The 144,179-nt window shown below is 43.7% G+C and overlaps 1 protein-coding gene across 3 annotated transcripts; it reads right to left on the reverse strand.

The window, feature by feature from the left end:
* Positions 1-24,353: 24,353 nt before the first annotated feature.
* RGMA (repulsive guidance molecule BMP co-receptor a) lies at positions 24,354-115,983 on the reverse strand. 3 transcript variants are annotated; one of them, XM_073618406.1, is made up of 4 exons: positions 115,817-115,983; positions 66,317-66,432; positions 30,961-31,475; positions 24,354-28,289 (listed from the first exon to the last, which is right to left on the reverse strand). In XM_073618406.1, exons 1-4 carry the CDS (start codon positions 115,870-115,872, stop codon positions 27,597-27,599), a joined length of 1,380 nt encoding a protein of 459 aa, XP_073474507.1. In that variant the 5' UTR covers positions 115,873-115,983; the 3' UTR covers positions 24,354-27,596. The 3 variants fall into 3 exon arrangements, with proteins under 3 accessions (XP_073474507.1, XP_073474506.1, XP_073474508.1); XM_073618405.1 differs by having other exon boundaries at positions 30,961-31,478; positions 115,817-115,981; XM_073618407.1 differs by lacking the exon at positions 115,817-115,983 and adding an exon at positions 66,620-66,739.
* Positions 115,984-144,179: the final 28,196 nt, after the last annotated feature.

The raw sequence follows: 144,179 nt of genomic DNA on the forward strand, positions 1-144,179 counted from the left end.
GTGTGCCAGGGCCAATGATAAAGCAGTACAGCTGGCTCTCGTACCGGGCCCCAGTACATGCCAAGTAAAAGGACTGGCTGTACTTCCATATTGCAGACATTGATCTTCTTGTTCCTCCTCCTGCAGCATTGCTGGCTTCTCCTCCTCTCCCTCCAGCTGCGCTGCAGGGGATCAGTTATAACATCTGCGCCCCATCCCCCTGCTGTCTGGGCCCCCTGTGTTCCCAGTTTCCCCCACAGCGCTGCTGGCTTCTCTCCTCTCCTCTCCCGCAGGTAGCTGCTGCATGCACTCATGGGGATGTTTAATGATGGAGAGTGGGGAAAGTGGCCCGTAAATATGTAATATACCAGCGCCTTCCTCTTCTTAATGAACACAGTGAGCAATCAGTAGCAATTGCTTCTGTGTCTATTGATCTCTGAAGCATAGTAAACTACTATGAACAGTACTACAAGTAAAACTATTTACTACGCTTCAGTTTGTGAATGAATAGGAAGCCTGTGAGCGATTTCCTGTTAATTCATTAGTGCAGCTAAAGTTGCAGAGAAAGGGACTGATGTCCTCAGCCCTTTCTCAGTCTTAAATGTGAGCCATCAGGGATCTGTTTAGACCCCTGATATTTTACCAAAGGGCAGAAAAAAAAAATTAAAAGTCTAAAAACTTATTTAAAAAAAAAATTAAGGACTCTTTCACATGTGCTTTATTCTCTAATTTCTAGACATGTGCATGACGAAAACATGTATTTTGTTTTTTGTTTTGATGCGTTAATCTAGTTATTTCATTTAGATAAATCGTTTGATTCATTCAGTTCATTTTTGGAATTTGTTTTTAGAATTTGTATTCGGAATTTTCATATTTTCTTCGAATTTACAGTTTTTTTCAATTCGAAACGATCAAATCGATACATTTTTGAATCGGTCAAAACGAAAATGTTGTATTGTTTTCAATTCGAATGCAGCAAAGTGAAGAAACAAAAGAAAAATCTTCATCAAGTGATTACAATGACTCTTTAAATCACCTTTGGCTTAACAAAAACAGAAATGATTTAGAAATGGTTCTCTAATAACACACACAGTGTTTGATTTCAGCAATATGTGTAGTGAGACTTCGACTGGAGTTCAATGTAAAATTCGATCTGAAATTTCTTTATGTTATTTGGAGCATTTGGTAAAATTAGTTTATATTGTAATTCAGACATATCCAAATCTCTGTATAACGAAAAATTTGTCAGAATATTAATTCAGAACTAAACGAACTGCACATGTCTAATAATTTCTGCCATGGCTGCAAAGCATAGTATCGTGGCCGTGGCATGTGTACACCCCTTGCCACTGCCTCTGTTGCTCTGCTGTGCACACCTATAACATGCACCCATGTGTGTGAAGCCATGAAGTTGTGTCTTTTGTGTGTCAGATATTACCAAGTAATGGGAATATTGGGTTGGTCATACAAGATGTCTATAAACTTTTGTAAGCCAGGTAATTTCTGCATTTTGTATATTTCCTCTGAATGATCAATAACACAGAAATGAGATCTTCATACAATGTGCAGATGGTGCACAATTTTTAGCCGGTACAATTTTTTATAAATGCCTCTCAGTATGTTAAGCTAAGGAGGGTCACACGGCACAGGGGTCTCAGTGAAAAATGGCATTTTGTTGAGAACAGAAACTGCTCTGTGTATTGTGAGTACAGGTGACAATGACAAACAGTCTTGGCATTTTGGTTCTAACCCTCAGGCTGGAAAGAGATCCCTCACTGCGTTCACATACCAGAACTATCATTAATAACTGAGATACACAGCCGGTGTGAAGGAGAAGAGGCGTGTCCTTTCATCTCACAGTGGGGCTTGAGAATAAAAAATGGCTGAAGGAGGAAATGTTCTTGCTACCCATGGCTGCCATTCAGATTCTCTCTTTTATTCTCCCATACTGAACCAACGACCTAAATGTAAGGATCGGATTGTTTTTTTGCAGGGCTTTTATTCTCAGGTGCAGAAACTCAACCATCTGCCATGCACCCCGGGCACCTGCATCTCCCTTGTTCCCATTCTGCACTCAGTGGGAGCTGCTCAGGAGATAAGATCTGTGGGAGCCATTGGGAGACAAGCTATCACTGGTAAACACAGAAGCTGGACTCCTGTGTTTACAAGTGATAGTGGTGAGCAGGGAGCAGAGGGCCTGAGTCAGAGGTGGTGGAACTGAGTTCCACCAAGTTCCAGCTGAAAAAAAGCCCTGTTTTTTTGTGGACAACAAATACAGTTCTTCCTGCAGAGACCTTTGACATGAAATCCTAACTCCAGCTTTGCTATCACTTTAAAAGGTTTCTTCGGGCCAAGCGAGTGCAGCGCTTACCCCCACTGGAGTGGCTTGGCATGATGGATTCTCTGTTTTGCAACAACTCTGTAAACTGCTCCATCCTCTCTGACACACCTGGTTGTAACTTGAGTATTGGTGTGCCACACAGCACACAGGAAATAGACCACAAGTTACTTGATGGTAGATAAAGTGAATATATTATTGTAAGGGAGGTAAATGCAGTGCACAAAGCAATAAACAGTTAACTAACTGTTTAAATGCATTAAACGAAATAACGTGAATACTAGGTCATATTATGGCAATGAAAAAGTCTCACAGTAACTCTCTGTAATAACCAATCAAAACAAATGTACCAGAGTGCACTCCAGTATTATACCACTAGATGTGGGTATGCATAAGTGTTCCTCAATGGGGTATACCTGGAAGGTGTTTGTATAAAAACTGGCACCCAATTTGCAATCTTAATCTGGTTAACTTTGGGGCCCAATCTGTACAGTGGTGCACTTGTTACTGTATCTTTAAAATTGTATGCAGTGAATGACTCTTTGGCTGCTAAACATTAGGCAGTCTCTACTGGCATTGAACTGCTGACAGTGGTGGGATAAGCACAATGGATTACACTCAGAAATCCTGGCACACGGCAAATCATGTCCAGGATGCTTGGCAGTCTGCTGTCCCCACCTGCCTGGTGGTTCAGTCCTCACAATCAGGTCCTCACACACACACACACACAGCAACAGGTTTCTCAAGCTTCGGTCCCAAAATGTCTATAGCTCCACTTCCTCTAGCAAAAGTACCTGAATGCCTGGGAAAAACCCTCTCTCTCCTATATCAAAGTGTCTCCTGGTTCCTGTCCTCCACAAAGTCTCCTCCAGGCGACAGTTCCCAGTGTCCTTTGCAGGGGCAGGTGGGGGGAGGAGCAGGAACACACACAGCAGCTGCTCTGGCACAGTGTAGTTGCCGAAGAGGGAGAAAAGACAGCCAGAGGAGAACACAGCCATATAGCCCAGTGGTAGAATGCCAGGGGGGGGGTAAAAGAGGAGAGCGGGCACAGGAGCACACAGCCCACTCCTCCAGCCGGCAGAGCAGCACCTGACTACACTAGCCAACATGCAAGTTCTGTTATGCAGTGTACATTTAGGGCTTTTTCCCATTGGTGGCTGAGCCATGATTTAACTGTCCCCCTTCCCCTCACAAGGTTGCTCACCCGAACTCTAACAGTACATACTGACAGGGCTGTACACATGCCATGGCAATTTTAACTGGGGCTGCAGAGTTTGACAGACGGCACCGCCTGTCAAACTCGCCCATTGAGATCAATGGGCCTGCACAGCAACCAAGCATCTGGCTCACAGTTGCGGCCCAGGTCCTGCAATGTAAAAATGCAATTCGCCAATAAAAAAAAATATAGGTGTCAGGAGGTGGCAATAATGCCTCCTGAACGCCTGTCATCCACTGCTTTCCTTTACTAATACATGTGGCTACTGTCAGCACTGTGTACACCGTATGTAACATCCACTACATTCCAGCAGCAGGACGTGGACTTCCCATCCCTTACCCAGAACAAACTTGAGTTGGGCTGAGTGCTGCTCAGTTGTTCACAGGGAGCCTTGTATTTTCATGGATGAATACAAGGCTTCCTCTGGTTGAGGTGCAGAGGTGGGCGGATGACATCACAATCTCCACCTCAGCCATTCAGAGGAAATGTTGTATTTACTGATAAAAAAACAAGGTTTCCTGTGAATGGCTGAGTGGCACTCAGACCGACTTGATTTTGTTCCTGGATGGTTGGTCCCTATTCCGCTGCCGGTACACAACTCTGTTTACTCTATGCAACTGATGCTGCATACAGTTTATACAGCACTGACAGGGGTCACATTTCTTAGTAAAGGAAATAGTTTGGGCCAGCTTGGCCCTTATGAACTATTTAAAGTGATAGAAAACCTGGAGTTAGGCTTTGATCTTCATTGAATCACAGAACATGCATGCTTGGGATAAAAAGAGAGGAGGGAAAGTATAAGTAAGGTAAGTATTTCTTTATAACCCTGTACTACAACCACCAGTGTATGTGGGGAGAAGGAGTTCACTAGGGTATATTTTTCTTGTGTTCAGGAGTTGGGTTTTCAATTATGTTTTTTTACATCTGGAGTTGAGTCTAAGCTGTCCATAGATAAAGACCATTGTGTGATCATCAGTTTTCTGCAGACCATGCCCACTGGACCACTCTTTTGGTGGAAGACTTGATTGCTTTTGTGTAGTGCTACCCCCACAGGATCCACTGTAATGCAATTGAATCTTCCCTAGAATCAGTGCAGAGGCAGCCAGGCACACAGCAACATTTCACTCTTTACGGCTCAATGATCCTGAATTTTTTATTTTTGAAGAACTTGGGATGGGAAAGAAGGAGGTATGGGATACTCCAAAGTTCCTATTTGCTTGTATGAGGACACTTCACTTTGCTCAGCCTCTTGGAATAGTCTGTATGTAGATTCAAGTACAGGAAGCTAACCCAGGCAAGAATGCTGTAGGCTTGTTCACCCAGAGGAATACAGCATACCTTCACTAAAAACCCTGGGCTTAGGTCAGTACTACAATGTCTCAGGATCACCAGATGCCTTCTTGCAGTTTCCACTGGACAGTCTTCAACAAGCTCTCCAGACCACGTCAAGTCTCAAGTCACAAAGGGAGCTTGACCAGCTCCAAAAGGGATCCTAAGAGATAGGCCCCCAGCTCTGTCACAGCTGGGACCTTGGTGAATGACTGCTGGAACCAGGATAACTGCTGCAGGTGAGGGTAACCACCCCCACCCAGACAGGTGTGTGGGGAGGTGCAGTGTGGTGCAGCATGGTGCAGCATCAGTAAACACTCCAGTTGCAGAAAACAGAACTTGTATTAAAGTTAAAGTTCGGCAGTTCACAACAAGCCTGGTGGAAAGGTACCCAACCAGAAGCACAGAATGCAACAGCAATGAGTAATAGAGCAGGTCTCGGATGTGCCGTAAGCATCTGTCCTGAGGGCCGGAATGCAGCCTGGCCAGTCCGTGCCCAAGTGGGGAGGTCTCCAGGAAGGATGGCATGTCCCTATCCTTTCCCTACTCGTCTGGAACCTCTCCTTGCCGCTAATCACTATCCCTGTCAGATGGGTGACCTGTCCCTACACTACCCACACATGAAATGCACTCCAAGCCCGGGAGCCAGGGCCTTAATTAGACTCTGCCTGACCCAAGATGGCCACCAAAGTCACATGGGGCGGCAGCATCCAATTGGATAGTGGCCCAGGAAAACATATAGGAACCATGTTCCTCTTAACTCCCCCCCCCCGCAATGCCGCTGAAGTTGAGTGCCACCTGCAGTGGAGAAGGTAGACTGCACCTACCTACACTCGAATTCCCTCCAGCGAGCAGCGAAGCTCGGTCCCCCTCCTCCTTTCTCCGCTGCCAGGCTTCACTTCAGGCTTCACTGCCAGGTTCCCTTACCGACAATGGTGGCTGCACCTGACAGCCAATCCGAAGATTGTCTGTGGTGCCGACATCGCGGGCTCCCTGAAAGTGTCCTTATATTAAAAGTCAGCAGCTGCAGTATTTGTAGCTGCTGACTTTTACTTTTTCGTGGGTTGGGCGGCAGTTCTCAAAGGGGTTGTAAATGTTTGTGTTTTTCCACCTTAATGCATTCTATGCACCTGGCAATGACGGCCCCCCAGCCTCCCCGTTTACTTACCTGAGCCCGTCCACCTGCTGTACGCGTCCCCCGGCGTCCTCTTCTCCACGGAGTCTGGCCGTTGATTTGATAGATTGATAGCAGCGCAGCCATTGGCTCGCGCTGCTGTCAATCACATCTAATGACGCGGCCCATCGGGGGGGGGCGGGACCGAATCATACACTCTGTGTCTATGGATGCAGCGTGTATGAGAGGGAGCGCGTCCGCAAGCTAACCCCTTGGCATAGAGCTTCTCAGAGGGGGGTTAGCTATTGCGGGGAGGAGCCTAAACAGCCGCCGAGGGACCCCAGAACAGGACGATCGGGGCCACTCTGTGCAAAACAAACTGCACAGTGGGGGTAAGTATGTCATGTTTGTTTTTTAAAAAAGAAAAAAAAACCTGAACCTTTAGTATCCCTTGAAGGCAAAAGGGGGTCCAACCCGGTACTAGCAAGGTGTAGCTAAAAAAGTGGCCGGGGATTATATCTCAAACACATACATTCTGGAAACCCACACATCGAACTTCTGGGAAATTTTTCACAAGAAAGAACGTTTGGCGGTTGCCTTTCCCCTGCACATCCAATGGCTCCTTAGGTAGCTATAGGCTGATGTATTCATAATAGACATTTGACAGACCGTAAGATATTTCTTCTTTTCCAACCTGGTATTGACTGTGAGTAGAGATGCAGCTTACACAAGACTTTGGAGATAAAGCTAAAGCAGTATAGAGAAGGGGCAGAGTGCAAAGCAACTCTCAGAGAGATAGAGATAAGATCCCACTCCTTTGTTAGATAGAGGGCTTGTTTATCAGGGTTTGAGTACAACAGTGTGAAAAAAAAAAATATGCACAGGTAACTGATAAGCTGTTCATTGCCAGAGGGCTCTTCAAATAGCAGAACTGACAGAAAGGAGAGGAGTAAATTACCACCTGTGATAGAGTGACCTAAATCACCAATTATACCTTCAACTATCGATCCCCGACCTCTCATTTTTCTAAGAGTAGTTTTTCGAGAGAGCTGTTAAAAATTACTACCCGGTCACAATTTCGCTAAATACCCAAACACAAAACATTTTCATCTCTCTTTAGAAAACCGAATTAGGCCTCGTACACGGTATGAAAATCAGAAGGGTGAAGTCTGAAGACGAGCTGTCCACGGATTTTCAGATCATTAGTACGGTGCATTCGACAGACGAGTCAGACAAAAGCTGGATGTCCAGGCTACAAAATTTTTGTTGGATGTGAACTCAACGTCTGATTTTTGGATGGTCAGTACAGAAATCGTCACACAAAAGTCGAAAGTACAAACACGCATGCTCGGAATCAAGGAACGACTGGGAAGTGTTTGGTCTTGTAAACTAGCGTTCGTAATCTAGAATTAACATTCGTGACGCAGCAATTGATGGAATCTCGAAATGCAGCGCTCATTCTCATCTTCTTTAATGGGATAATAATGAAGCTGCTTTGCTGGTGATACTGATGTAGTTGTGCCAAACGTATTTTAAAAGGCATTTGTTTTGTACGATCTGAAAATCGCGAATCAACGCTCACTAAACTTCTACTAACTTCTACCAACATGAAATTAGCAGAAGGGGCCCAAAGGGTGGCGCTTGAGAAATGAACTTCCTCTTTATACTCTCATAGTACGTCACTAGGTTCGTGTTTGTCAAACGACAATTTGCGGATAGTTAGTATGCTAGACAAAATCTTGCACACTTTTGACAAAAATCAGATGCTCGTCGTTCAAAAATCAGACCGTGTGTACGAGGCCTAACTCTGAGAAGCTGTAGAAATTAGTAACTACAGGCAGGGCAGCCATCAGAAATTTTTGGGCCCCTTACACAGCCTTATTCCTGGGCCAATACCCCCCCCAAGCCTCGACCACCAACATTCCCCAGGGCTTGCCCACGGGCCATCCTACCGAATCCGCACACCGGCCACCCCACCTGTACGCACTCAGTCCTGTATATATGTCAGCCTCCCTCACACCTGTATATATATATCAGCCTCCCTCACACCTATATGTCAGCCCCCCCCCCCCACACACACACAAAAAGTGTTACAGAGCCATTTCTAAAGCCTGGTACACACTAATTGTTTTTATTTGTTCAACCCAGTGGGCCGAACGAAAAAAACCAAGAGCTTAGGAGCACCGATGTTAGTACAGCGATCTCCCCTGCTGAGCTATTGCGTTCTGACAGTAGGATGCCCCCCCCTCGCCAGAACACTCCAGCCAGTGCATAGTTGCCAACAGTCCCGATTTTCCCGGGACAATCCCGATTTTGGGACCCTCGTCCCGATTGGAGACTGTCCCGAATCAGGATTTTCCATAAGGAAAATCGGGAATGTTGTTTTTTTTATTTTTGGAGCAGCTGGCTCCAGCAAAATGGCAGCCGGCGGCGCCGCTCGCTCTTCCCCCTAGTGTTGAGTAAGTGGAGACAGGAAGGGGGCTCGATCTGTGCAGCCAATGGGCTTCTTTAGCTGCACGGCCCCTCCCCTCTCCACTGAAGCAGAAGACACGGCGCCGCTGTTGCCGTGTCTTGCCAAAAAGTTCCCCAGCCCCGTACTGCGCAAGTGCTGCACCTGCGCAGTACAGGGGGTCCTTACATGCCGAGGGGAACTTTCTCGGCAGAACACACCGGCCGCTCCTGCACTGAGCAGGGGGGGTGCACTGAGGAGGAGCTGCATTGAGGGGGGGTCTGCACTGAGGGGGGCTGCACTAATTGAGGGGGGGCTGCAGTGAGGGGGGGTCTGCACTAATAGAGGGGGGCTGCACTGAGGGGGGGTCTGCACTAATAGAGGGGGGCTGCACTAATAGAGGGGGTCTGCACTGAGGGGGGTCTACACAAATAGAGGGGGTCTGCACTAATAGAGGGGGGGCTGCAGTGAGGGGGGGTCTGCACTAATAGAGGGGGGCTGCACTGAGGGGGGGCTGCACTAATAGAGGGGGGCTGCACTAATTGAGGGGGGCTGCACTAATTGAGGGGGGGCTGCAGTGAGGGGGGTCTGCACTAATAGAGGGGGGCTGCACTGAGGGGGGGTCTGCACTAATAGAGGGGGCTGCACTGAGGGGGGTCTGCACAAATAGAGGGGGGCTGCACTAATAGAGGGGGGTCTGCACTAATAGAGGGGGGCTGCACTAATTGAGGGGGGTCTGCACTAATAGAAGGGGGGCTGCACTGAGGGGGGGCTGTACTAATAGAGGGGGGTCTGCACTAATAGAGGGGGGGCTGCACTGAGGGGGGTCTGCACTGATGGAGGGGGTCTGCACTGATGGAGGGGGTCTGCACTGATGGAGGGGGATCTGCACTGATGGAGGGGATCTGCACTGATGGAGGGGGTCTGCACTGAGGGTGTCTGCACTGGTGGGGTCTATACAGACTCTGCCGGAGGCACCTGATGCAAGGACAGACTCTGCCGGGGGCATCTGATGCAAGGACAGACTCTGCCGGGGGCACCTGATGCAAGGAAAGACTCTGCCGAGGGCACCTGATGCAAGGACAGACTCTGCTAGGGGCACCTGATGCAAGGACGGACACTGCTGGGGGCACCTGATGCAAGGACAGACTCTGCTAGGGGCACCTGATGCAAGGACAGACTCTGCCGGGGGCACCTGATGCAAGGACAGACTCTGCCGGGGGCACCTGATGCAAGGACAGACTCTACCGGGGGCACCTGTTGCAAGGACAGACTCTGCTGGTGGCAGGCGACGTGGCAGGTGACACGCTCAGGGATCCCACTGATTCGGCATTATGGTGAGTTGAATGATTTAATTTTATATTACAATGTAATAATAGAAATAATGCGCTTCAATCATCCTGACACCATAACAACCAACGTGTCGGGATGATCGAAGCGTTAACACCAGATGTTTGGAGTATCTTTATCTGCTGATTGTTAAACTTTCTAGAATACACATATCTCTATTGTGTAGGATCTGGGGCTGCTGTCCCGTCATTCCCCTCTCCCCCTTTCCTTCTCCCCCTTTCCTTCTCCATCCCTCATTCATCTCAGACTCTAACCACACCCTCTTGAGCCATGCCCATTTAAACCACGCCCACTTTTTCACCGCGGCACGCTTCGCGCGCCACACTTGTAATTTTTTATAAGCAACGCCTACAAACGAATGCCCCGCCCCCTAATTATTGTACGGCTCCGCCTACAGCCAAAAAAGTGTCCCACATATTTTTTTTGCAATGTTGGCAACTATGCCAGTGCTCTCAGCAATCAGCTGAGACCTTTTTTGGTCATGCCCCTTTGACAAAAGCCAACCAAATGGCTGCCCTCTGTCGGACCGGCTGCCATGTACACAGGTTGAATGTTGGCCAGTTTCTATTGAACCGACCTATTCCGCCCAATATTTAGCCCATGTGTACCGCCCTTAAGGCTTTGGGACATCAGCGAACCATGGCGTGAGCCTTTATCTACAAATGGAGAAAACTTGGAACAGTGGAGTTTGGTAGGCAGGCCCAGGAATGGTCAGAATACCACACTTACTCCAAGTGCAGAACAACAACTCATCCAGGAGGACATAAATGAACCCAGAACAACATTTAAAGAACTGCAGGCCTCATTTGCCTCAGGTAAGGTTAGTGTTCATGATTCAACGATAAGAAAGAAATTGGGCAAAAATGACTCTGCTAACAGAGGAACGGAGCAGCAGAAAGACACGGGACTTAGAGTTTTGGAGAGAGATAAGTAAACACTACAGATATATGTGCCCAGGTCAGATTTCATGAATGGGGTTTACAACCACTTTAAGTGTGACAAATATGCAAAAAAAGAAAAAAGATTAAAAGGGGTTGTAAACCCTCGTTTAAAAAAAGAAATAAAAAACAAACATGTCATACTTACCTCCACTGTGCACTTTGTTTTGCACAGAGTGGCCCCGATCCTCCTGTTCTGGGGTCCCTCAGCGGCGCTGGTGGCTCCTCCCTGCATCGAGTGTCTATGTTGGAGAAGCGCTCTCCTTGGTGGACACCCATGCGGGCGCACTCCCGGGTCCAGCATCTGTGTCCATTCACACAGAATGCAGGACTTGGCCCCGTCTCCCGGCGCCGTGTCATTGGATTTGATTGACAGCAGTGGGAGCCAATGGCTATCAATCTATCCAATCAGGGCACGAGACACCAGCTAGTGCTCGTGTGCTTGTTCCCGGCCGGAGAATGATCGGGGTCAGGTAAGTAAAATGGCGTGCATTAAGGTAAAAGACCATGAGGTTTTACAACCCCTTTAATTCCAGATATGGGTATTTTATACATAGTTATACTGGCCCAGCATGAACTAATGTAACTATGAATATACCAATGCCAGGGGCGTAGCGTGAATGTGTTTAAGAGTCACCATAGCCACCCCGCATTCAGCTCCAGGGGGGCCCGCAGCTCTCTGCTATGAGCTGTCATCTTACATGCTGCATTTTACAATCACAAAATCCTGGAAACAGAATCCAGGTCCATCTTGTGTCTCCCAGGGCCCCAGCTGAGCTCTGGAATCCATTCCGGAGCTTCTAGTTTCCCTTCTCCCCAGACCACACCCCTTCTCTGCTCTCATTGGCTGGAGCAGAGAAGTTTGAGTTCCCGGCATCCTGGATCGGGAATTATACTTGCTGCTGGAAGTGTGCTCACCCTGCTAACAATGGCAGGGGCCAGGGGACAGTGAGCTGCCTCTCTACTGCCACGGCCCACACAGACACACAGTGAGGAGAGGAGCCACTTGAGAGCTGGAGTTCTGCCGAGAAAGGTCCCCCGTCGGATAATGTCCACCCTGTACTGTGCAGGCACAGCGCTTGTACAGTACGGAGGACTAAGGAGCCGCTGAAAGTCTCCGAACATGAACAGCTGTTCATCAGCTGTATATGGCGCCTGCGCAATTAAGACTACATTGTCCCACATGCTCCCGATGCTCGTGCAACTTTGCAAGGGGCGGGTGTATTATTCATTGAACTCTGCAAGGGGTGGATGCAAAACCCACCCTTTAGTTGTGTAAACACGCCCGCAAAGACGTGTAGTTTATTGATAAAACCACCCCGAAACCACCCCCAACTTATCAGCTCTGCCCATCATTGTAAAATACAGCCTTTTCTGTAGGCATCTGCCCCTTAAACGCTTCCCAATAATACATCCGTCCCTTTGAGAAATCCACCCCCATCGCATGAGCTCTGCCCATCATGCGACCTCTTCTGTATGCATACACCCCTTGCAGAGTTCAATGAATAATACACCCGCCCCTTGCAGAGTTGCACGAGCATCGGGAACGTGCGGGAGTGTGTGGCAGAATGTAGTCTTAATTGCGCAGGTGCCGTATACAGCTGATCAACAGTTGTTCATGTTCGGAGACTTTCGGCGGCTCCTTAGTCCTCCGGACTGCGCAAGCGCTGTGCCTGTGCAGTACAGGGCGGACATTATCCGACGGGGGACCTTTCTCGGCAGAACACCGGGACAGGACTTCATTAACTTAGGTAAGAGACATGCTGCTGTGGGAGGAGTGTTCTCCAATGTGGGAACAGCCAGGCATAGCACACACACACACACACACACACACACACACACACTGCCCCCCCCCACAGCACCTGTACTGACTGCCAACACCAAAGTTGAGGGAGGGTAGCATGTCCTCCACAGACTGGGGGATCCAAAACTCCCGTTTCAGCACTCTAAGTTTTACCTCACCATCTTCCTGCTAAGCAGAAAGACCAAAAACTATACTCTCTCTGCTAGCACCTACCTAGGAGGGTGCTACATTATTAAAAATGTATACAGGGTGGATTAAAGCAACATTTAACTGGTGAGTTAACAGTGGTGTAGTGGCTAGCACTTTCACCTAGCAGCAATAGGGTTGCTGGTTCAACTCCTGACCATGACACCATCTGCCTGGAGTTTGCATGTTCTCCCTGTGCCTGCGTGGCTTTCCTCCGGGTACTCTGGTTTCCTCCCACACTCCAAAGAGTAGTTAAAGTAGGGTTCCACCCAAAAAAACAAACATACCTGAAAAATTCTAAAAAACAAAACAAAAAAACATTTGGATATATATATTTTTTTAACTTACCTCTAAATGCCTGTTGCTAGGGGGTCCCTCGTAGTCTGCCTCTTCCTTTGCCTGGTCTGGTGACATCACTTCCCCCTCGGCACAGGAAGGGCTCGGCTCTTCTCCCTCCCTCCTGTCAATCATCTGGGACCCATTACAGGTCCCAGGTGACTGAGCGGCCAATCACGGCGCGCAGCGCCGCTCGCGCATGCGCAGTGGGTGCCAGGCTGTGAAGCCACAGCCCAGCGCCCACAGTTGAAATGCCGGCGCCGACGAGCAGAGGGGGGGATGAACGGGGCTTCGATCCCCTGCATTGCTGGACCCAGGGACAGGTAAGTGTCCAATTAAAAGTCAGCAGCTGCAGTATTTGTAGCTGCTGACTTTTAATTTTTTTTTTTTATGGAGCCCCTGGGTGGAACTCCTCTTTAAGTTAATTAGATCCTGTCAAAAAAAAAAATTGGCCAAATATGTGTATGTGTTTGTAAGCATGTCGGGACCCCATGGGGTAAAGGACCATGCTATACCACAGATGGACACCAGTGGCAAAAAGTGCCCTGAGGTGATTCAGTTCACTTATGTAGCGCTATACAAGTCACTCATTAACATGAAGCCTTTCCTTCTACTTTATAATAATTAACAAAGACCAAATATTAAAGTGGAACTAAACTGTATCTGAGCAGCACAAACTAAAAGCGCTATTTAATTCATTTTTTATATTCAGAGCAAACTCGCACACCCATCCATGTCTCCATGCTTTATTTGGTTGAGAAATCACTTTGAAAAACACCCCATCCTAGCATTGCAAGGTATGGCCATTAGGGATGAGCTTTGAGTTCGAGTCGAACTCATGTTCGACTCGAACATTGGCTGTTCGCCAGTTTGCCGAACAATTTGGGGTGTTCGCGGCAAATTCGAAAGCCACGGAACACCCTTTAAAAGTCTATGGGAGAAATTAAAGTGCTAATTTTAAAGGCTTATATGCATGGTATTGTCATAAAAAGTGTTTGGAGACCCGGGTCCTGCCCCAGGGGACATGGATCAATGCAAAAAAAAAAGTTTTAAAAACGGCCGTTTTTTCGGGAGCAGTGATTTTAATAATACTTAAAGTGAAACAATAAAAGTGTAATATTCCTTTAAATTTTGTACCTGGGGGGTGTCTATAGTATGCTTGTAAAGCGGCACGTGTTTCCCGTGTTTAGAACAGTCTGAAATGTCATTTTGCTGTCAAAGGAAAAAGTCATTTAAAACTATTCGCGGCTATAATGAATTGTCAGTCCGACAATACACATAAAAGTACATTGATAAAAACGGCATGGGATTTCCCCACAGGGGAACGCCGAACCAAAATTAAAAAAAAAAATGGCATGGGGGTCCCCCTAAATTCCATACCAGGCCCTTCAGGTCTGGTATGGGTATTAAGGGGAACCCCGCGCCAAAACTAAAAAAAAAAATGGCGTGGGGGGTCCCCCTCAAAATCCATACCAGACCCTTCAAGTCTGGTATGGATTTTAAGAGGAACCCCGTGCCAAAATTTAAAAAAAATGGCTTGGGGGTCCCCCCAAAAATCCATACCAGACCCTTATCCGAGCACACAACCTGGCAGGCCGCAGGAAAAGAGGGGGGATGAGAGAGCGGCCCCCTCCCTCCTGAACCGTACCAGACCACATGCCCTCAACATTGGGAGGGTGCTTTGGGGTAGCGGCCCCCCAAAGCACCTTGTGTCGAAAATGTTAAAAATGACAAGAGACAGTTTTTGACAATTCCTTTATTTACAGTCTTCTTCTTTCTATCTTCTTCGGGTCTTCTTCTTTCCTTCCTTCTTCCTTTGGTCTCTCCTCCATCTTCTTCTTCCTCTGGTTCTTCCTTCGATCCTCTGCTTCATGCTCCGGTGTTCTCGTCCGGCATCTTCCTCCGTGGTGTCTTCTTCTCCGCTTCGTTCTTGGGCTGCTCTGCATCCATGGGAGGCTCCCGCTGTGTGACGCTTCTCTTCTTCTACAAATTCTTAAATAACGGAGGGCGGGGCCACCCAGTGATCCCGCCCCCTCTGACGCACAGGGACTTGACGGTGACTTCCCTATGGGTTTCCCCGTGACGTCAGTGGGAGCAGGGTCACCGGTTACATAACGGGAGTCCCCTTGTTAAAGGGGGCTTCCAGATTCCGAAAAGCCCCCCACCCGCAGACCCCCACAACCACTGGCCAAGGGTTGTGGGGATGAGGCCCTTGTCCTCATCAACATGGGGACAAGGTGCTTTGGGGGGCCGCTACCAAAAAGCACCCTCCCAATGTTGAGGGCATGTGGCCTGGTACGGTTCAGGAAGGGGGGGCACTCTCTCGTCCCCCCTCTTTTCCTGCGGCCTGCCAGGTTGCGTGCTCAGATAAGGGTCTGGTATGGATTTTTGGGGGGACCCCACGCCATTTTTTTTTTAAATTTTGGTGCGGGGTTCCCCTTAAAATCCATACCAGACCTAAAAGGTCTGGTATGGATTTTGAGGGGGACCCCCACGCCATTTTTTAAAAAATTTTGGCGCAGGGTTCCCCTTAATATCCATACCAGACCTGAAGGGGGAACCCCACGCCATTTTTTTTTAATGTTGGTTCGGGATTCCCCTGTGGGGAAATCCCATACAGTTTTTATCAATGAACTTTTATGTGTATTGTTGGATTGACAATTCATTAATAGCCACAAATAGTTTTAAATGACTTTTTTTCCTTTGAAATGTCATTTTGCTGTCAGACTGTTCTAAACACGGGACACATGCGCCCCTTTACAGGTATACTATAGACACCCCCCCGGTACGAAATTTAAAGGAATAAAACACTTTTATTGTTTCACTTTAAGCATTATTAAAATCACTGCTCCCAAAAAAACGGCCATTTTTAAAACTTTTTTTTGCATTGATACATGTCCCCTGGGGCAGGACCCAGGTCCCCAAACACTTTTCATGACAATAACTTGCATATAAGCCTTTAAAATTAGCACTTTTAATTATTCATGTTCGAGTCCCATAGACTTTAACGGTGTTCGCGTGTTCGAATGAATCTTTTGCCTGTTCGCATGTTCTGGTGCGAACCGAACAGGGGGGTGTTCGGCTCATCCCTGATGGCCATCTTGAGTAGTGACAGATGATTCATGTAGCATTTACGTCCTTGAATCCATCTGCCCTTAGCTCCGGCATGCAGGCAGGAGGGTGTGCTTAGCTGTGAATGCCCCTCCTCCCCTCCTTCAGATAAAAAACAAAAATGCCCATGAGAACATCAAGTGTTGCGCTAAAAAAATGTGTAATTAATATATTAAGACAATATAGTCCATTGTGAAAAACAATCCATAAATAAAAAGTGAAAAGAAGTATGACTGCAACAGCCAAAAGATCAAAGATAAATGTCTCTTCCCCTTCACCAAAGAGGCCGATCACAACAACCTGAAAAAATGTCCTCTTACCAGAGTTTGTGGACCCCCTACATCCCCCTATGTCCTATTAAACCAGACAGCACAATCTCGGGCTTGTATCTCTGGGTGTGAATACAGGAAAGTACCTCTAAATCCCCATATGTAGTACATATGAATAAAAAGCACTGAGTAGTGTAAAACCTGTAAAAATGTTAAAAGTGAGAACTACTCACATTGGTGTAAAAGAACATGCGCATGTCTCCGTAAACAACTCCCGATAAGCCCCAGTAGAAGTCCTATGGTGACGAAGCACGTAGGAAGGAGTGGCTTGTTCCCATCATTGCGTTTACCAGAAGTGGAGGCGGACGCCATCTTGCTCTTAAGGAGTTGTTTACAGAGACATGCGCATGTTCTTTTACACTAATGTGAGTAGTACTCGCTTTTAAAATAAAATTTGTCTAAAGGTTTTAAGGCCCATACACACGCTTTGATTTTTCGGACGTCAATTGTGTGACGACGACCGATCGTCCGCAAATCTTACCGTTAGTATGGTGCTTTCGACAGCCGAGATCACTTTTTCGTCAGACAAAAGCTGGCTGTGCAGACTATAAAATTTTTGTCGGATGTGAACTCAACGTCTGATTTGCGTTTCACCGATACGGTTTTCGTACGAAACAAATCGTAAGAGCAAGACTACGCATGCTCAGAAATGAAAGAATACATACAAAACTATTCAACACGTTACGTCACTTCTGACGTATTCTGTCAAACTAATATTCTCGTACTGTTAGTAACCTCTTCACTTTCAACATGAGACTAGCATGCCACAAAAAATCAGACGTTCTGTCGTTTCGAAAATCAAAGCATGTGTACGAGGCTTAACACTATTTCTGCTTTTTTTCATATTTACTACCTATGGGGAGTTGGAGATACTTTCCGGGATTCACACCGAGATACCGGCCTGGAGATTGTGCAGGCTGCTTTAAGCACCGATTAAGGGAGTGTATCCCCAAAAGCCTGTTTGACCCGCTTGTACATAGGGGGTCCACGAACTCTAATAAGAGGACATTTTAATGGGTATTGGTGATTGCCCTTTTTGTTGAAGGGGAAGAGACATTTATCTTCGATCTTTTGGCTATTACAACCATACTTTTTCACTTTTTATTTATGGATTGATTTTCATGGTGGACTATATTGTATTAATATATTGATTACACTTTTTTTTTAGCAGCACACTTGATGCTCACATATGTATTATGGTGATAAATATCTCACTGATGTGTTTGCAACTTTTTTGTTATACAATTTGCACACAAGCGCAGTCATTTTTGGTTTAAAAATGCCCATGAAGACTCCTGGCATGTATTCTTGAAGGGTAGAGATCGCACTGGACTGACTTGGTTCGTCACTGGTTGTAGATAGGAGGTCCAAAAGGCAAGGTAAGAAAGGTTTCTTTCCAGAGTTTGATGCCGGACTGTTTTGTGAAGATGGTAAACCCTGTTATGGATATGGACTGCTACCTCAAGGTGTGGCCAGGTGGTCGCTCCCGTAGTGATGAAAGGAGGTGAATTTAAAGGAGAATGAGGTTGGTCCGATTTATCGCATCATCACTACACACTTCCGGTCCTGGAAATCAACCAGTATACCGCGGCGGCAGCTTACCGCTGCTTATGGACAGTCATGGGGACTGGGAACTTATCTGCTGCTTACACCAGGTGCCAGGCTTTTAGGCACCTTTACATGTGAGTCTGATACCATGTTTTTCTATCTGGAATATATGTTTTAAACGTTGCTGCGCAATGAGGCTTTTTCTGTCATTTTTATGAGGAACATCTACTCCAAACATCGCTAGTACATAAAGGAATGAGGCACTCTTTATAAGTCCATTCATAAGAGGAAACAACTATCTTAAACCACATCAGCCCACAGAAAATCCATGGGGACTTCCTCACATGCATGTGTGACCAAACTAGAAATAGTTGGTCCACTTGGAGGGGTGAGTTCATATCTATGTGGGGGGCACCATCTTATGAACACATATCAAGCCCTTATCAGGCACGGATTCGTATCCACTTTGTACAGCATTAGCACTTCACTTGGGATTTGGAACTTTTATTGCTTCAAGATTATTGTTGTTTGCAACAAACTATCTGCATGGGACTTTTTAGCGATTTTTTTCCAAAGTCGCATTGGTTTCAAATGTGATATTTAACATTTTTGGCACTTAGCATGGTATATTTATTTTCTTTACTAGAATTTAAAGGAGCGCCCAAAATGCAGTAGTTGTGAAATAAACCGCATTATTTCGAGTATATATGGTAGAATATAGCCAACGCGTTTCGGGGGACAAAGGCCTCCCCCTGCTGTTTGAACATGGATCCCGTTAGGGTCTGTCTGGGACCTGAACATCAGGTCTGGGAATGTCCGACCGTCAGCTGAGGCTGAATGCTGCCTCTCAAGCCTCAGCTGACGGTCGGACATTCCCAGACCTGATGCTCAGGTTCCAGACAGACCCTACCGGAATCCATATTCAAACAGCAGCCCTGAGGAAGGGTGAGTCCTTTGTCCCCCAAAACGCGTTGGCTATATTCTACCATCTATACTCCAAATAAAGCAGTTTATTTCACAACTACTGCATTTCGGGCGCTCCTTTACATTCACCTCCTGGGATGTATGACGTTTTGGCCAAGACCAGAAACCAGGAAGCAACTGGAGAAATGTTTAAAAAAAAAAAAAAAAAGTTTAAAACAAGCAAATATAATATACTTTTCTATCTGTTTACTAATGCTATCAGCATGAGGATTTAAAAATAGTTCATGTTGATTGGGTTTAGTTCTTCTTTAATTGGTGCGAAACCAACATTTCAGAAAAGAAACCTGAGAAAAGGGAACCAAGGCCGTGGTCCTGAAGCAGTTAAACCCTTTATTGCTTGTGACAGGCAAAAGGTTAAAATCCATCAGAGTCTACAGCTTGGGAATGGAGTGGATGTTAGAAGATACATTATATACTTAATTAACCATTTGGCAGGGTTACAAGCCTGCACAGAGTATAGAACCTCTCATAACTGCAGCTCCCAATCTACCGTACGGATTATGTATCTTGGCCTTCTAATTCAATGCCGGGAAGTGAACGCTAGGAAAAGCTGGTGAAAAACCTAGGAAAAACACACTGCAAATATGCAGCAAATTGCAAGGCCTATTAAAATGCTGGTTTACATAGGAGTCTGTCCTCCAACACCATCACCTTCACAATGTATGTATAGTTTATAGGGCAAGAATTTTTTTTTTTTTTTCTTGTAAAATCTGCCTGTAGTAGACATCTTGGCCTTACATAATGAACTCTTTGTCGGGTTCCTTAGATTACCTGCCAAGATAGGAAACTTCATAATTACCGAGCCACCTGCATTTAGGGCTTGCAGATTTTCTGACATGGGATAAAATGTTGCAGACTTTCACTTCACAGAATCAGTGGAGTTATTATTAAAGTGACCCTGTCAAGAACAAAGTGCCCCTTCCTAAGAGGTAAGTTCACACTTAAAGTGATTGTAAAGGTGTGGATGGTCTGAGACGAACGTTGGTTGCCGACAAGGTGGTTGGCTGATATCCAGAGCAGCACTGCTGCCTCTGGTGAGATGCATCCCCTTTTTATATCAGTGGACAGGTTGTTACCATAAATCAGGGATATGCAATTAGCAGACCTCCAGCTGTTGCAGAACTACAAGTCCCATGAGGCATAGCAAGACTCTGACAGCCACAAGCATGACACCCAGAGGCAGAGGCATGATGGGACATGTAGTTTTGCAACAGCTGGAGGTCCGCTAATTGCATATCCCTGTCATAAATTGTCTCTATTGTGATTGGTGGATTTCCAGTAAGGATATTCTCCCGTTTTTTCTGGATATTTGTTTGTGGATTGAACTTGATGGTCTCTTCAGGTGTTCCTCATTTATGCACCAGCAACATACCGATTGATCCGTATGTTACCCTTCCAATACCCCATTTCACTCTGACACAATGGTCTTGGACTACATTGCCTATAAGGGCCTTTTATTTGTTACCTTTGCAGTCAAGATGACGAAGCTATGAGTGAAACACGTCAACCTCATATCACACCTGCAAAGTATACGGACGGTGCTTCACCATTGCGCTTTTTGACTGGCATAGTTATATGGCCAATGGCACAAGATACTGTTAACTGTTTTTTTTGCACAGCTTTAATCTCTTCTGCAACTCATTTCACCGACCTGCCCTGTATTGCAAAGAAGAAAGTTCATATTTCTATCTATAGATGCTCGCTCCACCAACCTGCCCTATATTGCAAAGATACTACTGCTGCAAAGAAGTGAGTCTATAATAACCTCTGAACAATCTTTGATCCTTTGGCCCCCTTATTCACTACTGTGCTTTGTGGGGATGCCGGCAACGAGGTATGAAATTTTTTTTTGTTCCTTTATGTGGAGGGCCACTCTATTTTTGATATTTAATTTAGCGACGGTCACTTTGAGCCTCTGTCCCTCCGGGGTACCTGGAATCATCCCATGGAGGGTGTGCGAGATTGGATGTACATTTGAGAGATGATCTGGTTTATTGGGGCGGTTTAACACAAGAGAAAGAAGGAATTCTTAAGCCAGTGTTGGACACGGTGTTGCTTACATCTATCCTTATTGTGTGATACGGCTATAGGAAGTTGTGTAACAGGCCATTTTTTAATCTGTATGGATGCTGAATATAATTATCTTGTTCCAGGTTTCCTGTTTTAGTCACCATAAAAGTCCTGAGGATAGTGGTCCCTATGATCATCAATTTCTTCACTTATGAATGAAATCAACATCTTAACCGGGTATAATCCTAGAGCACCCTTACAAACTCCACTTGTCTGAGGCATACTGTGATACATGATATACTATTGGTGCTTGTTCGACTCCAGGAGTCACATATAGGTCTAATTTCTTTGTGGTCAAGAAATTGAGGTCCTGCAGAAGCTGCTTGTGAAACCTCGACAATTTTTGCAAAGAACTACTCTGTGGAGTATATATGTACTGGCCTATCATGTGAAGTTTTTAAGAGCATTTGCTCTAATATTTTAAACAATTTGTAATAAATATTTTTATGCTGGAACTAATGTGGTTAAGTCCTTCTCTGGTACCAGTAAAGTCCGCCGGCTTTGGCTTTTGGTTTTTTTCTATATTGGGTACCTTGAATCATCATGGCGGGTGTTAGGATGGAGAGCATCGTGAGATCAACTAACATATGTTCACTAATCTCTCCTGTAAAGTATGAACCTGGAAGTGCTCAGCAAAGAGTATTTCAGGTTCAGCTGCAAAACCATGACCACTATGGCTGGGAAAGAAGCTGAGCCAAGTTTGATTGGATTCAACAGTGTGCAGGGATAACATTAGGGGTTTAATAGACACCTGGTGCCTTTTAAAGAGAACCTATCATCTTCACTAGGTAGTAATGAAGTAAAAAAAAAAAAAATGCATTTTGACATATGCAAAAATGACTGGGGCGGCCAAAGAGTTAAGGATGCTTCCAGATCACTTTGTAGCAAGTTACCACATGTGTGTTGCTCATTATGTATGTTAACACACATTTTTTATTATGAGACTTGGACCACAATACACGGATGATTCACATGTTGAGGTGTCCTAAAATGTATGTGCATTGTAGTGTGTTGGGGTGCCATTCAAAATGAATGGACGATTGAATTGAACATGAATGGCACCACAACACCTCACACGTAGTTTTGTGTATCAATGTGAAATGCAGCAATCCATAAAAAAAAAAAAAAAAAAAAAAACTGATGTTTCTATGTACATTACTGCAATACATTAGTCTAAATGTGCCCTAAATCTGATATTTCTTCCTTCTGTTAACACAGTATAATATGAATGATGGCAAACTTCTGAAATGTTAGGATTCTATTGATACATTGTGCAGTACATTAGCCCCTATATTCAGTTTACAAGTAAATTCAATCGATGTGTAAATGGGGATAACCTGTACCCAAGCGCCTCCTAGTATAACCCATCAGCTCCTTCCACAAAGCCACCTCCCCTATATTCACATATTGTCCATTCATTTCACTTATATCAGGAGTGTAACGTTCCAAGAGTAGATCCAAGTAGATCCAATATTGCAAGCGTTACCTGTCTTTGGTCACAACGGATACATTTGGGTAAAGGCAAATAAGCTGTTCACTTTGCAAGGTAATCTTCCCCTAGCTTAATGAATGTGATGAAAATTCACTTTGCAAAAAATACCCAATCACATGCAAGCGAAATAAAAAAAAATAAAAAAATTTAAATTTTGCTTGCACATTATTGTATGATAGAAGGCAGAAGTTAATTTCATTCAACTAAGCTAGGGGAACTACCTTTGTTAAGTGAAAATGCCCTTGCAAAGTTAACAGTCTGTGCAGTACCTTTTGGTAAATCAACCCCATTTTTTGGTGGTGCAAATGGGCCATTGTATATATTTTTTTTCCTTTTCTGACCACACTTCCCCCTTTTCCATTTCCTTTTTGTAAAACAGAAATTGTATCAAATACTTGCTGTAATTTTCCTTTCCCAACACTTATCCATGGCGGCATACATGTGGTAGTATACTGCCATGTTGGCGACAGAAAAAACAGAAATTGGATCAAATACCTACCGTAATTTTCCTTTCCTGGCGCCAATCCTTGGCAGCATACTACCGCATGTATGCTACGGTGCTGGTGCCAGGAAAATTATTTACCTTCTAGGTATCACTTGACATGTACCTACATAGCGTGAACTTACTAAAACAAGGAATCATGGGACAGTTTTGAAAATTTCTAGAAAGGCAGATGCAGCAGGGAGCATATATCTAAAGCAGGGGTCTCAACTTTCTAACCAAGGGGCTAGTATACTGTCCTTCAGGGGAGCCACATTGTGGCCAATGATAGTAGAAAATGTTTGGGCATCAGTGGGAGTAAACAATTCCACATCTTTAGTGGGAGGAATAGTGCCCCATTATTGGTGTCCATGGGAGGAATAGTGGCCCCTCGGTGTAAAAGGAAGGAGTAGTGCCCATCATTAGTGTAAGTGGAAAGAATAGTGCGCCATCACTGTCGTCAGTGGGAGGAATAGTGCGCCATCACTGTCGTCAGTGGGAGGAATAGTGCCCCATCACTGGCGTCAGTGGGAGGAATAGTGCCCCATCACTGGCGTCAGTGGGAGGAATAGTGCCCCATCACTGGCGTCAGTGGGAGGAATAGTGCCCCATCACTGGCGTCAGTGGGAGGAATAGTGCCCCATCACTGGCGTCAGTGGGAGGAATAGTGCCCCATCACTGGCGTCAGTGGGAGGAATAGTGCCCCATCACTGGCGTCAGTGGGAGGAATAGTGCCCCATCACTGGCATCAGTGGGAGGAATAGTGCCCCATCACTGGCATCAGTGGGAGGAATAGTGCCCCATCACTGGCGTCAGTGGGAGGAATAGTGCCCCATCACTGGCGTCAGTGGGAGGAATACTGCTCCATCACTGGCGTCAGTGGGAGGAATACTGCTCCATCACTGGCGTCAGTGGGAGGAATACTGCTCCATCACTGGCGTCAGTGGGAGGAATAGTGCCTCATCACTGGCGTCAGTGGGAGGAATAGTGCCCCATCACTGGCGTCAGTGGGAGGAATAGTGCCCCATCATTGGCGTCAGTGGGAGGAATAGTGCCCCATCATTGGCGTCAGTTGGAGGAATAGTGCCCCATCATTGGTGTCAGTGGGTGGAACAATGCCCCATCATTGGTGTCAGTGGGTGGAACAATGCCCCAAGGGCCGGAAAAAGGCGAGCAAAGGGCCGCAGTTTGGAGACCACTGGTCTAAGAGCATCAAATGAAAAAGGCAGGATATGTGCAAACGAGACTCCATTTCTTAGGTAGTCTTTTTTTTTTTTTAAATAAATAATGAAGGCAAACTCAATGATAAAAACCTTTACTTGCAGTTTTTCAATAAATAATTTACATTATCTACATGAGTCAATGTGTATGAAGAGAAGTAAAAACAGGTTTGCTTTCTTTTTCCCTTTTGCTGTAAAGTACGTTACTTCTATATTAGATGGTTCTATCTTGGCATCATTTAACCAGGTTTTTCTTTTTAACACAACCACAATAAAGTGCTTCACTTATTCTAAACATTGATACACCAGCAGTTATTTCCTTCTCAACCCATAGAGTTACAACGTGAAGTAAGCTACACTAGACAATGTTCGAAGGACAGACACCAATGTCTGTTTAATTGCTGGAGAAACACAGCTGTGCTAACAACTAGCATGTAGAAGGAGCTAGGACAATGTACATAGCAACAACTTCATGGAACCCCCTATTTAATAAAGGCAAATAACTATTTGCCCTTTGGAGAACAAAGTGCTGGGGAAACATCATGGAAAATACAGTTCTAAATCAACTGCAAAATGTGATGCCTTGCAACTCCAGCAACAAGTGGGTCCCCAATAATATTGAAGACCTTTTTGACAGAAAGATTGCCATGACAGACAGGGCTCCATTAGCAGTGTAAGTTATGAGTACCACCAGCGGTTTAAATCTAATAGTAGAAGTTAGCAAATTTATTGGGTACCAAGAGCTGGTTGGCCAGTTTCAACTAGCCACAGCTATATATCCACTGGATTCAATCACAGTGCCAAAAAAACTCAAGATCCCGTCTCAATTTTTAGGTACAACGGTTGCATGGTTCCTGGGATGTGTCCACCTCTTCATCCATAATAAACCAACTATGGTTTTTACCAGTGGATTGGTGAAGTGAAACCACGTTTACAGTCAAACTATTGGAGCTCAGAGTTACCAAAGCGAGAAAGGGCTTGTCTACATAAGGACTTTCCTATTTGTTTTGTCACCCAGTTCTTAATAGGACTCAGCATAAGCCATCTCTTGTGTTTACTGCATCCTATGTCAGCGTTCATGGGAATACCTAACCACCATTCATGCCATAGGGCAGCTCCTTTCTTCTAACAAGTGTCCGAAATTGGGTGGAAACCTATCGCCTATGCTCCAACAGAATTTAGTAGATTTTAGGAGTGTGCCATGAGTTACCTCCATATTTAGGTGAAGATAACTCTGTTCAAACAAGATGTTTGAGCACATGAATAGATAAAAGTATCCTTGGGCCGGTTTTCACAATGGAGCTCCTGCTGTTGAAATTGAAAAATGTGGCTGCCGAGATCTACTTGGAACCAAAAAATATACAGAAAAACATCAACAGTTGGAAGACCATCCTGTTTTCTGACACACTATAGAGGAACCCTATAGTGTGGTCTCAACCAAGGTTCCTTAGAATTCAGCTTGTCATACATTGTTAATATATGAAATAGTCTATGTCTAATGTCTCAGCTGTGTTAAATTCAATCAATAAAAAGGGACGAGAATGTTGACGCCATCCACTAAATAGGGGCAGGAAGTGTGTGAAATGGCACTGGTAGATAGAAACTCGCAGCTGCCATAACATTTTCTGTATCTGGTTAAAAGAAGTTAAAAATTTTCCCATGAGAGTTCTAGTGTTTACACAGTACATCAGGAAGGTCAAAATTCAATCTAATGGGAATAAAGTAGTTTCCACATCTAGCTTTTTTTTTTTTTTTTTTTCTTTTTTGTTTTCAACACACTGAACACATTACATCTCTATGTACAGTGAAGCTATTAAAAAAAAACACAAACTCTCCACATATTATAGACAACATAAATTACATCCAACACGAGTTGCATTTTTTTTGCGTTACATGTGACTACTATAGGATATTTACACTTTACTTCTGCTTTAGCAATCAGTGTCATACCAGTAAATGGTGTGTACTATGATCACAGGTTTAAAGACCAGGCTGCTCTGCAAAACATTCTGAGATTTATAACCATAATATAACAAGCTGTAGAGTTCTGCTTTTTCTCGCCACTAGAGGCAGTCTCACCATGGTAGGCTGAGCGCTTATAGCACTGACCCCGCTGATGGCGGTAACTATGGATCAGTTCCTCCAAGCTCTTATCAGGATGCAACATCTGCAGCTATGGGAAAAGCATGCACCTTGACCAATATGCCCATAAATGTTCACGTGTAATAGTGACAGCTTGACTTAGTGAAATGTTAACCCAGACATTTCAAAGATTTAATCTGTTCTAGTTTTAAAAACTAACTAGTTAACCAAGATTTTAATCATAGTGTAAACTCAATGGTTTCGCTATTTGAAGCTTTACAGCTGAAAAAAATATATATGGAAAAGGTGTATCCTATAAAAACCACATTGTCCCTTTCATATGCTAGAAACTGAATTAAACCAAATGAAGGACTTGGGCAATCTCAACCAGTCTTCCTTTAAGATATGGTCCACTAGATCCTATGGTCCTATGTGACATAAGACCATTACTCAATAAAATATTATGTTTAAACCAAGGCTAGCGTTAAAATGTCAGAGCTGCAACATCTTAGTCTTTACCCATAGTTCTGCAAGGTTATGTGTTATGGCCAATGCGAAATATGGCTACTTTCAAAATTGACAATGAGAAGCATGTTCCCATATGTGCTACTGTTATTATGTCATCTGATACTGACTGAGCACCCCTAAATTGTTCATGCATTTACAGCTTATTATGGATCACAAAAGCCACATTCACAAAACGCTAATTTTCACAGCCACCATGATACTTGCAGTACCACAAATAAACCAGAGAGGAATATTCTTTTCCCCTCTACAACTTCAAAATGTTGATTGAACACATGAGGTATGGTGCACGAATGCTCCGCCAGGCAAATTTAACAGATAAGCGACATCTTATCCATTATTTTTTTTTGTGTCAGAGATGCATAAACAAGGTTAAAGGCTCTTAATTTCGCTCTCCTAGAGTCCAAATCCTAAAGGATTAAGAAGAAACCTGTTTAAAAGACATCTACTCTATGAGGGTCATCAAATGGTGTTTACGCTTTGGATCAATGGCAGATGTCTCGCACTGGAGCAAACACAGAAGCGGTAGATCACCCGAAGGGAGTGTTGTCGTCTCCTTGGTGTTAAAAAGTATTTAGGTGTACCTTTAGCAAGTTGTTGAACACTTTAAATAAATTATTCATACAGGTGTTAGAACTTGTGCTTTCACAGAAACAAATACACCTTGAGTAGATAGGCCTGCACCTCTGCAATCATCCCATAAATGTGAAAAGATTTACATGGTAAACATAACTTTACAGCAACACTGAAACAAACACACTAACGCCACGAGAAGCTTGACCATCTCTAGGCCTAACCGAGGAGCAGAATTGCCAGGCCCCAAGTCTGTGGTCCTTTCATACAGATGAATTTTTTCCTTATTGGAGTGTAATAACTTTACATCCTCAAAGGCATAATAAGCAGCTAGAGTGAAATTCACATCTCCTGTAGTAAGGAGGTCAAACACACAGGAGTGAAAGTAGAGGTCTTCCACTGGAAGCTTCTCCTTACACTTGGCTCCTGCCATCTGAGGAGTAAATGGTGGCCCACGTCTCAACAAGCCAGTCTCTGGGGTTTGAGAGTGAAAGGTTCGGAAGTCAATTTGCTGGTTCTGAGGGCAGCCATGAAGACAAAGGTAAAGTCCCTGGTTTTCTTTGTCCTCAACTGCATTCACCACCTCCTCCGGCATACGCACTGCAAAGGTTAGGTAGCGACCGACTTGTCGAACCACTATGGTAGTCCCAATGTATTTGGCTTGAATCTCTATGTGCTGTCCAGAAACCTTCTCAATAATTTTCAAGCTGTTCGCTCCACTCTTATCTCCACCATTCTTGGATCCATCTATAAAAGCTGCAGGAAGCTCATCCATTTCAGCTTGGTAGACCTTCTGGTCTACACACTCCTGGAAGTTCTTGAAGATTATTGTGATCTGAGGAAAAACAATAGAATATAAATCAATTTTTTGAAAATTTGAAAAGCCTCCCGCAAGAGAAGATACGAAACAAACTCCAAGAACAACAGCACGTTGTGCCCTGCGGTGGTTCATTGACCCTGCAATTTTGGGCTTTTTCCTGCAAAGAAATGCACACATGCTGCATTTTTACGCAATGCAGGTCAACACAGGTGTGCATAGGGCACATAGAGAACAAATGCTTCTATGTGTCCTTGCACTGATTAATGTAGTTCACCGTACCTAGTGTGAACAAGCCCAGAAAGTTTATTTAAGGCCAATATAAAAAAAAAAAAAAAACACTGCAACAACTCACAACAACAAATTAGAAGTCAGATTTTAAGTTGTCAGAAGAGTCAAACAAGTGGAAAACTGATTTTTGGTTGGTTCCTCTGAGTTGACACAAATCACTTTTTTGGGAGTTTTGGGCGTTCCCATTTTGTATGTTCGAGCAACTCAAATGACATTATCATAATCAATAAAAAAAAATGATTTGGAAACCCCCATACTAGCCATCACAGGTGTTTTAGACCCAGACACTTAAGTGCAGAGATCTCACAAATAAAGTCCACAAAAAGTTGTTAGCTAGCTTCCTAGCATCTACCAAAAACAGTGCCAGTTTGGATTCTACAATGAGTGTACACCAGCCTTTCTCAACCTTTTTACCGCAGAGGAACCCTTGAAATAATTTTCAGGTCTTGAGGAACCCCTGGTAAGATCAGTCAAGGGTCATTGGTAAAATGTACCTTACATTGCTGGGAGTAAGCAGGAAGAATGCCCTCCCCCCACAGGGGTGGTCAGAATCACCCTTGCAGACATGCCACTGGCTCTGCCAAGTGGCACTGGACCTGGAACTATGCCGGCACTATCAGATAAGAAGTCAGTTAGGCACAGCACAAGGAAACCCTAGCAACCCCTGGAGGAACCCTGGTTGGGAATGGCTGGTCTACACATTTGAACTAATATAAAACTAAATCAACCAACTGTATATCACTGATGGTAGCTAAATACAGATGAACCAGATGTGATATCCACATCTTACTCATTTTTTTCCCACGCTTTCATAACCTACAGCAGTTATTATAGGCTGTTATCTATGACCATAAAAACTAAAATATGAGAAGACCCAGGAACCCTAACAGTTTAAAGGCTGCTAAAAGCTATACTACGGACTACTTTAAAAGTGATATTAAATCTTTTTTTTCTAATAAAAGATTAAACATTTCATACTCACCTGCTCTGGTTCTGCACAGAGCAGCCCCTGATCCTCCCTCCCCCACCCTCGCTGGCGCTCCTGGCTCCACCTCTTCAGCAAGTGCCCCCATAGAAAGCTGCTTTTTATAGGGACACTCATGCTGGCTCGCTCCCGAGCCACCATGTCTGCGTCTATTGACACAGGCAGGACGGCTCGGCCCTGCTCCCTCGTCACAGGATTTAACAGACAGCAGCAAGAGCCAATGGCTCTTGCTGCTATTATTCTGCCGAGTGAGGAGGGAGAGAGCCAGAAGAGTCGCTGCTCTCAAGCACAGCGCTGGATCAGGTATGGGCTCAGCTAAGAATAAGGGGGGCGGGGGGAGGTTTTCTGTTACACAGAAGTTTTTTTTACCTTAATGCATTAAGGTAAAAAACCTTTAGGCTTTAGAGCAACTTTAAAAAAAAAGTGCAAATCCAATACAGAAAAGGGAAACCCGACATATTTCAAAGGGCACTTAACTATCCACCAGTGGTCACACAACTGGGTGGGCTCAAGGTGCAGTGCTCTGCACCCCGAGCCCACCCTTTTTTGACGCCAATTAGACCCTCCGGGTCTAATCATGTGCTTAAAAATAACCCCATTGAAATCCATGCGTCTGGCATGTAGATTAGGGGGGGCGGCACCCCTGCGCCCCTTGTGGACGAGCCGCTGATGCGTTTCACCCATTGGGCTTAATTATTATGTTCAATGGGTGAAACATGTCAGAGGGTGCAGTCACATTGCACCAGGGAGGGAATGTTTGTCTGACCAATCTGGTAGTTCAGGTAAAAACACAGTGGAGTAAGGCTTAAGTGTGTGCATGCCTTAACAGAAGGGGAGGTAGATCAAATATACACTTAGTATGAACACATTCTTATACTTTCTACATTTGTACATTTGCAAGCAGTCAGGTCTTAAAAAAAAAAAAATGTACAAAACAAAATAGACATATCATAGACTTGGACGACAGACAATTAATAAAATACTATTTAGCTTTCAGGCCAAAGGTGTTAAAAAAGTCTAATTGATCCTTCAGCCTGAAGCGTAAAAGAATGGAAAGAATGCGAACACAGCGCCAGGAGAGATCTAAAGCTATCTAGAGATCAAATGGCCAACTCTGACTACTCTACACTCAGTATAAGTCTGCAGCAACAATGGTTTAACCCATAAAGCTTCAGACTATTTTTGTTCGCCAAAAACAATCAGAAAATTCCTTGCATTTTCAAACCTAAAATGGAAAATATGCAGCTGAAGGAAGGAAGCCTGATATGGGAAACAAAAAGACTTTCCTTTGTAAGATTTTCCAAACATAAGGTACATGGATCTTGCTTCAGCATCCTGTGAGTCCTTGGTACAAAGTTTATGGTCATGCACCAAGATAGTCCACAGGCCACCAATGTAAAAGACTTAACTTACCTTGCTTGTAGCAGTTGCAGCAGACCCTGGATGAACAGGAGTGTTGGTAACTTGCACGTTCAAGTAATTATTGTCTATAAGAGGCCATGCCCCCTGTATTTTGCAGGTCTGGAAAGTGTCCGAAAACGTCCTAAGATGGGGATCCCCAAAGAGTCCGCAGTGGGTGTAATTTTGGGCTGAAGCATGCCGGTGAAAATTCTTTTCATAATTACAGACCTCAGGGCTGTCAGACCTTTCCTGGCTGTCCCATGGAGGTGGAGTGCGCACACGAGGTTGAGAGGTGGGGCCATCTTTCGAACAGTTGTGTTGGATCATGAGGTCATCAATGCCATGGACAGCTGAGTGGTAAGCCAAATCTCCTCTACAATAGCGGGCAGTGCGGCGTGTGCAATGGGCGTACGACCTTATCGCTGTGCAAACCTCCACAGGGTCCTCTGCGCCTATGTGGTGATGGGAATTTGATGTTGTTATCCAGAACTCGGAGTTACACTTCAGAATTCTGCACGAGGAGCCAACTGCTGCAAAGACAAAACAAAGTTATCAAAAATGTGTGACTTCAAAACTTCACAACAGATGTATAAATCTTGTGATCAAACTAACTCATCATGAAACAGAAGGTACAAAATATGGAAGCAATCTTTGACTTGATTACATCAGCTCTCATCAGCAAGAAATTTCAGGTCCATGCAATAAACTTGAACAGATCTGAAATTCATTAGTCCAAAAAAAAATAAATAAAAAAAAATGAAAGTTTCTTTTTTAATCACAATGGATAAAGCCGGCCACACACGGCTAGATTTTCATTCAAACGTTTAAAGAAAAGTTGTTAATCAGAACATTTTATTTCGCCGGCAAGTCAACTAATTTTGTTTGAAAGCCCCTAAAATTTCATCCAGACGTGTTATTTAAATGGAATTCCAGGCTTAAATTAAATAGGCTTCACAATATTGGTATTTCCCCAAAAACGAAAAAAAAAAAAAAAAAAAAAACACAATCAGTGTTAGAATTTAGTTTACTAGGAAAAAAAAAAAAAAAAAAATTACAATCTGAATTTTCTCATCTTCATGGTTGAAAACAAGGTTCAAACTAAACATTAGAAAATTGAACGAACATTCCAAAAACAAAAATGTTTGAACAAAATTAGGACCAGCTTAAAGTGGAGCTGCACCCAAACGGGAAGCTCCGCTTATTTGCTTCCTCCCCCCCCTCTGCCACATTTGGCACCTTTCGGGGGGTGGGGTACCAGTTTTTAAAAATGTACTCATCCCCCCACTTTCTGGAGACCTAGCCGCAGTGAGGTCTCGCGGAAGTTCGGCCCCCCTTCCTCCTCTCACTGCGCCATTCAGAAAGGAAAGGCCTCACTGCCGGTTTCCCTTACTAGGAAAAATTTAGAAAAATCGGCTGGGAGCCGACATCGCGGGATCCCTCGACAGGCAAGTGCCCTAATATTAAAAGGTCAGCAGCTACAGTATTTGCAGCTGCCGACTTTTAATTTTTGGAGCTCCGCTTTAAGTATAGAGCTTTTATCAGCTCATTAGAGAGAGAGAAAGGAACACTGCAATGCTTGCTGAAGCAAGTATATCTCCCTGAAGACATCTGTGTCCGTCCCAAGAACAACTGTAGATCACCCAAAGCCCACCCAACCTTCTCTCTGATTCAGATAGGTCTTTACCATTGTATAGCAAACTATTATATCCTTCACCTTACCTCTAAAGTGGGGGGTCCCCAAACTTTCTAAACAAAGGTCCAGTTAACGATTCATCAGGCTTTAGGGGGGGTACAAGCTGTGACCAGTGGGATTAGTAAATGCTCTGGTGTCAGCAGGAGTAAATAATGCATCAGCACTGGTTTTAGTGGAAGGAATAGTGCCCCATTGTTGGATCACTGGAATAAATTGTGCTCCATTTTTGGTATTACTGGGGTGAATGGTGCTCCATTGTTGGTATTACTTGGATGAATGGTGCCCTAAAACTGGTGTTGATGGAAAGAAGAATAGTGCCCCATTACTGGTATCAGTGGATGGTATGATGCCTCAACGGCTGGATAAAGGCACACAAAGGGCCACATTCAGCCCACAGAACACAGTTTGCACACAACTGCTCTAAAAGGTTGCAGCTCTGCCCAATTTCACTGCAGAGTTTCATCTGCCATCTGTGGCATTTTTTTTTTTATATAAGGAAAATGGATCCAGCATTTTGAGAGTAAAGCTCCATCAATGTCAAAAGCAACTGAGCAAACCTGAGACTAGGCCGCAAGTCAACTGTGACTCTGAAACAAAATACTTTTTCTGAGATGACTGATTGTTTAAAAGAAATCTGTCATGAAAGAAATATGGAGGAGGGCAGTGCTGACCTATCCTTCTGAGAATGCCAATGGCCTGGGGGTCGCCCTGATGCAATCTTGGAACAAGCTCCATGCATGTTTTAGGTCTGTGACTCAGAACCAAGCCAGACAACTAGCTTTTTCAGAAGTGTTTTTCTATTATGCTGAAACATATCTGCAATAGTATGGAGCTTTGCCACCTAAAAACATTTGTCTACATGCCGTCATCATGTAATGAATGGTCAACCTTGGTGGTCGAAACGGTTGAATTGCTCACCATAGACTACACTCCCATTGGCACCAATGGCTGCTTCTGTACTATACTCTCCTTACAAAAAAAAATAAATAAACTTCCATTCCAAAAAAAAACTCTTGAATTTCCAGGTTCTTACAAGTCTTTTTGACTTTTGAAACAGGACAAGGCAAAAAAAAAAAATGATATCTCAAAAAGAGCTTTATCTTCAGACACTGATATAAGCTGACTGTAGGAAACGTCTGCATGGGGCAACTGTCCTCTGATGTCGCCGGGTTTCATAAAGGGGACGCATGAGTTTATAGGTCCAAAGCAAAGTACAAGTGAAGTATATAAGTGTACTGCTATCAGCTAGTATCACATACCAGGCAGTAAAACCGAGCACAAGCTGGAAGTGCTTTGCTAATCCTGACACCAGCCCCCACACCCATATAGCAACCACAGTTTATTTGATGTTTATGAGATACAGCTGCTTATGAGATACATACTTGTGAAAAGGAGGAGGAGGGGGAGAAGAACCATGGCTCTTTGAATTACTGTAATATATTACTGAATCAATAGCCTTGGAGGGTTTTAAAAGCCCACTGTACTCTGTAGGCCAAGTCCAACAAAACCAATTTTTCAGTACTGGGTGGAAGCTTGTGAGTTTAAGCTTAAAACTGCGTTTTTCTCTCCGGGTCCCCCAATCTAAAATCTCTGTATTTTTTGGCCTTTTCCTGCCTTCTTGTTGAACTATTAGTCCATGGTGGATTGGCCGTTGGCACTCCTTCCTTATGATATTAAAGCAGCCCATAGATCAGTGATCTCAAACTGGTGGCCCTCCAGCTGTTGCGGAAATACAAGTCCCATGAAGCATTGCAAGGCTGACAGTTACAAGCATGACTCCCGCAGGCAGAGGGATAATGGGACTTGTAGTTCCGCAACAGCTGGAGGGCCGCCAGTTTGAGACCCCAGCCATAGATGGTTTGATTGTCTTCCCTTCCCCTACGTGTGGAAGGAAAGAAAATTGCTCGACTCCCCCATTAACACTGACTGTAGTGTTGCCTCCTGTAGTGCTATTGTGCTTTGCCGGTGGGGAGAGGGGTGCAGGGAGCATTACTGGCCGATAGAACACAATGATTACAGCTAGCAGCTATAGCCACCGGCAGTCATCATATGTAAAAAAAAAACAAAAAACGACAGGCTGGTTGATTGATGGATCGGTTTGGGTACAATCAACCTGCCTGTAGATGGATCAAACCTCAGCTGGTCATGAACCAGCCAAATTTCGATTCATGTATGGCTGGCTTAAGGTCATCGGTTTCAATTCCAACCAGGACCCTATTCTGCATGGAGTTTGCCTGTTCTCCCTGTGCTTGCATGCATATCCCCTGGATACTCTGGTTTTCTCCCACACTCCAAAGACAAGCTGGTAGGTTAATGGGCTCTGGTTTAAAGCAGGGTATACATGTTGAGTTTCTTTTTTTTTTTTTTTTTTCCATTTAACCAGTGGGTTGAACGAAAAAATAAAACCTCACAGATCCCCTCATCAACACAAGCAATGTTGATGGTGGGATCTCTCCCACTGTGTCTGTTCTGACAGCAGAGATTCCCTCTCCTCTTGTCAAAACACACCGATCAGCACTGCAGCCATTGGCTGCAAGCGCTGATCGAATGCTGGTTTTCCAGTATAACCATTCGACAAAAGGCGGTTGTTGAACACACAATGGTAAACACGGACCAAAATTAATCAGTTCCCTGAATTTTGGTATGTGTATCCCCTGCTATGTGAACCTAGGCTGAGGGCAGGGACTGATGTGAATTAACAGTATGTAAAACACTGCATAAAATTGTAATAAATAAATGGTGAACATCACAACAATGGTCACGTCCTTCTTGAACCCCCCTGGATGCCCACCTTAGGTGCTTCTACATTACAGAACAGACAAATGCTTCAAGCCCGATTTCAAATTTAAGGTGGTTGCTCTGCAGTTCAGTATTACGGCAATCAAAACTAAATTGAAACCTGAAGTCATGACTGTTGAAAGTCATTTACAAAACTGTGGCTGCCTTTACAAAAATTTCCATGCAATGGTCCTTGAAGACCTAATTGCTGGCTGGGTTGCTATTGGGTTAAAGAAGACCCAAAGGGCTGTCTGCGGAAGAAGATACGTGTTCGATTTGGAAGCTGTGTTTGGGCTGCGATAAAAAAAAAAAAAAAAGTTGCTTATTGCACAGAGTATTAACTTGTGTTTGAGCTGAACGGCGAAATCCAACCCCAGGGCGATGCAGGACAGCTGCGTTCCCAGGTGAGGCTGTTAGAGTCTCATTTCCTCCCACCTCCCTTCCCAAATATCCTCACTATTTAAGAGTCACATACTGGCTGCAGGCATCAAAAGCATACATCTGAATGCTGCAGTGACATCTGTCTTGCAGCTACTAAATAAATTGCTGTGTCCCTGCCAAGAATCTTTTTCTATTATTATTCCATATAAAAATGCAAGCTACGCGATATTCTATCTCTATCAGATTTCACTTGCTCGCTGTTAAAAAAAAAAAAAAAAAAAAAGGAAGCAACTTGTCACTTTTTTCCCCCTTTAAAATTTGGCACTGGAAAATACCAGTGAGCGACAAAAAAAACAAACATTCACTACTCACTGGCCGCGGCTTTTCTAGTCCTGGATCTGTGGACAAAGCATCTTTCCCTGAGCCCTGCTCATAGTTTATATCTCACCACATTATTTCCACCAATGTTCCTACCTTCCCCTCCATCTTAACCTGCAAACACCGAGAAGTCACCCAGCCTGAACACAGTACAGAAGTAATAAATCACGATGGAATCTGCAGTTGTGCAGATGCTGTACGTGAGCTACGAAGACTCTGCGCCAACAGCATCCAACGATTGTCTTCCGGAAACAAGAGTTCTATGTACAATGCATGTTTATTCAATAAAGTCCGCTCAACGGAAGACTAACCAGTTTGTGTATTACAGTGCCTTGCAAAAGTATTCACCCTCCTTGGCTTTTTACCTATTTTGTTACATTACAGCCTTTAGTTCAATGTTTTTTTTTAATCTAAATTAGATGTGATGGATCAGAACACAATAGTCTAAGTTGGTGAAGTAAAATTAGAAAAATAAATACATAAAACTATTTTTCAGAAATAAAAAACTGATAATTGGCATGTGTGTATGTATTCACCCCCTTTGTTATGAAGCCCATAAAAAGCTCTGGTGCAACCAATTACCTTCAGAAGTCACATAATTAGTGAAATGATGTCCATCTGTGTGCAATCTAAGTGTCACATGATCTGTCATTACATAGACACACCTTTTTGAAAAGGCCCCAGAGGCTGCAACACCTAAGTAAGAGGCACCACTAACCAAACACTGCCATGAAGACCAAGGAACTCTCCAAACAAGTAAGGGACAATGTTGTTGAGAAGTACAAGTCAGGGTTAGGTTATCAAAAAAAATATCCAAATCTTTGATTGATCTCTAGGAGCACCATCAAATCTATCATAACCAAATGGAAAGAACATGGCACAACAGCAAACCTGCCAAGAGACGGCCGCACACCAAAACTCATGGACCGGGTAAGGAGGGCATTAATCAGAGAGGCTGCACAGACACCTAAGGTAACCCTGGAGGAGCTGCAGAGTTCCACAGCAGAGACTGGAGTATCTGTACATAGGATGACAATAAGCCGTACGCTCCATAGAGTTGGGCTTTATTGCAGAGTGGCCAGAAGAAAAACATTACTTTCAGCAAAAAACAAAATGGCACGTTTTGAGTTTGCGAAAAGGCATGTGGGAGACTCCCAAAATGTATGGAGGAAGGTGCTCTGGTCTGATGAGACTAAAATTGAACTTTTTGGCCATCAAAGAAAACGCTATGTCTGGCGCAAACCCAACACATCACATCACCCAAAGAACACCATCCCCACTGTGAAACATGGTGGTGACAGCATCATGCTGTGGGGATGTTTTTCAGCAGTCGGGATTGGGAAACTGGTCAGAGTTGAAGGAAAGATGGATGGTGCTAAATACAAGGATATTCTTGAGCAAAACCTGTACCACTCTGTGTGTGATTTGAGGCTAGGACTGAGGTTCACCTTCCAGCAGGACAATGACCCCAAACACACTGCTAAAGCAACACTTGGATGGTTTAAGGGGAAACATGTAAATGTGTTGGAATGTTCTAGTCAAAGCCCAGACTTCAATCCAATAAAAAATCTGTGGTCAGACTTAAAGATTGCTGTTCACAAGCGCAAACCATCCAACTTGAAGGAGCTGGAGCAGTTTTGCAAGGAGGAATGGTCAAAAACCCCAGTGGCAAGATGTGGCAAGCTCATAGAGACTTATCCAAAGTGACTTGGAGCTGTGATAGCCGCAAAAGGTGGCTCTACAAAGTATTGACTTTAGGGGGGGTGAATAGTTATGCACATTGACTTTTTCTGTTATTTTGTCTTATTTGTTGTTTGCTTCACAATAAAAATAAAAAAATATCTTCAAAGTTGTGGGCATGTTCTGTAAATTAAATGATGCAAATCCTCAAACAATCCATGTTAATTCCAGATTGTGAGGCAACAAAACACGAAAAATGCCAAGGGGGGTGAATACTTATGCAAGGCACTGTATATAACAAAATAATTTTGGAAACAATTTAAAGTAAAAAAATGTTCTCCCATTTTGGGTAGAGTAAGGGAGGGTTAGGGCTAATTTACACTTGCTTCAAAACAAGGCTTCGGATAGGCTTTTTTTAAAGCTCTCTGAACGCCAGTCAAAGCCAGTCACTAAATAAAATGCTTAGCTTACAGTCCTGTTTACACCTTGCTTTTGCTTGGTGCTTCGATGAGCCTTTGGTGAGGCTTTAAGCGACCTTTGCCATAGACTTCTATGGAGGCTTTGAAGACGCTTTGAAGTGCCACTAAAGCAACACGGGGTATCATTTTTGAAGCAAAGCCGAAGCAAGCCAAAAGCAAGGTGTAAACAGGACTGTAAGATAACCATTTTATTTAGTGACAGGGGCTTTGGCTGGCGTTCAGAGAGTTTAAACAAAGCGTGTCGGAAGCCTTGTTTTGAATCAAGTGTAAACTAGCCATTAATGTGTGTTGAAGCCGAATGAGCCCTTATACCCCCACTCAGGTTTTATTTTTTCCATCTGTGTCCCATTGGGGAGATTTATCTTCACCTCCTGTCCCAAAGCTGCAGTAGGAAGTAACAGGTTATACCTTGCAGCTGCACATATACAAAAGGGATGGGGATGCTTGTGACATCATTGACCAAATATGGCCACGTTCGATTAACGATATTGACCAAATATGGCCACATGGTCTCATTAGATCAGTGTTTCTCAACTCCAGTCCTCAAGGCGCTCCAACAGGTCATGTTTTCAGGATTTCCCTCAGATGAAACGGCTGTGGTAATTACTAAGGCAGCAAAACTGATCAAATCACCTGTGCAAAATAATGGAAAACCTGAAAACATGACCCGTTGGGGCGCCTTGAGGACCAGAGTTGAGAAGCACTGCATTAGATCAACCATACTGACAAAATATGGGCATGTGACCTTATTACATCAACAATATCAACCAAATACGGCCACATGGCCATATTAGATCAACGACTGACCAAATATGGCCACGTGTTCATATTAGGTCAGTGACATTGACCAAATATGGTCATGTGGCCATATTAGATCAACCATATTGACCATATATGGCCACACATGGCTGACATCCCCTCCCACCGCTTCGACTCATGAGCCACTCGGAATGTTTTCTAGAGAAAAAAGCCGGCTATAAAAAACAATAACGGGCTTATGGCTGATATCTTCAGCCATAATCCCGGCACACCACTTGCAAACCACAACATATATACACATATTGGCAAGTGGTTAAACAAATTTATTTTGTCCACCCAAAAAAAAATGGCCCTTGACGACTGTAACGGGGCACTCCCGCTATAGCAGACTTTGTAGGACTAAACTACAGCAAACTAATTTCCAAAAAGCATATTTCACAAAGAAAGAAAGATTTTTTTTTCTCTGTTGTTGAAGCTTTGTTCATCCATGTCTGTGAATGTCTTGGAGATTTTGAGACGCATTTATTCAGAAAGATCAAAAGGCTAATTTTGACCCCTGATCCACAGCCACAGTAAATTCCTGCCGTACAATGGAAATTTCCTAGATGATGTATAGAAGATGTTGCACATCAGATGGTGTTTATAGAATGTCAGAGAGCCCCTGAAAGATCTTCTAAGCATTAGTGGCTGAAAATTCCCAGCTTTACGTGGTCCCTATTGTGAAGTAAGGATGAAATACACAATGGTCTCTGGTAGTCTTTAAAAGTTAATAACTAGGAGGTCCATGTCCCCTCTACAAGAACTGCAACTTCTTGAAGAGATCCCCAAAAGGTCAGTATTCCTAGCACAGCAGGTAGTCTGAACAAAAATTTCAAATCCAGATTTATTTCTTTCCACACAAACTATTTAAGGCTCCTTTTACACTAGAGGACCAATTGGGTCTGCCTGCCAGTTTTTCAAGTGGACCCGATCGGACCCTCTAGTCTCCTGTATGGAACAGCGGGTGTCCACGGACAGGTGTCCACGGACAGGTGTCCACTGACACGCGCTGACATCCAATCCGCTAAAATCAGATGGATGGGGGACCCGTTCCCCATCTGTCTGGCGATCGGGTGTAAACGGACAGGCAGGCCGTTTACATCTGACAGCCCTTAGAGGGGAGCAGGCTGTGTCTGCTTTGCATTAGCGGAGTGGACACGGGCTAGCCATCCGTCTGCTCAGCAAGAATCAGCAGACAGATTGCCCACTAAGCTGACAGATTCCGCGGAGTGGAAGGAGCCTAAAGCAGGGCTTGACAAGTTTGCTTTGAATCTAGGAGCAAGTTTTTTTAACCACTTTCCTACTGGTTACTTTCACCCCCTCCCTGCTCAGGCCAATTTTCAGCGCTGTCACACTTTGAATGACAATTGCTCAGTCATGCAACACTGTACCCAAACAAAACTTTTATAATTTTTTTCACACAAATGGTGGTGGTATTTAATCACCACTGGCTTTTTTATTTTTGTCTAAAATACATGAAAAAAAAGCTGAAAAATTCTGAAGAGCTGCACTGACGGGCCCCGATGAGGTCGGACTGACGGGCCCCGATGAGGTCGGACTGACGGGCCCCGATGAGGTCGGACTGACGGGCCCCGATGAGGTCGGACTGACGGGCCCCGATGAGGTCGGACTGACGGGCCCCGATGAGGTCGGACTGATGGAGCTGCACCGAAAGCTGGCCTCATCAGCTCCGGGCTGTCCAGAGGGAGGGTAGTGGGCTCTTGGGCAGCCCAGACCCGACTCAAAGCCACTGTAGGAGGAGCTCCAGCTATAGCTGCTAGCAGTAATCCTTGTCTTCTGCTAACCAGGAGGGCTAGAACACAATAGCACTGCAGGAGGCATTCCCCCATCAACAGGGCCAGGACAAGGAGTGGGCACAGAAGGGACGGCTGCCCTGGGCGCAGCGTGTATTGCAGGGATGGGGGCGGCGCAAGTTCTTTCTACTATAAGGCGGACAGGAGTAGTGAAAGTGGCATCACTACTTCTGTCAGCCCAGCGATGGAAGCGGCAAGGACAGGAAAGAGCCGGGAGGAGGTGCAGGCTGTGCTCTCTCTCCCCCACCTCCTCATTAGCTTGCACATAATGAAAGGGGTGCAATCTGGAATCTTTGCCCTGGGCACTGGATGATCTTGTCCTGGCACTGCCCATCAACATTGACTGTATTGATGGGTGAAATCAAGTAATTTTCTTCCTCCCACCACGGCAGGAAGGAAAGAAAATCAAATACTCTATGGGCTGTGTTACTCTCTCTCAACAGGTATTGGTACCTTTAAATATATCTTAAGTTTTATGCACGATACAAAACAACAGATACCCCTAGGGCAAATCGTCTTTCTGTTTTCTTCCCTTTTTTGTGTTTAATGAAGGAGGCCCAGTATTCTATGTCTTGTGTCTTCTATCTCCGACACAAAAAGGAGGTCAGCGTGGAAAGAAACTGTATTCACTAAATTTAGGTCAAGTATACCTTAGCATAAATGGACACAAAGAGGAGAGCTCATAAACCCAGCTAGACACCCTATATGAGATGCAGAGTTCAGTGTGTGAGACATTCGCTCAATGGCACGGTTGTTTGAAACCTGGATGGATCACAAAACCTTTCTGTGTGACTCATGCCTGGCAGGAGATGTTGGTATTGTTGGCATCCATACCCTTAGAACTTTATTTACTTGGTTTTGACACAGATGGGGGAAAAAAAAAAAAAAAAAGGAGAAGACGACAAAGTGCCAACATATCTTGGCTTGTGGCTGCCACATCTTTCAACAGGGAGACCAGAAGATTGAAAAATTAGCTGATTGAAATGAACGCTAAAAAGACTTATTCAAGTTTCTCCAGTTCCCTTCGACCAGCAGCAGGGAACAAAGCTACAGCCACATTTAATGGTTTCAAAAGTCGCGTTTTTTTTTCAATAAACTCATTGATTTGATAGAATTTCTCACCTGCGAGAATCCACAATTTTCTACTCTACAGGAATATCAATATTTAGAACTACTTGCTAAATAAATGTTTTCGGAAATCACTAAAAGAGCTAATGTTTTGACAAAATTCATTAATTTCCCTCATCTGCAAGCCTCAGTATTCGTTCCCCTGCTGATTTTGTACGTTTTCCCACCGACAAACAAATGATCAGTCTATAATTTTAATGGTAGGTATATTTTAACAGTGAGAGACAGAATAACAAAAAAAAAAAAATCCAGAAAAAAGCATTTCAAAAAAGTTATAAATTGATTTGCATTTTAATGAGTGAAATAAAGTATTTGATCTCCTATCAATCAGCAAGATTTCTGGCTCTCAGGTGTCTTCTATACGGGTAACAAGCTGAGATTAGGAGCTCTAATTTAAAGGGAGTGCTCCTAATCTTAGATTGTTACCTGTATAAAAGACACCTGTTCACAGAAGCAATCAGATTCCAATCTCTCCACCATGGCCAAGACCAAAGAGCTGTCCAAGGATGTCAGGGACAAGATTGTAGACCTACACAAGGCTGGAATGGGCTACAAGACCATCACCAAGCAGCTTGGAGAAAGAGGGTGATAACAGTTGGTGCGATTATTCGCAAATAGAATTTGCTGGCAGGAGGGGGGTGCAGGGAGCCTTCCCAGGTGGTAGAACACATTGATTACTGTGGGCACAATCAGCCTGTCCATACATGAATTGAAATTCGGGCTGGTTCCTGCTGATCGAGCCACATTTCGATCCACGTGTTGTCGTCTTAAAAAGTTACTAGGGCCGGCTTGAATTTTGTCCAAAATGTGATCTGTGGATGGCCCTATTGGCAACCACCTGGCTCGACAAAAGTCAATTTTTCAAGCGCCTTTTGTTGAAGGAACCGGGAGGACATTTGTTGGCCAAAGAGTAATTGTATTCAATCAGAGGTGTCACTGTTCAGGCACTCTAGTCGTGGGTGCCAGAATACAACAGCTGGCAAGGGAGATTCTTCCATCCATGCTAAATCTACATCTATGACTAGCCCTAGAGGAAATTTCCCTAACAGGAAGACAGATAGTGATAGGTTTTTCTAGTAGTAAGGAACGGTAACAACATTTGCAGTATTTTACTGGTGTGTGTCTTATTGGAGATTTCTCTTCATTTTCTCTCCAAGTATTGGGTGCCAGGAAGTGAGCGAAACCCCCTAAGGAGACCGTGTAGAAAGGTTCAAGCCTTGGTTAAAATCATATTGCTGCACGTCCCACCATTGGGAAGGCAACTTCTCACTTTCTCTTCTGATGTTGAGTGTCAGGCAGAAGAGAAACTGAACATTTTAAACCCGACACCAGTTTTAAATCCAGTCTATTGGAGTCAATGTTGAATAAACGCCATGACAGGTCCTGGCACATGTTGTGGACGTGTAAAGCAGGTCAAAGATTATGTGATTTTCTTTCCTTACATTATGGGGGAAAAAAAAAAAAAAAAAAAAAATGCCCGATTCCCCCATCAACGCAATTAGTGTTAATAGGGAAAGCCCTTCCACAATGTTATTGTGTTCTCTTGAGAGAGAGACTTCCCGGCCGGCAGAACACAGCGATTACTGCTAGCGGCTATAGTCTATATGTAAAAAAAAAATCTGACAGATTGGTTGTACCATGGATTGCCTTGGGTACAACCAGCCTCCCCATAGATGGAATGAGTCTTGGCCAATCACTGCTTTACCAGCCGAGACCCTTGATGTTTTTCACCTTAAAGCGGTGTTCCACCCAGAAATGGAACTTCCGCTGTCCAGATTCCTCCCCCCCACTCCGGAGTCACATTTGGCACCTTTCAGGGGGAAGCAGATACTTGTCCAATACAGGTATTTGCCCCCACTTCCGGCAAAAAGATCGCTGCAGTATCCACGGCAATCTACACCATGTCTGGCCCCTCCTCCACGCCGTCCCTCCCGCTGTCTTCTGGGAGACCCACAGGAACCAGAAGACAGCGGGGACCACTCAGAACGCGCAGCGCAACTCATGCATGTGCAGTAGGGAACCAGGCTGTGATCCCCTTACTTAAGATGCCGGTGCCCCTAACTTAACCCCGGTATCCTCTTCTTCGGCTGGCGGTCCGCTTTTAGATAAAAGTGGTTTCTGTGGCAGATTCGTGGCGAGGTCACCCCGCCCCCTCCGCCACTTACCGGAGCCGTCGGCAGCGGCAAAGGCGAACGGATGTTGCTCCTTCCTTGGCATGGAGACGAGTGAGAGGAAGATGGCCCCTACCCGTATCCATACCATTGCAGGGTGGAAGCGACGTCAAAAGGTCAATTACGCCCATAGCTCTTAAAGCGGAGTTCCACACAAAAATGGAACTTCCGCTTTTCTGAACCCTCCCCCCCTCCGGTGTCACATTTGGCACCTTTCAGGGGGGAGGGGGGTGCAGATACCTGTCTAAGACAGGTATTTGCACCCACTTCCGGCATAGACTCCCATGGGAGTCTACGCCTCTTCCCGTCCCCACCGCGCTGTCTCCTGGGAAACGCACAGCTCCCAGGAGAGAGCGGGGACCACTTGGGACGCGCAGCGTGACTTGCGCATGCGCAGTAGGGAACCGGGAAGTGAAGCCGCAACGCTTCACTTCCTGATTCCCTCACCTAGGATGGCGGCGGCAGCTGCCGAGAACCGAGCGGGTTCTCGGCGTCGCCTGCTGACATCGCTGGACCCTGGGACAGGTAAGTGGCCATGTATTAAAAGTTAGCAGCTGCAGTATTTGTAGCTTAATATGTCTATTATGTCTTAATATTTAAGAGGTCCTGTCATGCTTTTTTACTATTACAAGGGATTTTTACATTCCTTGTAATAGGAATAAAAGTGACAGATTTTTTTTTTTTTTTTTTTAAAGAACAGTGTAAAAGAAAAAAAAAAAAAGTAAAATAAAGAAGAATTTTTTTTTTTTAAACGCGCCCCATCCCGCCGAGCTCGCATGCAGAAGCGAACGCATGCATGAGTAGCGCCCGCATATTAAAAAGGTTGTTCAAACCACACATGCGACGTATCGCTGCGATCGGTAGAGTGAGAGCAATACTTCTAGCCCTAGACCTCCTCTGTAACTCAAAACATGCAACCTGAAGAATTTTTTAATCGTTGCCTATGGAGATTTTTAAGGGTAAAAGTTTGCCGCCATTCCACGAGCGGGCGCAATTTTAAAGTGTGACATGTTGGGTATCAATTTACTCGGCGTAACTTTATCTTTCACAATATAAAAAAAAATTGGGCTAACTTTACTGTTGTCTTATTTCCTAATTCAAAAACTTGTATTTTTTCCAAAAAAAGTGCGCTTGTAAGACTGCTGCGCAAATACGGTGTGACAGGAAGTATTGCAACGACTGCCATTATATTCTCTAGGGTGCTTAAAAATGTATAATGTTTGGGGGTTCTAAGTCATTTTCTAGCAAAAAACACAGTTTTTAACTTGTAAACAACAAATGTCAAAAAGAGGCTCGGTCCTTAAGTGGTTAAAACGAGCCTTTAGATATCCTTTAAGGATAGGCAGACTTCTTCCCACAGTTTTTTTCTTGGGGTGATATCTGCCAGCCTTAAGATGTGAACAGGGTGGCCCCCGATTTTTGGGTTTACAGCTGGCCAAAAAAACCTCCTATACATAAGCCGAGCTGTGAAAACAACTCTTGACGCTTTTATAGGTTTCATTAACCCGAAGAACCTGGCAAAGAACCTTCCTATCCCTACAGCTTGATAGACAAAAGCACCCATTGTGACTTCATTAATTCACAATTACTACATTGCAAAACAGTGCGGTGAGAATCATTATGCCACGGGACAGGTCTCTGCAACATGCCCGGATTTTAGAAGCACATTTCCGTGTACTCTCAACTGACACTTCTTTGCCTACTGGCATGCAAACTGCGCAATCAATTCAACTAATTGTAATATTCTGTGGTTGGCACTAAAACCATTTGGGGTTACGGCTCAAAAAAGGTGATTTTGTTCACTTAGCAACGTGTGAAGTTTTAACCCCCCCCCCCCAACACTTTTTAGTCAATCAGCTCTCTCAATGATCACCATCTTAAAGAAGGAATTTGCATTTAAATGTCCTAGTAATTGAATTTTACACAATAGTATTCTAAGGCTAGCTGAAAATAAATCACCAAGGAGCGCTCTACCTCCTTCTGATAGAACTGGAGTTATGCGGGAACTTTTGGCAAAAAATATGAAAAAACGTAATTTAATTTAAGTCGTCGCGCTTTAGGAAACGCACGATCGGCTAAAACTACTAAGAAGTGTAAAACTTTGAAGAAACAAAAAAAAAAAAAAAACAGCAAAGCGTTTACTTTCGAAAAACTTGTTCCCGGGCACTGGGGGTCCTTCTACTGACCTCTTTTGAACTGCTAATCAAGCAATCTTGCGGAATAATGGCCTGATTATTATTGTCTTGTTTGCATAACAAAGCACTCCAATAAACCCGTATTTGACTGTACTCAGAGGGGTGTGAAAGATCAGCTGAGAATAGAGCCTCTGGAATGCAAGCAAGCCTCACTAAAGCTTGGACTCAAGAATAAAGACAATGCAATTTGCCATCAAGAAAAGCCCAATAGGCCAATAAATTACCCCATGTGCAAAAGGATTAGCTCAGGTTTCAGTTACACTGGGGAAGGGGGGGGGGGGGGGGTTGGGTGGAGGAGGGAAGAATGCTTTGCTTCTCTTAAAGACACAGGGGCTCCTTTCATTCAAAAGCCCGCTCAACAGGAGTCTTCGAAGACATATGGTGCAAAGGCTTCATTTATACACTTGATAAAGAAAATGCAAAGCTGAGCCGCCTAACTTGTTTACCAGTCCTGGAACCCCCCCATCCAACATCTGGCGAGGACACCTAGGTATTCAGTTTTGTTTAAGTGAAAAAGCCCCAAAAAAAAAAAAAAAAAAAAAAAAAAAAAAAGTTTTGTACAACTAGGCCAGTTTTTTTTAGAATGAACAGCAAAACCCACAGTAGACAATGTACTTGTCTTAAACACTTATATCAGTAAAATATATTATAAAATATATTACATAATACATTTCCAATAGAATTTAGTAGAGTTGACAATATACTGGTCTCAAACTTTCCATGGGTAAGCAGCCCTCTTGGAAATGTTGGTATGTGTTTTTATCTGCTTTTCATTCCACCATTATATGTCCTTTTTGTAATAGTGTCCACTTGTCCCCCCCTTTTTTTCAAAGTTTCATATCTTGTATACCTCACTGCATTGTATTTCATCTACAGATACATTTCCTGATGAAGAGTTTTTTCCGGGAAACTAGTTGGAACTCCATGTTATCTGTGCATAATTTTAGTATTTTTTGTATTATTTTGTCTGTTGTATTAATAAATATTGTGTTTTTTTTTTTTTTTATATACACTCGCTCTTGCTTCTTCACTGCTGTATATTGCCCTCTATGTACCGTAATAGTCCACTTGCAATCTTTTCTGGTGAGTTCAGGGTTGGGGCCCTTACTCCCAAATTTCTATTCCTGGTCTCAAACTTTAACATATTAAAATTGTAGATCATTAGAATATAAAATAATCAACTATACATTTTCTATACAATCTAATAGATTTGTGATTCTAATGCCCCCGTACACACGATCGGACTTTCCGACAACAAAACCGTGGATTTTTGTTCGAAGGGTGTTGGCTCTGACTTGTCTTGCATACACACGGTCACACAAATGTTGGCCATTGTAGTGACCTACAAGTAGTACAGCGAGCTGATAAAAAGATAGTTCAATAAGTCATGTGGTATCTCCGTTACGAACGCTAGTTTTACTAGACCGAGCGCTTCCGGCTCGTACTCGATTCCAAGCATCCGTGGACTTGTGTACACACGATCGGAAAGTCTGACAACAGAAATTTGTTGGCGGAAAATTTGAGAACCTGCTAGCCAACATTTGCTGGCTGAAAGTTCTACAACAAAATGTTCGATATGAGCGTACACGCGGTCAGACTTTCCGCCAACAAGCTCACATCCAACATTTGTTGTTGGAAAATCCGATCGTGTGTACGCGGCATTAGACCCGATTTGTCTCAAAATAGCAATCTCAATTCAAAATTGCCTGCAGGATCAAAAAACTGAATTTGTGAATGTTCAGCATGAAAACGTGTGAGCTGCTGCATTCACCCCATACAAGCAAACCAGAAATATTTCTTGGTATTTCAAATCAAAAATATTTCTAACAATTAAATTAAAATGTAATAATAAAATTAAAGTGGGGGTTTCACCCAAAAGTGGAACTTCTGCCCCCTCTCTCCGATGCCACTTTTGGCACCTTTTGGGGGGGGTGGGGGGGGCTGAGGCAACGGGAACCTGTTTGACATGTCCCTGTCCCCACTTCCGAAGAGAGACGTGGCCACAGTGCTGTCCTTGCCCTCCTCCTTCCTCCGCTGCCGGTTAGAAAGCGCAGCATGCTTTGCGCATGCGCTGTAGGGAACCATCTGTGAAGCCAAAAGGTGTGAAGACTGTGGTGGCGGCAGCACCCGACAGCTGATCCGAAGATTGGCTGGGGTGCCAACATCGCTAGCTCCCTGGACAGGGAAGTTACCTAATATTAAAAGTCAGCAGGCTTTTCCCCAGGCTGGAATACCTCTTTAAAGAAATAATAATCTAGTAATTAAAGGCAACAGAATGGGAAAAGATCCTAATGGACGTTGGTAAAATTCACATAGCATTATCAGTAGATTAACACCACCACCTCACTGCTTTCAAATATTTACAGAATTCACTTGATGACTGCATAACTGTAAATATACGTCATTACTTTGACATTAAATACCAGGTTTAGGGCAGCAGCTAACTGCCAAAACCCCGGTATCTTTTTCATTAGGCGGCCGGCTTTCCGATAAAGGTGATCCCAGCAGCAGGTTTGCCACAAGATCACTTTTATAGGCGGTGAGAAAGGTGCTCCCCTTTCTGCCACTTCCTGGTCGTTTCCGGGCTTACCGGATCCGTTGGTAAGCCCGGAAATTATCAGATTCGGCCGATGGCTAGGCAGGAAGTCAAGTGAGGGCAGGATAGCCCCACTCAGCTCTATGCCCTTGGAGGACCGGAGTGACCACCGACATCACTTCCGGTCCTCGGGCTTAAATACATGATTCATTTATTTAAGTCAAAGTGTCAAAATTTTTTTTCCTTAAAGGTAAATGAGAGATCTGGGGCTTTTTTGACCCCAGATCGCTCAAAGAAGACCTGTTATGTTTACTTCTATTACAAGGGATGTTTATATTCCTTGTAATAGGACCAGTGACACCAATACAGTGATCAGTGCTAAAAAACCATTGCAACTGTACTAAATGACACTGGCAGGGAAAGGGTTAACATCAGGGGCAATCAAAGGGTTAAGTGTGCTCTTAGGAAGTGCTTGTCAACTGTGTGGGGGATGGCTTAACTGGAGGAAAACAGAGATCCACGCTTCTGCTTAGCAGAAACACAAGATCTCCATCTTCCTCTCTGATGGAACGGCGGTCTGCCTTGTTTAAATAGGCAGACTGCCGTTCTGCCCCTCCTGTCTATGATCGGTGGGTCCCGTCGGACGTGATGTTGGCTCCCGCTGTGTCCAAATCAGAGCAGGAACGGGCCGCCGCCGGCGCACGTGCCCCAGACCCTGTGCACAAAATCACATATAGGTACTTGATTTCACACAGGAGGGCCGCCCTGCTGCAGCATATCTGCGTGGGGCGGTCCTTAAGTGTATTTTTTCTTCCAAAAAAATTGCGTTTTAAAGACCGCTGCGCAAATACAGTGTGGTATAAAATATTGCAATGACTGCCGTTTTATTTTCTAGGGTCTATGCTAAAAAAAAAAAAAAAAAAATGATATAAATGTTTAGGGGTTCTAAGTAATTTTCTAGCAAAAAATACTAATTTAAGCTTGTAAACAAATGTCAGAAAATGGCCTGGCCTTTAAGTGGTTAACATCAATTCCTAATGTTATTAATCAGATATAATTAGGTTTTTATTTTTTTTTAGATTGTAAGCTCTAAGTGCCCTTTGATTCCACTTGTATTGCATTGTATTGTAACTGTACTGTGTCTCTCTTTGCACACTGTTGGTGCAATACAAATCCTACATAATTATAAATAATGATATGAAATAGAGGGATTGAAGACAAAAAGGACTGTTCACTTTGCAAAGGAATTTGCAATGAAAATTTACGTTGCAAAGAATACCTGATCGCGTGCAAGGAAAAGAAATAAATATATATAATTTTGCCGGCACGCGATTGGATGATAGAAGACAGCAGAGCGTCACCTCATTCAAGGGAAAGTTTCCTTGCAGAGCAAACAGCCTATTGGCCTTTAGTAAATGGACCCCACAGACCTTAATAATTTAATAGTGCAAGACTAATCTAAAGCTGGCCATAGATGGATCAAAATTTGGTCGGTTCAGCAGAGATAGACCCAATTTTGAACCATGTGTGGCCCTGGCCCATCTCGATAGACTTCTGTTGAACGGAAAAGTTGGAAAGCTTTTCTCAAGAAGCGATTTTCTCGACCAGCAAATGGCTGCAGCCGCTGGTCAGTGTATTCTGACAGTGGAGAGTCCTGATTTCAGAATACAATGGGAGGCATTTACTGAAAATGGAGAGTGCAAAAACTGGTGCAGCTCTGCATAGAAACCAATCAGCTTCCTGCATCTTAATGGAAAAAGCTGAAGTCAGAAGCCGATTGGCTACCATGTGTAGATGCATTCAGTTTTGCACTCTCCAGTTCTGGTAAATAACCCAAATATCCAGGTGGGGGGATTCCTCCATCCCTCTCATTTGTGTGCATAGAGCAGTGATGGTGAACCTTGGCACCCCAGATGTTTTGGAACTACATTTCCCATGGCGCTCAACTACACTGCAGAGTGCATGAGCATCATGGAAAATGTAGTTCCAAAACATCTGGGGTGCCAAGGTTTGCCATCACGAGCATAGAGGAATCAGTTTGTTCTTTTTCATTCAGCCAGCTGGCTGGAAGAAAAAAACAAAATAATTGTATGGGATATTTGGAATCATTCCCAGCAGTCCTGGCCCAGTGGAGCTTACAATTCAATGCCCCAAAATAATCAGTTCAGCCAATCTACATAGAAGCCTTTTAACTTAACATGTTTTAAGGTTGCATTGGAACATCCTGAATGCTAAATGTTCTAAGAACATACAAACTGTGCCCACAGTGGCCTTCTTAAAATTGACCCTAGGACCCCAGGGCTGCAAGACCACAGTGCTAACCAGGGCTGCTGTTAGAAATCACGGGGCCCCATACAGCCTACCTTACAGGGCCCTACCCCCCCCAGCTGAAAGCGACTGAGGACATCGATTTATCAGTGCCTCTCTCTGCAGCCCCAGCAGCACAGATGAATGAATAGGAAATGCTCTGAGGCTTCCTTCTCATTCACCAACCGAAGCGTAGTAAACACAGTTTACTGGGCTTCAGTGATGAATAGACACAGGAGTGTTTGGTACTGATCGCTCACTGTGTTCATTCAGAAAAGGAAGGGGCCAGTAAATTACATATTTATCGGCCCCTTCCCCTGCTCTCTACACTGAAACATCCTGTGTGCCTGCAGCAGCTGCCGGCAGGAGAGGGGGGGGGAAAGGGGCACACAGGGCGACCCAGACCGCAGGTGGCAGGGGCACATGTGCTAGGACCAATCCCCCTGCAGAAAGAGGAGGAAAAGCTGGCAGCACTGCGGTGGGAGGCAGGAGAGGATCGGTGTCTGCAATAAGACAGCACAGCCAGCCCTCCTGTTCAGCAAGTCCTTGCCCCCCCCATTGAACTGATGGTGCCCGGGCCCAGTATAGGAAAGCTGGCTGTACTGCCTCATCAGCGGCCCTGGTGCTAACCACTAGGCACTTCCATTTATAAAGTGACAGTTGGAATTTCATAGGTCCCTATGGGCAGTACGGATTTTTTTTCCCCTTTCTTCATACGGAGGCCTAATGTTCGGAGATGAGGAATATTTCCAGCTACAGTCACATTCATTGCTTGTAAACCACTCAATCTGGGTAACAGGAGCTCAGGATTCTGCTAGCCTAACAGCTCTCTTGTCACGAGTATCACTTTACCATGTATCCTGTCCCAGAATCCCTTGCATGGAAAAATGAAAAATCAAAACACCAGCTAAGCATAATTCCCGTCTCTGTAACAGGGTCATCATCTTGTAATAGTCACACCGATAACTGCGCTGTAAATGATTTAAAGTGCACGTGGGATTGCTAGCTAACCATTGCTATTCAAGCACAAACATCAGTAACTCATCTCCAATTGACTAGAAACCGGTTCCCAAATTAATCACCATTGAGATCTAACTAATGATGCGAGGACACGTCTCGGCGGCAAGGCAATGCGGTCGTGGACGGACAAATGTTTTGCTGCTCGTCATTTTTAACGAGTCACTCTCTGTCCAGCCTTAATGTTATATAGACACCAAGATAAAACGCGGCCAAGAAACTGACTTTTATATCAAGTGAGGAGAAAAATACTAATCTTATTTGGCACACTGGAGAACTCTCACACAATGGTACTTTTCGACAATAAAACTCCAACTTGGCTACGGCCAGAAGAAGACATGATATATACAGGTAACGCGCCACACGCTGAGAAAAAGTTTTATCTCAAGATTTGAAGAGAGTCCTAGAAGCTCCACAAGACTTTTAACAGCTTGTCCTTCTCACCTTATAAAACTTCACACGGTCCTAAATATGCTTGTACAAATCCCACATGACACACTTATCTCGAGATAAGAAAAATGCTTCCCAAAGCTGTCACCATATTCTCAGCACGAAGCAGATCATTAGACAACACACTTAACCATGTCTAGGGAAACCCAAGAAGTCTGCTGCCACGTAAGGCGACTCAGCAGGACCATCGAGATGAAGCTCATTTTCTTTTCTTTTTTTGGCTTGTGAAGCTTTTTCAGCAGAACTGCCCATGTCTTAATTTGGCCATACATGGTTTAGTTCAGCCTTCCTCAACCTTTTCAACTCAAAGGAACCCTTGAAATAACTTTCCAGTCTCAGGGATCCCCTAACAATTACTATATTAAGATACATTAGTCGGATGGTCAGTGAGAAGAAAGCTTCTTGTACTTGTGGTCATTGGAAAGAATGACCCCCTTACAGAAAACGACGGTGTCAGTGGGAACTTATCTGAGAGGCAGAAATTGCCCATTGCTCAAGGAACCCTTAGGAACCCTGGTTGAGAATGGCTGGTACAGAGCAAAGCTGGACCTGGATCTATGAAGACACCATCAATGACAGGTAAACCATTCACATCTCAAGGAACCCCCAACAACCTCTGGAGGAACCCTAGTTGAGAATGGCGGGTATAGAACAATGCTGAACCTGGATCTATGAAGGCACTATCAATGGGAGGTCAATCATCCACAGCTCAAGGAACCCCTAACAACCTCTGGAGGGACCCTAGTTGAGAATGGCAGGTAGAGCAATGCTAAAATTGGATCTATGAAGGCTTTTTTTTGTCGCAGCCAATCGCGCCCCCTCCCCCCTTTAAGCTGCACCAGGCAGTGCACAGCGTTTTACATGCTGCGGCCCTGATGCTTTACACCTGCGGCATAGTTGACCTGACATGTAGCGATCAGCAGGTGACAAGCCACTGCAGAGCATCTGTTAGTAAAAATGGGGTTAAATGCCTGTTTTAAATGGGGTTAAAACAGGCAGCCAGGAGTTGTTGCATCACTTCCTCACCGCCTGTCATTAGCCTCTGAAGCGCAATCTGAATGCTGATCGAGCTTCAGAGGGAAGGAAGAGTTTGACGCATGTCTAAATCTATTCTAAGGCAGGACATAGATTATAATGCAACCCTAACGGGTTGCAGGAAAGAAAATCACCCAATTCCCCCATCAACACAGTCATTGTTGATGGGAGAGTCTCTCCCGCGGAGCCATTGTGTTCTCCTGGCAGGGGGCGCAGGGAGTTGTCCCTGCCAGGTGAACACAATGATTATTGCTAGCGTCCATAGCCACTGGCAATAACTGCATGCTAGAAATCTGGCATGCTGGTTGTGCCAAGGTCGATCAATGGATCAACTTGTGTACAATCAGCCTGCCCATAGATGGATCAGCAAGGAGCGGCCAAGATTCTTAACCTCTATGGCTGGCTTAAAATGGCTTTTCCATATGCATGGTTCGGCCACAGTCTCTTCCAGCTTGGACATTGCATTGTTGGCCTTGGCAGACCCGGCATTTAAGCAACTTGTCCAGGGGGACGAAAATTCCGTAGTCGACAACCTTACTGATGTTGCTTCCAATCAGCTAATGAACCATGTGTGAGCATCTTGTTATAGATATGTGAGCAGTAACTTACCGTAATTCATGGTATTTCAAGGCTTTATATGCTTTAATCAATCTCATGCCCCGTACACACGATCGGACATTGATCGGACATTGATCGGACATTCCGACAAAAAAATCCTAGGATTTTTTCCGACGGATGTTGGCTCAAACTTGTCTTGCATACACACGGTCACACAAAGCTGTCGGAGAATCCGATCATTCTGAATGCGGTGACGTAAAACACATATGTCGGGACTATAAACGGGGCAGTAGCCAATAGCTTTCATCTCTTTATTTATTCTGAGCATGCGTGGCACTTTGTCCGTCGGATTTATGTACACACGATCGGAATTTCCGACAACGGATTTTGTTGTCGGAAAATTTTATAGCCTGCTCTCAAACTTTGTGTGTTGGAAAATCCGATGGAAAATGTGTGATGGAGCCCACACACGGTCGGAATTTCCGACAACAAGGTCCTATCACACATTTTCCGTCGGAAAATCCAACCGTGTGTACGGGGCATTAGAGTTATGTATCCACTATCGTTCCTAGTTAAGGTGGGAACCCTTCTATTCTCGGCTCGTAGGGGGGAGGTGGTCTGTCCACATGGACCGAACATCCGGCACAGGGGAGGAATCCCAAATGTCATAATATGTTGATGTATCTCACTGCTTTTTATCATTGCTCTCCTTGAACCATGAATGACGATCCTTTTTTTTTGTTCCTCTCCTTTCCTTTTTTTTTCTTCTCTATTTTTGTTGCAATGCCAAAAATGTTAAACTGAATAAAGATTAAATGTATAAAAGATGTAAACCAGCATTTAACCCTGGCAGTGTGCAGCAGTCCCACTTCAAGGCAGGAATTTTGCTTTCCCTGGAGTTAAGCTTTAGAAAAGCACTTGCTATTGCTTCATTCTCCGAACCCAGAAGATTTATGAAAGTGAGTGAAATTTTGACATTCCATAAATTTATAGCAGCCTGACCTCTGTGGGATTATTAGTAAAAACTTAACCTCTGGTGCTTTGCACACTATGATGTAAGCCCGGCAAATATCTTGATGCAATGAACTGCCCCCATCTGTGAAGCTCAGGGCAATGGAGCAGTTACAACTCAACTGCAATAATTGGCTGTTAATGGGACCAATTATTTGACCAGGTGTATACACAGCCCTCTGTGTTAGCACAGGAAACAAACCGAGTTTGGGTTGTGTGCATGCAGTGTACACAGGTGTTAGAACCTAAGAAATGCACACAGAGGAACCCACCGCCAATTACCCATCCAGCTAAATGTAGCCGTCTGCTGAAAGAAGGGTCTACAGCACGCTGACCACAATAAATTCCTCATTTATCCCTTAACCAAACTCTTGGCAGCCGAACCCAGCCTGCGGTGGTTACCCTTTGCCTGTACATTATGCCCCTTATCGAAATCTGTGAGAACCTCACAACAAACCAGCTTTTATGGAAGGGAAGTGTGTAAAAAGCTCCTGCATTCGCTATGACCTCTACAGCAATATCTGCATTCGTAGTCCTGACAGATAACCGAGGACCTGATTGATCTGTCCTTGCAATGCAAATTTACTCAAGCACCTAATCTCCCCCTTCTGAAGGCAGCCTCGTAGTGATTTCAAATCAGATTCCTGGGTGTTGGAAGGTCGCCTTATACCTTCCTATTGCAGGATTAACCTAGTCCTGGGATACTGAAGCAATAAAGGGAAATGTAGACATCAAAACACAATTGCTATATGAAAGGAGGATCAGCGTACACCGAACATCAACTCGTAATAACCGCTTTAGACTTAATTGCAGAGTAGCAATAAAATAAGCTCTTTAACTTTTATTACACCATGAATAGAAAAAAAAAGAACTGCCAATGTGATAGCGTGGGGGTTATGAATAATTTGTAGCATTATTATATCACACAGGGAGCTCGGCATTCATGCATCTTTCATAAGGCCTCAAGTACTGAACCAATCATGCTGTAAATTGACAGGTAATTTCCTCCCAATACAGGTCTGATAGTGGACCATTCTCCTAAATGAGGGGTCTCCAAACTACCACCTGTGGGTCAAACCGGCCCACTACAGGACTACATCCAAATGGGTTCAGGTTCCACCCACTGCGCTGTCCTACTTCGTGTCAGTTGGTTGCTTGTGGTTATCACAAGGTAAGGGCGGACTACTCATAGGGAATCTGATGTAAGGGGGGCTCTGATGTATGGGGGGAGGACTCTTAAGGCTGACTGATGTGATGGGAACCCTGATGTAGGTGGATTCTGATGGGGACCCCGATGTAAGTGGGAGACTCCGATTCAAGAGGGGGGACCCTGCTGGGAGCCTTGATGGAGACCCTAATGTAAGGGGGGACTTTAATGGGCACTTTGATGCAACAGGGATCCTGATGTAAGGGGGTGGGGGAGACTCCCAAGACAGACTATGCTGTAAGTGGGGACTCCTAAGGTGGACTCTGATGTAAGGGGGGCTATGATGTAAGGGGGGCTATGATGTAAGGGGGGCTATGATGAGCACCCTGATGTAAGTGGAATTTGATGGGAACCCTGATGTAAATTGGGAACTCTGAAGTGAGGCTGGACTGCTAGGATCCATGATGTAGGCCCTAATGTAAGGGGGTCCTTTAATGGAGACTGTCGTGAGGGGGGGACCCTTCCGAGAGCTATGATGGGGACCCTAATGTAAGCGGGAATTTTAATGAAAACTCTTGTAACAAGGACCCTGATGTAAGGGGGGACTTTTAAGATGATCTCTGATGTAAGGGGGGCTATGATGGGGACCCTGATGTAAGTAGGAGTCTGAAGCGAGGGGGGGCCCTGCTGGGAGCTTTGATGGGGACCCTAAAGTAGGGGAGGACTTTAATGGGGATTCTGATGTAACAGGGACTCCTAAGACAGACTATGATGTAAGTGGGGACTCCTAAGGTGGACTCTGATAGGAACCTTGATGTGGACCCTAATGTAAGGGGGGGCCTTTAATAAAGACTATGATGTAAGTGGGGACTCCTGAGGTCAACTTCGAGGTAAGGGGGGGCCTGATGGGAACTCTGATGTTAAGTGGACTCTGATGGGGACCTTAAAGCGAGGGGGAACCTTGATGTGGACCCTAATGTAAGGGGGGGCCTTTAATAAAGACTATGATGTAAGTGGGGACTCCTAAGGTCAACTTCGAGGTAAGGGGGAACCTTGATGGGGACCCTAATGTAAGGGGGGCCTTTAATAGGGACCATGGTGTAAGGGGAAATCCTAAGGTGGACTCTATAGTAAGGGAAGGCTCTGGTGGGAACATTTTTCACGTTTAGGAGTAATCTGCTGAAACTCATGCATTCAACGATCATTGCATACAATTTTTGTGAAACAAAAAGTTGCGTTTTCGCTGCATCGGCCACAAAATGAAAACATTCGGACAAAAACACGAAGCAATTGCTCGCAACATAATGACTTGGCTAGTAACCTGTCTTCCGAATGTTGGATTTATCTCTCCATCCATACTCCGGTGCACCAAGTACCTCACCCTACCATGTGCAACAACAACTCAAAAGAAGCAGAATCCAAGAGCCCTATGGGGTGCACGACCTCCAAAGAAAAATATTTTCACATCTGTGCTTCATCTGGGAATGTAGAGACGTGCTGTCAGTGGAGGATTTGAAAGGTGCTGGTTTCACCATTTGTGGAGGCCGCTCTATTTTTTCTGCACATCCCCCCTTCCCTGACAACACAAAGGGGATTTATCAGCCAACAAAGTCCCAACAAGACAGATCTGCATCTAACAACAACAACAAAGCTGAATCGGCGAAGCTTGGAGGTGTGCAGCAACCTCTAAAAAGCCCTTCAATAAATGACGGTTGTCCTAAACTTCATGGCTGTAGGGGGTCAGGCCATGTTCCCATCCTCTACTGTTTCAAACAACAAAAGTTAAGCTGGCCAGATCTTTGTAGATTTTTGAACATTCCTGCAAAAATTCAGTACATTCGATGACTTGTTGCATGTCGTTCAGAGGTACTTCAAAATTTCGTTTGCATCTAACCTTCGATTTTTTTAAAGGATGGACTTTCCAAACGAAAACCACATTCAGGCTCGGTTCACACTGCTGCGACCCCAAAGTCATGCGAGTTCCAGTGCGTCTTGATTGCGACTTCAATGTGACTGATGTTTTGAGACTGTGGCCAATCATAACAATACCGAGTGTCACACATATTATTGAACTTACAAAACCCTCTAAAGTCGCAGCGTGAAGCGGTCCTTCAGCCATTTTTTCATCTTTCCATCTATTAAATCTTCTGCTCTTGTTGTTTTAACTTTGGATAGTAAAACATTTTTTTTTTTTGCCAGTAAATACGTTATACAGCCCACTTCTTTTTTCTTGTCTGGTAAAAAGCCTAGGCTTATGACATCATGCACAGCTCTCTCACTCTTGGGAGGGGGGATGAGTCACAAGAGGGCCAATGAGATCTGCAGAGCTGGAGGTGTGCCTCTGTATGTCTGTGTAAATCCAGGAGGTGAACAGGCAGCAGCTGCCCACAATTAAAATGGCTGAAGCCAGACTCAGTGGAGGGAGATTTCTGCAGCATATTTGGCAAGTACAAAATCACAGTATATATAAAATAATATGCAAAGTGGTTGGAGGGAAGCTTCAGAATGGCAAAGATGTTTTTATTACAAATTATGTGAGCAGACTGCACACGCATGCGATTCGGACAGGAAATTGCACCACATTCCTGTTCAAAGCACATGCGATTCTTTGCGGTGCAATTTGAGCCCATTTATATTGTATGGGCTCAAATCGCACCGCAAAAGTTATCAGTTTCTAGAAGAGGATTGCGATTTTGACACCAGTGTGCAAAATCCTTAAAATGAGAATTCAAGAAGTCAGATTTGTTTTCCCCTTATATTTATTATTCTCCATAAATCTAATATTTGAACTGTGGAAGAGCTTCTCATTAATTAGCAGGATTATTCTTTCACCCAGAGTAACACTTGAATGATACAAGGAAAATCCATTAAAGCAGAGAATCTGAAGAGTAGTTAGGAAGGTAATCTGCATTAAACAGAAGTTATTCCTTCTACATATGGCTGGAGGTGATCAGAAGCATTTTTCAGTCTTTGAATTAAAAATTTTCTTTAAATAAAACAAACTGCTAACCTGAAGATCAGTCCATTGCGTTTTCATCTGTGGGGCAATGAAATCGCATATGAACCCCGTGCACACAGTACTGATGTTTTTAACACCGGATCTTCCTTATAGAAAGTTCCTGTGTTAAAAATACCAGCAAACGTTTGCGTCTAGACATCAAAGAAATTCTGGACAGCCGCTCTCCAAAAATATTTGCCTTTATTCAATAAGGTGTCATCCAAAATACAGGTCACAGCAAAATGGAACAAAGCTTACGCGTTTCGCACTACAAGGAGTGCTTAGTCATAGCTCATGACTAAGCACCCCTTGTAGCGCGAAACGCGTAAGCTTTGTTCCATTTTGCTGTGACCTGTATTTTGGATGACACCTTATTGAATAAAGGCAAATATTTTTGGAGAGCGGCTGTCCAGAATTTCTTTGATGTCTAACTGCAATAGCATTGCCAGCACCTGGACTTCTAGACTAAGGGAGATGCCTTTTAACTTGATCTGACCCACCTGGAGCGGTGATACTCTCTCTCTACTTGGATTCCTAAACGTTTGCGTCTACACGTGTAAAACGTCCATAAACATATAAGCACATTCAATTCTTCTAGCTCCCAGAATGATCTTCTGCATAAAAATAATCAATATTAAATTCTAATATTCAAATGATCATTTTGGCACATTTTCCTTTTTTTCCTTTCTAGGGGGTGTTACTTGCGCACGTACGCATGTATATGCAAGTTTGCATATAAAATATGGATCGGCAAGTTTTTGTTTGTTTTTTCACTTTTTTACCGAACTACAGTGCTATTTAACTAACAAACATTCACGTGGCTATGTGCTCACACCCATAGAAAGCAATGAGCTGCATTCGAATCATTAGAAAAAAAAAAAAAATTAAAAATACCTGAAAGCTGAAAAAGTCGCGTTTTTGTCGCTCACGTACCAGGGCCCACATATGGCAGTAGACAGATTAAACTTTTTTTTGCTTTTCTGATTTTTAAGCAGGGATTTAAGATTAGATGATCAGTTTTAATTTAAAAAATGCATCTTGCATGCCTTGCTAGCTCTGTAATCAAATCAATAAAAATAATAATAAAAATGTAATATAAAATTATTGTTATTTTTTCATTATTATTTTTGATTGATTACAGCTAGCAAGGCATGCAATAGGCATTTCTAAGAAAACTGATCTAATTTTCAACCACTATTTAAAAACAGAGAACAAAAACAGTCATTTTAAAAAAAGTACAATATATATATGTATATACACACACACACACATAATATATATATATATATATATATATATACATACATACATACATATATACATACACACACACACATATACATACATACATACACACACATACACACTTTTTTTTAAAAAATAACTTTTTTTTTGTTCTCTGTTTTTAAATAGTGGTTGAAAATTAGATCATCAATTTTATTAGAAATGCCTATTGCATGCCTTGCTAGTTGTAATCAATCAATAAAAATAATAATGACAATATTTTCTTTATTTCTTTTCTTTATTCTGTTTTTAAACAGGGGTTGAAGATTAGATCATCAGTTTTATAAAAATAATAATGTAATAATAATAAAAAAAGTAATCTAATAAAAATAAATTCTGTTTTTTAAAATTTATTATTACATTATTATTTTTATAAAACTCCTGATCTAATCCTCAACCTGTTTAAACAAAGAAAAAAAGTTATTATTAAAACACAAATTATTATATATATATATATATATATATATATATATATATACACATACACACACACACACACACACACACACATTAGGATAGAGAGAGTGTATATATTCATATAAATAGTATTATTTGTTATAGTAATAAAATAAACCCTTCTGGGAAAGCACTTTTTCCCTTTATAAATCCAGGCTGATCTGCTTTCTGCAAGCATGTTTCAGTTTGCTCCAAAAAGTTACAAAGAATCGGTAACAAAGGTCTGTTACAAAGTAATAATCTTCCAGGTAAATACCCCCAGAGGTCCTGTACACACATATTGGGCTTCTGATCAGACAATTACAAATCTCAGCAGAGTGTTCCCTAAGTTTTCAGCAACTCGACATCTTTGCAAAGAACAAAACCCCCAGTGTGGAGCCGTGCCCTCCTCCCCCAACAAAAACAAGGCTGGCAGGAATTCGCAGGCAAGGCTCAACCCAGCAAAACACTGGGAATCATTAGAAACAGATGCCTATTTCTGGCCTGATTCTATAGGTTCTACAGCCCTACCTTGAAAAGCAATAAAGGCGGCATTGCAATGCTGTGCGTCTGTTTACTACTAAAGTCTAAGGGTCACCATACACATTACAATCTGACCGTACAATCTTTATACACTCAACTTTAGATTTAGCAAATCAATGTTAAAAGAAGACCTACCTAATCTGTCCAATTCATTTCCATCCACTTGGGGAGGTCATAAGGCTGCGTTCACACCTGCGCTTTTCCTAAACCCACGACAAAACACACAAAATAGTGCGTTTTGCAGTACGTTTCAGAAATGCACTGCAATCGTGAGTCAAGCTTGCAGTGCCATTTATTGTTGGCACCCTAAGCGCAGGTCGCAGAAGCGTGTTTTGCCGCATGACAAACATGCCAAGATGTGCAACTAAAAAACGCTCAACGCTCCGCTACCAAAAAAGTTCTGGAGCTACTTTGAGATGTTTGTTGCACTGGAATAGCTCATTTAAGTGAATGTGCTGCCCTAAGCACAACATGCCTGCGTAAAAACGTGCAACAAAAAACGCGTGCTATGCTCAGGTGTGAATGGGGCCTAATACATAGTTGTCGACAGATCTGAAGGCGATTGTACAATCAGATTATAATGTGTGTGGTTAGCGTAGGAACCTGACAATGGTGGGAAGGTATTTCCTTCCAGACTTTACTCCAAGATCCGCATAAACCTCATTAGAACACATAGACGCTACATTGCAGAGCTGCCCTGCTCCGGACTTCAAGGGCTTCATACAGGCCAGACATACTTGTGCTTCGTGAACTAAACCTGAATGCGTGGTGTGCCCAATCCATACATTATAAAAGCTCGATTACACCGAAAGGTCTCATTGATGCAACTGTGTGATTGCTGGAGAATCTAAAACACAAGGTTCCAATTTCCGCGGTTTGTGTAGTAAATTGTATTGATTTGACTTTCACCAATCACAGTGGGATTTACACAATACTCAATTCACACAACTGTCTGAACTGTAAGATACACAATACAATGATGTAGAGCAGGGGTCTCCAAACTTTCCAAAGAAAGGGCAAGTTTACTGTCCTTTAGACTTTAAGGGGGATGGACTGTGACCAGAGGGAGTAAACAATGCCCCACCTTTGGTATTAGGGGGAAAAATAGTTGGGGTCAGTGGAAGAAACGATGCCTCAACGTTGGCGTCAGTGGAAGAAACGATGCCTCAACGTTGGCGTCAGTGGAAGAAACGATGCCTCAACGTTGGCGTCAGTGGAAGAAACGATGCCTCAACGTTGGCGTCAGTGGAAGAAACGATGCCTCAACGTTGGCGTCAGTGGAAGAAACGATGCCTCAACGTTGGCGTCAGTGGAAGAAACGATGCCCCAACGTTGGGGTCCGTGGAAGAAACGATGCCCCAACGTTGGGGTCCGTGGAAGAAACGATGCCCCAACGTTGGGGTCCGTGGAAGAAACGATGCCCCAACGTTGGGGTCCGTGGAAGAAACGATGCCCCAACGTTGGGGTCCGTGGAAGAAACGATGCCCCAACGTTGGGGTCCGTGGAAGAAACGATGCCCCAACGTTGGGGTCCGTGGAAGAAACGATGCCCCAACGTTGGGGTCCGTGGAAGAAACGATGCCCCAACGTTGGGGTCCGTGGAAGAAACGATGCCCCAACGTTGGGGTCCGTGGAAGAAACGATGCCCCAACGTTGGGGTCCGTGGAAGAAACAATGCCCCAACGTTGGGGTCCGTGGAAGAAACAATGCCCCAACGTTGGGGTCCGTGGAAGAAACAATGCCCCAACGTTGGGGTCCGTGGAAGAAACTATGCCCCAACGTTGGGGTCCGTGGAAGAAACTATGCCCCAACGTTGGGGTCCGTGGAAGAAACTATGCCCCAACGTTGGGGTCCGTGGAAGAAACTATGCCCCAACGTTGGGGTCCGTGGAAGAAACAATGCCCCAATGTTGGGGTCCGTGGAAGAAACAATGCCCCAACGTTGGGGTCAGTGGAAGAAACGATGCCCCAACGTTGGCGTCAGTGGAAGAAACGATGCCACAACATTGGGGGTCTGTGGAAGAAACAATGCCCCAAGGATGGGGTCAGTGGGAGAAATGATGCCCCAATGTTGGGGTCAGTGGGAGGAATAATGCCTCAAGAGCCAGATACAGGCAAGTAAAGGGCTGCATCTGGAAACCACTGATTTAAAGCATCCATGCAATAATAGCAATGACACCAGACTGTTGGATTTAGTTATATATAGCATGCATGATCTATCAGCAATGTCACCGGACTGTTGGATATATCAGTTGTGTATAGCATGCATGGTTTAATAGCAATATCACGGACTGTTGGATATAATTTAGGTTTTCCAAGCATGCTTTAATAGCAATGCCACAGGACTGTTGGATTTTGGTTTATACAGAGAATTCTTCAATAGCAATGCAACTGGTCTGTTGGATTTAATGGTTATATACAGCATGCATGCTCCAATAACAATGTCCCTGGATTGTTAGATAGAGGTTTATAAATGGCATTCTTCAATAGCAATACCACTGGGCTGTTGGATATAAATTATGTATAGCATGCATCCTTCAATAGCAATGCAACCAAACTTTTGGATATAAGTTTATATATACTATCCTTCAATAGCAATGCATCAGAACCAAACATGGAACCAGAAGGCATGCTTTAATAGCAATACCACCAGACTGTTGGGTAGAAGTTTATATATGGCATCCTTTAATAGCAATACCACCTGTCTGTTGGATATAATTATGTATAGCATGCATGCACCAAGAACAATGCATGCACACTTTTGAATTTAAGTTCATACAGAACATTTTTCAATAGCAATGCCTCAAAACAGTTGGATAAAATGTATGTATAGCATGCATGCTTCAATAGCAATGCAACCAAACTTTTGGATATAACTTTATATATATAGCATCCTTCAATAGCAATGCAACAGCACTGTTTATATATAGAATGTTTTAAAAGCAATGCCACCAGACTGTTGGATATACTGGTTATGCATAGCATGCATGCTCTAATAGCAATGCAAAAAAAAAAAAAAAACTTTAGGGATAGCATGCATGCTTTAATAGCAATGCCATTTGACTGTTGGATATACTTCTGTATAGCAAGCATAAAGTTTATATGCAGCATCCTTCGATAGTAGTGCAACTGAATTATTGATATATAGCAAGCTTTGATAGCAATGCTGGTAAAGACTGTTGAATATATTGGTTATGTATAGCATGCATGCTCCAAAAGCAATGCCACTGGACTGTTGCATTTAATATATTATTATTATTATTATTATAATACACAATTTATATAGCAACATCCGTTTATGCAGCGCTTTACAATGTAGAAAAGCAAAATCCTTCAATAGCAGTAACACCGAACTATTGGATATAATCATTACGTTTAATATGTGTGGTTCAATAGCAATGCTACTGGGCTGGATATAAAAGTTTATGTAGACTACGTAGAGGGTTCTTTACTGTAGGAGCGGCAAGGATGTGGAATTCCCTACCACAGGCGGTGGTCTCAGCGGGGAGCATCGATAGTTTCAAGAAACTATTAGATAAGCACCTGAACGACCACAACATACAGGGATATACAATGTAATACTGACACATAATCACACATAGGTTGGACTTGATGGACTTGTGTCTTTTTTCAACCTCACCTACTATGTAACTATTTAACATGTATCCTTTCAACTTCCATAGCAATGGGCTGTTGATGAATAGGCTCCAATAGCATTACAATTGGACTGTTGATGAATGTTCCAATAGCACTGCCCCCGGACTGTTGGGTATATGTTAATATATAACATGCATTCTTCCATAGCAATGCCTTTGGACTGTTGATGAATAGGCTTCTAATAGCATTACAATTGGACTGTTAATGAATGCTTCAATAGAATTGTCCCCGGAATGTTGGATATAAGTTTAATTAAAGCATGCATCTTCCATCATAGCAATGGCTCTGGAGGGTTGCATTTAATATATAGCATGATCCTTCAATAGCAGTAACACTGAACTATAGGATTTATTCATTAAGTTTAATATGTGCGGTTCAATAGCAATGCTACTGGGCTGGATATAAGTTTATGTAGAACATGTATTATTCCATAGCAATGGGCTGTTGATGAATAGGCTCCAATAGCATTACAATTGGACTGTTGATGAAAGTTCCAATAGCATTGCCCCCGGACTGTTGGATATAAAATATTATATATATATATATATATATATATATATATATATACACATACACATACACATATACATACACACACATATCCTTCCATAGCAATGCCTTTAGAATGTTGATGTATAGGCTCCAATAACATTACTATTGGGCTGTTGATTTATGCTCCAATAGCATTGCCCCCCCGGACTGTTGGATATAAGTTTACGGATATCATCCAAGCTCCAATAGCAATGCCACCAAATTCCTCCCATTTCATACACTTGTCCGCCAATGTTTTGGCAAACACAATAACCGGTTGTATAAAAGCATCGTTGTGCAATAAGCATGTAATCCACCAGTGTGTGGGCCAACTTTATCACCATAACCAGCAAAGATCTCCCTTACCTGTGTGCAATGAACACAAGAAGACGGTGAGGATTTTGAAGAGTCCCAGGGCTTTGGGTCCTGCCCCTCTCCCCATACCCATCCATCCAGCTCGGGCTTTAACCACAATCCTCGCCCTGGACAAACAGAAAGGAGAGAATGGATCACACTCCAAGCAAGAGATCAACTTTGTGCAAAGCTCCCCCGGCCAGCAAGTACTGCAATGAAAGATTACCCTGTGCTCTCCCCCCCCCCCCCCCAACCTCCTCCTCCTCCTCCTCCTCCTCCTCCTCCTCCCAGCACAACACAAGAGCTATCAATCACCTCTGCTGCCTTCCAATGCCTGGCCAGCGACTCCTTCCTTCCCAGCCCCCATCCGTGTGTGATCTCAGTGCAATCCACCCACTGCTGGGCTCTTGTTACACAGCAGGAGGAGCGAGGCACAGATTCCTCCTCACACCTCCAGCAACTGAGAAAACACTCAGGCTTGCACACAGCCCAATAAGTAAAACCCCTGAAGGGAAAATAAACACAGGCTGTACCTATCCGGGGAGGGTTGTCACCAGATGTCACACTCTCCGAGAAGGGAAAAATGTGTGACCTTTACATGTAACAATTAACACAAGGAGGCCTTCTCCGTCTCTACACAAAGTTACCAACAAAAAAAAAAAAAAAGAAGAACAACACATGTATGTATGTATGTATGTATGTATGTATGTATGTATGGTGGGCGATCGGCTACGATAAAACAAATCGCTCATTTTTATTTTTCCATTAATAAGTAGCATTACTCAGCCAAAAGATGTCAGGAACCTGCTTTCCCCATTAGTGCTCCCAACTTCCATTACACCTCTCTACTGGCCCTGCCTGGAGCTGGACGTGGGATTTCATTTTAACCACTTAAGGACTGGAAGATTTGCCCCCCCCCCCTTAATGACCAGGCCATTTTTGGGCGATTAACTGACAATTGCGCGGTCGTGTGACGTTGCACCCAAACAAAATTGACGTCCTTTTTTTCCCCCCAGAAATAATAGAGCTTTCTTTTGGAGTTATTTGCTCACCTCTGCGTTTTTTTTTTTTTTGCGGTATAAACAAAAAAAGAAGAGCGATAATTAAAAAAAATAAAATTAAAAAAAAATAATATTTTTTACTTTTTGCTATAATAAATATCCAAAAAAAAAAAAAAAAAAACCAAACAAATTTCATCAGTTTTGGCCAATATGTTTTCTTCTACATATTTTTAGTAAAAAAAGAAAAATAAAAAAATCGCAAAAAGCGTATATTGATTGGTTTGCACAAAAGTTAGAGTCTACGAAATATGGCATAGATTTATGGCGTTTTTATTTATTTTTTTTTTACTAGTAATTGCAGCGATCTGTGTTTTTTTTTAGCGGGACTGCAACATTGCGGCGGACAGTTCGGACAATTCTGACACTTTTTTGGGACCAGTGACATTTATACAGCGATTAGAGCTATAAATAGCCACCGGTTACTGTATAAATGTCACTGTCGGGGAAGGGGTGAACACTAGGGGGCGATCAAGAGGTTCCCTAAGGAGGTGTTTAACTGTGGGGGTTGGTGTGGTGGGAATATATAGACAGGGAATAGAGAGAGATCGCTTTTCCTGATTACTAGGAACAGCAGATCTCTCTCTACTTCCCTGACAGAACGAGGATCTGTCTGTTTACATTAACGATGAGCTCAGGCGTGTTCGCAACTGCACGTGCCCGCCAGGAAGTCGGCACTGCACAGCGCTTATCACAGGCAATGAGACATTTCCCGATCCGTGGACGCAGAAATCGGAGGAAATGTCTCACTGCCTGTGATAAGCGAAGTGCAGTGCTGACTTCCTGGCGGGCACGTGCGGTTGCGAACACGCCTGAGCTCATCTTTAGTTTACATTGACAGATCCCCGTTCTGTCTCTCTCAGGAGCGATCGCAGGCCACCGGTGGACATCGCGGGCGCCGGCCAAGCAGATCGGCTCCAACGTCACACACCCCCTCTATACCCCTTAAAAGCGGCCGACGTACAGCTACGGCGATTCGCGCAGGGGGGAGCCAACCTGCCACCGTATGATGACAGCGGCTGGTCGGCAAGTAGTTCTCTTCTAATTGTATGTTTCCTACATAATGATACTTTCGCAACATGGTAATTACCAATCCAGATGCAAAGGAAAAAGTACCTAAGGCCACATGCACTCGGGTACCTGATACCACTCAACGGTAGGCCACATAAACACGGGTACACGAGCCCGCTCAACGTAAGGCCATTGGAATACAACACCTGAACCTGCTCAACATGGGGGTCACATGCACATGGGTACCCAAGCCCACTCAACGTAAGGCCACATGGGTACACAAGCCCACTCAACGTAAGGCCATTGGAACACAACACCTGAACCTGCTCAACATGGGGGTCACATGTACATGGGTACCCAAGCCCACTCAACTTAAGGCCACTAGCACACGGGCACCTGAGCTTGCTCAACATAAGAGAATATGCACATGGGCACCTGAGCCCGCTCAATGCAAGACCACTAGTACATGGGTACCTGAGCCCACTCAACCTAAGGCCACATGCACACCAGGTACCTGAGCCTATTTATTGTAAGACCACTGGCACACAACACATGAGTTTGCTCAAAATAAGACCATATGCACATGGGTACCTGAGCCCGCTTAATGTAAGGCCACTGGCACACGACACCTGAACCCACTCAACTTAAGGTCACATGCACACAGGGTACCTGAGCCCGCTCCTCGTAAGGCCAATGGCACACAACACCTGAGCCCATTCAACGTAAAGCCACATGCACACCGGCAATGGAGCTCACGCGAAGTAAGGTCACCAGTACACGGGGGCACCTGAGCCTGCTCAACCTAAGGCCATATGCACATGGGTACTAGAGCACTAGAGCCTGTACGATGCAAGGACCCTTTACAGATAAGAAGAAAATTGTTACCTTGCATTAAGGGGCATTTAAAGCGGTATTAGACCCCAAACCAAAAAAATATAATATATTGCAGCTTACCAATCATTAGATGTGGTGGCTGCATTAGTTTTCTTTTTTGTAACTCTCCCCCCCTCTGTTTTCACCAGGTGATCTGGCCAGTAACACACCTCCTGTATTCAAGCGCTCCCACTCAGGATGAAGGAGCGCAGTGGGCACCTTTGGACAGCAGCATTGTCAGTCTGGGGGGGAGGGGAGTATTGAACGGACAAGCAGATTTAGACACACTAACAAACTCCAGCTCACACAAAGCAGTTACAACAGTTTCTTCCTTTTGGGATAAAAGTTTTACATAAATAAATAAAAAATATGATCATTGTAAGCACCCGTGTCAGTAATGAATGGTTTGTCTCAACCCCCTAACTGCTAGATTTGCTGGGCAGGTTGCCCTTTTGAAAAACAGACCTACCGGCCAGATCACCAGATATAAAAAGAAAAAAAAAAGGTTAAAAAAAGAAAACAAATGCAGCCACCACATCTAAGAATTGGTAAGCTGCAATATAATAAATCTTTGCTTTTGGGTTTAATACCACTTTAATGCCAGGCAGTAGGATAATAATACGCCTGGTTTTGATAGCATGTTGGAAGACAAGATCTTATTGTTGGGACTGAAAGCTTTTTTTTTTTTTTTTAAGTTTTTGGACAGCTTTTGGAGTGGAACGGAATTAAAACATCTGTCAGGATTTTATTGCTTTCTGTGTGAGATCCATCCTCTCTACCTCTGCTTACTGTTATCATCGAAAGTGAAAGAAAAAAAAAAAAAAAAAAAAAATCAAATTTTGGGTTGTCACCAGAATAGGAATAGAGAGGAAATCTTCCAATGGGGACACTAGTTCTGGTGACAGCCAGAGATTTCTCTTCCCTTCCTGTCCCATAGTCAAAACAGGAAATTCCTTTAAATGGGACACAGATAAACCTGACAGGGGTTATAACCCTCCCTTAACCTATCCAAAATATAAAAAAAATCCTTAAATCTTAAGTCTGTATATGCAGTAAAGCATGCCTGTTATACTCACTGTGGAACCTAAAGGGGTTAATCCTCCGCATGGTGTAAAAAAGGCTGTTTGATCCTGTCTTCTCTGATTCTCCCCTTCTTCCACCGTCCCCAACATATTTCCTGATAGTACAGAGCCTTGGGGACACTCTGCACATGCTCAGTTTGTTGTGTATTGCTAGATAGCTTTTTTTTTTTTTCTTGGGAGGTTGCATGTGATCAGCACAGGGCCAATCAGCACTGTCCAGACAAAGGGTCAGGGGTCCTTCAGCCTCATAGGACAGTCAGAGGAGAATGAAAACTCCTCCTGCAAGCTTTAACTAGACACTGATAGAAGTCACAAGACTGCTATATACTGCTGATGAGAAAAGGTATTTAACCATTTATATTTACTAAAATAATTGCATTTCCATGTTCTGTGTACCGTGGGAGACCAGATATAGCGAATGCAGACTGCTGGGTTTAGTTATACTTTAAAGTGTTACTAAACCCCGCGTACCCTGCATTCATCATATTTGGTCTCCTACAGTACACAGAACATGGAAATGCAAATATTTTAGTAAATATAAACTTCTAAATAACTTTTCTCATCAGCAGTATATAGCAGTCTTGTGACTTCTATTTGTGTCTGGTTAAAGCTTGTAGGAGTTTTCATTCTCCTCTGACTGTCCTATGAGGCCGCAGGACCCTCTGTCTGGACAGGCCGATTGGTCCTGTGCCGATTACATGCACCCTCCCCCAAAAAAAAAGAACTCACTCTAGCAATACACAAACTGAGCATGTGCAGCTTGCCCCCAAGGCTCTGTCTTACCAGGAGATGAATTGGGGACAGTAGAAGAAGGCAGATCAGAGCAGACAGGATCAAACAGCCTTTTTACACAATGCAGAAGGTTACCCCCTTAGGTTCCACAGTGAGTATAACAAGCATGCTTTACTGCATATACAGACTGATTTTACTATTGTGGGTTTAGTAACACTTTAAAGTCAACTGTAATGAGTGATAAAACTGTCCTTTGTCTCAAATTGTCTGAGCAAAAACCTGTCTTATAAACCCCATTAATGAAGCCTATAGAGAACATTGGCACAAAACAGCAGCTATCTGCCAAAACAACCAATCACCTTGCATCTTTCCTGCTCACAGATTCAGATCTAACATGGTTCACATCCTTCCTACAAAAATCGCTCACAGACAGTAAAACTAGGAGCCTTCACATCTGAAACTCGCACAATTTCTTATGCAGTCCCTCAAGGTTCACTCTGATCACCAGTGCTCTTCATCTACATCCGTCCACTCCTCAAAATCATTAGAAAATCGGACCTCTGCTTCCACTCATATGCTGATGACACCCAACTCTACTTTCGTATCACCGGTCAAAAAGACCACTACCAGCGACTAGAAAAAAGCCTCACATTGATAGACGACTGGATGACCACTAGCTCCCTCAAATGCAACGGATCCAAAACAGAGCTTCTTCTCCTCCTCCACGCAAACCGTAATACAAAAAACTAAGACCCCTTGGACACCACCCACCATCCTTTGACAGACATCTCCCCAAGCACCAAAGCCAACAGTCTCGGAGTCATCTTTGACTCAGAAATGTCAATGGATGCACAAATAGGATCGGTAGTCAGTGGATCTCACCATCTCCTTCGCCTACTACGAAGACTCATCCCCTTCATTCCAGAAGAAGACAAAGCAGCAGTAGTTGGAACAATCATCAATTCCCGGCTCGATTACGCGAACTCCCTCTACATAGGACTACCTAAATACCAGATTGCACTCCTACAAGTCATCCAAAACACTGCAGCAAGACTGGTAACAGGAAAAAAACCCTGGGAATCCATCTCCCCATCCCTGAGGAGCCTACATTGGCTAACCGTAAAGAATAAGATCACTTTCAAGACCCTCTGCCTCACCCACAAATGCACTCAAGGAAACGCTCCACAATATCTATGCGAGAAAATAAAACACTACACACCCAATCGCAGTCTTCGATCAACTAACCAAAACCTCCTCCTCATTCCCAAGTCCCGCTACAAATCAAAGGGAGAATGAAGATTCACAGTCCAAGGACCAAGGCTATGGAACGCTCTACCCGCCAACATCTGCATGGAAGAAAACCATCGGGCCTTCAGAAAAAAAACTCAAGACCCATCTCTTCTAAGAAACAGGACTAACAGCACGGATCAAGCACCTTGAGGCAATTCAGTTCGCATTTGCAGCGCTATACAAATCATTCATTCTTGGAACAATGCTTCTGATTGGTTCAGCTTCTCTCTTTTGCATCAGTTTTCTTTGCAGGACCTTATTCTGAATGCCGTACGTCTCAGCATACATGCGTCCAAAAGAGCCGTTTACGAAAAGTCAGTCCTGCAAAATTCGAAGACGGAAGTCATACGTTATTTTAATATTTATCCGTCCTCATAGAATAATATCCTACATGTACACAAGGATATTTGCATAAGATTCCGTCAACCATAAGGAACACGTCGTGCAAGTTCCAGAGGCGAAATGTTTGAGTTTGTGGTCTTAACAGAAACATGAATGCAAGGCACTAAATATCCTTTTAACTCTTTCTAGAGCAGCACATCAAGTCAAAAAAGGAAATGACTTAAAAAGGAGAAGTCCACCTTTTGCGCAAAAAAAAAAAAGTATATATATATATATATATATATATATATATATATATATATATATATATATATATATATGCATCCACATTGCAAAAAGCAATGAAAAAATATTTTTATTTTGCATTCGAGCCTGCAAAGCATTGCAACCGCGATCCATGGATTGCAGGTGCCATTCTCTGGCTCCTGCAGACTATTCCTCCTGCTCAAGTAGGTATTGAGGTTTGGACCTTCAGCTATGGAGATAGTAATACTGCTGCCCAAGCCTTTAGCATTCTTTGGGAATCTTAAAGTACAAAGGGATCTATCTATCTATCTATATATATATATATACACACATACATACACACACACACACACACACACACACACACACACACACACACACACACACACACAGGGATAGATAGATATATATCTATATATCTGAGAGAGAGATTATCTGTATATATTGTTTCCTTCTTTTCTCTTACAGGTTGCTATTGGTTTAATGCACCGCAAAGGTTCACCAGCAACTGCAGAAATATTGGCTATTTTTGGCAGGCTGTGCATGCACTGCCTGCAGCATACACTATTACTAAAAGTATTGGGACGCCTGCCTTTACACACAAACTTTAATGGCATCCCAGTCTTAGTCTGTAGGGTTCAATATGGAGTTGGCCCACCCTTTGTAGCTATAACAGCTTCAACTCTTTTGGGAAGGCTGTCCACAAGGTTTAGGAGTGTGTCTATGGGAATGTTTGACCATTCTTCCAGAAGCGCATTTGTGAGGTCAGGTATTGTTGTAGGATGAGGCCTGGCTCGCAGTCTACACTCCAATTCATCCCATAAGTGTTCTATCGGGTAGAGGTCAGGATTCTGTGCAGGCCAGTCAAGTTCCTCCATTAAGTTTGGCCATCCCCAAACGGTTCCCACAAAGTTGGGAGCATGAAATTGCCCAAAATGTCTTGGTATGCTGACGCCTTAAAGGGGCTGTAAAGGTAGAAGTTTTTTTTTTTTCTTCTTAATGCATTCTATTCATTGAAATAAAAAACCTGTATGCAGCAGCCCACCTCAGCCCCTCTAACACTTACCTGAGGTCCCTCTCTGTCCAGCGATGTCCACAAGTGTCTCAGCTGTCTGAGATTCTCCCTCCCTGATTGGCTGAGACACAGCAGAGGCACCATTGGCTGCCGCCAAAGTCAGCTAGCCAATCAGGAGAGAGAGGGGACGGGGCTCCGTGTCTGAATTGACACATGGAGCTGTGACTCGGCTCTGGTGCCCCCATAGCAAGCTGCTTGTTGTGGGGGCACTGAACAGGAGGGAGGGGCCGGAGAACCGAAGAGGCACCCGAGAAGAGGAGGATCCAGGCTGCTCTGTGCAAATCCACTGCAATAGAGCAGGTAAGTAGAACATGACTTTACAATCACTTTAAGATGCCTTAAGAGTTTCCCTCACTGGAACTAAGGGGCCAAGCCCAACCCCAATCCCCCCTCCACCAAATGATTTGGACCACTGCATAAAGCAAGGACCATAAAGACATGGATGTGCGAGTTTGGGGTGGAGGAACTTGGCCTCAACCCGATAGAACACCTATGGGATGAATTAAATCGGAGACTGCGAGCCAGGCCTTCTCGTCCAACATCAGTGTCTGACCTCACAAATGTACTTCTGGAAGAATGGTCAAACATTCCCATAGACACACTCCTAAACCTTGTGGACAGCCTTCCCAGAAGAGTTGAAGCTGTTATAGCTGCAAAGGGTGGGTCAACTCAATAGTGAACCCTAAGTACCAAGACTGGAATGCCATTAAAGTTCATGTGCGTGTAAAGGCAGGCGTCCCAATACCTTTGGTAATATAGTGTATGTAAATTCCTCTGTTCCTGCTCTGGCATAATGACCATGGCACAGAGGACCATACATTTGGCTCATCATAGTGACATCTAGTGGTCATAATGCAATATTTTTGGCATTCACACATTTGAGTTGCAGAGCATTAGCCTGGAAACATTCGATTTTGGCATAGAATTACATGCATTTTCGATGGGCAGACAGGTATACACTTTTTTTTTTTTATAAATAAATACACTCTTACTATAGTCTTCTGAATGTTTTAAAAGATGTGGAGTGGAGCATCATCTGGGGGTTGGCAGCTAGGACCTGGAAGTCATCTGGCCTCCTCATGATATTCTAAGAGGGATGACTGTTAGCACCCAGAAGAGACAGCTAGCTTCTGGTTTACGTCATCATGGGCAGACTGTTAGAACCCAGAGGAGTCAACTGGCCTCCTGTAAATGTAATTAGGGAGCCGGCTACTAGGCCCCCTAAAGAGAGAGCCGACCTTCTGATGATGTCATCAAACGGCTGGCTGCCAAGACCCAGAAAAGACAGCTGGCCTCCTGATGATGTCAGGAAAGATGGTGACGAAAGACTCATGTGTGCGGCGGCTTAGAAGCGGGAAGAGACAGCTGACATCCTAATCCTGATGACACCATTGGGGGGGGCAGCCACTAGGTCCTGGAAGAGTCAGCCAGCCTCCTGATTTCTTGTAGGGCTGGCTGCTAGGAGCTAGAGGAGTCCACTGGCCTCGTGATGTTATTAGGGGGTGGCTGCAAGGCCCAGAAAGATCAGCCGGCCTCCTAAAGAGGTCATCGGGGGGCTGGCTGCTAGGAGCCGAAGGAGTCAACTTTACTCCTGATGATGTTATTAGAGAGCTGGCTGCTAGCCCCCCCCCCCCCCCCCCCCAACATGCAGCTGGCCTTCTAATAAAAGTATCATCAAGGTGCTGGCTGCAAGGACCCAGAAGAGACAGCTGACCTCCTAAAGATGTCCGCAAAGAAGACGGTGATGGGAGACTGTGTGCAGTGGCCTGGAACCAGAAGAGACAGCTGACATCATCCTGATGACATCATTAGAGGGCCAACCACTATGTCCTGGAAGTTGTAGCCAACCTCCTTATGAGGTCATCTGGGGCCAGCTGCTAGGACCTCCTGATGACATCATTAGGTGATGGCTGCAAGGCCCCAGAAGAGTCAGCCGGCCTCCTGATGATTTCATCAGGAAGCTGGCTGCTAGAACCTGGAGGAGTTAACTGGACTCCTCATGATGTCATCAGGGGGCTGGCTGCTAGAACCTGGAGGAGTCAACTGGACTCCTCATGATGTCATCAGGGGGCTGGCTGCTAGAACCTGGAGGAGTCAACTGGACTCCTCATGATGTCATCAGGGGGCTGGCTGCTAGCCCCCCTGAACAGACAGGTGGCCTTCTAATAATGTCAAGGGGCTGGCTGCTAGGAACCAGAAAAAAAAAAAAGACAGCTGGCCTCCTGGTGATGTCAGCAAAGAATACGGTGGTGGGGAACTCTGTGTGCGGTGGCTTTTGGCAGATTATTGGAGGGCAATGCTGGATTCACTGGGCGGGTATGTTATTTGCACTCAATCCAGCAGACCAAGAGGAAACCTGTCCCCGGAAGGGAGGGTGAAGTTCCCCTATTAAGTTGTGTGTCCCCCATGTTGTAGACCCATATGACTGTCCGGAGGGCATGCACACACCCAGGCAGGATATGGCAGTTACATGGTACTTTATCTGCATCTGAAGCCTGTATACAGCAAATCTGATATGGAGTGAGAAACTATCTTAAAGTAGTTATTTTTATCACGTTTAATGTTTAAATACTTTGTGACTCCAATCGGGTCTATCAGACTCCGTGATCAGATAATAATTGAAGTGAATGTCCATAGAGAAGGAAGTAGAGTTGATATTTTGTTTCTTTACACTTCAGAAATGACAATGCTGGTTGCTTTGTTACGGTTCAGCTTGTTATTGTTATGGTGACAGTAACAACTTTGTGATAAAAACAATATGGCAAAGCTCCATAAAAATGAATGAAGATGTTCCCCATCTGATGGAAGGTGTCACTGAATATGGATCCTTTGAAGGCCGGCACCTCAGCAGATATATTCTGACATTCTATAGAGTCAGCAAATCCTTTGTTTTATTGATCTGCCATTCTGACACAGGAATGAGAAAGGTGCAGAGTCTCTGATCAGTTAGCATTTCTCAACTGGCCTGTTGCTTTAATGAATATATCAGTTAATCTGAACTAAAAAGTTAATTTATGACTTTAAAGCGGAGTTCCACCCCAATTTTTTTTTTTTTGCATTAAGACTCCTTTTAACCTAGAAAAAAAACATTTGAAGGAAGAACATTTTTTATACTTACCAGAAAGGCCCTGTTGCTATGTAGTCCTCGTAATCTGCCACTTCCTGGTCCGCGGAGCTTCTCGTGACTTCCTCCCTCGTCTATGCTCCTGGGAAATTATCATTCTACGTCTACGCTACGGCCGCCGTTAAATCACGCATGCGAGAGATTGGTCGGTTACCCAGCATGCACCTCTCAAAAGCTATTCCAGGACGTGATCTCGATCGGGCTTCACATGCTCACATTCATGATGAAAACGGACACAAACGGAGGAATAAATAATTACAGTAAGAAATGTATATTATTGAACAATCGATCATGATGATTGTATACTGTTTTTTGAATTTCATTAGCAATGCTAGGATTCAAAAAAATAAATAAAAACATTTTTTCGCCGGAACTCCGCTTTAAGGGTTCATTCACACTAGCGGTTGAGGGTGGTAAAACTCTGCAGTCGAGTCACCCTTTTTTCCACCCCTAAGTGCTCTCCCTTTAACTGCAGGGGCAGCAGCTAGGGGTGTACACATGCAGTGGCAGAAATGATATCCTCTTTCACTTTCAGTGGTCGTAGCACCTACCAAATGCATCCCATTAAAGTGAATGGGGCTGCTCTGCACGTGCAGAGCTATGCACGTGGTTGCAGCAAACTAGTGTGGGGTACCCCCTAGTGGGGGTATAAGCAGGCTGCGAGGAGGCGATACAACGCCAACTTCTTCTGTTTACTTTCAAAAGGTCCTTTTCGGTGCCTACCTGATGTGGACATCTCCTATTGATAGAGGCGACACTTCCATCAGCCTGGTCCTCTCTCACAGGCTCCCTCTAGAGGCAGGAGAACGCACTCTGGTGGTGAGGGGACCGTTGTCTAAGAAGATAATGAGCTGGGAAACATATCTGGTTCCCAGGGCAAGATATTAGTTTGGTTCATAGAAAAAGACCTCAACTTTGATCCATTACACTGCAGAATGCTTAGGACAGCCTTTTCAACACAGAGGAACCCTTGAAAAAAAAAAAAAAAAACTTTCAGGTTCCAGGGAACCCCTGCTAAAAATTATATCTACAACTCATGATACATTAGTGTGATGGTCAGTGGGAAGAAGGTTCCTTACACTTGTGATCATTGGGTGGAATTACCACCCTACATAGCGCTAAAAAGATCAATGGTGTCAATGTGAACTTATCTGAGATACAGCAATTGCTCAAGGAACCCCTAGCAACCTCTGGAGGAACCATAGTTGAAAAACCCTGGCTTAGGAAGAGGTTTTTGGGACCAAGAGGAGTAAGGTAATAGATGTTCAAAGCACTATTTAAAATTAATTTGTGCCTGCAGCTTGGTTTACTTTGCCAATACCTCTGGATCTCCAGATCATTGGGTTAGCATTCTTTCACTGTAGGCGACCTCTCCTTGTCCTTCATACCCATCCCAGGCTCCATGTAATTGCCCAAGTTTATGACAGATCTACTCTATGACAAAGTACATCATTTACAAACTCACTTGAAGCCTTTGGTCTTCTCCAACGTCAATCTTTCATCAAGTGCTGATGGGACTCCCGGGGGGGGGGGGACAATCATTAGCAGAAGTAGAGGGCTCATTATTGTGGAGCAGCTGTTCCAGAGCTGGAGGGCCTGAGGTGTGACCACAGCCCACAACAAGTCCCGCTGACAACGGGGGGGGGGGGGGCTTGGGGGGTCCTGCTTCAGAGTTCCATGGCCGTCTATGACTAGGACAACCCAGTCTATGGGGAAGCTGGTGTTTGAAGCAAATTTTAACTCTGTAAATAAAATTAGGTCGCTGGTCTAGTATTAAACCCTCTGCATTTTTTAGTTTAACACATTGAGCACAATAAAATAAACATTCTCCAGTAAGCTATTTGTTAAAATTCTTACCCGAGCATTTGCAGTTTACAACTATCGATGCTGCTGGCTCGTGCTATTAGTGCTGCTTCCCTGAACTTGCAGTCTTCACGGGAAAGAGTTAACAGTGGACAGAGCAGTCTACAGTTGGCCTATTAGCTTAGAGAAGGGAGGAGGAAGAGGAGGGAAGTGCTGGTCATTCTAGGCCAGTGGCCTTCAAACTGCAGCCTGGGGGCCAGATGCAGCTCTTTGCTTACTTTTATCTGGCCCTTGGGGCAAAATTTCATACACTGTTACCAACAATGGGGCATAATCCCTCCCCCCCAATAAAAGGAGCACAATTCCTCCCAATGACACCAGCAATTGGGCCTAATGTCACCAATGATAGGCCACAATTCCTCCCAATAACACAAAAGATGGGGCATCGTTTTTTCCCACTGATGTTGGGACTTTTCTACTCCCAACAGCTACAGTCCAGCCTCCCAAAAGTCTGAAGGACTGGCCCTTTGTTTAGAAAGTTAGGAGACCCATGTCCAAGGCTATGGGGCTTTTTCTATTGGCACACACAGTGTAGGGGGACTGAACTGTAGTCCCTACATGCAAGGTAGCTCCGTTACATGGGGGGGGGGGGGGGGGGGGGAATAGTAGTTTATAGAAGAAAGACAACATTGCTCTCTCTCTTGAGCTCACAGGAAGAAGCGACAAGGCCACAGCCTTTCTGGCAGGATCAACAAGTATCTTCTCTACCTACTGAAAATGTTCCCATGGGCTCGTTCGCACTTGTTTTGATTTCTGAAGAGGGATCTGCAATGTATTACCTCCTGCTGTAACCCTGCACTGCGGTTGTGAGGTGCTTTTAGAGTGGCCCCACTCACTTGACTAGGTTATGCTCAGCGGCGCTATGACAGGGGATATAATTCCTGCTGCGGAATGTGTACACCCCTGGCCAGTACCCTCTGCAGCTAAAGGGGCAGCAGTTAGGGAGGGTTGAAGCCGTGTCTCATCTATGGCCTTTTACCGCCCCCCACTAGTGTGAATAAGCCCTAAAGCCTGAAAAATGAAAGCTGATCCACCACATCCAAGGACAATCAAGCTGCAGTATATTACATTTTTGTTCTTGGGGTTATATACTCTATATTACCAAAAGTATTGGGATACAAGGTCCATAAAGATATGGATGAACGAGTTTGGGGTGGAGGAACTTGGCTGGCCTGCAAAGAGTCCTGACCTCAAGCCGGTAGAACACCTTTGGGATGAAATCAAGCGGAGACTGCGGGCCATACCTTCTCATCCAACATCAGTGCCTGATCTAAAAAATGTGCTTCTGGAAGTATGATCTAACATTCCCATAGACACACTCCTAAACCTTGTGGACAGCCTTCCCAGAAGAGTTGAAGCTGTTATAGCTGCAAAGGGTGGGCCAACCCAATATTGAACCCTACGGACTAAGACTGGGATGTCATTAAATTTCATGTGTGTGTAAAGGCAGGTGTGTCCCAATACTATTGACAATATAGTGCATCTTTTAACCAAAATCTCCTTCGGTAAGCATGAGGTTAGTAAAAAGTGTCAAATCAAGGTAAGATGAATCATTGTGAGCAGGCGGGTAGTATAAACATTTATAAATACATTATACAGAGCGCTGATAAAAGCAGGTCCATGGTGAGGAAAGATAAGCACAACGTCATCCCGATCCATTAACACGTATGGGGGAGATCAGTCAGAGAGAGGACTCTTCGCTGCGCGCTGGCCATGTGTACACCTTTAGGTATATCTGCAGTCCATATGTTCAGTGCTCTCTGGGCTGCCATATGAGGACAAAGCCAAAAAGAGCACACACTGCAGCTGAATTCCAAATATTTCGAAATCAGCAAAAGAAAAAAAAAACATTTAATCGCTTACAGAAGTAAAGTCGCTGATAGGTCTGCAATCAAAAAAGAGAATGCTAACTAGGCTTTAAAGCGGACCTCCAACCATTGAAGATCAGTTCCTGTCCTCTGACTCCTATATCACCCCTCTTAAAAAATATATAATTTTTTTAATTACTTGGAGGATGACGAATACTGTGTGATATCTGTACATGCCTCGCGCATGTACAGGTCTATAGGACCTGGCAGTGACCTGCAACGTGTCTGTGCATGAAATCGCACTAAAAGCCCCATACATGAGCAGACATGCCCGTAAGTCTATTGTGTTAGGGAAAAGCAGGATTAGAGTCCCAAGGAAGGACTTTGGGCTGGAACATGACAATGCTGGACTCCATGGACTAGTAAGTAAGTATCTGTTTTTTCATTTACATACAGGCAGGAAGAATTACCATGGATTCAACATATAACCACTTTCCAGAGGGCGGTTGAAATTGCCAACCATGTGAAGGAAAAACGGAAATTGAAGCGCCATACAACCGCTAAGAGGCTGAAATACAGCTTTATTCCAAAAAAAAGTTAGGGGGAGAATCCAAAAAGTAGCCAATTATGTTTTGGAGGTCCAAGAGCGCCCCCTTCATCAGGGTTTGATTGTCTACAATGAGAATGAACTACAAGTAAACTGGACCTTTCATGTTTGATATGGAGATAATTTTCAGGAGCCAGGTCACATTTTAGTTGTCATGGCCATGGTGAAGAAGATTCCCCCAGCCTTGCTCTATACAAACCATTCTCAACTGGGGTTCCTCCAGAGGTTGTTAGGAATTCCTTAAGCTGTGGATGATTAACCTTCCATTGATGGTACCTTCATAGATCCAGGTCCATCACCACTTGGTCAGTAGTATGACACAACGATCTTTAAAGCTGTATTCAACAAATGTTTTGGAGGTCCAATAGCGTCCCCTTCATCAGGGCTTGAATGACTACAACGTGAATGGACTAGAAGTAAACTGGAGCTTTCATGTTATTTTTTCCAGTGAGCTTGCAAGCACAGGCCTTGTCAGCACCTGCTTTGAAGTTGAAAAGCTCCATCTCACCGATGGCCAGGGGGTGGTAAAAACCAAGGGCAGTTTTCCTTTTTTCCACCTCCAAATGACCACCTTTATGTGGACACGTCAGCCAGGTGGGATTGCTGCAGCCACAATGATTTGCTTCATGGCTGCAGCAAATGTAACTCTCCAGGCTGAGTTTGACAGGTGGCATCACCTATTGAAATCACAATAGGCACAATATATGTATAAAACAAAAACACCTAGAAAGAAAAAAAAAAAAAAAAAAAAAAAAAAACAACACCCCATGCATTCAGGATGCGATTATTGCATCATTGCAGTAGAGCAATGTCGAAATACTTTAGAAGACCCAGGTCACATTTTAATTCTCTTGGCCATGGCAAATAAAAACACCCCCTGCCTTGCTCTATACCGGCCATTCTCAACCAGGGTTCCTCCAGAGGTTTCAAGGGTTTCCTTGAGTTGTGGACGATTAGCCTTCCATTCATGGTGTCTTCATAGATCCAGGTCCAGCCTAGCTCTATACCAGCCACTCTCAACCAGGGTTCCTCCAGAGGTTGTTAGGGGTTTCTTGAGCTGTAGACAACTGACCTCCCGTTAATGGTGCCTTCACAGATCCAGCCTTGCTCTATACCAGCTATTTTCAACTAGGGTTCCTCCAGAGGTTGTTACAGGTTCCTTGAGCTGTGGATGATTGACCTCCGATTGATTGTTCCTTTAACGATCCAGGTCCAGCCTTGCTCTATACCAACCATTCTAAACCAGGGTTCCACGGAATCCTAGGGTTTCTCCAAAAGGTTGTTAAAGGTTCCTTAAGCTGTGGATGATTGACCTTCCATTGATGGTGCCTTCATAGATCCAGGTCCATCACCACTAGACCAGTAGCATGACACCAATGATTTTTAAGCCATCTTTTAACTTCTCACTGACCACCAATATAAGGGTTTTTTTTTTCTAGAGACCTTCAATAGACTAATCTTACCAGGGGTTCCCCAAGACTTAAAAATATTTTCAAGGGTTCCTCTGCAGTAAATTGTTAGGAGAAAGGCTACTCTATACCCTTCCAGATATCATTCATTTGCAGAATCCAAGTGCGTATAATACAATAGCACACCTTTAGGGAGTTTGTAAAAAGGTATTTTTTTTTTATTTTTTATAAACGTTTGATTCTTTTTAGTTCCTTTAACGCGTCATTTGCGCGGAGAAAGGAATAAACCCAAACAGAAGCTATTGAGCCCCGAGGGGGAAACTGCAGAGGAGTGCAGACTTTCTAAAGCAAGTGACAGTTATTTAATGTTGGGAATGGAATATTCACTTGGACAAATACGGCCTCATTTATCAAACTGTCTTTTATACAAACTGCCTGTCTTACCTTATGGCAACCTTTCAGTTTAAGGCTCGGAAGGCACGATGGCAGCTGAAAAAAAAAAATTAAATGCGACTGTTTGCAAAACAGACAGCTATTGTGAAAAAACACTTTGATAAATGGCGCCAGTATAGTCCACTACGGATAACTGTACACCGCTGTAGATAACATGGCTGTACTTTTCTTAGTGCGGTTACTTCAAAAGACAGCTTAAAGCTAAACTCCAGCCTTCCTTTCAGTCTTGCACAATTGTACAGGCTCCTCTCCTGTACTGAAATTTCTTACTCTGGTTTCACTGCACACTGTAAGCTTCTGGCAGTATGCATTAGAAGCTGCAGAAATTCACATACAGCCTGCCTCATTTCCTGGCTGTGGGATGTCTAGCATCATTTACTCCCACCCCACTGAGCACATTTAACACACGCAAAAGTAAAGGCTGGCCACAGTTCGTACCCCCAGTACAGCTTGGCACTGGAGCAGCTTGGTACTTGGCATGTACTGTAATTAAAGCGGAGTTCCACCCACAAAATTAACTTTACATTAATTAACTGGAAAAAACATTAGAAAAAAAAATTTGATTATTTATTTATTTATTACACATACTTATTCCGGGCTGTTGCTATGGGGTCTGTTGTAATCTGCCCCCTTCCTCTCCACGGCGCCTTACGTCACTTCCCTCGGCGCCTGTGTTCGCTAGTGCTCCTGGGATAGGTGTGTCATCATTTACCTGGAGTCAATGGGCAGCGCCGAGGGCTAGAATCCCAGTATTTGATAGGCTTATCATGGTTGCCATCACAACGGGGAGGGCACTTCCACCACCGCCGCCTGTTGTGATGGCAACCTGATAGGTTTCTGGCGCTGCTAAATGAGCTGGCGGTGCATGCTGGTTATACAGCAGCACCCCACGAAACCCGGAAGTTTATGCTTGTGGGCTTTGTATGCCCACAAGCAACATGGAACCGCGCAAGACAGGGAAATATAAGGTTACCGTATATACTCTGGTATAAGCCGAGTTTTTCAACACTTTTTTTGTGCTGAAAATGCCCCCCCTCAGCTTATACTCGAGTCAAGCACTTTACTGCAGCAGAGAATGACATTTTGCAAACCGACTTTGGCTGGGGTTCCTAGCACTAAGTGGCCCCGATATACGGGGCCCCAAAGTTGGTTCGGAAAATGTCATTCTCTGCTGCAGAAAAGTGCTTGACATTTTCTGAACCGACTTTGGAATGCAAACCACTAGGTTTGCACACCAAATTTGGGGTTGCTAGCACCAAGTGGCGCCGAGATACGGGGCCCCAAAGTCGGTCAACTGTGTCCATCTGCAGCAATGTCATATCGGGAACCTTTGGGTCTAGAGACCCCAAATTTTGGCTGCAGCTAGGGGGCATCTAGGAACCCTTAACTACCGAGTTTGAAGTTCGGGGGACCTATGGCTGCAAATGGGCACAGTGAGGCTGCAAATGGGCATTGTTGACCCTCTTTTCCACTTACAGTAGCTGCGCATTTCTCACCCTTGGCTTATGCTCGAGTCAATACGTTTTCCCAGTTTTTTGTGTTAAAATTAGGTGCCTCGGCTTATATTCGAGTCGGCTTATACGCCAGTATATACGGTAGTTTTAAAAAAAATAATAAACATAGCAGCGCTTATAGTAAGAATAGTGATTGCAGCATTGCAAAAGGATCATCTTAACAGATGCCTTACAAATGTATTTATTTTTTTTTTTTAATATGTCGGTGGAACAGATGGTCGCTTGCTCAGTACTGCCACAAACCAATTTTTTAAAATTTTCAAAACAAATTTTTCAAAATTTAAAAATTTTTTAAAAATTGCCACCATTTTTTTTTTTTTTTTCAATAAATACAAGGTGTTCCCCCGATTGGACGAAATGGAGAGAAGGGGTACCGACGCCACAATATCCACCTTGTCCAATCAGAGAACACCTTGTATGCACTGAAAAAAAATCCAAGGCTTTCTATGAATGGAGGCAGTGCCAAGCGAGCATACCACTGTGGTGTATTCAGAGGGGAAGCTGGCACAGGTGTCAGAAGATTGCAGCAATCATTGTAGTAGCACCGACTACTACAGAGATTGTCCGCTTCCCAAGCAGACCCTTTAGGTAGGAGATATACAGACTTACGTTGTGCCAAGCTGGACAAATGCAATAAAAGATCATACCTGGAGTTTAGCTTGAAAGTAGTATTAAACCCTCAATGTGGTTGGAAACCCTTAGCCAGTGAAGTTACCAGTCTTGGGTGATACACAGAGATGAAACAAATACTTCTGCATACGTTGTACCTGTTTTTCTGCATTGCTCTCTACTCTACAGCCATGCAAAGCGCGCAGTTTATAAAGCATTTCTGAGCTTCAGAAAAGCTGGGGGGCTGGGATCTGATGTCCAAAATTTCCATTCCGTTTTAGTTATAGTCTTTGGACTAAAATGCCATTTTAGTTTTAGTCCTACTTTAGTCATCTGAATTGTTTAAGTTTTAGTCGTATTTTAGTCGACTAAAATCTCTAGGACATTTTAGTTGTCTAAAATCGAATGGATGGAGTTAAATTTTAATGCATTATTCTTTAGACTTGCCAAACTCATTATGGACTCCTGGAGTAAAAACAAAACAAAAAAAAAAAACACAACATTTATGGTATGAAGATTTGAACACGCACTACAGACACAGATTTAGTGATATATAACGCCAAGTTTTATAAACAAACAGAATATAGCTTTTTGACGGGCAGAAGTACAGCTTGAAATGGAGTCTAACACGTTTAACGTGCTGATTCCCGAGACGTCACATTGTGACGAAACGCTCGTAGGGAGGTTGACGCTATCGCGCTTACTCAGTGGATGGGTGTTCGCTTGCTGGCCGGCTGTATTTTACGATCTTTTTATCTCTTTGTTTGTAAGTGCAATCCTTTTATTCTATTAAAACATCTTTTGGTACGGTATACACTATGGAGTCTCTTTTTACATTTTCTGGGTACCACCTGAATTTGCTCCTTGGTGGCCGATGCTCGAGTTTTCCAGGCTATTTGGTGCTCATTATAAGTTCCTTCCCAATACTAGCGGTGGATAACCATCTTCCTTTTTTGGATAAAGGCCCTGGGTGGGTATATAGCCGCAGGCTCCTTAAAGCTTGCCTTCTGGTAAGCACACAATTCATGTGGTGGAGGTACACTGTCGTCTAGAGGTGTTTTTTCATAAGGACTCACTTAATGTGCTATATATGGACTGTTCATTTAATATCTATGTCATACTCAATTACTGATTTGGACTTATTCAATTTTTACATTTTTCACTTTTTATTACATACATATTTGGTCACGTTTGTTTCAGCGCTGCTACTTTGTATTTTTTTGATCTGTTTCTGTGTCTCCCATGGGTTTTGCAGCTGCTCTTTTCACATTACTTTTTGTATTTATATATGTTTTTAGCGTGGTATTTTCTATTTTTTTTTTTTTTTTTTTTTTACTTTTAACGAGAAATTTTAGACTTTGTTTTTTTTTTACCAGCCTCATTTTTCTCTATTATGTTTGAATGAGTTTTTACAGCAGAAAAAGGGGATCTCCGACTTATGGAACATTTTTTTAAGTCTTTGACACAAGGTAGCCTCCTCACCAGGTCCCAGAGAGGTGTAGGCGAGCCGCGCTCACTGTAACATTAAACAATTATTCAACAAGACAAATCGGTTTGTATACATTGTCCCCTTTACTGCCTATTCTCCATCCCTTGTAAAAAAAAAAATCAAGTAAAAAAAAAAAAAAAAAAAGTTGGAGAGATGAGACACCTGGCAGCTTGACAGGATCCATCTTCTCATAAAGGCGAGGTGAGGTTTATGAGCCTTGTAAAAATACACAGAATTCTAGGTGCATTAGCAGGGGAAACATTTCCTTTAATTTCCAGAATATAAAAAAAAACGCAGGCAATGGCAGAGAGGCTACAAATAACTTCTGATAGCCTCGTTTTACAAGCTTCCATTTAGCCGCCTGATTCACAAATTACAAATTGGGAGACTTAAATGCTGGAGATTAGAGCCCCCGCACACTAATAAACGGGATTTCCCAGAGTTATATTACTGGGTTCCCTTATGCAGGGCAGTGCGGCATTCACCATTCATAAAGTTAAAACATCTTAAAAGGAAAGTTTCTTTGACTACATAATTTTAGCAATTTTTTGCGTTCACCTTAAAAATATTTTTTGATGTGCTTTCACAAATTTAAAAGCTTGCTTCTCTTTATTTTTGTTGTTGTATATAAAACATTTGTATATTCGTCACTAGAGGGAGCTATCATGAGCTCAGTGCAATTACTCTTGACTAACAACTGCTGAATAAAAGCCCAAGTTTAGACGAAAAATAAATAATAATAAGCATAAAGGGACATTGGGGATTGTTTACTAAAACTGGAGAGTGCAATATCTGCTGCAGCTCTTCATGGAAACCAATCAGCTTCCAGGTTTTATAGTAAAAATGTAATTGAACAAGCCAAACTTAGATGCTGATTGGCTACCATGCACAGCTGCACTATATTCTGAGTGCACCAAGTTTAGTAAATCTACCCCAGTGTTTACTACCAGGGTTAATATGAAAATCAATGATATTTAATCAAATTTATTTTAATAAAATGCTCTTGGAGTAAAAATCTATCTAAAAGATAGTTATCTATTTGAAATACATTTATAATTTAGTTTATTCAGCATGAAATGGAGTTTAGTTATGTAGCATGAGGCTGTATATTCTGCAATATTTACATTTTTGATAAACTCATTCAATGAATCCAAGCTCTCAAGCTGAGATAACATGCACTGCATTGATGCATTCACACAATGTCACAGTAACCATGAGATAAAACAAACTTCAGGAATATTCCTTTTATCCCATTGTTTTGCAAATCTATGTACACCACAAACTGTATGATTGAATCGGTTCTGATATCGCCGTTTTACTAACCTGACAGCTTATTATCCTAAATAGGAAACCTTAATTTTGTTTGCAAATATTAAAGATTCTAACTACCAGCAAGAATAAGTCCTTAGATTTAAAGAGCACCTGTCATTTCAGATCCATCATGGCAGCGCCTGTTAGCGGGCATCCACTCACCTGCTGCTGCCACGTCCCTCAGAGGAGGGTCAGAGGAGGAGCCAACAGCGGGACAGAGGAGGAGCCAACAGCGGGACAGAGGAGGAGCCAACAGCGGGACAGAGGAGGAGCCAACAGCGGGACAGAGGAGGAGCCAACAGCGGGACAGAGGAGGAGCCAACAGCGGGTCAGAGGAGGAGCCAACAGCGGGTCAGAGGAGGAGCCAACAGCGGGTCAGAGGAGGAGCCAACAGCGGGTCAGAGGAGGAGCCAACAGCGGGACAGAGGAGGAGCCAACAGCGGGACAGAGATGACAGTTGCTCTTTAAAAATTAAAATTTAAAATCAGATTTAAAATCAAGCGTTTTTACTAGTGATTTAAATCAAATCCACCCTGATTACTACTAATCCAATATGTCCCTTGTGCTGCTGGCTTCTGGACCTCTTGCAATCCTAATCTCCCATCCCTTGGCCTATTCCCACCTCTGTAATCTTCCAATGCAGCAGAGGTTAAAACGGTATTAAAAACACAAAACCTAAAAATTATATGTAATTAATAATATTTCACAGGATTTATACATAGTGCCAACAGTTTGCGCAGCGCTTTAGAATGTAAAGGGAGACAATACAGCAACAATACAATTCAATACAGGAGAGTTCAAGAGAATTACACTCACCGGTCACTTTATTAGGTACACCTGGGGAAGAAAGGGATTTAGGTGACTTTGAACGTGGCATGGTTGTTGGTGTCAGACGGGCTGGTCTAAGTATTTCAAAAATTGCTGATCTACTGGGGTTGTCACACACAACCATCTCTCATGTTTACAGAGAATGGTCCGAAAAATGTAAAATATCCTGTGATCGGCAGTTGTGTGGAGGAAAATGCCTTGTTGATGTCAGAGGAGAATGGGCAGACTGGTTTGAGATGATATAAAGGCAACAGTAACTCAAACTCCCACTTGTTACAACCAAGGTATGCAGAATACCATCTCTGAATGCACAACACATTGAACTTTAAAGCAGATGGGCTACAGCAGCAGAGGGCCACAGCAGGTGTCACTCCTGTAAGCTAAGAACAGGAAACGGAGGCTACAATTCACACAGGATCACCAAAATTGGACAATAGAAGATTGGAAAAACGCTGCAGAGTCTCAATTTCAGCTGTGACATCCAGATGGTAGGGCCATAACATAAAAGCATGGATCCATCCTGCCTTGTATCAACAGTTAGGCTGGTGGTGGTGGTGTAATGGTGTGGGGGATATTTTCTTGGCACAGTTTGGTCCCCTTAGTACCAATTGAGCCATGGCCTACCTGAGTATTGTTGCTGACCATGTCCATCCCTTTATGACTACAGTGTACCCATCTTCTAATGGCTCCTTCCAGCAGGATAATGCACCATGTCACAAAGTTCCAATCATCTCATCACTGGTTTCTTGAACATGACAATGAGTTCTCTGTACTCCAATGGCCTCCACAGTCACCACATCTCATCCTATAGAGCACCTTTGGGATGTGGTGGATTCACATCATGGATGTGCAGCCAACAAATCTGCAGCAACTGCCTGATGCTATCATGCTAAGATAGACCAAAATCTCTGAGGAATGTTTCCAACACCTTGTTGAATCTATGCCACTAAGAATGAAGGCAGTTCTGAAGGCAAAAGGGGGTCCAACCCGGTACTAGCAAGGTGTACCTAATAAAGTGGATGGTGAGTGTATATTACAGCTTACCAATCATTAGATGTGGTAGTTGCATTAGTTTTCTTTTCTTTGTTTTTTTTTCTATGGTATGACCACCCGGTCCAGAGTGATTGCCCAGGCTTGGGAGATACTGGGAAGGGTATATAGGCATATGAATCTTCCCCAGTCCGATCGTGACATTTTTCTACATCTGATAGCCACTCAGATTTTGGCAACTTTTTAATTATAGAAAAAAAAATTGCACTTACATTTATGTGTTTAAAAATTGCATGTAAAAACAGAGCCGGCCAGCTCGCAACAAACTCCCGTCCTCCTAGTAAGACAGCGTGGTGACATCAACACATAACCTCCTTCAGACGCGTTTCGTCATAGGCGAAACAGACATATGACGAAACGCGTCTGGAGGAGGTTACGTGTTGACGTCACCACGCTGTCTTACTAGGAGGGTGGGAGTTTGTTGCGAGCCGGCCGGCTCTGTTTTTACACACATAAATGTAAGTGCAATTTTTTTTCTATAATTAAAAAGTTAGACAATATTACGCTATGGTCAGTCTCTCTTTTTGGGTCCTTTGCTTAACGAGATGATCACGGACTTTACAGTGGTGCCGGTGTGTGAGGAATCGTTGCAGCCATCTATCCAGTGCTATTTATTGCTAAGATCTTCTGTGCAAGTAAAGGCCTTGGCTGGGCTCTAGCCACATGCCTGGTTTTGCTTGCTATCTGGTAAGCAAGTTTTTTCTTAAGGTGGCGGTGCACTTCTTGGAGTGGATCACTGTGGTGTCATTATCATAAGGATTTATCCCACCAACGTCAAATACTGAAACATATCATTATGTTATTCAATCAATTATCCTGATTCTTCATTTGGGACTATTCTAATGTTGCTTCTCTTATCCATTCTACTTGTTGTGCATCTCACATTAAGCTGCTGCTTTTTTGATGATTTTTTGTTGACGCACTAGCGCGGTTCTAACCCCTTCTATTCATCTTGGAAAGGTATTTGAATGCACATGGTTTGAATATTTGATGCAAGTGCACACTTTGAAGATATATGTTTTTAATTACTAAAAAGAGTAATACACTTTAGTATTTTTTATTGCATTCTTTTTGGCATATGTGAATCCTCGGGGTGAAATGGCACCATAAAAGCACCTGAAGGACCGGGAGGTTTGGAGGCCAGGAGAGCTGTCCTAAGGGACAAAATTTACATGTGTGGCTAGACCCATTTTAGGATCAAATATTCTGGAGTGCGCATAGCAACTGGTGGTGGAATAAGGAGCACAAGGTGTATCAACTAACTGATAATATGACTGGATATGGGAGAGAGGATGTGTCATGTACCTGGGTGTCTTCAAACTGGGATGTTCCTGGTCCCACAGCTGGAGTCTTACCTGTTGTGCCACAGAAGAGCTCTGGAGTTATTGCAATGTTCTCCCAGCTTGATGCATTGCCTTGGACACACCAGCTTCACTTGCTGCCAGCTGCGGACAATGTAAAATTAAGCAGCCCGTAAATAGCAGCACTTCCTGTTACTCAGTGCCCATTTGTTTGGACTAGCTCCCTGGGTGTATTAATAGCGCTGTGGTTTTGACTACCGTGTATTGAACCTCTGCCCGAATTCTTGACCATTCTCCAGCCTGCTGATTTGGTACTTCAGCGCCAGCTCGTGTTTGACCTTCGCCTGCCTGACCATTCTTTGGATTTCGATTTTGTACTGCTTTGCCTGATCTGTTGCCAACTTGACCTGCTGCCTGACTACGTCTTCGTCTGAATCCTCAGCATACAAGCTCCACTTCGGACACTACCGACCACAGGTACCTTACAGCAGTGGTCATCAACCCTGTCCTCAGGGCCCACTAACAGGCCAGGTTTTATGTATTACCTTGGGGGAGATGCAGACTAGAATACTGCAATCACTGAGCAGCAAATGATATCACCTGTGATGTATTCCAGTTATCTTGCAAACCTGGCCTGTTAGTGGGCTCTGAGGACAGGGTTGATGACCACTGCCTTACAGGATGTGGATCAAGTTTCGAAGATACACGGGAGGACTCTTTGTTTGATGGACAATGAATCACTTTCATATAATTTAAATGTGCTGTATTTTATTCACATGGTGAGAATTTGGATTTGGTAGCAAATTTAAGAGTATATGCACACATTAGTTTGGATAGTTGTTTAAAGATGATCAAGTTTTATGTCATATTTATTCTATTTTTGGTTTATGTGGTTATTACACTGGTGATAGATACCATAATAGGGGGTAGCGCAGCACATATTTTATACACATCTTAACAACGAGGACATGATGTTGGCTTCTATACCGTTTTTTTGTCTAATTTATCTAGGAAAAATAAACCTGAACATATATTATCCGCTTTACATTGAAAGATTATGTTGCCATAAGCTCTTTATGCTGGTACACTGATGGAAGCTAATCCTGTTGTTGCTTATTCATTGCATTTGGATTAAATTTATTAGTAGGGATTTTAGCTATAAAGGGCTTAGTATAAGCTCTCCAGGTAGAAGATGGCCAAACCTTGAAACATTAGAGGATGGTTGTTTTCTCACTATCTTTAGAGGTCTACCAGGTTGGCTTCTTGCATAAGTATGAGAGCACGGCTCAACCAAGGGATAGCGTTCATGGCTTTGAAATGAAGGGGAGTCACAGAAACAAATCTGGAAAATCTCAGAGAAAACAGCAATGATTAACAAAGGTTTCCCTGACCAATATTTGGGTACTGTTGGTTGCCCATCAGCAGATCGGCCAACTGTCATCTTAAGTTATAACCTACACATTTAATACGATTTCCTAGAATGGTCACGTTGGAAGGCAACCGCAGAAATTTGTTGAATAATTGCTGTAAGGCCTGATGATTCACACCTATGCAGGTTACAGTTTGCATGTTGCAGGTGCATTTTGCATTTTTCAATACACGCTTTTGATCCTTCGAAGTCTATGGAACCAAAATCCAGGAAAAAGGCGCCGGCCCTTTCCATAAAATGCACAGATGTGAACTACATCCATAGCAAACCACATTAAATGAACTGTAGTGTGTTTCTGCAAAAACTGAAAATGCACTAAAAAAAATGCATAGGTGTGAACCAGGCCTATGATTGGTAGTAGTCATCACATTCATAACAGCTTTAAAAAAGGTCCTCTATCTAAAAGCTTAAAAAGGACCTCCAGGTATAAACATTTTATACATAGTATTAGTTACAATGGTCCAGCTTGGACCAATGTAACCATGTTTATACCATACTTGGCTGATGCCCCTTAAAGCTGGAAATCACTTAAGTAGACACTGTTATTCTAGTGATCTGTACTTGCTCTCTGTTCCTGTGCTGGGCGGATGCCTTGCTGCATTGTGAACACAGGAGGTTGGCCACTCAGCACGGGTGCCATATAGAGAGAGATTTGCATTACCTGAATGAACGCAATACGTTCCATGAATGGACAAGATGGACCTGACCTGATGGTGCCTGCCTAATTCCAGGCCCTATGCGATGTGGCAGCACCAGTTGCATGACACCAAAGAGCTTTTCAGTAGTCTGTAAGAGTGGAATCTTGACAACTGTAAGCGATGTATTTCTCCCACTGACCGCCAACGTAAGGGGCATTCTTCCCACTGACCGCCAACGTAATGGGCATTCTTCCCACTGACCGCCAACCTAAGGCGCAATCTCCCCACTGACCGCCAACCTAAGGCGCAATCTCCCCACTGACCGCCCACCTAAGGCGCAATCTCCCCACTGACCGCCCACCTAAGGCGCAATCTCCCCACTGACCGCCAACCTAAGGCGCAATCTCCCCACTGACCGCCAACCTAAGGCGCAATCTCCCCACTGACCGCCAACCTAAGGCGCAATCTCCCCACTGACCACCAATGTAAGGAACATTCTTCCACAATGATCTCCAATGTAAGGGGAGCATTTTCCCAGTGACCTCCAACGTAAGGGGCAATCTTCCCAAGGATCCCCAATGTAAGGGGCAATCTTCCCAATGATCCCCAATGTAAGGGGCAATCTTCCCAATGATCCCCAATGTAAGGGGCAATCTTCCCAATGATCCCCAATGTAAGGGGCAATCTTTCCAATGATCCCCAATGTAAGGGGCAATCTTTCCAATGATCCCCAATGTAAGGGGCAATCTTTCCAATGATCCCCAATGTAAGGGGCAATCTTTCCAATGATCCCCAATGTAAGGGGCAATCTTTCCAATGATCCCCAATGTAAGGGGCAATCTTTCCAATGATCCCCAATGTAAGGGGCAATATGAGACCTGAAAATTATTTCAAGGGTTCACCTGGGTAAAAAGTTGTATAGAAGCTGGTGTAAACCAAGTTCTATACATTCCCTGACTAGTTTTTCTCGAAAAGAATTACAGTCCACGGAGGATTTACACTATAAAAGCAGAACAAGTGCCGCTCGTCACATTTTGTATGATACTTGGCACTTCGGCTTCCTATGTTATTTTTTTTTATTCCTTTCTGAGCATTCCAGAAAGAGACTTGTATAGTTTTATAGACCTGAACCTGTTTGATGTGGGTTCATGTCAATGACACAGCAGATAAGATGGACTTTTACCCACAGCAATAAAAGGATCTTTTTTTTCAATAATTAATGACATTGTACACACACTTAAAGCAAATGGACTTGTAACCCAGAAGAGAAATGGTGAATGGATACTGACTAAGCTAAATAATATGTGAAGGAAAAGAGAATTATAAAACCAAAACAAACATTTACAACAAGAAGTATAGCTCAGTTTCTGAATTTAAGCAAAACCTTCTAGCCATTTTAAAACAGAAAGTCCATTGGAAAGCTGGTTATACACATACATTTCTTATGCTCAGCCTATGGGCTAGAAAATATTGAATAGTTTCCTCCATCCATGTTATGGGCCTGGCTATGGTATCCCGACAGCTAGCCCGGCCAGCTGTCAAAATACCTGAACAGTGGTATTAATTAGATGCCGACACCGTTCGGCCAACAATTTGTCCGCCTGTCTGCTCTAATTTTTCAATCCAGGGATGTTGGGTGGGAGGTTGCCAACAGGGCCACCTATTGAATTTCAGACGCTTTATCAAGAACTGGCTAAAATCTGCGCCTTGTATGGCCAGCTTAGGTGCAATTTGTCTGCTTTCACCTTTATAAACCGGAAAATCCTCTGCACCTTTCTAATTTAGTTTCACTCTATTATTAAAGCCTCCACTATTCCCTGCTCTAAAGCTCTTTCCCTTTCCTTTGTTGCTACTTCATTTGTCATTATGGGCACTTTTATTGAATAGGATACAGGCATGAAAATGGAGGACTAAGCCAACCTCGGTCTTCAACTACCCCTAAACAGGTCCTATGTGCACCTTTCCGATTTAGTTTCACTTTATTACTGAAGTCTGAGCTATGCCCTGCTCAAATTCCCTTTCCTTTGTTGGTACTTCATTGGCCATTATGGCCACTCTTATTTAAAAGTGTACAAGCCCAGTAATGGAGGACTAAGCCAGTGGATCCCAACCTTAGTCTTCAAGTACCCCCAACATGTCTTATGTGCACCTTTCTGATTTAGTTCCACTTTATTACTGAAGTCTTCTCAAATTCCTTATCTTTTGATTTGACTACAGTGGCCATAAAGGGCACTCCTAATAGGGTACAACCACGAGAATGTGGTTACCAACCTCAGTCCTCAAATACCCCGAACAGGTCGGTTTTCTGAATCTCCTTCACCTTGCACAGGTTCTTTAAAGCAATGTCAAGTACTTGGCATTTATAACAGCTATTTTATCCAAAGGGAAAGACCCAAAACATGGCCTTTTTGTGGTATTTGAGGAATGAGGTTGGGTAACACTGGTCAAAGCCATGAAGGGCAAGCTCCCCACTCAGAGAGGCACAAATAAGTGCCCCCCCACCCTAATTAAAGTGGTTGTAAAGCCTAAACATTTTTTACCTTAAAGCAGAGTTCCACCCAAAAATTGAACTTTTGCTTTAAGGAAGGTGACCCCTGACATGCCACATTTGGCATGTAATTTTTTTTTTTTGGGGGGGGGGGGGGGGGCAGCGGGTACCCTCTTTTCCCAGGGTCCCAGCTCCCACTTCCGCCCGGCGCACTGCGGCACCAGAAGGGAGATCCCCCCCTCGGCAATCATCTGGTACATGTCACAGGTCCCAGATGATTGCCCGGCCAGTCATGGCGCGGCTCGCACATGCGCAGTGGGTGCCGGGCTGCGAAGCCACAGCCGGGCGCCCACAGTTACAATGCCAGTGCCGCAGAGAGGAGGGGGTGATGAGCGGGGCTTCGTTTCCCCGCATCGCTGGATCCCGGGACAGGTAATATCCTATTATTAAAAGTCAGCAGCTGCAGTATTAGTAGCTGCTGGCTTTTTTTTTTTTTTTAAAGCAGAACCCCGCTTTAATGCATTCCTTGTATTAAGGTAAAATATGTTCGGGTGTCAGTATCCCCCCTCACCCCCTTTTCTCTCCCCTCACTTCCGGTCTTGCTGGGGCACCGGGAGCCATTGGCTCCCACTGCTGTCAACCAAAGCCAGTGAAGAGGGAGCGGGGGGGGGGGGGAGATTACTCAGAAAAGAGGAAGTTTGCGGCCGCTCCATTGCACAAGCACTTTAATGGTCAGAACAGATACCTAGCAGTACTTGCTTTAGGTAGAACTTCATTTATAATATACACAACATACCTGGGCTCTCCTGAACTCCCCAGTGCTAAACAGAACACTCCATTGTAGGTCAATTGAAGGACAACACAAGAATAATCTAAGTGTTGACACACCACCACAAAGGAGCATTATTTTTTTATGCTGTTGGAACAAATATAACGTTAATACTGGCATTGATGGCAGAAGAAAGTCTTTGCTTACAGTGAGATAAAGAGAAATTGTAAGTTGGTTTACACAAAACAGTCACCGGAAAAACCTTTAGAAGCACACACGTAACGCAAGTGCAGCTTTCACAAGCTTAGAAGTGCTGGTAGTCCTGATTAGGGAAAAACACAGGCTTGGACTGAATGAAGAAAGCCCTGACTCCTGCCAATGCTGCCCAATCAACTGTGGCCAGGGCATTCCCAGCTCCATTTTTTTTTTTGGGGGGGGGGGGGGGGGGGGGGGCGGCAAACAAGTCCCTCACACCTGCTCGTCCCGCAATTACCCCATTCAGGCCGCGGGTGGCTGTCACCCGAAATCAGCTGACAGTGGTCTAAAGTCCGCTGTTGACAGACATCATAAAGCTACTCCAGGCTTTGGAAGGAATCTGACAATGTCGGGATCCACCCAGATTCCGGACTGGCAGCTGGCCCAGCCTCACAGTGCACTGAGAGCTTAAGCCAGTCGCTCCCGCCCTCTCCACAGCTCGACACTCCAGTGAGTGCTGGAGGAATAGAGCAATCATTGCTCTCTGCTCAGAGTTCACTCGAGGACTGAGCGATCATCTGTCATTCAATCGCTCAGTTCTCAGGCTTAGAGCCGGCAGGAGGCAGCTTTAGCAATGAACAGATGATGCAGCAGGTAGGTATGTTGGTTTTGTTATATTTCCGCACGTCTCCTTTAAGGATCGGTAAGCTGCAACATATTCATTTTTTGTTTTTTGGGTTTAACATCAATTTAGGTTGCATTCACATCTGCGATTCGGGAGTGTGTGAAGATGCATGTTACTGTGCCTGTTCTTGGAACAGGTGTAAAATGTGCGCCCCACTTGAGGTGCCATTAATTCTTAATTGCTTCCAGAATGCTGCCAGCTGATGTGCATTTTTGCATGCTGCAAACGCGCAAAAATGCACAGTGAAAAAAAAAGTAAAGCTTAACGCTGAAAAGGTGTGAGACCTTCTTTGATGCTTTTGTAATTGCATAGGGCAGCCTATTCAAATGAACAGGTTGCCCTATGTGTGATGTGCACAAAAACATGCGTTTGGGCTACACTAGAGGTGAATGGAGCCTTCATGAGGAATATTCCGGTTTTCAATTTGTGCTGGATTTGCCTTTCACTAATAGCAACAATACCAACCCTGAATGATACAGAAAAGTAGAAGATAAAGACCCGACTAACATACAGTACATACATATCATATATATATACACACACACACACACACACACACACACACATATACATACATACATATATATATATATATATATATATATATATATATATATATATATATATATATATATATATATATATATATATATATATATATATATATATATACACATACATACATACACACACACACACAAATATGATTTACCCCCCCTTCATGACCAGGCCATCTTTTTCATACGGCACTGCATTAATTGACATTTGCTCGGTCATGCAATGCTGTACTAAAATGAAATGTACAGTATCTCACAAAAGTGAGTACACCCCTCACATTTTTGTAAATATTTTATTATACCTTTTCATGTGACAACACTGAAGAAATGACACTTTGCTACAATGTAAAGTAGTGAGTGTACAGCTTGTATAACAGTGTAAATTTGCTGTCCCCGCAAAACAACAACACACAGCCATTAATGTCTAAACCGCTGGCAACAAAAGTCAGTACACCCCTAAGTGAAAATGTCCAAATTGGGCCCAATTAGCCATTTTCCCTCCCCGGTGTCATGTGACTCGTTAATGTTACAAGGTCTCTGGTGTCAATGGGGAGCAGGCGTGTTAAATTTGGTGTTATCGCTCTCACTCTCTCATACTGGTCACTGGAACTTCAACATGGCATCTCATGAGAAAGAATTCACTGAGGATTTGAAAAAAAGAATTGTTGCTCTACATAAAGATGGCCTAGGCTATAAGAAGATTGCCAAAAAAAGGAAAAGGATTTCCCCAAGTGGGGTTTTTAGGCCGCTGCCTAAAAACCCCACTTGGGGAAATCCTTTTCCTTTTTTTGTTTTCATTACCAGGGGTGAGCAGCACTCCTTCTTTCCTCCCCCATTTGTGTGTTTTTTCTTTGCTATAAGAAGATTGCCAAGACCCTGAAACTGAGCTGCAGCACGGTGGCCAAGACCATACAGCGGTTTAACAGGACAGGTTCCACTCAGAACAGGCCTCGCCATGGTCGGCCAAAGAAGTTGAGAGCACGTGCTCAGCGTCATATCCAGAGGTTGTTTTTGGGATATGGATGTATGAGTTGCTGCAGAGGTTGAAGGGTTGGGGGTCAGCCTGTCAGTGCTCAGACCATACGCCGCACACTGCATCAAATTGGTTTGCATGGCTGTCGTCCCGGAAGGAAGCCTCTTCTAAAGATGGTGCACAAGAGAGCCCACAAACAGTTTGCTGAAGACAAGCAGACTAAGAACATGGATTACTGAAACCATGTCCTGTGGTCTGATGAGACCAAGATAAACTTATTTGGTTCAGATGGTGTCAAGCGTGTGTGGCGGCAACCAGGTGAGGAGTACAAAGACAAGTGTGTCTTGCCTACAGTCAAGCATGGTGGTGGGAGTGTCATGGTCTGGGGCTGCATGAGTGCTGCTGGCACTGGGGAGCTACAGTTCATTGAAGGAACCATGAATGCCAACATGTACTGTGACATACTGAAGCAGAGCATGATCCCCTCACTTCAGAGACTGGGCCGCAGGGCAGTATTCCAACATAATAACGACCCCAAACACACCTCCAAGACAACCACTGCCTTGCTAAAGAAGCTGAGGGTAAAGGTGATGGACTGGCCAAGCATGTCTCCAGACCTAAACCCTATTGAGCATCTGTGGGGCATCCTCACACAGAAGGTGGAAGAGCGTCTAACATCGACCAGCTCTCTGATGTCATCATGGAGGAGTGGAAGAGGACTTCAGTGGCAACCTGTGAAGCTCTGGTGAACTCCATGCCCAAGAGGGTTAAGGCAGTGCTGAAAAATAATGGTGGCCACACAAAATATTGACACTTTGGGCCCGATTTGGACATTTTCACTTAGGGGTGTACTCACTTTTATTGCCAGTGGTTTAGACATTAATGGCTGTGTGTTGAGTTATTTTGAGGGGACAGCAAATTTACACTGTTATACAAGCTGTACACTCACTACTTTACATTGTAGCAAAGTGTCATTTCTTCAGTGTTCTCACATAAAAAGATATAATAAAATATTTACAAAAAAGTGAGGGGTGTACATTTTTGTGAGATACTGTTTTTCACTATAATCAAAAAAGAACAATATCTATCTATCTATATATATCTATATATAGTGATTCTACACAGAATGGTGGCCCTGTAGCAGTAATCTGTTATAGGGTGTTCATTAAGGATGGATAGATCTATCTATTGAGAGATTGATAAAGTTTTAAGTAGTATGCCAATGATGGATGTGCAAAGTGATGACGAAAGTACAACCTTGCTGAAATACTACAGCGAATAAATAATTTAAAATGGCGATCGGTCGCCTGTCCAGCATCTTTGGTTTGCTATATACATCTCCTCAAAGCAAAAGAAAAGTTTTAATGATGCAGAGGAACGCAAGGTGGCCATAAGGCAGTTCATGTTTATTTCACAAGAGTGCTCTACATGCCAGACATTTGGGATCTTGTAGAATCTGCACCCTGGTGATTTTTCCATGATTACGGAATGCTGTTTCACCTTGATTCACACTTCGGTATTTGGCAGAAAGCAGCGGTCAGCGGTGCCAGAAAAGTGGAGATCACACCCTTATATGTGCATGAAAAGACATCTGAAGCTCAAATCACGATGCAGATTTGTATGGAGACAGCGACTGTTCCCGATTCATACTGACCGGCTTACGCTAGATGGAGCAGTTGTTATACAGCTTAGAATACACAAGAGGTTGTATCGGCAGCACTGCATTTAACTCTGTGCACACCCAAGAACATGGCTAGGTAGGCACAACATCCGAATGTGCCTGAAAGTGTCCACCAATTTCCTTACAAAAATAAAGAACTGCTCATAGACCAAGTGACATGAATCTCTGGAAAAAAAAAAAAAAAAAAAAAAAAACATTTATATTCAAGTATGTATTCCTAACTCAAAAAAGTCCCTTCTTTTGCGCTCAGCCTCCTCCAATCTTTTTTTGCTGCTGTGATCCGATCTCCTGTTAAAGGGTGGCTACAGTCTCTCTCTATAGTCTCACTGTATGTAGGAATGTAGCCACCCTCTCTTGTTTACCCCTAAAATGGACTATGGATATAGGATGTGTAGTGTGCATAGAGCAGAGCACATGACCACAACTAACATGCACTGATCACTCCAAACAAATGGAAGGGAGTTGGAAAAGGAGACATTCCAGGAGCTGGTCAGAGACTGCAGAAACGATACTAGAGATGGTCAGAGACTGCAGACACGATACTGGAGATGGTCAGAGACTGCAGACACGATACTGGAGATGGTCAGAGACTGCAGACACGATACTGGAGATGGTCAGAGACTGCAGACACGATACTGGAGATGGTCAGAGACTGCAGACACGATACTGGAGATGGTCAGAGACTGCAGACACGATACTGGAGATGGTCAGAGACTGCAGACACGATACTGGAGATGGTCAGAGACTGCAGACACGATACTGGAGATGGTCAGAGACTGCAGACACGATACTGGAGATGGTCAGAGACTGCAGACACGATACTGGAGATGGTCAGAGACTGCAGACACGATACTGGAGATGGTCAGAGACTGCAGACACGATACTGGAGATGGTCAGAGACTGCAGACACGATACTGGAGATGGTCAGAGACTGCAGACACGATACTGGAGATGGTCAGACTGCAGACACCAAACTAGAGATGGTCAGAGACTGCAGACACCAAACTAGAGATGGTCAGAGACTGCAGACACCATACTAGAGATGGTCAGAGACTGCAGACACCATACTAGAGATGGTCAGAGACTGCAGACACCATACTAGAGATGGTCAGAGACTGCAGACACCATACTGGAGATGGTCAGAGACGGCAGACACCATACTGGAGATGGTCAGAGACGGCAGACACCATACTGGAGATGGTCAGAGACGGCAGACACCATACTGGAGATGGTCAGAGACTGCAGACACCATACTGGAGATGGTCAGAGACTGCAGACACCATACTGGAGATGGTCAGAGACTGCAGACACCATACTGGAGATGGTCAGAGACTGCAGACACCATACTGGAGATGGTCAGAGACTGCAGACACCATACTGGAGATGGTCAGAGACTGCAGACACCATACTGGAGATGGTCAGAGACTGCAGACACCATACTGGAGATGGTCAGAGACTGCAGACACCATACTGGAGATGGTCAGAGACTGCAGACACCATACTGGAGATGGTCAGAGACTGCAGACACCATACTGGAGATGGTCAGAGACTGCAGACACCATACTGGAGATGGTCAGAGACTGCAGACACCATACTGGAGATGGTCAGAGACTGCAGACACCATACTGGAGATGGTCAGAGACTGCAGACACCATACTGGAGATGGTCAGAGACTGCAGACACCATACTGGAGATGGTCAGAGACTGCAGACACCATACTGGAGATGGTCAGAGACTGCAGACACCATACTGGAGATGGTCAGAGACTGCAGACACCATACTGGAGATGGTCAGAGACTGCAGACACCATACTGGAGATGGTCAGAGACTGCAGACACCATACTGGAGATGGTCAGAGACTGCAGACACCATACTGGAGATGGTCAGAGACTGCAGACACCATACTGGAGATGGTCAGAGACTGCAGACACCATACTGGAGATGGTCAGAGACTGCAGACACGATACAGGAGATGGTCAGAGACTACAGACACGATACAGGAGATGGTCAGAGACTGCAGACACGATACAGGAGATGGTCAGAGACTGCAGACACGATACAGGAGATGGTCAGAGACTGCAGACACGATACAGGAGATGGTCAGAGACTGCAGACACGATACAGGAGATGGTCAGAGACTGCAGACACGATACTGGAGATGGTCAGAGACTGCAGACACGATACTGGAGATGGTCAGAGACTGCAGACATGCTTTAGGAGTTGCTGGAGACCGGAGACATGCTTTAGGAGTCATAGACTGGAGACACATTAAATGAGACTGCTATAAATCGCTGCAATAATAGGGAAATAAGGAAACAAAGATTAGTGTCTGCAGGGGCCCCGAGAGCCACACAGGAAGTGACAAAGGGCCACTTGCAGCCCCTGAGACGTAGGTTGGGCACCAGGTATCTACACCTATAAAGTGGCTCTATGAGCTTTATTATTTTTGGTCTATTCCCTCCAAAACCAAATCAAAGAAAGAAAACTGGACTGTCTCTACAGCTATGAAGTGTGATCCATGAAGCAAGAAACTCAAAATGTGCAGAACATACCTACTTGATCCCTCACAAAGTCTGCTTAATCAAGGGCATACAGTATCTGGGCTCCAAAGTCAACGCATCCCTTAGGGCCCCGTCACACTATTGGGCACGCTTTTGTGTGTTGATGCATGGGCACCATAACAGAAGGTGAATTGGCATTAATTTGAAATGACACCGCAACGCATATACAAAGTGTAATGAAAAGCACTTCCCCCCTTTACTATAGTGTTGCATATGTCAAAAATCACGGAAGGTATGTCTTTACCTTTGTTGAGACTTCTGGAGGTCCCATTTGAAGTGAATTGGCTGCCTTAGTATAATGCATGAGAAAAACACACATAGTGCGAATGGGGCACTTAAAGCTGAACTCCGGACAGATATAAAAAAGACACAAGGTAATACAACTCTGCAATCACTAAATTAATCAATGTATTTTTTTTTTTTTTTTTAAGGGAAACCAGTGCAAGTACGTAAAATTCTGCAATGAGCCTCCTGCAGTCCCTGGGCTGGGCTGAAGTGTAACAAGAAGCAGCAAGCCAAATCAGTTTATCTGTACCAAGGAGCACCCTGATAGGAGGAAAAAGAAGAGTGACAGAGATGAACTCACTGTACTGCTTCTCCTTTCACTGAGCAGTCAGAGGCTGGGGGTGGGCTGAATGATGCTGGCCATCTGACTGAGGACATCTATTGGCAGAAAAATAATTTTGCGGGGGGGAGGGGCATCTATGAATTAAAGTGGTTGTAAACCCTTACATATACCCAGTGAAGTGACTGGCCTCAGGTGATACACAGAGATGACACAAATCCTCCTACAGAAGTTGTTGTACCCATTTATCTGAATTCTTCTCTTCTCTACAGCCAAAGTGCTGAATTATAAAGCTTGTCAGAGTTGAGAAAAAAAGGGGATGAGATCTGAAGTTACACTCTGCAGAGCTCAATAAGGAGAGCTCTGACAGCTGATTGGAGAAAAGGGACACCTCCCCCCTTCACACAGGAATGGAGCTGAGGCTGTCAAACACGGACTGTGTGCTGGAAATCCCTCCCTCATTACCTTTTTTCTCTTAGTGTCAGGAAAACTTGTCAGAAGTGGCTCATGAAGAACGAAGCTGCAGACAAAAGTGAAATTTTGTGCTCTTAATTGAGACAAGTACACACTATAGAGGGATAGGCTTTGTTCATACATTTCATTCTGAGGTTTACAACCACTTTAAAGCTAAATATTGCAGCATAAGCTTGTTCTTTGCTTTTAATGGGCCATTCATTTTCATTATGTTATTTCAGTATTGCCAACCTCTCGCAGCATTTTTTACTGACAAAACATGGAAAATCTACTGATGGAGCACTTTTTTTTTTTTTTTTTTTACTGACAACCTGAAAAATGACAGAACTCCTATTAAAAAGGAAGACAACCAATATTTAAACCATATAAAACACAATATGGCAACACTGACAATACCCATAACAAGTAATCTGCCTGCTTTACACTTAAAAAGTCATTGATATTTACAGACAGTTGTAAAGAAAAAAAAAAAAAAAAAAATCACAGATTTTTACACTGTCCCTAAATTTACTGACGGCTGGCAACCCTGTGTTACTTGTGGCTGGAGTTCTGCTTTAAAAAAATATATATATGTAAACCCTAACAACGAACTTCTCCTATTTCCTTCTTTAGTCAACTATATCATAGAAGTGTTCTTTTAGATAATTAAAAAAAAACAAAAAAAAAACTGTTGATCTTGCCTACAATCCATTTTTTTTTTACTTTTTAAAAGGTTTTCAAATTATCAACCCCTTCCCACCCAGCCACAGCACCCAGAGTATTTATGCCTGGGGTGCAGGAAAGATCAGGCGATCATGTGCCCAGTGGCAGCTGGTGCTCCATTTTGGGGGGCCAAATAAACAACCCCCCATGTTCAGGTGGTAAACCCCGCACTTACCCCATCTAGGTCACGGGCCTGCGTCTCCTCCTCGGCGGCTTCCCCTGCGTCTCCTCCACCTCGGCGGTCAATACGATCGATTCTCCTCTTAGCCAATCGGGTCTCAGGACCCACTTCCTGATTGGCTGGGAGGAGAATCCGGAAGACAATAGCAAATCTTAAATTCACTATAGTCACATAACTGCTTGGGCTCAGGGCACAGTGGTCTGCGCTCGAGCCCACCTTTTGTTTAAGCCAATTAGAGCCTCAGGCTCTAATCATGTGCTTAAAAAATAAACAACACCCCATTTAAATTCATGTGTCCGATGCCCTGCATGTAGATTAGGGGGGAGGTGCCCCTGCCCCCCCCCCCCATATGGACAGGCCGCCACTGCATGTGACCACTGTGATTGGATGCCACAATTGTCATATGTTCGGGGGCCGTTCCCGTCAGCTCCCAACCATCACTATAGACCAGGAGCTGTCTTTGAAACGCGCAGTGGGAGTGCTCTCAGCACAGAACTCTCGGCTGCACATAGAAGCACCTTTTCTGACACCATAAATTTGCTAGCACTTCTGCCTAGCAGCACTGGGGTCATTGGTTTGAATCCCAACCACAACTTTACCTACCTGGAGTTTGCATGGTCTTCCTGTGCTTGCGTGGGTTTCCTCCGGGTACACCGGATTTCTCCCACACTCCAAATACATGCTGTAGGTAAATGGCTCCTGTCTAAATTGGTCCTAATATCCGTATGTATTAATGTGAGTTAGGGACCTTAGATTGTAAGCTCCTTGAGGGTAGGGACTGATGTGAATGTACAATAGATATACTGTACGTAAAGAGCTGCGTAAATTGACAGAACTATATAAGTACCTATAATGAATACTGTAAATATGCATTATGTGGGCAGTAGCAGGTTACATTTTAAATAACCTAAACCTTAAAAATGTATTATTCCAGTACTATTCTTTGCACTGTTGTTGGAATATTAGAAACTTGTGTCTGTATCATATGATGTCATTGTATCAGAGGTGGAAGTATGAACCAGGCCACACAACTATTAATGGGAGTAAATGGCGATGTTTAAATCACTATATAATGAATGTGCTTTTCTCCAACATGGATAACGTGCCACAGCAGTGTCAATGGTAAGAAAATGTACCCAGAAGCAATTCTTGACAGCTGTAATGTGATTACAGCTTAGTATCAAATTAGTGGTCTTGGCCTGCTACTCTAATTGTGAAAAACTGCAAAACACACAATACAGCGAGCGGCAAACACAGGCAACTTGTTTCCAAACCATCCTTCAGAGATAGCTGCAGGAAAAATTCAACCAATAGCTGTCAACAAGAACCATACGCTAGCCTGTTCGAGGAAGATATGGGCTAAGGAGAGGTAACATGTGGCTCTCTGGGTTCTGTGGAACTACAAATCACGGCATGCTTTAATAGAACCAGAGCTTTTACAACAGCAGGAGGGACACCGATTGTCTACAGGTCCCCAATGATGTACATGAAAGTCTCTGAATCTGGCTATCATCTGGTTGGGCAATGGAAGAGTTGGACAATGGAAGCCAATAATTGTCAACAGGAATCGTATGCTAGCCTGTTGGAGGAAGACATGGGCTATCTAAAAGGCAACATGTGGCTCTATAGGTTCTGTGGAACTACAAATCTCAGCATGGTCTAATGGATAGAACCAGAGCTTCCACAACAGCAGGAGGGACACCGATTATCTACAGGTCCCCATTGATGTATATGAAAGTCTCTGGATCTGGCCATGATGTGGTTGGGCAATGGAGGCCAAGGGAAAAGTCGGACAATGGAAGTCAATAGCTGTCAACATGAATCATTTGCTAAACTGTTGGAGGAAGACATGGGCTACCTAGAGGCAACATGTGGCTCTCTGGTTCTGAGGAACTACAAAATATTAGCATGGTCTAAAAGAGCCAGTACTTCGACAACAGCAGGAGGGACACAGATTGTCTACAAGTCCCCACTGGAAAGTCTCTAGATCTGGCCATTATCTGGTTGGGCAATGAAAGGGTTGGGCAATGGACGCCAATAGCTGTCAACAGGAATGGCATGCTAGCCTGTTGGAGGAGCACATGGGTTACGTAGAAGCAACATTTGGGACTCGGTTCGGTGAAACTACAAACCAGAGCTTCCACAAAAGCAGGAGAGACACAGGTTGTCTACAGGTCCCCACTGACATACAGTACATGAAACATTGGATCCAGTCATTATCTGGTTGGGCAATGGAGGCCAAGGGAAGGGTTAGACAATGGAAGCCAACAGCTGTCAACAGGAATTGTATCCTAGCCTGTTGGAGGAAGACATGGGCAATGTAGAGGTAACAGGTGGCTTGCTGGGTTCCGAGTAACTACAAATCTCAGCATGATCTAATAGAACCAGAACTTCCACAACAGCAGGAGGGACACAGATAGTCTACAAGTCCATATAATATTATATATATATATATATATATATATATATATATATATATATATATATATATATATATATATATATATATATATATATATATATATATATATATATATATATATATACACACACATATATACACACACACACAAACAAACAGTCTCTGGATCTGACCATTATTTAGTTGGACAATGGAGGCCAACAGGAGGGGTCAGGCAATGGATCTCTGGGGAGAAGGCTGTAGGTGCTCTAGAAAACCAAATTTGATCACTACTGTCCTTGTGATAAGCCAGCATTAGTGTCCTCTTCTACAGTCATCAACAGGAAAGCCATCCAGGCATTCCAGTTTATATCCAAAGCTAAAAGTCTTCACAACATGCTCAGATTGTGCCACATCTACCTTTATTTGAAATCTGTAACCAGCTAGTTTTCTCGTTTTGCTGTTTTACAGTAACTATGTAGGGTAAGGAGCTCTACAATTAAACCCTATTGGGTGAAACGCATTAAGGGGTGGTCCTAGTGTGGGGACTGTTATAGTGGTTATTCTATGAAATAAACTTGGATTAGAGTGATGTCATCGGTGTGCAGTGGTCTCTCATTCCTGTACTGCGTTAAGAGCATGGAAGGCTCCCATGTTTCCCACCCAGCATTCAGGTGACAGTGAGGGGGTCCAGCAGAAATGAATGTGTCCTGTCATTGTTATGTAGGGTAGGTGCTTACCTAAATCAGGCCAGGGCAAATCTCAACCAGAAACAGAAGCCTGGTTGAAAAACCTAGGGAGTCGGCACTATGCAACCTGCCTGGAACTACAACGGGGTGCTGCTAGGTTCTAGGCCCAAGGGCCACGAAGGGAACCACCAAGAGCCATGAAAATTACATCCTATTCCACATATTCACCCCAAAGTTCAATGCGCTTGGCACATCATTTCTCAAGTTTCTTTAACTCTTCACAAAATATTCTGTCTGGTCACTGAAATACTGCGGACAGCTTAAAAGTCACTGGAGTAGTTGGTGCTACTACAGTGATAGCCGGAATCTCCTGGGTCCTGCTGGGGTTCTGTGCAAGCAGGCTTCCCCTCTGAATACTGACCACAGAGGCGAGTCGTTTGCTGGGGACTCCTGCCATTCATAAGCTGCCTTGTATTTTTTTAAAGGAGAGCAAGGCGTTCGCTGATTTAAAAGGACAAAGAGGAGGGGTGGTGACATCACAGTCTTCACTTTGTCTAATCACAGAACACCTTGCATTTCCAGAAAATAAAAGGCAGTCTTTAAAATGGTGGCAATGCCTTGCAAGCAGCCCCCTGTGGCGGGTATGCAGCGGGGAAGCTGCTCACCCAGAAGATTGTGGCTATCATTGTAGTAGTGCCAACTACTACAGCGATTGTCAGTTTCCCCAGTGGCTCATCAGCTATGAGATATCTACAGTATACTTACGCTGGGCCAAGTTAAACATGCAATATAGATCATACCTGGAGTTCAGCTTTAAAACAATTGTATTCTTATTTTTTTTTTTGAAAGGTCTCTCAAGCAATCAATATGTAATATACATTTCCAAATCTTCTCAGAATGTAACATAATGATGATCTAATGGCAGTTAATACTTATAGCCGATTACCTTTCCAGTAGTCCTATAGTAAAACTGCCAGCTGTTACTTAAGTCCCTAAAGTATACAGCCATTAAAACCTTTTAGCGTTAGGCATAGGTGAAAACAGTTAGAACCTCTGTCATTTTTTTACTGCTATCCAGGGAATGTTTCACTTTCTCACTTGCTGTCACAGTGACAAGAGAAAACCCTCCAATGGAGCCTTAGATAGCAATAAAAGCCCAACAGGAATTATAAATTTTCCCCAAAACTTAGAAAAAAAAAAAAAAGTTTTGGCTGTATTGACATCTTAAATTTAAAGGGCTCATGCACAAAGATGGTAAGAGGCACAAAAAATATGCTCTAGTGTAAAAATCAAGGTGACTTTAGGGAGCCATAGGTGGCTCATACAGGTGGTCACATAGGTGAATGGCTGTACTCAGGTAAAAAGCGACGCTTTCTCGGATCAGCATTTACAACGCACATGACGTATTTCCCGAATGCAAAGTTCTGCATTTGGGAAATACGTCATACACACATCAATACTGACGTATGGAAGAGGGCATTGCCTATCCCCATGCAAATACTGACATTGAGAAAGTGTGTACCTGCACAGGAATTTCTGGGATTCTCCAGCAGCCAATCAGGATGATGGGGGAAGCATGGGGAGATGAGAAATGTGTACCGTATCATGCCTGTTATTCAGTCTCACTATTTCCATACATTTTTTTGTTTAATGCAGGTTTATTCCAACCCATCACGTTTGGAGCATCATGATGAAGAGCAGAAGGACACAATGTTGAAACGACATCTATTTTTTAAAACCACATTTGCAATACCAAATCGATCGGTAATGAGCTTTTTGCATCAAAATCACCAACTTTCTAATAGGAAGCTGCATGGAGTCAGAAACTCGCTGCGGAGTGTCTGGACACTGCAGATCATCACTCAAAAGTAATCACACCCTGAGCGAGTTTTGTACTACATACTGGAACATTTATGTTATTAGGAATTCTAAAAAATAAGTTATTTTCCTTTTTTTGTCCTTTGAATACAATTGTGATTGAAGGTATTTTATAAATTATTAGATGATATAGTGAATACATTGATCTGTCAATCCATCCATCCATTTCTCTTTGCATCCAACAACCTGTCCATCTAACGATCTGTCTGTCTATCCATCTGTCCACCCATCAATCTCTCCATCACCGTATCTGTTTATCTATGTCTCTGTCCATCCATTCATCTATCTGTCCTCCCATCCATCTGTCTGTCCATCCAGCGATCCATTTGTCCACCTATATATCCATCCATATATGTCTATCTATCCATCTGCCCATCCATCCATCCATTTCTCCATCAATGTCTCTGTCCATCCATTTATCTATCTACCCATCTATCCATTATCCATATATTTCTCTTTGCATCCAACAATTTGTCCATCTATCTATCTGTCCAGACATCAATCCATCTCTCAAATCACTGTCCTCCCATCCATCTGTCCACCTATATATTAATCCATATGTCCATCCATTAGTCTATCTATCTAATAAATTTGCCAGTCAAGCCATCTATATGCCGGTCATCCATCCACCCACCCACAGATACCATCTATCCATCTGAATATCCTTTTATCTGTATAACCTATCTAGCCATCCATCCATATGAATACCTATCTATCCATCTATATATAACCTATCCATCTATCTATATGTATGTCCTATCTATCGGTTCATCCATCCATAGAGTCTATCTATCTATCCATCAACATTAAGCAACTTTTTATGTATCTACAGTTCGGCTCTTTGCAGCACAGCTGTTATGCAGTTGATCAGTTAACATTTTGTACAGAACTCCAGAGGCTGCATTCACTGGGAAAGATTAGCTTTACATATGCCTGCCAACGGTTTTTGGAGAACGTACAGGTTACAGATATCCTGATTCCTAACAAAACCAAAACTCACTAAGCTAAAGATACTGAGCATGCATTTGTTATCATATATACTGATTACTTCCAGTAGGTGGCAATATTAACCCTAACCTATGAAGTACAGCTTTGCCTTCATCATACAGAAGCTATTTACATGTCATCACTTCCATCACAAATCCTAAATATAAGGGTTCATTCCTAATTCAAGGATAGGGGCAGAGCCATGAAATGGATCTCTTTCTGACCCAGTTGCCAACTATGCGCCGGTTGCTTTATAACACAGATACAGCCTACATATATATATAGCAATTGATAGAAACGTACATATGGATGTCTCTGGCTGCTTAGTGCCACATATGGACACTATTGCTTAAATAGGATTTTGAAACAAGGGAATGGTTATTTTCTATTGTCTTTAAAAAAATAAAAATATTTATTTACATTAAAAATTATTTTGTAACACCACATGTTCCACTTGAATGCTTTCCCTGAATCCGTCTTTAGAAAACAATCAATACTGAGGCAGAATAGTTAACTAAATAAGAGAATCACTTTTTTTTTTTTTTTTTTTTTTTTTTAAGGATTGCAGAGCCATTAATTCTCAATCATGCAGGCTTGTTTCAGGCTTGTTATCCATCGTCAGTGCAAGATGTAGAATCCATGGCTTGTGAGAAGTGGGGCTTGAGAAACCGCTGACCAGGACTAGTTATCCTGTCTTGTTTCCCATAGAAATATAAACGGCTGTGTAGCTAGAATTTTGCAACGGTATGCGCACAGCTTGCACACTTTTCCTGAATCATTGGCATAGAGAAAACAATCAATTTTGAGGCAGTGCAATTAATTAACCATCCAGAATCGAATTAATCTAAATGACGCCACCTGCTAGTGCCCATTTCCTAGGGGAGCAAACAGACCAACAGTCTACCATATAAAACAACTGTTACAATTTTACAGTCCTTTCTTCAAAATGGGATATAGTGTCACTTATAATATTCTTCCTCGGGAATATGCATTATATTGTATATATATCAATGAACGATAAAAAAATATAAAAGATTTGCCAACAATCAATCATTTTCTTGTGCTATACGAGAGATCTGCCAAAAGCGAGTCATTTTATTATAGTGTATATGAAATTGGTTATCTCCCAGCATGCGCTGTGGCCAATTAATCATGAAACGGAGCGTTACACGGCTTGCCCATAACTTCTAAACTGTCTCCTTTCCTTAGAGAAAAGGACCAAAGACTTGTGATAACTAAAATGTCAAATGGAACATTGTGGGAGAGAAGGGCAATATACCTGTTAGAAGGAATGCCAAAAGAGAGGGGAAGACAGAGCGGGGTGGACACTGGTAGAAAAAGAGTACAAAGAGAGAGAAAGAGGGATAGAGAGCAGAAAAGAAAAGGAGAGCTAGACAGACAAAAAGGCAAAAGGGGGGGGGGAATCAAGGGGTGCATGAGAGAGAGAGAGAGAGAGAGAGAGAGAGAGAGAGAGAGAGAGAGAGAGAGAGAGAGAGAGAGAGAGAGAGAGAGAGAGAGGACTGAGGGAGTGTGTAAGGGACAATGGAAAGGGAAAGGAAGAGAAAGAAGAGGAGATAAAAAGGGCAAACGGGGTTATCAAGGGGTGCATATAGGAAAGAGAGATGACAGAGGGAGTGTATAAGGGATGAGGGAGAGGTAATAGAAAAAAAAGGAATAGATAAAAAGGGAAAGAAAAAGGGATAGAGAGAGCAGAAAAGAAGAGCTAGAAAGACCAAATTGGGGACCAAGGGGTGTATATAGGCAGGAGAGAGGAGGGGGGGGGGGTGAAGGGATAAGGGAGAGGAAAGGGGAGAGGGAAGGGAAGAGAAAGAAAATAAAATAATGGATAAGGGAGTGAAAAAGAGAAAGGCAGACAAAAAGAAGAAAAAATGAATGGGATAAGAAAGAGAAAGAAATATAAAAGCAGACAGAAAAAAAAAAAGATAAAAGAATGGATAAGAGGAGGGGAAAAAAGAAAGATGAAAAAGCAATGGGTAAGGGAGAGAAAGGTGTAGACAGCCAAAGAACAGGATGAAGAAAGAATAAGACAGAAAAAATGAGACAGACAGAAAAAATGTGAAAGGGGTAAAGAATAATGGAAGAAGAGATAAAGTTAAAGAGGAAAAAGAACAAATGAATAGCAAGAAAAAGGACAAGACAGAGGTAACATTAAGAAGCAGTTGAGTGGAACAGGAACAATCTGGAGATGTACACAACAAGCCTCAGCACATAGAACACACATGTGATATAATGTACATTTTCCAATTGATTTCACTATAAGAGAGGTAGGCTTGATTAGTGCTGCTCTTATTAAAGTTAGCCCTAGATAGATAATGCTGCACAGTACATCTATATTCCCCCTTTACTGTATGCTCAGTACACCATCATGTGTTATTTTTTTTTTTTACATATAAAGCACATGTTAACAAAAGAGCTGGTTAACTATACTGGAGAAAAGACAGGAAAATTACACAGAGATAAGACACTGGCAAACTACAGCCATGGCCGATGCGGATGTTGGGAGGAATACAAAGCAGCACTCTACAAAGACCATTCCAAACCATGACACCTGTGTGCTGGTGCCTGCATGCACATAAAATGATATATATAAAAAAAGAAAATATATTAAATTAAATAGGCTGGATCACATGCATTGTACTACTACCCTGTCTATGTACTGCGTTTACATGGTGAACATATAGACATTGTATTGCTTAACACAGAAAAGTGCCCAACAGCCAGCTGTGAGCCAAGCAAGACCAATGAATAACATATAGGAAGGCTTCTATGCTGAACATCATTCATTGTCTTGTTACAGAATATACTAGAAAGATAGCACATAAAACAGGTAAACATCAGTTAAACATGACAAACTCCAACAACAAATTTCTCTGATTTGCCTCCTTTTGATCCGTTATATGCACACCACAGCATTTGAAAGCATTTAATCTATCTGCTCCACAAGTGCAAAAAAGTAGCTGATCTAGAGCTGATAAATTCCTAAGCTCCCTGCCTCTGGACTGTTATCAGTTAGCACTGTTCCCTGCAAACCCCCTCCGGAAACCTCTGGACTGTTATCAGTGAGCATTGTCCCCTGCTACCTCCATGAACTACAAACCCCCCCCCCACTGTCCAGAAAGCTCTGGACTGATATCAGTTAGCAACCTCCATAGACTACAAAACACATCCCCCTTGCTATGGAAGAGAGAGAGTGGTGTCTTAGTCCCAGCACAGTATCATGTCCTCCTAACACGCTTTCTATCCTAGGGTGACCATGCTGCTCAGTAAGGTTGTCACCATGGGCAGGAAGTTAATGACAGGTTAAAATAAGAGAAAAAAAAAAAAGAAAACAAATGCATACACCACTACTATCAGTAAGCTGCATTACTGTCATTTTTTGGTCCGGATATGTTTTAACTTCCATTAAAATGGAGAATAGATGGGAACACAGATCACAATGTAGCTGATAAGATGTGGTCTCATTTAATACAGTACTCCAGTTTGATACATTGTAGCTGCTGCTATTATAATATTATCATTATTATTATTATTGTTAATACCAATCTCCTGAACAGTTATAAATGCATAGCTGCTGCTGTCATCATCATTACTACTATTAACAATAATTGATCTTCTGAACAGATACTAATGGAGAATAGATGGGAACACAGATCACAATATAGCTGATCAGAAGTGATCCCATTTAACACAGTACTCCAGTTTGATACATTGTAGCTGCTGCGATTATATTATTAATACTATTGGTAATACTAATCTTATTAACAGAAATAAATGCATAGCTGCTGCCATCATTATTATTAATAATCAATATTCTGAACAGGTATAGATACATGATAGCTGCTGTTATTATTTTTATTAAATTTTGATGAATCCTCTGAACAGATATAAACATAATAGCTGCTGTTATTTATTATTAATTTAATTATTTAGTATTATTTTTTTTATTATGATGATGAATCTTCTGAACATACATAAATATATATATATATCTGCTGTCATTTATTATTATTATTATTATTATTATTATTATTATTATTATGATGATGCATCTTCTGAACAGATATATATATATTAGCTGTTGTCATTTATTATTATTTTGTTTTATTATGATGAATCTTCTGAACAGATATATACATTATAGTGATTATTATTGATTATGAATCCTGTGAACAGATGTTACAAGCAGAGTTCCTGGTGAAGTATTATTGGAGATTCGGGTTATAGACACTCATCACCTGAACACATTACAAATCAAAGTTATTTTTAAAGCATAATATGTATTCAATGTAAATATAATATATAAATATAATAAGAGTTGGGAATAAAAGCCCCCCATGATCCCCCCATTACCCAGCAATCAGAACAAGGGACATTGCAGGAAAGTGAAATGAGCAGCGATGAGTATAGAAGGGTGGTACTCCCGGGTGAGGGTGCCCCCTGTGCGGTCCTCAGTCCGGGGTGGGAGGGAAGGGGTCCCCGGTGTGTAGAAGTTGATGAGATCGGAGGGTGTATGGGGGAGGGAGTAGTGATATATCAGTGGAAGGAAGGGGAGATCTCACTCACCTTGTCGGCTTCATGAGCCTTCCCGACCCGGGGGGTCCCCTCCTCCCATAGGACATGCGGCGCTCATATGGGGGGCTCTCTCCTTCCTCTCCCCCGCATGCTGCACCAACCCGGCGGACACGGAGACTGAGCGGAGAGCACCGAGCCGGAGAGGGAGGATCCGCCCACCGCCCCGCCCACCTACACTCTGATCGATCCACTCACTACAACATGCAGAGATGTATAGACAGAGCCACAGACACAGAGATATAAAGAGCAGACAGAGCCACAGACACAGAGATATAAAGAACAGACAGAGCCACAGACACAGAGATATAAAGAGCAGACAGAGCCACAGACACAGAGATATAAAGAACAGACAGAGCCACAGACACAGAGATATAAAGAGCAGACAGAGCCACAGACACAGAGATATAAAGAACAGACAGAGCCACAGACACAGAGATATAAAGAACAGACAGAGCCACAGACACAGAGATATATAGACAGAGCCACAGACACAGAGATATATAGACAGACAGAGCCACAGACACAGAGATATATAGACAGAGCCACAGACACAGAGATATATAGACAGAGCCACAGACACAGAGATATATAGACAGAGCCACAGACACAGAGATATATAGACAGAGCCACAGACACAGAGATATATAGACAGAGCCACAGACACAGAGATATATAGACAGAGCCACAGACACAGAGATATATAGAACAGACACAGACACGGACAGGGCTGGACTGGGACAAAAATTTGGCCCTGGACTTCACCCAGAGCGGCCCACTTTAATTTTGAAAACATGCACATAACCAGTATATAAAACCATACGCAATTGCGCAGTATGGATACTTATTGAGTTTGGGATGGATCTGAGGGAAGCGGTGCGGCCTTTGTATGGGGCATCAGAGCGACCTGGGGGAAAATTGACACCTTGCCCCCTGGTAGGGTGACCACACTTCCAGACTGCCATTCAGGGACAATTTTGCCAAGGACCGGGGGGAAAATGTAGTCTCAGGGTTGACGGGGAATTCAGCGGTGGGGGTAATTTGTCGGGTGAATGGCTGGTGCTGGCAATGAAAACATCCCAACACCATGCTTAATATGGTGTCAGGATGATCAAATCACATTATTTCTGTGAGGGCAGAGAGAGAGAGAGAGAGAGGGGGTCAGGAAGAGAGAGAGAGAGGACAGGGAAAGAGAGAGGGGGGACAGGGAGAGAGAGAGGGGGAGGACAAGGAGAGAGTGAGGAGGGACAAGGAGAGAGAAAGGACAGGGAAAGAGAGAGAGGGGGACAGGGAGAGAGAGAGAGGGGGGACAGGGAGAGAGGGGGGACAGGGAGAGAGAGGGGAGAGAGAGGGGGCAGGGAGAGAGAGGGGAGAGAGAGGGGGGACAGGGAGAGAAAGAGAGGGGGGACAGGGAGAGAGAGAGGGGGGACAGGGAGAGAGAGAGGGGGGGACAGGGAGAGAGAGATAGAGGGGGACAGAGAGAGAGGGGGGGCAGGGAGAGAGAGAGGACAGGGAAAGAGAGAAAGGGGGGCAGGGGGACAGGGAGAGAGAGAGGGGGGGGAGGACAAGGAGAGAGAGAGGAGGGACAAGGAGAGAGAGAGGGGGGGGACGGGGAGAGAGAGAGAGGACAGGGAAAGAGAGAAAGACAGAGAGGGGGACAGGGAGAGAGAGTGGGGGACAGGGAGAGAGAGAGGGGGGACAGGGAGAGAGAGGGTGGACAGGGAGAGAGAGAGAGGGGGTGGACAGGGAGAGAGAGGGGGGACAGGGAGATAGAGAGGGAGGGGGGACAGGGAGAGAGAGAGGGGGGACAGGGAGAGAGGGGGGGACAGGGAGAGAGAGGGGGGCAGGGAGAGAGAGAGGGGGACAGGGAGAGAGAGAGAGGGGGGACAGGGAGAGAGAGAGAGGGGGGGGACAGGGAGAGAGAGGGGGGAGAGAGGGGGGGACAGGGAGAAAGAGGGGGGAGGGAAAGAGAGAGGGAGGGACAGGGAGAGAGAGAGGGAGGAGGGAGAGAGAGGGGGGACAGGGAGAGAGAGAGAGAGAGGGGGGGGACAGGGAGAGAGAGAGAGGGGGGACAAGGAGAGAGAGAGGGGGCAGGGAGAGACAGAGGGAGGACAGGGAGAGAGAGAGAGGGGGGACAGGGAGAGAGAGGGGGACAGGGAGAGAGAGAGAGGGGGGACAGGGGGAGAGAGAGAGGGGGGACAAGGAGAGAGAGAGGGGGCAGGGAGAGACAGAGGGGGGACAGGGAGAGAGAGAGAAGGGGGACAGGGAGAGAGAGAGAGAGGGGGGACAGGGAGAGAGAATAGGGAGGGGGCAGAGAGAGGGGTCCGGGTCTGCACAGTGACAGTGCTCATATCACTCACTTGAATGGTGCAGCAGGGACTTTAATGTGGCTGTCGAGTCGACTACTTGTTTAATCTTCCCGCTCCCTCTTGCTCTTCATCAATGTAACGCGCAGGCAGGGAGAGAGGGTCGGGAAGCGGTGTGTCACAAGCTGGCTCATTCACAGCTGAGACTGAGAGCATTGTGCGAACCCCCTCTTCTAGGGCAGCTGCACCGTACCGCTGCCCACACACTGACACCAGGGATGTCCCGGAGAATGCAGCGGCCGTCGGAGAACTTCTGTCCCCGCCCACCAGCGTGACATTTCAGACACCTATTACAGCGGCAGAGCCTATCGGCTCTGTGCTACAGGTGGTGTTCGGGCCGGCAACAGATGCAGTGAAACACTGAAGTATCATCCCGACCCACCACTCCTGAATTGCCGCCTCGGTCCCATGGTAGGGCCGGCCCTAGGCAGTACAGCAGTGCTCAAAATAATGGCTGCGCGGCCCGCGCAGCCATTATTTTGACAGGCTGTCACTGAAACCGGCCTTCTGAGCCATCAGCCCACCGGGAAACTCCCGGTAGTCCCGATGGCCAGTACATGCCTGGACACAGAGATATATAGACAGAGCCACAGACACAGAGATATATAGACAGAGCCACAGAGATATATAGAACAGACAGATCCACAGACACAGAGATATATAGACAGACAGAGCTACAGACACAGAGATATACAGTATAGAACAGTTAGAGTCACAGACACAGAGATATATAGACAGACAGAGCCACAGACACAGAGATATATAGAACAGACAGAGAACAGACATAGCTATACAGTCATGCTCATAAGTTTACATACCCTGGCAGAATTTATGATTTCCTGGCCATTTTTCAGAGAATATGAATGATAACACAAAAACTTTTCTTTCACTCATGGTTAGTGTTTGGCTGAAGCCATTTATTATCAATCAACTGTGTTTACTCTTTTTACGTCATACTGTTTACAGAAACTACCCAAATGACCCTGATCAAAAGTTTACATACCCCAGTTCTTAATTGCAATTGCACCCTTTAACATTAATGACAGCTTGAAGTCTTTTGTGGTATTTGTGGATGAGGCTCTTTATCTTCTCAGATGGTAAAGCTGCCCATTCCTCTTGGCAAAAAGCCTCCAGTTCCTGTAAATTCTTGGGCTGTCTTGCATGAACTACTCGTTTGAGATCTCCCCAGAGGGGCTCATTATTAATATTGAGGTCAGGAGACTGAGATGGCCACTCCAGAACCTTCACTTTATTCTGCTGTAGCCAATGACAGGTTGACTTGGCCTTGTGTTTTGGATCATTTTCATGTTGGAATGTCCAAGTACGTCCCATGCACAGCTTCCTGGCTGATGAATGCAAATGTTCCTCCAGTAGTTTTTGATAACATACTGCATTCATCTTGCCATCAACTTTGACCAAATTTCCTGTGCCTTTGTAGCTCACACATCCCCAAAACATCAGCAATCCACCTCCATGTTTCACAGTAGGAATGGTGTACCTTTCATCATAGGCCTTGTTGACTCCTCTCCAAATGTAGCATTTATGGTTGTGGCAAAAAGCTAAATTTTGGTCTCATCACTCCAAATGACTTTGTGCCAGAAAGTTTGAGGCTTGTTTCTCTGCTGTTTGGCGTATTGTAAGCGGGATACTTTGTGGCATTTGCGTAGTAATGGCTTTCTTCTGGCGACTTGACCATGCAGCCCATCTCTCTTCAAGTGCCTCCTTATTGTGCATCTTGAAACAGCCACACCACATGTTTTCAGAGAGTCCTGTATTTCATCTGAAGTTATTTGTGGGTTTTTCTTTGCATCCCGAACAATGTTCCTGGCAGTTGTAGCTAAAATATTAGTTGGTCTACCTGACCGTGGTTTGGTTTCAACAGAACCTTTCAACTACCTTTTCCTGCAGATCCTTTCTTTTGCTTTCCCCATGACTCAGAATCCAAAAACGTCAGTGCAGCACTGGATGACAGATGCAAGGGTCTGTCAGGAGTCCAGAAACTCATTGACCTTTTATACACACACACTAACAGATCACAGGTGAGGGTGGTTACCTTTAATAGCCATTCAAACCCCTTTGTGTCAACTTGTGTGCATGTTATCAGGCCAAAATCACCAGGGTATGTAAACTTTTGATCAGGATCATTTGGGTAGCTTCTGTTGTCATTATGATTTAAAAAGAATAAACACAGTTGATTGATAATAAATGGCTTCAGCCAAACACTAACCATGACTGAAAGAAAAGTTTTTGTGTTACATAGTTACATAGTAGGTGAGGCTGAAAAAAGACACATGTCCAACCTATGTGTGTGATTATAGGTTGGACTTGATTATATAGTGTTATCATTCATATTCTCTGAAAAATGACCAAGAAATCATAAATTCTGCCAGGGTATGTAAACTTGTGATATATATATTGCTAAAATCATTTAAGTTCATTTTTTTCCTCATTAATGTACACACAGCACCCCATATTGACAGAAAAACACAGAATTGTTTACATTTTTGCAGATTTATTAAAAAAGAAAAATGGAAATATCACATGGTCCTAAGTATTCAGACCCTTTGTTGTTACACTCATATATTTAAATTAGGTGCTGTCCATTTCTTCTGATCATCCTTGAGGCTGGGTTCACACTGGTCCGACAAACACTCCGACATTGGGAGCTCATGTCGCATGACGTGTGAAATCCAATGTTTCCCAATGGGAGCCGTCCTAACTGGTCCAACACAAGTCGTTCCGACTTTAGAAATGCTCCCTGTACTACTTTGGTCCGACTTTGATCCTACTTCAGCCTATTGACTATCATTGAAGTCGGATCAAAGTCGGATCGCCGTCTCACATGATCCGACATCGGCACGCGACTTGTGCTCAGATGATCTTGAGGAGGAACTCCGCGCCAAATTTTAAATAAAAAACCGGCATGGGTTCCCCCTCCAACAGCATACCAGGCCCTTAGGTCTGGTATGGACCTTGAGGGGAACCCCCTAGGCCGAAAAAACGGTGTGGAGGTCCCCCCCAATCCATACCAGACCCTTATCCGAGCACGCAGCCCGGCCGGTCAGGAATGGGGATGGGGACGAGCGAGCGCCCCCCCCCCTCCTGAACCGTACCAGGCCGCATGCCCTCAACATAGGGAGGTTGGTGCCTTGGGGGAGGTTGGTGCGTTGTGGCCCCCCCCACCCCAAAGCACCTTGTCCCCATGTTGATGAGGACAAGGGCCTCTTCCCGACAACCCTGGCCGTTGGTTGTCGGGGTGCTTATCGGAATCCGGGAGCCCCCTTTAATAAGGGGGCCCCCAGATCCCGGCCCCCCACCCTATGTGAATGAGTATGGGGTACATGGTACCCCTACCCATTCACCTAGGGAAAAAGTGTCAATAAAAAAAAAACACTACACAGATTTTTAAAGTAATTTATTAGACAGGTCCGGGTGTCTTCTTCCAACTTCGGGGGTCTCTCTGGTTCTTCTCCGCGCTCTCCGGATCTTCTGCCGGGCTCCTCCACTATCTTCTGCTCTTTTGCCGCTCTTTTGCTATAGCGGAGGAGCCCGGTTTTCAGTCTTCTGCCTTCTGCCCTCTTCTCTTCTTCTGATGTTGACACGAGGCTCTCTCCAGCTGGAATGCACTCTGGGCGCTCAGCTCTGACTTATATAGGCGGTGACAGTCCCTGGGCATGCTGGGACTGTGACGTTTTAGGGGGCGTGGTCAATTGAGCATCTCTGGAGAGACCTAAAATGGCTGTCCACCAACGTTTACCATCCAACCTGACAGAACTGGAGAGGATCTACAAGGAGGAATGGCAGAGGATCCCCAAATCCAGGTGTGAAAAACTTGTTGCATCTTTCCCAAAAAGACTCATGGCTGTATTAGATCAAAAGGGTGCTTCTACTAAATACTGAGCAAAGGGTCTGAATACTTAGGACCATGTGATATTTCAGTTTTTCTTTTTTAATAAATCTACAAAAATGTCAACAATTCTGTGTTTTTCTGTCAATATGGGGTGCTGTGTGTACATTAATGAGGAAAAAAATGAACTTAAATGATTTTAGCAAATGGCTGCAATATAACAAAGAGTGAAAAATTTAAGGGGGTCTGAATACATTCTGTCCCCACTGTATATATACCACTTCCTTTAACCACTTGCCGACCGCCGCACGACTATATACGTCGGCAGAATGGCACGGGCAGGCAAAAGGACTTACATGTACGTCCTTGCCTGCCCGCGGGTGGGGGGTCCGATCGGACCCCCCCCCCGTTGCCTGCGGCGGTCGGCAAATGTCCCCCGGCGATCGGTGGTGAGGGGGAGGCCATCCATTCGTGGCCCCCCCCTCGCGATCGCTCCCAGCCAATGGGATCATTTCCCTGCCTCTGTATTGTACACAGAGGCAGAGGAAATGATGTCATCTCTCCTCGGCTCGGTATTTTCCGTTCCGGGCCGAGGAGAGAAGACTGAAATGTGAGTGCACAACACACACACACACAGTAGAACATGCCAGGCACACATTACACCCCGATCCCCCCCCCGATCGCCCCCCGATCCCCCCCCAATCACCCCCTCCCGTCACAAACTGACACCAGCAGGTTTTTTTTTTTTTTCTGATTACTGTATTGGTGTCAGTTTGTGACAGTTACAGTGTCAGGGCAGTGAGTGTTAGGCCCCCTGTAGGTCTAGGGTACCCCCCTAACCCCCCCTAATAAAGTTTTAACCCCTTGATCACCCCCCGTCACCAGTGTCGCTAAGCGATCATTTTTCTGATCGCTGTATTAGTGTCGCTGGTGATGCTAGTTAGTGAGGTAAATATTTAGGTTCGCCGTCAGCGTTTTATAGTGACAGGGACCCCCATATACTACCTAATAAATGTTTTAACCCCTTGATTGCCCCCTAGTTAACCCTTTCACCACTGATCACTGTATAACCGTTACGGGTGACGCTGGTTAGTTTGTTTATTTTTTATAGTGTCAGGGCACCCGCCGTTTATTACCGAATAAAGATTTAGCCCCCTGATCGCCCGGCGGTGATATGCGTCGCCCCAGGCAGCGTCAGATTAGCGCCAGTACTGCTAACACCCACGCACGCAGCATACGCCTCCCTTAGTGGTATAGTATCTGTACGGATCAATATCTGATCCGATCAGATCTATACTAGCGTCCCCAGCAGTTTAGGGTTCCCAAAAACACAGTGTTAGCGGGATCAGCCCAGATACCTGCTAGCACCTGCGTTTTGCCCCTCCGCCCGGCTCGGCCCATCCCACCCAAGTGCAGTATCGATCGATCACGGTCACTTACAAAACACTAAACGCATAACTGCAGCGTTCGCAGAGTCAGGCCTGATCCCTGCGATCGCTAACAGTTTTTTTGGTAGCGTTTTGGTGAAATGGCAAGCACCAGCCCCAGGCAGCGTCAGGTTAGTGCCAGTAGCGCTAACACCCACGCACGCACCGTACACCTCCCTTAGTGGTATAGTATCTGAACTGATCAATATCTGATCCGATCAGATCTATACTGGCATCCCCAGCAGTTTAGGGTTCCCAAAAACGCAGTGTTAGCGGGATCAGCCCAGATACCTGCTAGCACCTGCGTTTTGCCCCTCCGCCCGGCCCAGCCCAGCCCACCCAAGTGCAGTATCGATCGATCACTGTCACTTACAAAACACTAAACGCATAACTGCAGCGTTCGCAGAGTCAGGCCTGATCCCTGCGATCGTTAACAGTTTTTTTGGTAGCGTTTTGGTGAACTGGCAAGCGCCAGCGGCCTAGTACACCCCGGTCGTAGTCAAACCAGCACTGCAGTAACACTTGGTGACGTGGCGAGTCCCATAAGTGCAGTTCAAGCTGGTGAGGTGGCAAGCACAAATAGTGTCCCGCTGCCACCAAGAAGACAAACACAGGCCCGTCGTGCCCATAGTGCCCTTCCTGCTGCATTCGCCAATCCTAATTGGGAACCCACCACTTCTGCAGCGCCCGTACTTCCCCCATTCACATCCCCAACCAAATGCAGTCGGCTGCATGAGAGGCATTTTTATGTCCTCCCGAGTACCCCTACCCAGCGAACCCCCCAAAAAAGATGTCGTGTCTGCAGTAAGCGTGGATATAGGCGTGACACCCGCTATTATTGTCCCTCCTGTCCTGACAATCCTGGTCTTTGCATTGGTGAATGTTTTGAACGCTACCATTCACTAGCTGAGTATTAGCGTAGGGTACAGCATTGCATAGACTAGGACACACTTTCACAGGGTCTCCCAAGATGCCATCGCATTTTGAGAGACCCGAACCTGGAACCGGTTACAGTCAGAGGAAGGGAATATGGGGATTATGACGGTGCCAGGAAAAACACAGTATATTTTTTTAAAATAAATAATTTTTATTAAGACATCTCATGTATATAAAAAATATAAACAGAAAGATTACAAAATTAAGGTGTGCATAAATGCTAAAAACATATCTGTAGTGAACTTCACAGGGCTTGGCCTCATGGGTGTGACGGCCAATGCGAAGGGTAGGTATTTTAATTATCCGACATGTTTCGCCAGTGTTGGCTTCTTCAGGGATAGGTTGTTAATACCTAGAACGCTACAATAATTCTGTGAAAATGACATAATAATCAGTAGATGTAATCGAATGAATGATACAATAGAAAAAATATCATTTAAATAGATATATATATATATGTTTGCGAGCTGACAGTATAGACTAACCTCCACCATCACCCAAAGGGCACCAAGAGAAAGTCCCCACACAACATCGGGCAGCCCAGAGATCCCCATCCCGAAACAATCACCCAACCAGACATTCTATAGATGGAAATGAGATACCTGCAAGTCACCAAGGGGGGCCCCCACACACCTCCAGCACTAAACCTCCAGCCAAGATCACAATGAGTAGCTGCAGGGGGCAGTAAAAAGGACCTGGCCAAGTATGTATCTAAAGAGGTATAAATTATTTAGAATAAGATCATTTATCATAATGTCATATTTTTTCCAAAGAAGTCATATAAGTTCCAATAGTTGGTGGAGAGAATTCATTATATGGGACTAAAGAGTCTCCAATTAATGTACTTACAAAATAGTGCTCTTTAAAGTGAATGGCGGGACACCGATAAGTCCTTCAGCTTAGAGAGAAACTTTAAGCAACAATAGGAAACGTATCTCTATGATTTGCATAAACAAGAGAAGAGTTTATATGCCACTTGTAAGATTATCTGGGGGGGAGAAGGTATAATCACAGAATGCACTTTGGTTGATCCATAGGTAGATTACACCAGCGAAAAGCAAGGTAAGTACACACTTACCATTGAATAGATATAGAGCGAAATGCTGGGCTAAGTAAAGCCTGCAGCCGGTGATAACACTAGATAGGAAAAACCAAAAAGCAAAAGATAGTAAGAACAAAAAGTAAGTCTATTAAGGCGCCAAGCAATAAGGGTCCATACTAGTACCTACCCAGTCAAGTGGTGGTTGATACGTCGGTGTCCTGTAACATCCCTGGCGAGTGTGCTGGCCTGGGATGCCGGCGTTCTTATGCCCCCCACACACGCGCGGCGTCTGACGTCACCGCACGTGTGAGCGGACAAAGGAAGCCACGGCGCATGCGCCCACCGCAAATCCATCCCGGCCTACAAGATCCAGAAGGCATTGCGGTGGTGTCCATGGTGATGTGGTCAACATCACAGACAGAACGCGGTGTCAGACGCCGCATAGAGCGGAGTGATACCTGGAAAAGAATAGAAATTTCCAATGCGTCGTGGCTAAGGTGGGCAGAGGGAATTCCCTACGCCCTTGGGTGTCCATACAGCTAAGTGTGTCCCCGGTAGGAGGCTAAAAGTACCGGATAAAGTGCATAAACCCCACATCAGGAAGCAGGGACTCAGGAACAATAGAGAAACCAGAAAGGGGATTGAGAGGGAATAAGGGAAGAGAAGGAGAAAAGAAAGGAGATGGGCCGGAAAGTAGAAAGACAGGAGAGGAAAGAGGCAAGGAAGGGGGGGAAAAAAGAAGAGAAAGAAGGGGAAGAAGGGAAATGGGAAGGGAAAGAGAAAGCCCGAGCATCCGAGGGCACGGGGACGTCATCGAGGCACACAGAGGGAGAAGGTAAAGGTGGGCGAGAACACTCCAGGGACATGTGTAAAACCCCAAAGAAGCGCCTGCACACAAGGCATGAAATTGGGAAAGATTACAGAAGGAAAAATGAAGAGAGGGGGGGGGGTTTTTGTCCCTGGAGTGTGCTCACACAAGTCGCCCTGACAGCTCGCAAAAACCATACATAGGTAATAGTGATAAAGGTTCATAAATTACCAATCAAACAGCGAGGTCAACATATAATTTACAATAATGTACAAGATAATAAAGTAAGTGTCTTAACTGAACATAGATATACCGTGAAGTATCCCATAATAAAAGAAAGTATATTTTTTACTCCCAGAGAAAAAGGAAAGAAAGGGAAAAGGGGGGGGCTGTGTCCCAATCCAACATAGCCAACTTATGCATGGGGAGGGCTAAGGGGAGGATTATGAAGAAAACACATAAATAAAGTAAATGAATACAGTAAAACTTAATATAGTCCACATCACAGAGGAGTATTTTATAAGAAGGGTTTGAAACTAATATTTTCATTGAGCCCAGGATATCTGGTGGCATCCAAAATGTGTATCCACTTGGTTTCTAACTGTAAAAGTTTCTGGTCAATATCTCCACCCCTTACATGTACAGGGATGTGTTCTAATGCTGTAAATCCTATGACATGGGGATTAAACTCATGATACTGTGCTATATGTCGATTAATAGAGGTAGAAGTCTTCCCTTTCAATAAGGGTCATTGTCTTGTTGGAAGGTAAACCTTCGGCCCAGTCTGAGGTCCTGAGCACTCTGGAGAAGGTTTTCGTCCAGGATATCCTTGTACTTGGCCGCATTCATCTTTCCCTCGATTGCAACCAGTCGTCCTGTCCCTGCAGCTGAAAAACACCCCCACAGCATGATGCTGCCACCACCATGCTTCACTGTTGGGACTGTATTGGACAGGTGATGAGCAGTGCCTGGTTTTCTCCACACATACCGCTTAGAATTAAGGCCAAAAAGTTCTATCCTGGTCTCATCAGACAACAATTCTATCAGAATCTTATTTGTCACCATCTTGGAGTCCTTCAGATGTTTTTTTAGCAAACTCCATGCAGGCTTTCATGTGTCTTGCACTGAGGAGAGGCTTCCGTCGGGCCACTCTGGCATAAAGCCCTGACTGGTGGAGGGCTGCAGTGATGGTTGACTTTCTACAACTTTCTCCCATGTCCCGACTGCATCTCTGGAGCTCAGCCACAGTGATCTTTGGGTTCTTCTTTACCTCTCTCAACAAGGCTCTTCTCCCCCGATAGCTCAGTTTGGCTGGACGGCCAGCTCTAGGAAGGGTTCTGGTCGTCCCAAACGTCTTCTATTTAAGGATTATGGAGACCACTGTGCTCTTAGGTACCTTAAGTGCAGAGCAGAATTTTTTTTGTAACCTTGGCCAGATCTGTGCCTTGCCACAATTCTGTCTCTGAGCTCTTCAGGCAGTTCCTTTGACCTCATGATTCTCATTTGCTCTGACATTATTATTATTATTATTTATTATTATTATACAGGATTTATATAGCGCCGACAGTTACGCAGCGCTTTACAACATTAGGGCAGACAGTACAAGTACAATACAATTCAATACAGGAGGAATCAGAGGGCCCTGCTCATTAGAGCTTACAATCTAGGAGGGAGGGTCAAGTGATACAAAAGGGTAATAGCTGTGGGGGATGAGCTAATGGAGAAAATAGTGCAGTTGTTAGATGGAGACAGGATAGGCTTCTCTGAAGAGGAAAGTCTTCAGGGATCGCCTAAAAGTGGATAAAGTTGGAGACAGTCTGACAGATTGGGGTAGGGAATTCCAGAGGATGGGCGAGGCTCGGGAGAAGTCCTGGAGGCGGATATGGGAGGAGGTGATGAGGGAGCTAGAGAGCAGGAGGTCTTGGGAGGAACGGAGATGGCGATTAGGTTGGTATTTTGAGACTAGGTTAGTGATGTAGTGACAAGCACTGTGATTTGTAAGGTCTTATATAGACAGGTGTGTGGCTTTCCTAATGAAGTCCAATCAGTATAATCAAACACAGCTGAACTCAAATGAAGGTGTAGAACCATCTCAGGGATGATCAGAAGAAATGGACAGCACCTGAGTTAAATATATGAGTGTCACAGCAAAGGGTCTGAATACTTAGGACCATGTGATATTTCAGTTTTTCTTTTTTAATAAATCTGCAAAAATGTCAACAATTCTGTGTTTTTCTGTCAATATGGGGTGCTGTGTGTACATTAATGAGGAAAAATTAACTTAAATGATTTTAGCAAATGGCTGCAATACAACAAAGAGTGAAAAATTTAAGGGGGTCTGAATACTTTCTGTCCCCACTGTACAGGGGGTCCCCTAGTTACAAACATCCGACTTACAAACGACTCCTACTTACAAACGGAGGGAGACAACAGGAAGTGAGAGAAAATCTACCCCTAGGTAGGGAAATTCACTCCTGTAAGAGCTATTATGGGGAAAAGGTACCTCCACTGATGCTTTATCACCAAGGCTTGTTTCCACAACAACCCAAAATTTTCAAAATCCAATTGTCATTGGGACAGAAAGTGAGGTGAAATCTTCTGAACAGGGGCACACACAGAAAAACAAATGTTACAGGGGTGTTAACCCTTCCTTATGCTATCCAAAAAGCTTAAAAATAGTTTTTTTGGCTGGAGCTACACTTAAAAAATGTACCTGTTCCGACTTACAAACAGATTCAACTTAAGAACAAACCTACAGTCCCTAACTTGTTTGTAACCCGGGGACCCCCTGTATGTATATAGACAGAGAGACAGACAAACTTATGGATATACAGGCAGACAGACATATATTGTAGACAGACACATAGACATATAGATATACAGACTAGCAGACACACATAGACATATAGACAGAAAGACAGACTTAAGCCAACCATACATAGATCAAAATTCCATAGATCGACTTGTGTACAACCAGCCTGTCAGGTTTTCCATGATCGATCAGCACTGCCGGCTGTAGCCAGCAGCTCTGATCATTGTATTCTGAGGGTGGGGAAGGCTCCCTGCTGCCAGAATACAGATACAGAATAATCAGATCTTGTTTTAGGATCAGCCATCCTCTGCTTACGTTTAATATTATGGTGGCCGTACACACACCTCGGTTTTATCTTCCGATCGATGTGCGATTTGAATAAAATTATTGAATCGGCAAACAAGTAAATAGGCACATGGTGGTCATACGCAGTTCAATAAATAATCAGAAAATAAATAAAGAAGGATATATGGGATTTTATCGGTGATAAATATCTTCACCCTCAGAAAAAAGTTAAAACATGCATACAGTATCTCACAAAAATGTACACCCTTCACATTTTTGTAAATATTTTATTCTATCTTTTCATGTGACAACACTGAAGAAATGACACTTTGCTACAATGTAAAGTAGTGAGTGTACAGCTTGTATAACAGTGTAAATTTGCTGTCCCCTCAAAAAAAAACTCAACACACAGCCATTAATGTATAAACTTGTCTGGCAACAAAAGTGAGTACACCCCTAAGTGAAAATGTCCAAAAAAAGTGTCAATATTTTGTGTGGCCACCATTAATTTCCAGCACTGCCTTAACCCTCTCTGGCATGGAGTTCACCAGAGCTTCACAGGTTGCAACTGGGGTCCTCTTCTACTCCTACTATGACAACATCACGGAGTTGATGGATGTTAGAGACCTTGAGCTCCTCCACCTTCTGTTTGCGGATGCCCCACAGATACTCAATAGGGTTTAGGTCTGGAGACATGCTTGGCCAGTCCATCTTCTTTACCCTCAGCTTCTTTAGCAAGGCAGTGGTCATCTTGGAGGTGTGTTTGGGGTCGTTATCATGTTGGAATACTGCCCTGTGGCCCAGTCAGGCTGACCCCCCACCCCTTCAACCTCTGCAGAAATGCTGGTAGCACTCATACGTCTATTTTCCAAAGGCAACCTCTGGATATGACGCTGAGCACGTGCACTCAACTTCTTTGGTCGACCATGGCGAGGCCTGTTCTGAGTGGAATCTTCTTATAGCCTAGACCATCTTTATGTAGAGTAACAATTCTTTTTTGCCATGAGGTGCCATGTTGAACTTCCACTGACCAGTATGAGAGAGTGATAGCGATAGCGATTTGTTGCCAGCATTTTAGACATTAATGGCTGTGTGTTGAGTTATTTTGAGGGGACAGCAAATTTACACTGTTATACAAGCTGTACACTCACTACATTACATTGTAGCAAAGTGTCATTTCTTCAGTGTTGTCACATGAAAAGATATAATAAAATATTTACAAAAATGTGAGGGGTGTACTCACTTTTGTGAGATACTGTATATAAAAAAACATAAATTGTATTGTAACAAAGTCATATTTAAATGTGTAGGGGTATACACTCCATAAAAAACATTTCATATCCCAAATAACATTCGTACATCAGTTCAGCAACCCCTAACACCTCCCTACTTGTGAAAATGTTTGAAATAAACAATATACATTAATTACAACATTATCATTATAAAATTGCACAAAGCATAATAAGGTGAGGCGCTCAAGTCCCGAGACGTTTCGCAGGGTAGCTTCTTCAGGGATTCACACGGTGCAGCTGAGTACAACTAATGAGAGAAAATATCACATGATAGTATACATAGAGCAGAACAGAAACATACCAATTAAATCAACACGGCAAATCATATTTAATAACACAATGGCATTTACTTATAACAACCATTCCCTGTTGGGATATTCTTTCTACTAGTGGAGACCCAAATATGTACAGACTGCTAAGGTGAAGACAAAGGTGGAAAGATGGAACACCAACCAATCAATATGACTTGAGGTAGTTTATGGGGAGGAGAGAGTCAGCCAGTGGTCCCTGATATTTGCTTGACATTAAAAGCCTACAAAAGGTGGAAAAACCAAAACAGTACCCCAAAATCCCAAAAAAACAAAAACAACCCCCTAAGACTAAACAACAACAAATTATGTTGTAACATACACTCACTGCCACTTTATTAGGTACACCTGTTCAATTGCTTGATAACACAAATTTCTAATAAGCCAATCACATGGCAGCAACTCAATGCATTTAGGCATCTAGAAGTGGTGAAGACGACTTGCTGAAGCTGAAACTGAGCATCAGAATGGGGAAGAAAGGGGATTTAATTGACTTTAAACGTAGTGTGGTTTTTGGTGCCAGACGGACTGGTCAGAGTATTTCAAAAACTGCTGATCTACCGGGATTTTCACACACAACCATCTTTTGGGTTTACAGAGAATGGTCCGAAAAAGAGAAAATATCCAGTGAGCGGCAGTTGTGTGGAAGAAAATGCCTTATTGATATCAGAGGTCAAAGGAGAATAGCCAGACTGGTTCAAGATGATAGAAAAGCAATAATAACTCAAATAACCACTCGTCACAACCAAGATATGCAGAATACCATCTCTGAATGCACAACACATTGAACCTTGAAGCAGATGGGCTACGACAGCAGAAGACCACACTGGGTGCCACTCCTGCCAGCTAAGATCAGGAAACTGAGGCTACAATTCGCACAGGATCACCAAAATTGGACAATAGAAGATTGAAAAAACGTTGCCTGGTCTTAAGAGTCTCGATTTCAGCTGAGACATTCAGATGGTCGGGTCAGAATTTGGCGTAAACATGAAAGCATGGATCCATCCTGCCTTGTATCACCGGTTCAGGTTGGTGGGGTTGGTGTAATGTTGTGGGGGATATTTTTTAGCCACACTTAGTACCAATTGAGCATCATTTAAATGCCACGGCCTACCTGAGTATTGTTGCTGACCATGTCCATCTCTTTATGACTGCAGTGTCCCCATCTTCTGATGTCTACTTCCAGCAGGATAATGCACCATATCACAAAGCTCCAATCATCTCACCACTGGTTTCTTGAACATGACAATGAGGTCACTGTACTCCAATGGCCTCCACAGTCACCAGATCTCAATCCAATAGAGCATCATGGATGTGCAGCCGACAAATCTGCAGCAACTGTGTGATGCTATCATGTCACTATGGACCAAAATCTCTGAGGAATGTTTCCAACACCTTGTTGAATCTATGCCACGAAGAATTAATGCAGTTCTGAAGGCAAAAGGGGGTCCAACCCGGTAAAAGCAAGGTGTAACTAATAAAGTGTCCGGTGAGTGCATATATGTTATCCATAAGGGCTTCAGCTTGAAAATGAATACAAGGTGTACACTATAGAAATAGGTCAAAGAGAAAATTCACACAAGTACCTGGGTTAAAAGAGGCATCTGGAAAACACATCAGACAATAACTCCTCTTAAAAACAAATAAAGTACAAAAACACATAACCAAACGGTCACTCTAAAGCCGAATTTACATCTTTAAAGTTTTAGACTGGAGTGCTTCAAAATTTGCATACTTTCCAAGGATACCACAACTGAAGAAGATTGGGAAACACTGATTTAATAAAACACAAATTTGCTTGACATTAAAATGCCAAGCAGCGTAATAAGTTGCTCTTAGCAATGTACCATGTCTAATATTACAAATGTCGGAGAATGACGCTATAACAAGGATAGATTTCCTTCCATAATAAAGTCCAGCTCAGGTTCAGCCTGGTTTAAATATTTGTAAGGTAATAAACCTGCGAGCTTTGTGCATGGATGTAATCATTTTTGTATGCGTCTCTATGCCTTTTGTTCACCTTCTAGATGTCATAAGGTGTCACTGGGTTATGAATTGCACCATAGAGAAATTACACACCATCAAGGACAAGGTCAACACGTCACACGGAAGGTCAGTGTTCTATAGCATGAGGAAGATTTCATTTTTCTTTCTTGTGAAAAGCTTCAATATGTCCAAGTTCTTTCCTAAATTGGATGGATGATTTACAGAGGCTAAGCACTCTCCTACACAGGGTTGTAGCTTTGTGGAGCCGGGCCCTGATGTGAAATTTCATCATCAGATTTTCTCCCCTTTTTAACATGTAAGCTAACATCACCAAGCCTTGTTTTAGGATCATTATGGGGTCACATACAGAATCCAAATGTACTGAACTTTGCCGTGCCATTAAAAGAGGTTGCTTGATACCAACACACAGCAGTAAGAATATCTGAAATTATAATTTTAATTAAAACTGAAATATAATTATATTTATCTATAGTATAACATACTTATAAATTATTATAATTATTATATATAAAATTATAATAGAATTATAAATTATAATTATAGGGATTTAGATGGTTGGGCAGCCATCTGCATAAAAAACTGGAATATTTACATAAGGATAGAACATCAAATAACTTATTTTCTTTTTTTTTGTCCTTTGAATACAGTTGTAATTGACAGCATTTTATATGTCTCTGTCCATTCATTCCTCTATCTGTTCACCCATCCCTCTGTTTGTCCAACCATCTATCTATTTGTCCATCTATCTATGCATCTATCTATCTATCTATCTATCTATCTATCTATCTATCTATCTATCTATCTATCTATCTATCTATCTATCTATCCAATTTTTCATTTTGGATAGAGTAATGCCACATACACACAACTGGTTTTGCCGTCGGAATAAACTCCGTTTATCCATCCACCAATTTGTCCGTTAATGTCTCTGTCTATCCACTATCTATCTATCCACTATCTATCTATCTATCTATCTATCTATCTATCTATCTATCTATCTATCTATCTATCTATCTATCTATCCAATTTTTCATTTTGGATAGAGTAACGCCGCGTACACACGACCGGTTTTGCCGTCGGAATAAACTCCGAAGGTTTCTCCGACTGAACTCCGACGGAATTCCATTTAAGCTGTCTTGCCTACACAAGGCCAACCCGTCCAGAAAGCGGTGACATACAGCACGTACGACGGGACTAGAAAAAGGAAGTTCAATAGCCAGTAGCCAAAAGCTTCCGTCTCATACTTGCTTCAGATCATGCGTCGTTTTTGGTTCCATCGAAAATATTTAGAACATGTTCTATTTCTAGGTCCGTCAGAATTTTCGAAACAAAAAGTCCGATGAGGCCTACACGCAATCGGAATAGACGATGAAAAGCTTCCGTCTGACTTTTTCTCTCAGACATTCCGCTCGTGTGTACGTGGCTTAAGGGAGGGTTATCTATCTATCTATCTATCTATCTATCTATCTATCTATCTATCTATCTATCTGTGGCAATTTTTTGGGGGGGCGGCAAACAGTAGCACCCCCCATCGGTCGGTCAGTCGGTCGGAGGGTGGATCTGGTGCACTTACCCAATCTATGCAGTGCTTCCTTTGCTCGGCGCCGGTGGCGATGGCTTTCCCTTCCTCTGTTCTCCACAGGCATCGGCAGCTTCCATTTCCTCCCTTCTCCTCAACAGCCAATCGGGAGTCTTCTCTTTTTGGCCAATCTGAAAATGGATCTCAGACCTGCTTTTGATTGGCCGGATTGAGGATCAGTGTTACAACAGCGAATGTTCATTCGCTGTTGTAACACCTGGGTGTGCTCATGGCACTCCAAGCCCACCCTATTTTGAAGCCTATTAGAGCCTATGGCTCAGGTGCATCAAAAAAACACCCCCGTTGCTGTAATTCGCATCCTGAAAGGGTGCATGAATTGGGGGCGGCCATCGGTAGATTCATTTTTGGCTGAATTTGGACCTAAAACAGACCCCGGAGGATGCACAGAACTCCTGTGCAATTCGCACCGGAGCCGCTTCGGAGATATCTGAACTGGCTCCATTTTTATTAAATAAAGACAACTATAACCAAGAACTCAATTGTCTGGTGGACGATAAGGATACGTACATCAAATTAAAAGGAGATTCCGGAAATAAATGTAAAGCCCTACTCCTTAAAAATATGAAGAAAGCGCAAAAGAAGGGAATCTTAGATTAGAAAAAGAGGCAAGATATCTCATTCCGGATGCACCCAAAACTCCCATCATATACCAAGTCCCTAACATCTTTATGAGCAAATGGGAATAGGAAAATTAATTTTTGGTAAACGGATCCCAGGATTATTAGCATACAGATGATATATCGATGATATATTCTTAGTATGGGAGGGCACTGAACAAACATTAAAAGAGTTCTTACAACAAATCAACATCAACAAATATAATATTTCCTTTTTAGCTAACTATAGTAGAGAGAAAGTCAATTATCTCGATTTGGAAATCTTCAAGCAAGGAAATAAAATGCTTATGCGCACTCATTTTAAAAGTACAGATAGGAAAGGCTATATTCCTACATCTAGTGGCCACCACCCAAAATGGATAACGGGCATACCGAACGGTCAATTAATGAGGATCAAAATAAATTGTGATCAAAAGAAAGATTATGATATACAATCAAATATGCTGTTACACAGATTTGCCCTAAAAAGGATATAAACGCCTTTACCTACAGAGAATAAAGGAAGAGGTTGGCTTAATGGATAGAGGAGAATTATTCACTTCTAAATCACGAAAAAAAGCAGATTTTGAAATAGCCTTTTGCACAGAATATAATAGACAATATAAACAAATTGAGAAAGTGGTAAGAACACACTGGCCAATCCTAATGAGGGACCCAAAACTTGCCAAAAGTTTTGGCAAGCAACCTAAATTCATTTATAGACGACCACCCATATTAAAAGACAAGATTATAGAGAGCATCCCTGACTCACCAAAGAAACTGGTAACCTTTTTGGATCAGGTGAGTTTCTTTAGGTGTCGTAAATGTCTAACATGTAGAACATGCAAGAGAGGAAAGAAGAAAACTACCCATTTTCAATCCTGACCCAACAGGACAGGTGTATGACATATCTAGGTTCATCATATATCTTTTAGAATGTGAGTGTGGATTACAGTATATGGGTAGAACCACTAGGGAGCTAAAAGTAAGATTGCGTGAACATGTTAATAACATCAAAAAAGGATTTCGCAAGCACAGTTTATCAAATCATTTCAGAAGATTCCATAAGAGAGATCCTTCAGAATTGACCTTTGTGGGATAGATAGAGTAGAAAGACATTGGAGGTTTACTAACACGAAAAAAAGCCATATCACAGAATGAAACTAAATATATATACCAATTATACTCAATGACACCTACAGGGTGGAATGTAGATTTAGATGTAAATTGCTTTATTTCTAATTATTGATGATTTTATAAAAGTATAATTTATGTATTTTTTTAATAATTTTTTTATGTATTGTATTGAATTAGGATTTTCGTGGATTATCATGTTTGTAAAGGGCATACACATGAGTAGAGTCTGTTATATATTTTATTGATATACCAGTAGTAATTCATCTGGCTTGGTGCCTAGTTTGGGAGAATTGGTAATTTGATTAAAACGGGACTTATTGATACCAAGTATAGTCATTGCCTCGGCCGTTTCAAGCTTCCTGTGTCACCAGGAAGTAAGTTGGATTGTGCAGGAGTACCATAATGGCGATAGTACTGCATAGTAGATGTAAGGTGGAGCACCAACATGGTAGCTGCTGACTTCCTGTATTTACAGGAAAGTCGGGTTAAGCAAACAAGGGGTACAAATATGGCGACCGACATACTTCCTGCGGAAGCAGGAAGTCAACAATACAATGCGGTTAGCATCATTGCAGCCGTTTAAACTTCCCATACTTCTAAGAAATAAGCCGAACAATATAATAGCACTATAGTGGTACCCATCACATACAATGTATTAGATGCAGTACACGTTTAATGTCACGGCCGGCAACTTCTTGTACTCATGGAAGAGTGGGCTGAAACAACAGGGAGTAGCAATATGGTGGCCAATACACTTCCACCGGAAGCAGGAAGTGAAATAACATAGACCGTGGTTAGTGAGAGAAGTTGGAGGTTTGGGTGTAGTGGGCAGGACTTTACACATATAAGGCAGCCAGTCAAGGCCGTTCCTAGCTTCTGAAGATGCACAGTGGGAGGGGGCGAAATGCGTCAAGAAGGGACCACACACACACGAGGTTCAGTGACAGCTGGCAGCACACCAAGGTGACGATTTTTATCTGTATGCCTTTCTTTGTTGTAAGTGCATTTCTTTGTGTTTTTAACAATAAATTTTAGCAATATTTCGCTATGTGCATCTCTGTCTTCATGTCTTCATTAGCACATGTTATACTCATACCATCATATTGGAGAAATTACCATAGATGTGGATTAAAGACCTTGGAATCCTTTAGGCCCCTTTCAAACTGGGGCGCTTTGCAGGCGCTACAGCGCTAAAAATGGCGCCTGCAAAGCGCCCTGAAACAGCCGCTGCTGTGTCTCCAGTGTGAAAGCCCGAGGGCTTTCACACTGGAGTGGTGCGCTTGCAGGATGCAAAAAAAACTCCTGCAAGCAGCATCTTTGGAGCGGCTATACCGCCGGCAAAGCGCCGCTTTGCAGGCGGTTTTAACCCTTTTTCGGTTGCTAGCGGGGGTTAAAACCACCCTGCTAGCGGTCAAATAGCGCAGCTAAAACGACGGTAAAGCACCGCTAAAAATAACGGCGTTTTACCGCCGACGCACCCACCGCCCCAGTGTGAAACCGGCCTTAAAGTTTGCAGTTGGTGGGAGACATCTCAATTAGTGATGTAGGATAAAGACCTTGCAAATTTTAAGCTTACTGCTGGTAAGTGGGGACCCATGAGGGGAGCACGGAGTGGCACTCTTATCTTCACAAGCAGAAGTGGACACGTTCATTTTGCACTTAATGACTTTTATTTCATGGCACCTTGATTGCACTTTATATGTTTGCACAAGCACTTTAATATATTATTGTTCGCTTATTTACCTGTATATTTAGGAGCAGCACTGAGTTTAGTCATTTTGTATCACTATTAGGGTTTTTATAGCTTACATGTCAGCAGCAGCCCATTATTTAATTAATGTGTCTTAATTTAATACATTTGATTATACATTGCACATACCATAGCACCTATTTTTTTTTCTTATGCCCCGTACAGATGATCGGACATTCCGACAACAAAATCCATGGATTTTTTTCCGATGGATGTTGGCTCAAACTTGTCTTGCATACACACGGTCGCACAAATCTTGTCGGAAATTCCGAACGTCAAGAGCGCGGTGACGTACAACACGTACGACGAGCCGAGAAGAAGTTCAATAGCCAGTGCGGCTCTTCTGCTTGATTCCGAGCGTGCGAGGAACTTTATGCGTCGGAATTGTGTACACACGATCGGAATTTCCGACAACGGATTTTATTGTCGAGAAAATTTGAGATCCAGATCTCAAATTTTGTGTGACGGAAATTCCTATGGAAAATGGCCGACGGAGCCCACACACGGTCGGAAATTTCCGACAACAAGCTACCATTGAATATTTTCCATCGGAAAATCCAACCGTGCGTACGGGACATAATTCTAGGCTTACCTATAGGTAAAAGTCACAATTGGGGGTATACAATCACTTTAATATCATGTGGCATAAAAAATATGGAGCTACCACTTTTTTTATTCTCTAAGGTGTCTGTTATCAGAAAATATATACATTTTGGGGACTTTAAGTAATCCTTAGACCTAAAAAGATTTTTATTTGTGCAAAAAAATGCAAAAACAGCTATTGCGGAGAAAGGATTAAGTGTGCAATAAAGATCATATCTGGAGTTCAGCTTTAAGGGCCCTTACCCCAGCACTGCCGGCTGTACCTTTTAAACATGAATTCAATTTGTAATAAGTGTTAATGATAGTCACTCGGAGAATGAAGGTAATGTACACGTAATTGTCTTTTTTTCTTGCCCAGAAACAATTTGTAAAGTTAATTGCAGTTTATTAGGCAGAGTCTTAGATGTTCCTCTTCAGCCACAGCTGGCAGAACTGTCTGTTCTTTTTGCACTTTTACAAATGTGCGCTGTCCATCATCTTCTCCTCTCAGCATGCCTCATTATGTTACCACAATTCTTAATTAGGTGTTACTAATTACAATGGCATAACGATTACTCCGGTTTCAAAGTTGATGTAAGAGAACAATAGTGGCCTTTATTATTTACTAGGATTCATTAAAATCCACAGGTTTTTAACAGACCTTGGCATGAGTTAACACAGATTTTTGTTTCCTTGCAGCAGATGACTTTTTTAGCCTTTGGGGTTGCAATTAATATAATTACATGACAAAGAAGGCTGGATGCATCTTTACTTTGCATGTGGAGAGTAGAGTAAAATATATATTATATGTCTGTTAATCAAAGCTTGAATTCGTACCAATAGCTCAAACACAGAATGTGGTGTCTTCAGAATGTGTAGTTATTTCAGTTCTAAAATATTTTCACCAACATGCACCTTCCTTTCCAGTCCTTTTTAAGTAAACTGCAGCCCCAATGTTACCTAAAGTGGAATTTCAGTCCACAAATCATCTTTAGGTCAATGGCTCCATCCCAGTGTAAGCAGTGGTTAGTACCCCTTTTAGGGAAAGAGACATAGAAAAATCTATGTTTAGGAAATTAACTGTGCACTCTCATACTGCTACAGTTAAAATCCTGAAATTTTGGCCATTCTTTTATTTCTGAAGGTGGGGCTCGGGCCAGGTGCAAGTTAGCAAAGTTCCTTCACATTCTAGATGTGTGGTTCCCTGTCTCGTTCCTATTGCAGGAGGATGGTGGGAGGGGCCTTCAGCCAGCATGACTGTTGTTGGCAGGGAACTGGGCTCTGATTACACTCTTTAACCCCTCCAACAAAAATAGTCTGTTTTTTGGGGGGAGGGTGGGGGCTATTTCTGTATCTTTTTCTGGTGCCCCACTTCCTGCCGCCAAGGTGAGAATTATTATTATTATACAGGATTTTTTATAGCGCCAACAGTTTGCGCATTGCTTTACAGCATGAAGGCAGATGGTACCATTACAATATAATTCAATACAGGAGGAATCAGAGGGCCCTGCTCGTTACAGCTTACAATCTAGAAGGGACATGTCCTGTTTCTGAAGCCCCCTGGGATGTCCTTGTCACATACCCCAGGAGGCCCCAAGAGTCCATTACCAGAGCGGCCTGGAGTGGAGCCTGACTGCATCATTGGAGGCTAGGTTGCCAGAAGCAGAAGCGCAGAAGAGGAAGTCGGTTGAGGAGGACCAAGATGGTGGCCTGGGACACTGACTGTGACACTTTAACAATGGATCGCTGCAGAGCAATGCTGGATCAGTTGGGCAGGCGAGTATGTTTTTTTGATGGTAACCCAGCATAACAGGTAAGGAGGGATTGGGGGGGGGGTCGAGAAAATCTGGGGTGTGGTGACTGAGGAGTGAAGTTCTTCTCTCAATAACCCCAGGCATGAAGCAAAACAACCACTGAACCAGCAAGGCTAACTAGAAAGCGCACTCACTTTTGCCTCAATCTGAGTTTACCTTAATCTGAGTCCAGTTGAGGAGAACCAAGATGATGGCATGTCTTTGACACCTGAACAGTAGATCACTGCAGAACAATGCTGGATCTGCTGGACAAGTAACCATTTATTTTGAAGGGAGCCCAGCATAGCAGGTAAAGCCATTCATAGATGATTCGATTTTCTTATCTGCAACCACGGGTTGGAGGAAAGAAAATTGTTTGATTCTCCATCAACGCAGTCAGTGTTAAAGTGGGAATCCCTCCTGTGGAGCTATTGTGTTCTCCCGGCAGGGGGACATGGGGAGCCATCCCTGCCGGTAGAACACAGTGATTATTGCTAGCGGCTATAGTCACTGGCAATAATCTCATGTAAAAATCTGACATACTGGTTGTACCCAAGTCGATCGATGGATTGACTTGGGTACAATCAGCCTGTCCATAGATCCTTGCTGAACCAGCCGAGATTCGAACTATCTATGGCCAGCTTTAGGGGACTGGAGGAAGGGGGTGGAAAGATGGTGGGAGAGTGGTGCTCCTTTTTAAATAACTCCAGGTGTCAAGTAAAAACAACCACTGAACCAGTAATGCTAACTAGAACGTGTGCTCAGTTTGTCTTAATCTGAGTTCTATCTTTCTTACTGCAGCAAGATTCCAAAAAGCTTCTCATATACTGTATGTAGGATGGGACTACTTACTGAAGCTTGCTCTGTGCATCTTTCTTCTTTCTCTGCTTTCAATTGTATTCAGCCTACTAAAGTAAGTTTAAATAGGACTGGTAGCTGTAAACGTCTCAGCACTGACATTGGGTATAACGAATGTAGCACTCACCCCTGCTGTGGCCATTGGTAATAGCTGGTTCTTCCCTCATAGCACAGAGGCTGCCCACCACCACAAGCACCAGTCCATACACTCCTGCTCCAATAACTCAGTCTAGGGGATGTCTTTTTGAAATGTATTGCTTGAAGAACTTTATACAGGAGAGGGGTTAGGACATGGAATACTCCAAAATGATGCTGCAGGGTAACAGAGCACACTCATCTCTAGGCTCCTACTCCAGGATTCTGCTGAGGACAGGGGAACGGCCAGTATTCTGGGACCCTATAAGAGGTGCCTCATTCCACAGTTACCTCTGGCACTTACATCCCAAAAGCACACAGTCACCATCAATCCCATTTCAGGGTCAGTACTCACAAGCTAGGAAAGCTGCACACCTTCCAGCATCCTTTGGACACAGGGGAGACAATCCTTCTCCAGACCTAATCCCTTGTGGTGAGGTCCTGAAGCCAGCTCCTCATAAAAATTCTCTTAGGTCCTCAGCCCTGACACAGCTAAGACCTCAGAGAACAGCCAGACAATCTACTGGCCACCTCAGGGGGCAGTAGCCCCCAAGGCTCCCTGTTGAGGAAAGAACAATCTGCCCAGGGCTTCAGCCCGTCACCTTCCTAGCCACCTCTTGGACACTCCTCTCCAGGGATTGGGCAGGCCATGATTATTATTCAGGTTGATTGTTTGAATCTTCCTCCCTATGTTCTGGAAGATTCTTCCAAAGGTAGGGGATCGCTGCAAAGGTAGGGGAAAGCAATCAAACTTCCAGCCTATGAAATCCTAACTGTGCCAGAATAAACAATCACTGCTCCCTTGACTACAGAAGGAGCCAAAAATGAAACTTACCTAGCATTCTACGTTAGGAGGGTGCTACATTAAGAATTTTTGCCCTGTCACTCAAACAGGTAAGAAAAGGAGTTATATTGTATTTAGAATGTATAGTTACTTGTAACTACTATTGAGCTATGCTTTCGCTGACATGTATGCAGTGATAGTGGACTTGTAGGGATGTGCAATGGAGAATCCTGGGGTAGTTCCCTAGAACCAACACCATATTGACATACCTTCCAACATTCTGAGATGGCAACAAGGAACACCCTTTAGCACAAGGTATGTAGGCAAAGAACACACCCCCTGCCATGCGCCAAGTTACAGGACCCATGAAGAATTAATAACCAAAAAATATTGGTTAAACCCTAAAATTTTTTTTTTACTTTATAGTACATTTTTAAAACAATAATGTGATAATAAAAAGGTTTGTGTGGAAGGTTTAATGTAGTGTAACACTTTTGGCAGTTAAATATTGTATTTTAATAAAGGCCCACACATCTGTCCTAAATGAGGGTTAACTGAGGCTGCACGATGGACAGAGGGATTTTGTTGCCAAATGAGGGACAGTTGGGAAGTATGTAATGCCACCATTACCCTACATGTTTGTTCACTTAATGTTCTTCAGTAAAATCAACCATATTTTTAATGAGCCTGGTGTAAACCTTGTTTTTTCTGTACCAGTGGGTGGCCACTCTGGGGCATGGATCATATGCATGCCATGGCTGATTTGCTTCAAGGCCATGGCAAATTTAAAGTAATATTAAAGGTTCTTTCTTTTTTTTATAGCAAACATGCCATACTTACCTGCTCTGTGCAGTGGTTTTACACCGCTCTCCCCTCATTGGCTCACTGGCTGTGATTGAACCAATGGCTGTCTCAGCCAAGGAAAGGAGAGGGCTTCCGTGCATATCGCTGGATCAAGAGGGGTCTCAGGTGAGTATTAGGGGGGCTGTGGGGGGGGGGGGGAGCAGCACACGGAAGTTTTTTTCCCTTCATGCATAAAATGCATGAAGGGAAAAAGCCTTCAGCCTTTACAGCCACTTTAACTCAGCTTGTCCAATTTTGACAGGCAGCAATACACGGACCTCAGCTTACTTCAAGCAATGGTGGAGATACTGGGGTTTATTTACTAAAGGCATATCTGCTTTGCACTACAAATGCACTGCAAGTGCACTTGGAAGTTTGCTTGGAAGTGCAGTCACTGTAGATCTGAGGGGGACATGCAAGGAAAATAAAAAAAATGCATTTTTGCTTCTACATAATTGGATGATAAAATCAGCAGAGCTTCCCCTCATTTCAGATCTTCCCCTCAGATCAAAAAATCAACTGCACTTCCAAGTGCACTTTAAGTGCACTTGTAGTGCAAAGTGGATTTGCCTTCAATGCACAGGGGGTGTGCTGATTTTTTATATAGACAGTATTTTTCCATTTTAATATTAACCACTTGCCGACCTGCTGCCATCATTATACTGAGGCAGGTCGGCTCGTTCCTGCAAATCACCGTAGCTGTACATCGGCCCTTTAAACAGCTATAACAGGCGCACGCCTGCTGAACCTGATGCATGTGGCCGGTGGCCGCGATGTCCGTCGGCCACATGCGATCGTGGGCATGAGAGTCAGTACGGGGATGTGTGTGTGTGTGTAAACATCCCCATTCTGTCAGGAGAGGAGAGACAGATTGTCTGTTCCTAGTAATTAGGAACAGTGATATGTCTCCTCCTCTAGTCAGTCCTATCCCCATACAGTTAGAAACACAGATGAGGGAACACATTTAACCCCTCGATCGCCCCCTATTGTTAACCCCTTCCCTGCCAGTGACATTTACACAGTAATCAGTTCATTTTTATAGCACTGATCGCTGTATAAATGTCACTGGTCCCAAAAATGCGTCAAAAGTGTCTGATCTGTCCACTGCAATGTCGCAGTCCCACTAAAAATCGCAGATCTCCGCCATTA

This window comes from Aquarana catesbeiana, linkage group LG03 (genome assembly GCF_042186555.1).
Source record: "Aquarana catesbeiana isolate 2022-GZ linkage group LG03, ASM4218655v1, whole genome shotgun sequence".
NCBI lineage: Eukaryota > Metazoa > Chordata > Amphibia > Anura > Ranidae > Aquarana > Aquarana catesbeiana.

Excerpts from the sequence above, each read along its gene's own strand:
- RGMA (XM_073618405.1), bottom strand. The coding sequence starts at position 115,872 with ATGTCCTATGGGAGGAGGGGACCCCCCGGGTCGGGAAGGCTCATGAAG. Across the intron at positions 31,479-66,316 it reads CTTGTGTTCATTGCACACAG|CAGTTGGCTCCTCGTGCAGA; the intron begins GTAAGGGAGATC and ends TTGTCTTTGCAG. Across the intron at positions 28,290-30,960 it reads CTGCAACTGCTACAAGCAAG|ATCACAATAATCTTCAAGAA; the intron begins GTAAGTTAAGTC and ends GTTTTTCCTCAG.